General features: G+C 44.1%; 1 protein-coding gene across 1 annotated transcript; it reads left to right on the top strand.

Annotated features, from left to right (window-relative positions):
- Positions 1-47768: 47768 nt before the first annotated feature.
- LOC146829106 (acidic mammalian chitinase-like) lies at positions 47769-98992 on the top strand. The gene is made up of 11 exons (XM_085607743.1): positions 47769-47807; positions 53703-53732; positions 58890-59091; positions 60061-60117; positions 60807-60972; positions 67927-68051; positions 69709-69832; positions 73694-73879; positions 73973-74089; positions 88559-88697; positions 98663-98992. The coding sequence occupies exons 1-11, from the start codon at positions 47783-47785 to the stop codon at positions 98899-98901; spliced, it is 1410 nt and encodes a 469-aa protein (XP_085463869.1). The 5' UTR covers positions 47769-47782; the 3' UTR covers positions 98902-98992.
- Positions 98993-144179: the final 45187 nt, after the last annotated feature.

Genomic DNA, 144179 nt, shown 5'->3' with positions numbered 1-144179 from the left:
AGACCTGTCTCATTGCTTCGGATCCCAAATATCCAATTTTTGTTCCCTCGTGAACATTAATCTCTTGATATCTTGCGTAGCATTGAGAATAGGTGGTTTATCTAATAGAGTCCAAAAGATGTCATCCACCAAGTGATGTTTTTCCAAGTAGTGTGTAGTAAACTTAATCATGGCTTTCTGGCAGTGTATATAACTTGTATGTTCCATGATTCTAACTTTTACTGTCTGATTTGTCATCCCTATATATAGCAATTTGCCAAAGAAACATGCATCACTGTGCTGCCGCCGAAAGATTATCACAGAATCTGTTCGCAGCTGGGAGAATCGACACAGTGCCATTTCATGTGGCTCCAAGTTTGCCACAGCCCGAGTCCCGAGCATCGTGTTTCAAACATCTGAGACACCCGCTCTGACTCCGAGGTATGGCTGAAAAATCATTGCATCGCAGTGGCCAAAGGATCGACGCAGTGCCTGTTCGCGGCTGGGAGCATCAACCCCAGCGCATCTGGATTTTTCCACGCATCACGCCTGTATGCCAAATTTCCAGTGCATCATTCTGCAGAAAGGACCCGCTTTTGAATTTTGATGCATTGCTTCTCTTCGCAGTATGAACTCGACACAACACTGACGCTTCAATTCCCCTGGGACTCAAGAATCAGTGAATCGCTGTGATTTCCAACACTTCTCTCCTTTGCACCTGTTTTTCATCTTAGATTTTGATGCATCAAATGTACTTTGTGCTAGAATCACTGCATCCACAGAGTTCTATTGGCAGAATTGCTTAAACTTTAAAAAAAGTGATATTTTGATAAATGTATGTTGGACTTTTTTCATTTTGGTCTTATTTAGTTTAGATAAAGAGCTTCTAACCTGGGGTGGCGTCCATTTGTGGTGTTTTCACAGTGTTACTGTATGTTTCCTAAAAATGCTTTGCACATTGGCACTGCGAAAAGACAGACTGCTTGTGCCAAGCTCTAGAGGGGGTGAGCAGATGTTATCTTGGGTAGGTTACTCCCTTATCCTGACTAGAAGGAAGGGTCCCTGCTTGGACTGGGTGCATACCACTGCCAACTAGAGACCCCCATTTCTAACAAAATGCCATTCTCTCTGATCATTCTTTTACTGGTACAAAGTTAATTGGGTCTCAACTTGAAGACCCATGGTAGAAATCCCAGGTGGCCAGAAATGTCTTGACATGTTTCTGTCCCCTAATAAAAAGCAGCATTTCATATTTCAGAGAGTCTTTGCTCATCCTCCAGCTAATAGGCATTCAAGTCAGACCTTATGTGGAAGGGGCAGAGGAAAGGGAATTCCCTTGATGAGCTTGTGTTTTCCCCTCCTGCTCCTCGTTTATCTCAATTCCAGTTCACGGTGATCATTTTGCGAACCTTTGCAGCATTTGGTCATCCTTCATTTAGAACAGATGGCTGCGGTAGATTGTGAAGAATGGCTAAAGATCTCCTTTTCTAGAGAAGCAAGTGCTTTACTTCAAGACCACCCCGTCCTTCGTTGCCTGTTTAAATGGCAAGCCCTTCTCTGTATAATGCAGAAGCTGTTAGCAAAAGCAGCTGCTATATCATTTGCAAAGAAAGAAGAAGCTAAGGGATGTTATTCCTTCATATTTGTGGTTTGAAACTCATCCTGCAAATTCGGACTGGGCCTGGAATTAAAGGATGGGAGCTCCTTCCTTGAACATTACACATTTAAGATGACAATGCTGTGGTCCATTCTGCCTCTGGTTGCACCAGGAGACTCTTTCACTTTACTGGACCTAAGTGAAGCAAAGCTTCACTTTCCCATCAATCTGGTCTCACAAAGATATCTGAGATTTTACATGAAGGTCTCCACGATTAGTTCTGCATGCTGTCTTTTGGTTTAGCTTCACCCTGACAAGTTTTCACAAACATTTTTGTTCCACTGGTGGGTAATCTACATATTAGATGCCTTTCATATCATTTTGAAGATAACACACTATAAAAGTATAAATACATTTTAATTAATAGTATTTGAAAAAGTAGGAAATTAAAAATATATTCTTTATAGTGTTGCATATTAAATCAATGCATGTAAATATATATATGTGTGAATGTGCAACTACCACAAAACATTTGAAGGTGGTGAAATTCAAATTCTACCACCATTGGAGCCACATTTTCTTATTTTTACTGTTGTAGTAGCACCAATTTTGGGATGCTGTTCCAACGCAAAGATAGGTTATATATTGTCGAAGCCATGCAAAGAGACTTTGCTTGGCATAGTGTGAGTGAGTTAAATACAACGTTAGCTAGTGCAGAACTTATTATTGGCTTGTATTACTTAGCATTAGGGAGGTGGGGCATTGGTGGAGCATTTACTTTCCCATGCATCCATCCATGGATACTGAGGCATTTCCAACATTACAAAGGGGATTAAAAAAGTAAATGTATAAATATGCACCGCCTTTGAGTCAGGCATAACAATGATAAATTAAATAGATCAAGCTCCCTTCAGGCTCTCCTTTGTATGCATGCTGCATTCTGCTGCACAAAAAGAAAGAATCAAACTAAGTTAATGTTTGTATTTTGCATAAGGGTGCTTCTTTGTCCTTAAATAAATCCTGCCTCTAACATAGGCACCCTTCCACCTTGGTCAAAGAGGGCTGAGTTAATTATTTTTCACTCAGGGCAGCAAGCACAGTTGCTACCCTGCATTGCATGAAAGGGAACCAGCATAATTGGTATATATAATAATATATTAAATTTACTTCTCACCTTCATGCCTTTGCGTGCACTCTGTCTGCTGCCTAGCATCGCTGCAGGAACACTTGCAACATAGTACAGCAGTATCAGCATTACAAGCAAGATTGATTTTGTGAAGGAAGTTCATCTTCCTGCACAGATACGAACCTAAGTGGCAGAATGGAACACACATGCAAAGAGTAAGTAACAAGGTGATATAAATATATTTATCATTGTTACACCACTGTTGGATATTGGAAGCATTGTGATCAGAACCCATGTGTACATACTCTTTATATGTCTGGTTTATTGTCACAAATCATAGGTGGATGATTGGAACATCCCATGACAGTGCTATGTAATGTGATGTATTTATTTTTATTCACCACATCACATAAAGCCAACAAAATGTTTTTACCATGGCTTAGTATATTCCATTGAAGGACTTGTATTGCCTTTCAAAGTATTGCATCATGTAAGTACCACAAATGTCCGTATTACATCTGTCACCATAAATATGATAATTGTTTGCACATTTGAACATACGGTTTTTTCACAAGAGTGCTTTGATATTTTCTACATCATTGTATATTTGTGAACCTAGCAAGAATGTTATGCTGAATTAATCAATGAGCAGAACTGTTGCACTGTGACACATCTCCTCGCAGCCACTTTGGAAGCACTGCAGTGCAACACATCTCCAACTCAGGACCTTGCATCGCAGCCTGCAGCTTTCTAGAAACCGCTACTCTCAGACACATCCTTGACACAGGCCTTCGCAATACAAGCCCATAATCAATGGCATCCTCGACCCCCATGCCGAGCTCTGCATTGAAGCCTCACAGCTCCCAGAAGTGGAGCTGCATGAAGCAGCCTTCATGCAGAATCCTGTGGTGCCCCACAACCAGAATTTAGTGTACTTTGTTCAGCAGGCCTTACTTGGTCTCTTTATCCGGCCGATGCTCCATCGTAGTCAGCTTGAACATGTGGCTTTGTCCCAGTACAGCATGACATATAACCACAGTTGGCGCTTTGTGCTTCTGGGCACTATTTTCACGTAAATCTTCAAAATTGCATATCTCTGGTTCCACTGATTAGATTTTGTTGTTTGGTGTCAAATCATTTAAATGTTGCGCTATGTTTATTGTGTTGTGTTTTACACACATTGTCTTCAACTTAATCCTGACTGCTTTTGTGCCAAGCTACCATTGGGTTAAGCATAGGTTAATTTGGAGTTTGCTTATGTTCTACCCTGACAGAGATTGTGGTCACTGCTTGGGTATTATTCCCCCATCCAAACCAATAACACAGTTTCCAACAGTTTGCCAGAACAATTCTATGACATGAAGATTCTATCAAACACAAGAAGCATCAAATGCAATTGTACAAAATATTACACAGAGGATCCCTACACTTCAACAACTGTAGTGCATTGTTATGCAAGTTTTGTTTTTTAATTGTCACTTCATAATAGTTTATTACGTTTTTGAAACATGGATATTTTGTTGGTATGATATATGATTTAGTATATGCTTTATAGGAATACTAGGCATAGTTTAGGTTAGAGTTCAGAATTTGCTAGCTGTAGTAATGTGTAGGATAAGATAAGAGGATGCGGTTGATGGTGTAGTATGTGTGATAGGATATATGTGTAAGTTACTGTTAGTATAGAATAAGTTTAAGATAAAAATTGGTATAAGTTTAGATATATTATGTGTTTAAGTGATATTTAGGGGAGGGGGTGTTGTTGTGGGATTATAGTTACAGAGAATTTTTAATTAGAAGGACTGTTGCATACTAAGCATAGGGTGATAAAATAAATCTGAGTCAGTAAGTTTTACAGTTTTTTAAAAATAAATGTTAATATTGAATAATCTTTTTCTGAAAATATCGCTGCTCTTGCTGTAGCCTCCTAATATGACATGATAAATTGATGTTGACATAACTATGCATGTAAGTGATAAGAATGTGATGACCTACAGAGTTATAAAGCGCATGGTTACATATTCATAGTGATGCACTGTTGCCTGCATGTAGCAAACAATGTATGTGTGAATGACACTAAATAAACACAAAAAAAATTGTATTGCCAAAGCTCACTTGTGGCTGTACTACACATGGCTTGTTTATCCAAGGTAAACCTCCTATAGGGATGCTAATTCCAGGTATAAATTTTCTAACTCATGGTACTGTTTAATAACTTACCAAAACAGTCCTCTGATGCAACTATTATGGCAGATGTTGTTCTTCATTATAATAACAACACACATTGCCCCATTGTTACAAAGTAAATCATATTTTTTTGTTGTACATTAAAGATTTCAGTATAAAAAATTGCAACTATGTAATTTCTCCTTTCAGTAGAATCATGTACATTTTCAGATATATCCTTTTACTATATAGATGGGTCTGGTGTTTCACATTTCAATAGAAAATTGTTTTGCATCAATATGAAGTGAAGCACGACATAAAATCAAATATTTTACGTACTACTTCGGGCCTATACAACCTTCTCCCTCCTGAGAGGTCTAAACAAAGGTATCTCGATTTTAGAATTCCAAAAGGTCACTCTAAAACATTGCAAGTCTTTCTTAGTGAAGTATTGAACTTCTTTCTGCATCTTTTTTTGGTTAAATAAATAGAGTCATTAGCCATGGCATTAGTCCATACCCCAGGTCACCTAAACATGGCAAACAAATGATTGTTTCACAAATGCTAAGAACAATTTTTGTTTCTGAGAACAATCTTCTAATTATTCTACATAGACATATAGATGACATGCTGTTAAAATCATATTATCCCTTTCTGTTGGGATACTATCATGATTGCAACTTTTTGATTATCATGAAGTGAGTCAAAGTACTCATCCATAAAGAGTAGTTGGCTTATTCAGTAATTTACATAGATAACAGAACACAATAAAACATTGTTAGGCAGTTATTAATCTGCTGAATTCCTTGGATGGAGCATGCCCAGTAACCACCTTCCTGAAATATAAATTAAACAATTAAGATCATTTCTTTAAATGCTTTTCTTCCAGTGAAATTAAACCTATTGTTATACTAACTTTGGTAGGCAGAACAAATCAATTGAAAATATATCTAGCGCAAATATTGTGTAGATTTATACATTACAGAAATCAATACACCTTTTCATAAGTATGATGTTCTCAGACATTGCATTATTTTGCCATTAATTTTGACAAAACATATTAACTTGCCTTGCATTGTGTTTGATTGCAGACACATTCCATGCGTGGTTAATGTTTGTTCACGTATATGTGCACTGGCTTTTCATTAGACTAAAATACTTTAGAAGACATTGGTTTTACTCAATATGTGACTACAACACAACCATGCCGTCATGTGTAGAAGAATATTTTTTAACATGCTGAAATTTACTCATTGCATACAAGATGGATTTGCAGGATTCATACAAAGAGTTCAGTCCTTCAATGATACAGTAATGAGTATAGCACACACACTTATTGCATGAAACAAGGGTGCATGAGTTGCTACTAGACAACACACAGTGCACTGACCCTATCATTTTAACAAAGTACATATTTTTCTACCAGTAATTACTTAATCAGTTTGTTTACTTAAATTCCTTTTGAACAATAATCACATGTTAATTGCATTGTACATTTCAGGTTCTAGTGCCACCTCCACCCACCACTCTAGCCCAGGATGACTCATTAGCATATGCAGGTCACACCTCAGCTCATTTTGTGCGAGTGTCTGGAGTGAATGCAAAAACCAGCTCCTCGCAGTCTAAAATCAGACGGTAAATAGACAAACAGGCAGAGGCACACAGGATAGTTAAGCGAAAAAATGCCCACTTTTTAAAAGATACATTTCAAAACCCAAAATTTAAAAGCCACCTACACTAAAAGGTGTGTTAATAAATTCTGAGTTTAGAGAGCCTAAACTCCAAGTCTATATCTGTTCCCAAATTCAAATTACACTAGTAAAAATATTTTACAAGGCAGCTCCAATGTTAGTCTATGGAGGAGCTAGTTCTTGCAATTGTGAAAAATAAAATGCAGATTAATTCTCTATCAGGACATGTGAAACAAACTGCTACATGTCCTACCTTTCACATACACTGCACCCTGCCCATGAGGTACCTTACATGTAGTAAGAGGGAGGTTAGGGCCTGGCAAGTGGGTGCACTTGCCAGGTTGACTTGGCAATAACAACTGTGTGCAAACTCTGTGGTGGCAAGACTGAGACACCTTTCAAAAGCGCCTTGTGTGGGTGGCACAAATAGTGCTGCAGGCCTACTAGTAGCATTTAATTTACAGGCCCTGGTCACACACAGTGCACTGTATTAGTGACTTACTAGTAAATCAAATATGCCAATCATGGAAAAACAGAATTTACAGTAGGAGCACTTGCACTTTAGCAATTAATAGCAGTGAAAAAGTGTGCAGAGACTCTAAACCAGCAAAAACTAAGTCCAGTATACCATCAAAAACACAAGGTCAGAAAGCAAAAAGACAGCACAAACACACCCAAAAATGCCAGGTCTAAAAGTCCTCCTGTGCAGTGTGTTCATTCATTGAAGCGTCTGATACCAACAACATCAGCACCTTGCTCCAGGCCCAATCAGGGACCCTTCCGAGCTGGCCTTGATAACTACCGAAATCCAAGCGGTGAACCTTAAAAGTCGACTCTACCATTTTGCATGCATTTTTGTCTTTTCACCATTAATCCCAATGGTGCTCCAAATCACACAAAAGTGAATTATTTTGCAAACTCTGAAAATTCATAACTTTAAAAGTACTTACTGTAGAACGAAGTTCTTGATCCAAAAAATTATATCAAAATTGACACCATTTTTGCAAATATGTGCCTTATTTTTGCCTCTGTGAGTCCAACAAATGCCTAACACTACCCTCTATGCAAAAAGAACTGATGGACAGAATGCAGAACAATGTCATACATTCAGCCCAGTGCAGAAATCTGGGCCTAAATCCATCGTTTTCTTGCTCACCATGCCATTCTTGAACCCAGGCATATGCAAATCAGTCTTGACCTTGTGCCCAATGGGAACAGTCCAGACCGATCTGCGAAGCCAGGTCCTCCCTGGACTGGAAACAAGCATCCTAGGACCGGACTCAGGGTTTCACTCCTCATCAGCCCAAACTGATGTGGTGAGCAAAAGAATGATGGATGTAACCGAGATCCTTGTGAATGGGGTGAATATCCGTCTCACTCGGGGTGGCAAATGCAAAAAGAACAACTGAAGGACAGAATGCAGAACAAAGTCATACATTCAGCCCAGTACAGAGGTCTAGGCCTAAATCCATCGTTTTTTTGCTCACCAAGCCATTCCAGTTTGAACCCAGCCATATGAAAATCAGTCTTGGCCCTGTGCACAATGGGAACAGTCCAGCCCGAACCTCCAAGCCAGGTCCTCCCTGGACTGGAAACAAGCATCCTAGGACCGGTTTCAGGGTTTCACCCCTCATCATCCACAATAGCTTTATTCCAGTGGCATAGAGAGCACAGGACCCAGGTCTGGCCATACCCCTCCCACTCGAGGTGACAAATGCAAAAAGAAGAACTGATGGACAAAATGCAGAACAATGGCATACATTCAGCCCTTTACAGAGATCTGAACCTAAATCCATATTTTTTTTGCTCACCTTGCCATTCCAGTTTGAACCCAGCCATATGCAAATCAGTCTTGACCCTGTGCCCAATGTAAACAGTCAAGCCAGAACTGCCAGCGGGGTCCTCCCTGGACTGGAAACAAGCATCCTAGGACCGGTTTCAGGGTTTCACCCCTCATCAGCCCAAATTGATGTGGTGAGCAAAAGAATGATGGATTTAACCGAGATCCTTGTGAATGGGGTGAATGTTTGCATTGCCCAGCATTCCGTCTATCAATTGTTTCTTTTGCATATTTCACCCTAAGTGAGAAGGGTTTGCCCAGATGTGGGTCCCGTGCTCACTACACCATTGGAATCAAGCTAGTCTGGCTGATGAACGGTGATGCCCTGAAACTGGTCCCAGGATGCTTGTTTTCAATCCATGGACGACCTGGCTTGGCAGTTCGGGCTGGACTTTTCCCACAAGGAACATGGTCAAATCGGATTTGCATAAGCCTGGGTCCAAACTGGGGTGGTATGGTGAGCAAAGAATGATGCAGTTAACCCAGATCCTTATGACTGGGGGTGAATGTTTGCATTGACCTGCATTCCACCCATCAATTGTTTCTTATTCATATGTCTCCCTCAGTGGGAAGGGTATGTCCAGACTTTGGTCCCTTGCTCACTACACCACTGGAATTAAGCTATTCTGGCTGATGAAGGGTGATGCCCTGAACCAATCCCAAGATGCTTGTTCTTGGTCCAGGGAGACCTGGCATGGCAGTTCGGGCTGGTCTGTTCCACAAGGAACAGGGTCAAGACTGATTTGCATATGGCTGGGTCCAAACTGGGGTGGTGTGTTGAGCAAAAGAATGATGGATTTAACCCAGATCCTTGTGACTGGGGGTGAATGTTTGCATTGCCCAGCATTCCACCCATCAATTGTTTCTTTTGCATATGTCACCGTAAGTTGGAAGGGTATGCCCAGACGTGGGTCCCATGCTCACTACACCACTGGAATCGAGCTAGTCTGGCTGATGAAGGGTGATGCCCTGAAACCGATCCCAGGATGCTTGTTTCCAGTCCAAGGAGGACCTGGCTTAGCAGTTCGGGCTGGACTGTTCCTACAAGGAACTGAGTCAAGACTGATTTGCATATGGCTGGGTGGTTGGTGTGGTGAGCAAAATAATTATGGATTTAACACAGATCCTTGTGCCTGGGGTGAATGTTTGCATTGTCCAGCATTCCGTCCATCAATTGTTTCTTTTGCATATGTCGCCCTAAGTTGGAAGGGTATGCCCAAACGTGGGTCCCGTGCTCACTACACCACTGGAATCAAGCTAGCCTGGCTGAAGCCCTGAAACTGGTACCAGAATGCTTGTTTTTCGGTCCAGGGAGGACATAGCTTGGCAGTTCAGACTGGACTACTACCACAAGGAACAGGGTCAAGACTGATTGCATATGGCTGGGTCCAAACTGGGGTGGTGTGGTGAGCAAAAGAATGATGGATTTAACCCAGATCCTTGTGACTGGGAGTGAATGTTTGCAGTGTCTAGCATTCTGTCCATCAATTGTTTCTTTTGCATATGTCACCCTAGGTTGGAAGGGTATGTCCAGACGTGCGTCCCCTGCTCACTAGAACACTGGAATCAAGCTAGTCTGGCTGATAAAGGGGGATGCCCTGAAACCGGTCCCAGGATGCTTGTTTCCGGTCCAGGGAGGACCTGGCTTGGCAGTTGGGGCAGGACTGTTCATACAAGAAATAGGGTCAAGACTGATTTGCATATGGCTGGGTCCAAACTGGGGTGGGGTGGTGAGCAAAAGAATGATGGATTTAACTCTGATCCATGTGACTGGAATCAAGCTGTCTCGCTGATGAAGGGTGATGCCCTGAAACCGGTACCAGGATGCTTGTTTCCGGTCCAGAAAGGACCTGGCTTGGCATTTCATGCTGGGCTGTTCCCACAAGGAACAGGATCAAGGCTGATTTGCATATGGCTGGGTCCAAACTGGGGCGGAGTGGTGAGCAAAAGAATGATGGATTTAACCCAGATCCTTGGGACTGGGGGTGAATGATTACATTGTCCAGCATTCCGTCCATCAATTGTTTATTTTGCACATGTCACCCTGAGTGGAAAGGGTATACCCAAATGTGGGTCCCATGCTCACTAAACCACTGGAATCAAACTAGTCTGGCCGATGAAGAGAGATGCCCTGAAACTGGTCCCAGGATGCTTGTTTCCGGTCCAGGGAGGACGTGGCTTGGCAGTTCGGTCTGGACTGTTCCCACAAGGAACAGGGTCAAGACTGATTTGCAAATAGCTGGGTCCAAACTGGGGTGGTGTGGTGAGCAAAAGAATGATGGATTTAACCCAGATGCTTGTGACTGGGGGTGAATGTTTGCATTGTCCAGCATTCTGTCCATCAATTGTTCCTTTTGCACAACACTACCCTCTAAGTCTAACTGCTCACTCACACTACCACAAATAGAGAGTTAGTATTATCTACATATGCCTGTGTATACCAATCTGCGTCTCACTGGACTATCTGCACTGCATACTTTATACTAGTGCAGTATATAGAGAGCCAGCATCCTACAATTACCATCACAAGTGGGGTCAGGGCATGAGAACATGGGGTTGGTTGTTTGCTTAAGCAATAGAATGAGAGAAGTTTCCATTTTCCGCAAGTTATACATATCATAACTGAAAGGTCATTTCATGAAGTCACCAACAGACCAGACCAGCCCCTTTGGAAATGCCCACTGATGTGTAATCTGTGCAAGTAAAATTGCATTGAATCATTATCACACATGGAAGGACAATTGACTTGTGCAAAGACGTTCAATGACTGCATTAAATCAGGATGGTACACTGTCTTTTTTGCAAAAGGGTAGTGGGCAAGAGTTGGGCCCACAACAATTAGAACCGCTGGTATACGTTCTCTGTTGATGAAGTTGTGGACAGTCTGTCCTAAAACATAACATGAGCAATGAAGAGTGGCAGACATTGGTAAATGTATAGATTACCTGGTTGCGAGAAACATGTCATTAAGATGTTTACTAGATCTATTTTGAGAGTGTGGGCACAGTAGAAGCAAGTTAGCACCAGTTACATTTTGGTAAATACATTCCCCAGTTGATTATTAGACTTTTTTGATTGATGAGACTTTGGATGTAGCAGAATGGTTTGGAGTGGTACTTTACCTGATAGTATAAAAGTGTTTTTTCTAGCACCCCCAAATCTGCTTGCTGCTTTCTACAGACGACAGCCAGGAACACAGAAACATATCCAGAAATGTTAGCACTGGCTGTGCCAAAACTGGTGGCACTCAATCTTCTACATCTGAGTAATTCAAAAACACTTTGAGCTGTATCTAGAAGAATGCAACAGGAGAAATGAGATTGACGTGCCGGCAGTGTTCTCACTCCTCACTGGCTGCAACAGGATCCCATTGATCTCCATCAGGGGTACTGCTCATTTTTATGGCTTTTAGTTTATCTGGTACATATGTTTTAATAACAACAGAGTCCAGTAATTTCTCAGTATTGCAGCACAAATTTTGCGTTGGCTTATGCCTTTTTTTGATAAATTGTTAAAGCAAATGTTTCACCAGCATCATCTCACCATATCATGTAGCCTGTCAGACTTTTTGGTCGAGCTTTTGAAGTGTGTTGTCCAGGTGAATTATTTTGTTGACTGTTAGCCGTTACAGCAACTAGCCGGCAGAAGGTCATATTTTAGTAGCTGTATTAGAAATGTAAAAATTCACCAAGTGGATCTCATGAGAATAAAATAACTCTCTCTATGGTGGAAAAGGCAACTGTTTTCTTGATTATCCACAGGTTTAAAATCATTAACATTGTGCTAGTCACGTTGGCTGTTGTTAGACCTGACACTCTTGGGTGATAGCCCCCCAAACATCTTGCCTTCTCCCTCCCTGCTTTACTGAATTAATTTTGTTGCCTTTAGGGCTCTATCACTTTACCACTAATAACCAGTACATTTAAGCTCTCCCTAAAACAATGTACAATTGGTCTGAACCTACCTGTCACATTTAATTTACTGGTACGTCTCTAGTAAATGGTACTCCACAAATCCAGGGGCTATAAATGCTACTAGTGGGGCTCCAGCACTCATTGGGCCACACAACAAAATACCCTTTTAAAACATTTCTAAAGCCTGCTACTTCAGCCTGTAGCTTAGGTTTAAACTGCTGTTTTGACTTGGTATAATAAACCTTTTGCCAGGCCTAAACCTTCCTTTTTAATACATATAAGTCATCACTGAGGTAGGCACAAATGGCTCATAGGGCAGGGTGCATTGTATTTAAAACATAGGACATGTGAGTTCAAGTTTTACAAGCCATGGTAGTGAAAAACTTCAAAAGTATTTGTTTACTATTGCAAGGGCTATCCCTCATGTAGAACAACATTGGGTTAACACACTATATTTAATAAGAGATAACTTAGGTTTGAGAGAAGATAGGAAAATTATCCATGTACTAAATACATTTTTATTTAAAACCCTATTTAATGTTAAAGTCAAATTCTATGTCACAATTCTGAAAATGCCACTTTTAGAAAGTTCAATAACAACACAAAAAGTGCAGCACATGTTCTCGCAATTTGAAAGAAATACTGACATCCCCAGTACTCTCCACTACGAGTACCTGAAAGGCATATTGAAATTTCAGGACTGCTCTCACTGTAATAATGTGCTAACGGGTCAATCTATGACTCACCCCAGATCAGGGAGAAACATACAGTTGCGCTTAACCGCCAACTGTAATAGTACCCATGTCATTTATGTGATCAAGTGCCCTTGTGGCTTGTACTATGTGGGTAAAACCGAGAGAAATCTAAGAACCCGTATAACTGAACACAAAAGTAAAATACAGATTAAAACATTGAATTCCTCACTGGCTAAACATTGGATAGATCATCAACACACCATTGCACAACTTAAATTTAGTGTGATTGAAGTCATTGATATACAGCCCGGCCGAGATTTCTGCAAACTGCTTTTACAACGCGAAACCCATTGAATTTGGTTCCTTGAGACCCTTCACCCTAAAGGGTGAAATGATACATTTGAATTGTCTTGCTTTTTCTGATTACTGTTCTACTGTAGCTGACCATTTGTTTCCCTGTCCGCTTCCTACTTCATTTTTACTTTACTTTATCTTGTCTTTGATTTAAGTCATTTGAACTTTATTTTGTTTTGTATCAGCAGGATTGGCATTAGTTTTGTGTAGGTAGGGCATTGTATTTTATTATTGCCTCTTTAATGCAACCTTTATTATGGAAACTCTTTGCTTTCACATTTTCCTGCACACTTCTATCTTTTATGATTTTGTAATATGTTAGCTATTACTATTATTATCTCTATTTCCCAATACCGTTGATTCTATTGGACTCATAGCACCTCAATGTTTTCGCTAACAGTTCACTTTGTGTGCATCTGGACTAGTCCTGTTTCGAATTTCACGCGGTAGATACTAACCCTATACTAGGTTCACGATAGTTTTGCTTTTTTTATTTTCAAATCACCGGTCTAGCAACTAGCCCAGTCCAGGTTCTAGAAATTGTCCCGTTTCAATGTTTTTCGGATCGTGTTTACAATGCAACAAGTCTCAAGTTACTTCATAATAGTCCTGTTTCCATTACCACACTTATAACGCTATGCACGCACGATAGGGGCCATCCCCGATTTACGGCAGACTGGGTTCACGTTTACGGTTATGATGAGCCGGCTTTGAAAGGTTCTAGTCGGTAAGCTCTTTGATATTCTTCTCACTAGCAAGCATTTTTTTCTTACTAGCAAGCGTTTTTACTGAACCACTGCAGACTGTACTTATACTTACTGTTCAATTTTTTTACAGACGCTACTCACCGTAGTTTGTCGTCTTCTAAAAAGGTAATCACTCACACTAAAGCTAGTGAGTCATCTCCACTATTAATTTAATTCTTTGCACTTTTCTTACACAATTCTCCAATCAATTTACAGCTTACACAATTTTTTCATCGTCAGTCTACGGTTTGTTACACACTCGGCATACACTGCAGGTATTCTTCTTTCAAATAGACTGTTTACTCACATACTGCATGATGGGTGCTCACTGTTATACTTTTGACTTCATGATTTTCGTTAGACCCAAGTTTCCATCACATTGCACAATTGGCACGTTCTCTTTCTGTTTATGCAAAACACATCTGGTGTCCTTTTCCATACCCTGTATTGCTACTCATTCATACTCCTGCCTTTCTAGTATACTTTACTTTTAACTTATTATTAAAGTAAGTCTTGTATATAACTCTTGTTACCTTGAGAGCACTGTTACTCTTAGGGCTCTATTTGCTTGTCCGCATGAGCGTCATCATTTTGAAATACCATTAATTTTGTTTCAAACTCGTTCTTTTTGATATTCATAGCATTTATTGATGTTGTAGATTGTGGTATTGTAAATTTCGGAACCACATTGGAGGCATGGCCCTACCATGCCGATTTTTGTATCAGCGAACCGCAAATGACAAATGCGGTATGTATGAGTGTTTTCGTCATGTTTCACCGATGAATTCACCATGTACACGATACTACATATCGAACCCTCGGGTTCCATTTTAGAACGGTAACCATTCTGCGGTTGCCCTCACATAGGCTGTGCTTTTAGCCATGTCTAGGCCTAAAGAACACACACACCTTCTGTGCCTTCTTCGTGACCTGTGCAAACTGACTCCACTGCCCGAGGTCAGTCCTGTCCGGCCGGTTCCTCTTACTACGGCCAAATGGGATTAGCATCAGGGCGCGACACATCATAAAGTCGTTCATCCCACACGAACCCTGACTAATCTCTTGCACACCTGACCCTGTTTCCTACTTTATGGCTTGCTTTACGAGGAGGAGGTGCCGAATTTATTGGGGTCTGCTGAAATCTGATGAGGGTTCTGAGCCTCGCTGGGTAAATAATTGTGGGCTGACCGAGCTGAAATGTGGGATTATCATCATGACTTTGCTGTTTCTTTGAAGCGAAAATATGTGAATGACCACTTGTAAAATAGGGGCGGTGTTGCCCAGAGCGTTATTTTTTGTATATAAGAAAGGACTGGTTTTTGGTTCGGGAGCAGTCTCCTGAGAACATACACCGTGCTGTACTTCTCGGATACCTGTGATTGGTCTGCAGCCAATAAATACGATCTTTGACTTCACCTAGAAGACTCTGTGTTTCTGTAGTCTGAGACAGGAAGAACTCGAAGTCTTCGGGTGTGTCCCCTGGCACCGCTGGGTTGGTTCTGAAAAACCCAGTACTTCAAGAATCTCCTGACGAAGGGCACATTTCTGCCCGAAATGCATTGGGAAAGGAAACAATCACTGTCACCAGATTTAACATGCTGAGTAAAGCATCATTATATTCATTTTAAAGAAATAGTGTCATGGACTGAATAAAAGCAGATTTTTGGACATCGCCTTCGTTTAATACACTGAAATACGACGTTGGAAGATTAATGTCTCATTGATTACTTGTTTGAAATTGTTACAATTATATATTATTTTTGCTAACACTATTGTACACTTTGGATTAAGTGACATTGTAGGTAGTGCACCTTGAGTTCCTGGACACTTTTCCGGGTTTTCTTGTTCACTTTTAGAAAGTTGGCATCTTCTTGTCCTTGCCAGTGGGCCCTTCTGCTAGTATCCTGGACCACATGACTGGGAGCAACTTAGCTCCTGGCCTTTGGGTATTCCTCCCAGACAGTGACACAAAGGGAATTTCAGGTTGGCAAAATGGGCCATCCTCCTAGGATGGTTGGGACAGAGTTGTTCCCTGACCCACTCACATTTCAAAGGGCTGTCTCCAACAAAAACATCCAAAGGAACTTGACACCAGTCTTTTGTTGCCTTAGACTACTTGATAGGGAATGGTAAGAACATTCTAAAACCAAAAGTGGCAGTAGTATGGATAGTCCCTTACTTTAAAGGCTGCCACCAGGTTATATATTGGACCTCTTGAGCAACTCATCTGATCACTCCTGGATCTGTGGAAGACTCAGAAGAAAGACTGCTGTGCTGACCTGCTGCTGGAAGACTTGCCCTGCTTCTCTGCTACTGGTAGGACTGCCCTGCTGCCCTGCTACCTGAAGAAGGAAGCCTGGACCTGCTTTTTGAAGCCAGGACCACTGTAGTGATTGCAAGGGCTAGCTGGCATGCCTCCTATATGAGCTACTTGGACAAAGCAGGCTCCAGAGACCTGTCCTGCATCTGCCCAGTTTACCAGGCCAACCAGGACCTGCCTGTGCCTTGTTGCTGACCTCTGCCAGAGTGGGTTCATATCCCCAAGAGGTGCCCCCCCCAGTCCTAGACCATTGGCTAGCAGCAGAGAGTTCTCCTCCTTGGCCAACTGAGGGTTTTTTCAAAACAGATGCACTGCAATGCAACTTGATGCAGAACCTCACATTTGTAATAAACCAGTTCATTCAATATAATAAGGAAGATATTTGTCTATTATCTTAAACTACATCTTTGACTCAATTCCTGTTTCAAGTTTATAAAAACCTCTGAAGGTAATAACCAAGAATACGGTGACTATAATTGAATAGCCATAAAATATGTTCTCCATTTCCTACTGTCAATTTACTTCTTAGTATTATTTATTTTAGGACCAAAACTGTAGCTAATAATAAGAGGAAACTGCATTTAAAACCTGTTTGACACTTTCAAATGTTTCAGTGCCCTCAATATATCAAAGCTTGGTCTAGCAATCTAAAGATAACATTGTGATGAATGATTTCCAGAAAATACATTAATAATGTACCTATTGCCCCAGTGACTGAGCATACCCAAAATAAAATAAAAGACATTCAATGTTTTGTTCAATGTGGTGAGTAAGAAATGAATGCAATGTTTATGAAAATTCACAAACAATACCCTGTGGGCCTGAATTGAATACTTGTAAAGAAGGCTAACTACAGACACACAGTTAAAGGACAAAAGTGCAATTTTATAGACATTTAAAAAAAAATGATGGGTGGATTATTACTTGAAATAGTTTTTGTCACAAGTAATAATTATGACATACAATTTAGTCAATCTTTATTTGTCTACCCTGCCACCTCAGACACAAACCATCTACATCTATATGCAAGCCAATTTTGATCTTGCTCCAATAGTAACAGTGCAGGCTAAAATGTATTGGAGCATCCCCTCTGAATCGGAATACAATTAAGCCCATACTGGTTTTGGCCAAGTTTGACCTCATTAATAGCGTGCAGCTTGATTTCTGAGGCACAGTAAACAGAGGATCCACATGTGGTCAAACCCATTGGGTTTCACACTGAGTAAACAAAAACAGATAATCAGTTTCTTTGAATAAATATATATTAATGTAAAGATTTACTGACAGTTATAGAACATGATAGAAGTGGATTGTAGTGTAAGCAACCTCAGATATCTTTATGAAATTGTTATGGATCTTGCACTGCATGGCATAATTCCAGAGAATAACTGGATTAGGCATTTTGGACCCATTATTTATGGCACATCAGATGAGACTAGTTGGCAAGCTTTGGTAAACCTACCAAGTTTTACCTAGCATAATATTTACTTAGTGCAGATTATTCCAGTTGCAATATTTAGCACAGATATGCAGAACTTGACCCTTTCAGTGCGGAATGGTTTCATCATGAGCACAAGTGCTACTGTGCTCATAACGGAACCATTCAGTCATGAGCACATGCTCAGAGAATTCCTCTGCTGCAGGCAGCAGAGGGATGTCCCATTTATTTTTTGCCTGGGGAGGTGGGGAAGAGCTCCCCCAACCTCCCAGGCCTATGTTTAGATTTTGTTGCAATGAAGAACGTGCGCATGGCGCGCGATCGTCATTGAAAAAAAGACGAAACTGAAACTTAGTTTCAGTTTCAGTGTTTCAGTGCTCGTGGGGCTATCTCAGCCCCCCGAGCACCAAAACACTTGGGAGGGGTATCGTTGGAAAGGGGAGAATCTCCCCTTTCCAATGGTACCCTTCCCTAGTGGATCCCTGCTTGGGGATCACCCCAAGAGGGCGATCTCCAAGCAGGGATCCACCCACTAGCACCAGGAAGGGGGGAGCGGCCCCTTGGGCAAGGGCCTTTGCTCTCCCCATTGTATTTTTAGACATATTCAGTCTTTTTGCCCCCTGGGGGGCATATGGGGCAGTAGCCCGCAATCTGCCCCCCCTGGGGGGGCAAGATGCCTACTGGAAGCCAGGGATTTTTCTTATTACTACAAAATAGTGGTGGGGGCTGCCCAATATAGGCCTGCCATAGCCCCTACCCTCTCATGCGCAATTAGAGTCTTTCTGCCCAAACATTGGGTGGGGACTGCCCAAAAAGGGCATGGCAATGCCCCCCCCAGAGAAATGTCAGTCTTTCTGCCACCCCTGGGGGGCAGATGGGGGCAGTAGCTCCCAATCTGCCACCCCGGGAGGGCAAGAAGCCCACTGTACGCCAGGGATTTTTTTTGCACCATTTGTTTTAGGGTGGGGCTGCCTGAAACAGGCACGCCAACGCCCCCATCCCCCGCCACCATTACAGCCTTTCAATCTGCCCCCTGGAGGGCAAAAAGCCCGGTGGACGCCAGGGAATTTTTTGGTCAAATTTTAATTAGGGTGGGGGCATTAGCATGCCTGTTTTGGGCAGTCCCCACCCTAATTCAAATTTTCCCCAAAAACTCCCAGGCATCTTGTGGACTTTTAGCCCCCCCTGGGGGGCAGATGGGGGCATTGGCCCCAACTAGAGGCCAGGGTTTTTTTTGGGGGGCAAATTTGAATTAGGGTGGTGCTGCCCAAAACAGGCATGCCCATGCCCCCACACCCTCACCCGCAAAAATTGCAACCTTCCTGCCCCCCCTGGGGAGCAGATGGGGCAGTAACCCCCAATCTGCCCCTCCCGGGGGGGGCAAAAAGCCCACTAGATGCCAGGGATTTTTTAGGGCAAATTTTTATTAGGGTGGGGGCATTGGCATGCCTATCTTTTTCAACCCCCACCCTAATTAAAATTTGCTAAAAATATCCCTGGTGTCTAGTAGGCTTTCTGCCCCCCCTGTGTGTGCAGATGGGGGCATAAACCCCCAATCTGCACCCCCGGGGGGACAAAAAGCCCACTAGTCGCCAGGTATTTTTTTAGGCAAATTTGAATTGGGGTGGGGGCTGCCCAAAACAGGCATGCCCATGCCCCCACCCCCTCCGCTGCACAAATTACAGCCTTCCTGCCCCCCCTGGGGTCAGATGGGGCATTAGCCCCCAATCTGACCCCCGGGGGGGCAAAAAGCCCAGTAGACGCCAGGGATTTTTTGGCCAAATTTTAATTAGGGTGGTTACATTGGCATGCCCATTTTGGGCAGCCCCCACCCTAATTGAAATTTGCCCAAAAAACTCCCTGGCATCTAGTGGACTTTCAGCCCCCCCTGGGGGCAGATTGGGGCATTAGCCCCCAATATGCCCAGCCAGGGAGGGCAAAAAGCACTCTAGACACCAGGTTTTTTTTGGGCAAATTTGAATTAGAGTGGGGCAGCCCAAAACGGGCATACCCATGCCCCCACCCCCTCCCCCGCAAAAAATGCAGCCTTCCTGCCCCCCTGGGGAGGAGGTGGGGCAGTAGCCCCAATCTGCCCCCCAGGGGGGGCAAAAAGCCCACTAGACGCCAGGGAACATTTTGGGAACATTTTTATTAGGGGGGTATTGGCATGCCCATTTTTGGCAACCCCCACCCTAATTAAAATTTGCTGAAAAAAATTCCTGGCATCTAGTAGGCTTTAGCCCCCCCGGGGGAAAGATGGGGGCATTAGCCCGGGGGAACACTGGGTGGTAGGAAATTTGTGTCAGCCCAGTGAAACCACAACTTTTCCACACAAAAAGGTGTGAAAAAAGTGTTTTTTCAGCTAAAATTGAGGTTTGCAGGGCATTCTGGGTAAGGAAACGTTGGGGGATCCACGCAAGCCATACCTCCCTGAACGCCCCCGGGTGTCTAGTTTTCAGAAATGTGTGGGTTTGGTAGGTTTCCCTAGATGGCCGCCGAGCACGGGGCCAAAAACCCAGGTGATCCCTCTTGCAAAACCAGGTTGTTTGGTGATAGGCAATTTTGATGTCGCCTCATTATGTTTTGGGCCCTTGCCTGTCGCAGGTACTTGGGCCTCCCACACGATTGAGGCACCATTTTTATCAGGAGACCCGGGGGAACGCTGGGTGGTAGGAAATTTGTGTCAGACCGGTGATGCCACAATTATCCCACACAAAAATGTGTGAAAAAAGTGATTTTTTCAGCTAAAATTGAGGTTTGCAGGGTATTCTGGGTAAGGAAACGTTGGGGGATCCACGCAAGCCATATCTCCCTGAAAGCCACCGGGTGTCTAGTTTTCAGAATTGTGTGGATTTGGTAGGTTTCGTTAGATGACTGCTGAGCACGGGGCCAAAAACCCAGGTGACCCCCTTTGCAAAACCAGGTTGTGATGTGATAGTCAATTTTGATGTCGCCTCACTATGTTTTGTGCCCTTGCCTGTCGCGGGTAGTTGGGCCTCCCACACGTGTGAGGCACTGTTTTTAGTGCGAGACCCGGGGGAATGCTGGGTGGTAGGAAATTTGTGTCAGCCCAGTGATGCCACAACTTTCCCACACAAAAACGTGGGAAAAAAGTGATTTTTTCAGCTAAAAGTGAGGTTTGCAGGGGATTCTGGTTAAGGAAACTTTGGGTAATTTACGCCAGCCATACCTCCCTGGAATCCCCCGGGTGTCTAGCTTATAGAAATGTGTGGGTTTGGTAGGTTTCCCTAGATGGCCGCCGAGCACGGGGCCAAAAACCCAGGTGACCCCCCTGCAAAACCAGGTTGTTTGGTGATAGGCAATTTTGATGTCGCCACAATCCTTTTTGGGCCCTTGCCTGTCGCAGGTCTTGGGCCTCCCACACGAGTGAGGCACCGTTTTTATCGGGAGACCTGGGGGAATGCTGGGTGGTAGGAAATTTGTGTCAGCCCAGTGATGCCACAACTTTCCCACACATAAATGTGTGAATAAAGTGGATTTTTCAGCTAAAATTGAGGTTTGCAGGGGATTCTGGGTAAGGAAACTCTGGGGGATTCAAACAAGCCATACCTCCCTGGAATCCCCTGGGTGTTTAGTTTTCAGAAATGTTTGGGTTTGGTAGGTTTCCCAAGGTACCGGCAGAGCTAGGGTTCAAAAACTACAGCTAGGCACTTTGGCAAAAAGGTCATTTTCACTGCGAAATTGACGTGTGTCCACTTTGTGTTTTGTGCCGTTTCCTGTCGCGGGCACTAGGTCGACCCACACAAGTGAGGTACCATTTTTCTCGGAGGACCTTGTGGAACGTGGGGTGGGTGGAAATGTTATGAATCCACAAGGATTACAGAACTTTCCACCTCAGAAATGTGGGCAAAATGTTTTTTTTTGACAATTGTTTAGATTTGCAATGGATTCTGGGTAACAGAACATGTTGGGAGGCAGTCAAGTCACCCCATCCTGGATTCCCCTGGGTGTCTAGTTTTCAAATATATAAAGGTTTGCTAGGTTTCCCTAGGTGCCGGTAGAGCTATGGTTAAAAAACGACAGCTAGGCACCTTGCCAAAAAAGGGTCATTTTTCATTGCGAAATTGAGGTGTGTCCACGTTGTGTTTTCCGATGTTTCCGGTCGCTGGCACTAGGCCGACCCACACAAGTGAGGTACCATTTTTCTCTGAAGACTTTGGGGAATGCGGGGTGGGTGGAAATTTGTGGATCCACGCGGATTCCAGAACTTTCCACCACAGAAATGTGGGGAAAATGTGCTTTTTGACAATTTTTTAGGTTTGCAAGGGATTCTGGGTAACAGAACCTGGTGGGGGGCAGTCAAGTCATCCCATCCTGGATTCCCCTGGGTGTGTAGTTTTCAAAAATGTATAGGTTTGCTTGGTTGCCCTAGGGGCCGGCTGAGCTATGGTTCAAAAACTACAGCTAGGCACTTTGACAAAAAGGGGTCATTTTTCACTGCGAAAATGAGGTGTGTCCACGTTGCGTTTTGAGCCATTTTCTGTCATGGGCACTAGGCCACCCAACCCAAGTGAGGTACCATTTTTCTTGGAAGACTTTGGGGAACGCGGGGTGGGTGGATATTTGTGGATCCATGCAGATTCCAGAACTTTCCACCACAGAAATGTGGGGAAAATTTGCTTTTTTTGACAATTTTTTAGGTTTGCAAGGGATTCTGGGTAACAAAACCTGGTGGGAGGCAGTCAAGTCACCCCATCCTGGATTTCCCTGGGTGTCTAGTTTGCAGAAATCTATAGGTTTGCTAGGTTTCCCTAGGTTCCGGCAGAGCTATGGTTCGAAACCTACAGTTAGGCACTTTCCCAAAAAAGAGTAATTTTTCATTGTGAAAATGTGGTGTGCTCACGTTGGGTTTTGAGCCATTTCCTGTCGTGGGCACTATGCCCACCCACACAAGTGAGGTACCATTTTTATCGGAGACTTAGGGTAATTTAGTTTTGTAAAGCAACTGTTATTACCTATTGACTTTCGATGCATTTCTGCCTTCCAAATGAAAGACATTGTGTAAAAAAGAAGTCATTTTGAAAAATGACCGATAATTCTCAAGCTAGTATGAGTATTCCCAATTTCGAAAATGTGCAAATTTTTACTGTTTTCTAAACTCTATAATTTGTTCCCATTTCAGAAATACATATGTGTCTTTCATACCAATTTTTCCATGTATACATTTTCCCACAATAATTGCTATACACCCGGTACATAATAAAAAGCCATTGCTCAGTTTTTGACTCTGGGTTCGTCGGGTTCTTGGTGAACCTACAAGTCCTACATATCCCCACAACCAAAAATGTCCAGTGGATGTAACGGTATATTGCTTTCAAACAGCTGTCATAATTAGAAGAAGTTATGGGTGAAAACGTTGACACTAAAGGTTGTTTTTTTCAACTAATTTTCAATTTTTCCTGTATTTAACTGTTAGTTTCTATATAGAAACCTTGAAGGATCTACACAAATTACCCCTTGCTGAATTCAGAATTTTGTCTGCTTTTCTAAAACATATAGCTTTCCAGGATCCATTATTGCTTTCATACCCATTTCTACCATTAACTGGAATGAGGTTGCAAGCACAAAAAATAGCAGAAATAGGCTATGTCAAAGAAAAATGCCAAAACTGTGTCAAAAATGTTGTTTTCTGACTAAAGTCTGTCATTCCCTAAAAGCTGGTAAAAGGGTGATTTCAGCCCCACAACCCCTTTTTTGATACCATTTGCAGGGAAAAACCCAGACGCTTTCATTTGCAGCCCTTTTTACCCATTTTTCCCCAAAAAACCATCATTTTACTGTATTTTGGCTAATTTCTGGGACCCCTCCAGGGAAACCAAAAACCCTGGGTACCTTTAGAATCTATATAAAACGGGTAAGGTGTAGGGTCTGAGGGAAACACACGACCAACCTGGACAAATCCCCCTACTAATTATGTACAAACAAAGGGGCAGATTTATGTTCCCTGGCGCATCCCTGCAAATCAGCATGGATGCGCCAGGGAAGATGCGTCACGCAAGTTTGCCCTTGCGCCACCGCAGATGCACCGCATTTACAATGCGGTGCATCGTGGCGCAAGGACAAGCAGATGCGTGACGTATCTGCCGGCGTAAGGTTGGCGCAGTGCTGAAGTTGTGTCGCAAGCGCGACGTAACTTCAGCACTGTGCCAACCTACCCCATACCTAACATGGTGCTTCAAGCCTTACGCCTGCTTCACGCAGGCGCAGGGTTTTGACGCATAAGCGTTGGGAAAGTGACTCAGTGAAATCTTATAGATTTCACTGAGTCACTTTTCAGGGGCGTTCCTGCGACGGAACGCCCCCCCTGCGTGGAAACGCCCACATGAAACCTGACGCAGGTTTCATGTGGCGCAGGGCTTTACACCGTGACGCATCTCCATAGATGCGTCACGATATAAATAGGGCGCAACGTGGCGCAGGGTTTACGCCGCCGCTGCGTCAAAAGTGACGCAACGGCAGCGTAAAAGTGGCGCAACTCCAACATAGATCTGCCCCAAAGAGGTCCAAGGGTCAAAAAAACAACAAAGAAGAGATCAATAGTGTGGAGAATATGGAAAACTGCGTGGTATAACACAACTACTATCTGAAAAAAGAGTCCTCAAAAAGAGGATATAATCCCATCACCCACCGAAGTGGCATGCTTCATCATATGGGATCTCCTCTTAACCGCAACCTAGTGCGATTAAGGAGCTACTACTCCCAGCGATTGTCAAAAGGAGGAGCTCGCGGATGTTTTTGACTATACAAAGAGGACTAGATCTCCTAAAGATCGATGAAGCTGGCCTGGGTTGAGAGAAGAATCAATGTGCAGTGTAAAATATAAGTGATGTTAAATTTGACTACGAGGAGGAGGCATGATTTAATAAAGATCTCCAAGTGCCAACATTAAAACAACAGTAGAAGCGCGGTCTGAACAAAATTGCGAACGCGCATACAGTAAATCAAACAAAGGTCTACAAGTTTCAGCCAATAAAGATCAAGGAATTGTGATCTTGGCTTTCTTCAGGCCCATACAATAACACCTGCAGCAAGTAAAAGTGACTGAATCACTAATATGTGTGAGTAACCAGGAACCAACAAAAAAATTCGGAACGATACAACCAACTGTATACCTGAGTGTTGACTCTTTTGTTCAGAACACTACAGGACAAGAGAATTAGTTCCTGTAGAAAAACAACAGAACAAAAAAGAAACATAAGAATTGTTCTCAATCAAATAGTGTAAACCACACAGCTTTATAACCATCAAAACCACCGTGAGCCAATAGACTCTTGGTCAATTTTACCCGTATTAAATCGGGAATACCGCCTACCGCTCCTGGTCAAAACTCAGGGCGTGAGGCCACGCTCTGTTAAAGATAAAAGAAACATATATAGTGGGGGTCCCAAATTGTAATATCAATGAATAAAACATACATTTTACTAATCCGGTCAACATTAAATGTCTCCGGTAGTTGTCCGTAAAGAAAATCAGCATAGCCGGTATAGAGCTGGAGTATTATGCGCACAGCGTTATCATGACTGCTATACGTCAGGGTAAATGGATATTGTTGTGCCATAGAGACCAGTAATCATTAACGCAATACCGGTCAAAAACCAATGAAAGAAACTTCCCAGATTCCTAGGATTTCCTCTCAATCCAAAAGAAGCAGGCAGGGTTAACGAATGAATATCAGAAGCCAGACAAAAGATCAAGTGGCAGGCCCGAGCTCCAAGTAAATTTGGTTGTTAATCTCACAGAAGAGATATTAACCACAACAGACCTACAGGTATTGAATAAAGGACTGGGCGTTGTTCCAACTACACACATAGACAAGTTTAGAACACAATGTGAACTTGGAGAATTCTTTAGAAAAATTTGAGTGAAAACTTTTTTTGAACAACAACCATCACAAGATAAAGACACCGGGTATACGACTCTACGGGATAAGTCCAACTTCCAACCACCGTGTTCCCTGATGCCACCGGAAGTTTTAGCTTGTGAACAAGCGGTCAGGAAAGAGATTGAAGTATTGGAACCAAACTTTAATACATTTATTAATTTGAATACAATTGAAAGGAAAGCACTGGAATCCTTGGGCCAACGGAAAAACCTAATTATAAAACCTGCAGATAAGGGAGGAGCTATAGTTTTACAGAGCCTAAACGCTTATAGATCTGCGAGAATTTCCCTCCTTTCTGATGGCCGACATTATAGGAAAATCCAGTGTGATCCCACCCAACGATTACAAAAGACAATCTCCCAGATGACAAAGAATGCATTTGAGAGGGAATGGATCAACAAAAATGAGAAAGACTTCCTGAATAAAAAAGAACCCAGAACATCAATTTTCTATACAATTCCGAAAATCCATAAGGGGAAGACTCCCCCACCGGGAAGACCCATTGTATCGGGAATAGGTTCAATATTAGAACCACTTTCACAGTACGCTGATTTTTTCCTGCGTCCTCTGGTGCCAGAAATACGATCTTATGTCAGAGACACGAAATATCTTCTTAATATCCTGACAGACGTACAGTATGATCCATCAAAGGAAACTATGCTTTGCCTAGATGTAAAAGCACTGTATACGAGTATTCCTCAGGAAGAAAGCATCCAGATAATTCAAGCAATAATAGGCCAGAGTGACTGGCCATGGAATGCACCAGTAAAATTTGTTATGGACTTGATCAGGATAGCACTCACAGAAAATGTCTTTAGATTTGAAAATGAGTTGTTTTTACAGATACACGGCACTTCAATGGGCAGTACATTTGCCCCTAGTATAGCCTGCCTCTATATGGGACATATAGAAGAAGAGCACATATGGAATAACAACCCGTATGCTGACAGAGTACGTAAGTGGCTCAGATATATAGATGACATATTTTTCATCTGGCATGGAGATGATAACAGTATAACAGAGTTCATGACATGGATTAATAACATCAATCCATTTCTAAGATTTACTAGTACAAAAGATAACATGAAGGTATCATTTCTGGACATTAACATCATGGCCGTAAATGGTAAATTGGAGAGCTCTCTTTATAAAAAGCCAACAGATCGCAATAGTCTTTTACATTTTAACAGTGCACATCCTCGCTCCTTGAGAGAAAACCTTCCGATAGGTCAATACCTAAGGACATGAAGGAACTGTTCCAATCTACAAGATTATAATAATGAGGCAAAGATCTTAACAACTAAATTATCAGAAAAAGGTTATCCTAAGAAAGTGATCGAACAAGCAAAAAAATGGTCACGAAATACACCTCGGGAATTACTATTACAAACAAATGTAAAAGAGGCAAATACAGCTATCATTTGTGTCACGACATACAACTCATCCTCAAATTTTGTAAATAGGATTATTCAAAATAATTGGCGAATCCTGACATCGAACAGTTTGAATTTTGAAAAACCTATGTTTTCATTCAAGAAGAATAAATGTATCAGGGATAGACTTATTCACACAGATAATTGGGAACCAGTTATGGATACACAATTAACATTATGGAACAGCTTACCGGTGAAAGGCCACTTTCCGTGTGGAAATTGTACAGTATGTCTGTTCACTAAACGTACTAAAGACATCGATCTGGGCACCAGAGAGAGGTGGGAACAAATACACCATACAAATTGCAATACAAACAATGTGATTTATGTGATCACATGTCCATGTAAACTGAAGTATGTCGGTATGACCTCACGTAAGATTAAACTCCGTATTGGGGAACATAGGAGTACAATCAGACGTGGGATTGTTGCCACAAAATTGGCAGCACATTATGTGGAACATCGACATAGTGATAAGGACCTGGAATGGACAGTGATTGAGAAGGTGAACGATGGTCCAAATATCACTAAGAGACTTCTTGAACGTGAACAGAGATGGGTATATAGACTGGGTACTGATAAACGGGGTTTGAACGATTCAATACCGTGGAATGCCCTCAGATAAGTATAATACCGAAATCATTGGTTGACAATCACATGAAAAAAGTATGTGAATTTGATAATGTACTTAATGTTCTTTTCCCTTAATGATTCCAATATACAATGAAACTTGGGTATGAGCCTGGATGATTCATTCGGGTTTCCAAATTTAATGCTTGCCTGTTGTAATCAAACAGTGTTGATTATGGTTTGTTACACCTAGTACTGTAAAGAAAACACACTTTTTTATATATATATATAAAGAAAAGACGGTGATACTTCTGCAATCGCGGAATGCCTCTTGAATATAACAAGTCTTCACCCGGGCACTATAGGAAGTTCGGTGGTGGTTGTTTCACAAATAATAAGTGCAATCTAAATATACTGACCCGCTAGATAGAACAAAGAATTTTAATAGTATGTTTCAGAATACAGTTCCCAACTCCCGGTGGGAATTATAAACGCGCCTGGAGTGACGTTGCATTTACGCGTTCTCCTTGGAGAACCCAGCCCGAATACCGGGCTTCATTACGCATGTAAAAAAATATTTTGGACGTATCTATTTTGAGGCGCGTTATGAATTCTGGTGAACTTGCCTCTCCTATAGAATTTATACGTAATCTAACATACCGATTCCCATCAGGTTCCATATCGGATGAACGGGAACTACAAAAATGGGGTATGAACTACAAATCCCGAGTAGCTATGGGTACATGAGGTTCTAGCGCATGGGAAGTGACGTGGTTATTGCGCGGTTCTTGAGGTTGCCGCCCCATTGATTGGGATGCTATGGTGATGAAAAAGTATTTAAGGTACATTCAATGACCTGTGAATGCGCGAGCCAGGGAGCAGAAACTGAACTTAGGTGTACTGCGGGGCTGCACATGTAAATTAGTAAGTGGTGAGACGCTTTTTTTGTGCCTCGCTGATGGTTTTGATTTGAACAGCATTCTATTTACTTCTTACGAGCAGCATGTGACCGTATGCCCACAATCTCGTCCATTGAGACACATGGTTTCCCCCAAGCTGGGTAAGAAAATATTTAGTGTGTATAGATGCAGACATGTATTGCGTTTGAAATAATGGTGTATGGAAACGTGTGTATGAAGACTGCATCTGATGACATTAAAGGGTGATTTCCAAAAATACGGAATGATTATGTCAAAGTATTCACGTTTGGAGAACATGATTATCACCAACACAGTGGCGATTTCTATGATGATACAATGATATTTTAACAAATGATCTTCTGGTTTTCCTTGTTACGATGTGATATTGTGCACTACACCCAAGTCGGGTATTCTTGAATGAATTCAATTCACTATGGCTCATAATTAGGGCTCCCGGTTTTATGGTATTTATTTTTTTGCCATTTCCGTCTGTATTTATCCATATTTATTTTTTGGGCATTTTTTCTGTATTTATCCACATTTATTTTTGCCACAAGTAAAAACCAACGCTACAGCTAGTATTTTTCCACATTTATTTAAATTGACAATGCACATATGTGCTCACTTAAACTAGCGATTTGTAGTGGCTTTAGCAGTGGTTTAAATGGTCCGGTACTGAGTAATTTGAAAAGGAGAGTACCTGTGCTTCTCAGTTTTGCTATAAAAACACTTTAGGATAGAGTACAAGCACTTATCAGGAGCAAACATGTGCCAGAGCTTCTGTATTTCCATCTAAAGCCAGCTAGAAATCTGCCTTCAAATGTCTATGGTTTTCACAGCGAAAGTACGTAAGGTTACCTATGTTGGTGGTGGTGTGTTTATATGTAGCTAGACAGACAGATAGATAGATCCCAAGCTACACTTCACGTCCTTTTGATTCATATTATATATGTATACGTAACAATTAAGGACGTGGCATGTAGCTTGGGTGTTCTCTGCTGCCAAAAGCTGTTTTCAATACCCCGGGAGGGGAGCGTCGGCTCCTTCTCTGCTCATATCTGCCAAGGTTTCTCATTGCTATGTGTGACATTTTCATAGTTTCAGTGTAATTATGAGTGACATTGCAACGACGAGTGACACATTCTCACAAGCAAAATCAAGCACTGAAGATTAGAGGAACATATAAATATAAGAAATTGCTATAGCCAGATATATAACACAATAACTAACATACCCTAAAACAAGACAAGACCTGTTGGTGTAACTAATGCTTGTTAGCAGTATCAAATGAATGAGTAATTAATAATGTTTTTTGTTGTGAATTAGAGTTTAAAATCATGCAATTCTGGAAATATTAGACTGTGAATTAAGTATTACTAAGGTATGTGGAAGGGAAGCAGTCTTTAGAGTGCTTGAATCTATCACGTTTTTCCATTCATACTGTCCACTGCATGTTTAAACTCTTTATACACTTTTATTATTTCTCTTCCAACATCTCTCTGAAATTGTCCACAAGCACGTCATGTCAGTGTTGTTAAAATCTACAAAACAGATAGTAAAAGGAAATAGTCTTCGGGAATGCAGTATGGAATAAACTGTGTGAAATGTGAATAGGGTGTTTAGTACTCCTTGAACTTCGACTTCTTGCCAGTCCGCTCTGCTGGTTTTGCTGCAGAGGAGACTGGCCTCGGTGGACAACGATCTGCTCTCTGAATCAGACCGGCTGCCTGGGATCAACATTATGTTTGGGGGGAGGAGGGGCTCCACTGACTGCCAGATGACCCTTCGGTAATTGCAACACAGGGGGGGAAAACATCCTGCCAATACCACTTAATTTAAGAGGCAGGGACAGTCTATGGCAGCTCAGTTTAAAAGAACCAAACTGCCCGTTTCCACCTGGAATCTCTGCACTACTAGTGCATAGAAGTGACTGAAAGCGAGGCACTATCAGATCTGTGTGACGCTGCAGCCAGTTCCCCGTTCGGATACTGATCACCAGATCATGTTTTTTTCTTTTCTTTCATATGTTGAAGAGCGCACGAGGAAAGCCTGTGGGGCGGCCAGCCCGACGGGGGGCTTAATTAATCACAAGGCAGTTGGCTCTCGAGGGCGGGTCTTCCTTCCAGGACAGGAGCTGCTAATATATAACACCAGGAGGAAATGATCACACATCCCAGCTCGGTTCTGGGATGAAATCTCCAAATCAAGGCCTCAGGGGATGCCGATTGTCACGGTGGAAAATATTCATTTTTCTAATGCTGCAGCACTGTGAATTGAAGTGCTTAAAACGTGCACTGTATGCAGCCTGGGACAGGAGGAGTCACAGGTGTTGGGGGAGGCTACGGCATGGGGTGAAAGCACAATAAAGCCTCGTTAACAAGTAAATGGTCTTTCAAAAGACCTGTGAAGTGCTCGGGTGCGGCTGTGTGTTTGCCTGGGAAGGAATTTCAAGCAGCAGGAAGGGGTTGTGGCTGGATTCGAGCAGGGCAGCTTGGCAACATTTTCCAGTATTTTTCCGTTTCTAAATATAAATACAGACAAAGGAAATATAGATTTCCGTCTGTATTTATATGTAAAAATCCGTAAAAACGGAAAACCGGGAGCCCTACTCATAATGGTTGATATTATATAATGATTAACCATGTATGATGTTGAGAAGTGCACACAAGCATGGATTGAAGTGGCACCTTTCAATTGAAGTTCAATGTTTAGTCTTTTTCTGCATTCTTTCTCTCCTTTTTTCTCCAAATAGGTGGAATTTTTTATGAAACAGAAGAAGGAGGATAAGTATTCTCCTAACTGTGATGCATGTATTTGAAAGAAAGATTCTTGTGATCCACATCGATAATTGTGGTGTCCAGGAAGGGAACAGCTATCTGTACCTTCAAATGTTCGAATTATATGTCAACGTCCCAACTCTAAAAAACCAGGGAGGGAACACTCTTTTTGAGCCCTGACGAAAGCCCCTGACCATTTTTTGGCAATTTATGGGGGGCTGAAACATGTTGGCAAATTCTTTAGGGTCTTAGGACCATCAATTCCAAAGAGACCCGATCTTTCATTTTTTAATGTCCATTGCATCCCCGTGAATACAAGGGATACCTGGGGAAGCAATAGGATTTTTAATCTTTAAAACCCCCCTGGCCTCTATCTTCTAAGAGCTCCCTGAAAGATGGTTGAGCCCACCCGGACCTTTAGGAGTCTGGGTGAACCCAATGATGAAGCTGTAGTGATCAAGTCCACTCAGTTGTGATGATTTATGTTGGTTTATTAGAAGATGGTACAGGATCACAAGTAGATAAAAAGAGGACCAGATGAGGATCTGTTCAGGTCCAGAGGGAGACCCCACCAGGAGCAGCCAGGAGGCACTCAGCCCAGTCAACTTTCATAACTCACTGCAGATTCCCAACATTCTGACAGCATCATCACATGAACATTCCACTGGTGGTAGATTGGCATTGCATCAGCATAAGCAGGATATAACAGAAGCATGACACCAATAGGGTGTGTGAGGGTTAATTAACATAAGGATTTTTTTCCTTCCCGCGACAGCGGTGTGTACCAAGCAATAGGAGAGTTTGAGGTGTGTAGAGCCATTCTGGGTTTGGATACAAGTGTGTGATGAGTATTTACTAGGGAGGAAATATCCATACGTTAACCTCTGTCACCCCTTGTGGTACCAATGAATTTTTGTCATTGATTACCTAGTGGTTACAGGGTAAACACTACTCAGAGACTCTTGAATTAGTAAAAGCATGTAGCTGTAGTGTTTTAAAAAAAACCTAATTATAACAATACGAAGAAGCAAAAATGAGCACCAAAATAACAAAAAAGTCGCTCCCTATCTGTCTGCTCCGAGCGGTAACCGGATGGCAGTAGAACGCAGAAATAAATAGAATCCAAACATTACGTAGCTTGCATGGACATGCGCCAATACGTCATCACGATAAGCCTCTAGCCAATAACGACCAGGGCAGACGTTGATGACGTCACTAAGTACGGTGTGATTATGTGAAATGTAGTTGACATAGATGGCCTCTACATACGAGCAAAGGAGTAAAAATTACGAGAAGGCACAGCAAGGTGGTATAGGGACCATAACACCAGTCCAGATACCCCGAACATTATAAAAATCATAATAAACCAACTGAAGTCATTAGCGGCCGAAATACTTGGTCGTGTTAGAATGAAAATACAGCAACTCGATATCATCAATGATATTTGGGTCGTGCAGAACAGACCACATCCCTGGTGCTGATCAGTGTACAAATAAAAATGAAGGTAAAAAAGCAGTCTATATTTCGCAATAGTCAAATCACAACAACATGTGCATAACCGGACATGTGATTAATCGGCGAGCAGCCAATTGTTCATAAAGATAAAATTACGATTATATACTGCATACCAGACATTTTTTAAAACAAAATGAAAATGTATCCAATACAATGGACAGTTGTGGAGTCATTCAATGTATGAATCAGAATGTGACTAAGTGTGTAAACTCGAACAAGTCATGCGGAGCGCCTCTAGCTACTGATGTGAACCTGATGGCTAAAAACAGAAACAGGTCAGGCCAAAAGAGGACAGTACTGTAAACAAGTGTAATGCCAAGTACAGACCCTTCAGACAGTGTATATCCCTCAACACCACAATTCTCATAGCAGTGAGGCCACCATGAACACTGTGGCAGTGAGAAAACAAAAAAGAGGCCCTACAGGGCCCCCTGACATCCCAAGGCCAAGGGATGCCTGCAGGTAAGAACATGTGACCCGCTGTGTGCATTCACTCCCTGTTCCAGCACAGCATGGACTTTGCAGTTCATGCCTTTCTGTAATGGGCTTTGGTGTTATCATTGCAGCGCCTTTTTAATAGGCACAACCTTTAGAACACCAAAAAACTGCCTGCCAGACCATTAGATCACTCATAATCTGGCAGGTGGCCAGCTGTAGAGTTGGGCGGCCCTGGAGCGGGGCGCGGGCATGGCGGCCCCCTCCAGGACTGCAAAACTCGTAATCAGGCACTTAGTTGGTGTGTCTACTACACCAATGTGATGTTCCCTGCCTTGAACAGACGCTGAATGTGCTGAGGGTGGTTGCCCACGTTTGCTGCCATTGTATTAAACTTACATAAAGGAAACATAAAAATATGTCTTCTTAAAAGTTTCATATATGGAACAGTATTCTTAACATCAGGTGTATCATATTAAGAATAAATCTAAATAAAATGTGGAATTTAAAATGTAGCAATTTTGTTAGTTTTCTTAGTACCAAGAAAATACGATCACTGTTCTAAAATTAGGAAATGTTTATCAGGATGTTCTTTGAATAACTCTTTATCTGCTGCGAATATAAAGGCTGTGGAGCTCAATCGTTAAAAATGAAAGCAGGTCACATGTTAGCCATTATTTCATGCCATGCATCACCATTTTAAAGGAAAACGAGAAAAACACCTCCGATTATAACTTTTTGGCAATTCTAAATATGCAATATTTGAAAACAAAGTTTTTGGAATTAAAACATACCCAGATCTACAGTTTGCAAGAATTGCTAAACTTGAATTAATGAGGTAAACATTAAAATAGTGACTGGCAAATGGAAGATTGTTGTTGCACAGGTGACTGAGAATACACAAACAATGTCAATTCCCATAAAGCTGCAAACATGATGTGTTCATCAAGGCACTGCAGCTTAATTGTCAGCAGAAAAATCATGTAAGTGTAATTAATGTTAAAATTCAAAGTCACTTGAGTAACAAGCACTCCTCCATACAGAACTATTGTCTTGTCATCAATTGCGAGTGCGGGAGTTTTAAGATTGCTGTAAGATATAATTAAGCCAGAAAACCTGCTGCTTATCAGCTAAATAAAATGATTAATGGTTATGACCCTGGCTGGTACATTTTGATTATCTTCTGCGAGTTTGCAAATCCATTTTATGGAATTCTGGTTTTTGATTGCATTTTGTCAGCCTTGACTTTCTTTAACCTTACTGTGTAAGCATTTTCTTTGTTACCTTGAGCCTCTGTGTCTTTTCATTGCAATTTGTTATTTTATATAATTATATATCCCGCTTTCTGCACATAATGTAGTTGTCTCCATGTAACATTTTAATCAGAACTGAAATGTTCGCAGTGCATTCAGATGTTCCTTTGGAATGCATAATATCTTAATTACCCAGGACTCAATTCACAGAGCTATGTGCACCTGTAAGTGTAGCTTACATGCTAAAATAGACTTTTTAAGTCGTGGAAAAGGGCTTTTCTGAAACGGTGGTTAAGGACTAATAAAGAGATTGATGACCGGCGTGTAATTGTTTCCTCGTGTTTTCCCTTCAACGTGCCTGCTTTCACCTGTACATATCACCCACCTAATTTAAGATAGAGAAATAACTGTGTGGAAACAAATGTATATCGCAGTATTCCTGCATGCCTTGTAAACCCTATGCCATGCTGTAGGAAACTGGTTCTATATATACCATACCACAGTAAGGTATAGTGTGCACAGAGTCCAGTGGAACCCCAAAGGTAGGCAGAGGTAAAAGTAGATAGTACCTTAATCTCTATTTGTGGTTGTGTGAGGGAGCAGTAAGGTCTTATCAGAGGGTAGTGTTAAGCATTTATTGTATAACTCAGACAAGAAATGATTTCACACACTCAAGGACTGAACTCTGACAAATTAGTTTGTATAGAAATATATTATTTGCTTATATTTATTTACCTGGTGTGGTACAAGTCAGTATAAGAATACTTTGCAAGCATTTGCATTTTAAATACAGTTTGAAAGCAGTGAATTAATTACAGTAGAATTACTTTATATTTGCAGATAGAATTACTTTGCAATTACTTTTCTTACTCAACCAGATATCTCTAGATGATAGGCTGGTGCATTTCCTAGGAGGAAGGAAAGGGTATAAAGGTATAAAATGTTTTGCAATATAGGTATATGTTTATGATATTAATCACAATACACTTTTATCTTTGGTGAACAAAACAAGGGTTATGTGTCCGTTAGTAGGATTGGGTCAAATGGGCACTTGAGTCACACCACCAGCGAACAGAGGCGACCGGGTGCAGAGTGCAGGGACCACACGTTAGCCAATGGGCTAAGCACAGTCCTAGGCTTGGGGACTGTGGACAAGCAGTCCACCAGTTAGGACACAAAAAGCTCCTGGGGTCGAGGTCAGCAATGACCAACAAGAACTACACCACCAGCGGCTCAGAGGTAGCTGGGTGTAGGATGCTGTTTTAGCTGAAGCTGTAGAGTCGGCTAGGGATCCCTCGGAGTCGGTTTGTGGCTGATGAGGCCAATGGTATCTTTGGGAGTTGTCGTCCTTTGACCGCAAGAATTCGGCGATTGAGTCAGTCAGACTGTCACGGTTGGTTTCTTTGGGCCGGTTCGGTTACGGAGTTGGTCTGGGGATCGCCTTGGGTCGCGGTTGATGGGATCTTCCTGTTTGTTGGCTGCAAGCTGGATTCGGGCGGTTGTTGAGGTTCAGGGGTCGCTGGGATCCAGGCTAGGATCACTGGGAGGACTTCCCGAGGGTGTTGGGTCACTCAGGCTCGGGGTGCGGGGGCGGTGTGTTTGTCACTCACGGACTCGGCCAGAGTCAGTTATCTTTGAGCAAATCCCGTGCTCATGGGCGATAAAGTCCTTTTTAGTCGCAAAGGCAAGGCAGGGTCTCTGGGTTTTCGAGGACTGCTGGCTGCGGGATACACCAAGGTTCTGTTGGATGAGTCTATGGTCGGGACAGGCCAGTAGGGTACGGCGCCAAGTCAGTTGGTGTCCTCCTCTTCTTCTCACCGTACGGCTGTTCGGTCCTTCTTCTTCTCGATGCTTCTTTTCCTGAGGAGGCAAGGTTCAAGGTTGCAACTAAATACAAAATTCCAGGGTGTTACAGTTAGGTACACGTCGTGACCAATGGCTCCCTTCCTTGAGGTAGGTACACTCCCTATTATCCCACCCTCCAGTGGAGGGGGAATGAGCCTAACTTGGGTTGACTGCGTACCCCCATCTGCAAGATGGCAGGAACTGAGAGTGGTGCTTCATCTTGCCTCCCCAACCTGAGGGGTGGGGTTGGAAAAGGTGGGCACACCTCTTTTCCAATCTTAGTTTTCCTGTCGATTCTCCCTCCCAATGTGGGGGTCAGAACTGGTTGCCAGTTGCTGGGAGCAGTAAATGGCTGGGGTAGCTCTCAAATGCGGCAGGCCTTTGGAGCTTCCCATTCGTGGACCCCGCCCATCCTGGGGCAGGAGGCTTGGCACCTCGTCCCAGGATATGCTTTGTTTCAGGACCCTGAGAGTGGTAGGCTCTTGACCCAGGGGTCCAGAACCTTGCCATGTGGTGGCAGCTGGAGAGCAAACACTCAGCCAGGAAACTAGCATTTTTTCAGCAGGCATATCTAAGATGCCCTCTGAGTGAATTTTTCATTAAATCCCACACTGGCATCAATGTGGGTTTAATGTGCTGAGAAGTTTGATACCAAATGTCTCAGTTCTCAGTAAACCCATTATGATGCTGTGGAGTTTGTAATGACAAACTCCCATACCATATGCTCATTATGGCATTACTGCACTTACAATATCTAAGAATTGACTTAGTCAATGTAGCGGCATAGGTCTCATGCACCTGTACCCTCACCACTGGTATACCAACTAGAGGGGCGGCTTACCTAGCGCAGAGCAGTGGATTGTAGGCATGACCCACAGGTTTGTGGGCAATGTCGACTCTTCACTTTGTTCTGCACCAAAACATGCAGCATCCAATGGCAGTGTGTGTGTGTGTGTGTGTGTGTGTGTGCGCGCACACAGATGATGCACACAGATCTTTACAGAGGTGTATATGATGCTGTAGTGGTTATTTTAATGCGGAGGTGTATTTGTGTGTGAAAAGTTGTGTGTATGTGGAGGAACCTGTGCGTAAAGATGTATGAGTGTTGAGTTGTATGTTCGGAGAGATGTAGATTTTAAATTTCATGTACCTGGAGTTATTATTAATAATTTGCTACCACCATTTTGCTGTTTCATAGTGCTACAAATAACAGGTGTTACTATTCTCCAATTTATTGATACTCAATTATGTGATCTCAGAAGGATGACCAATGTGTGGGCTCTGCCTGGACTTATCAACAGAGATATCAGAAGTGAGGGCACAACTGTGTATGTTGCCCGATCAGATTCCTTTCCGACAAACCCATTTTGATGTGGGTGGTCAGAAAGGAATCTGAACCGTATTTCCGAATGGCCTCCGACGGGCTCGGAGAGCCCAGCAGCCATTCAGAAATCCTCCATCAATCCCTCAGGTGGCTCTTTCCAGCTGAGGGATTCTGATGGAAGTTTCCCACAGCCTTTCTGTGCCAGCCTTTCCGACACATTAAGGCTGTGGGAATCCTACTTTGGGATCCCCCAGCAAGGTCCTCATTCATGCAAGGCCTCCGAATGGTGGCCTAGGGGGCACTTTTGGTGGCCCCTGTTGATCCCTGCACCCGGTGGCAGGCACCGTGAGGTACCTGCCACAGGGTGCAGGGATGAACTGCACCTCTGCTCTTTGAAATGGAGCATGCATTCCATTCGGAATGCATGCTCACATTGTAAAGAATAGGATTGTGACCCAACAGGGTTCAGTCACATCCTACTTTCTGGGCTTAATCGACGACAGGAGGTCGTTCAGTTCCATTTCCCAAACGATGTTAGATGGACTCCAGTACGTCCGACATCGGAATTGGCCCCTATGTGTATGGACATTTGCAAGGAGGTGTGTTCAAGGAGACATGCAACAAAGCATTTGTGTGCACATAGGTCTAACGATGTATGTGTGTGTGTGTGTGTGTGTGTGTGCGTGTATGAATATATAAATATATGTACAAATAATGGGGGAGGGTATCTCAAGGTATGCAGTTGTACTAGTTGTGCTGGGACCACCATAAGCATCCTCCTGTGTGGCCCATCCAAAAAACACCCTTTGTGGAGACATGTGGAGGGGTCTTTCTTAGTGATTGTGTCTATAATCCTGGAAGGATGTGTGTAGCTTTGCATGTAGGTACCTGTGTAAATGCGTGTATGTGTATATATTTGTGATCTTATGTGTATCCATTTAAGCAAATATAGTGTATGTATGTGCACAGGTGCACATTTAGGTGCCTTTATGTGCATATTTATGTGTGTTTATGAATAGCTGAGTTTGAGGTGAGGGTGTGTTTATGTGTTCACAGGTGTGTGTGTGTGTGTGTGTGTGTGTGTGTGTGTGTGTGTGTGTGGGTGTGTGTGTGTGTGTGTGTGTGCGTGTGTGTGTGTGTGTGTGTGTGTGAACTGAGTGCAGTGTTGTGGCTGAACTTATTATCTGTATTCTGATGGATACTTCTAACAGCAGATTCCTCATCTTTAGAATAATTCCAGGACCAGACTGGTTGTGGATTTTCAGAGGCACTGGCTCCCACACACTGGTAGGTGGCACTGTTGGTCTCTGCAACAGCCTTCCGTTACCCAGGAAGTGATGACGCAGAGCCGCAAATAGGCACCACCTCTGCGTGCTGATGTCTGCACCTTTCTTTCCAGGTGCCATCCTTCCTTGCTGCACTACCAAAAAGGGAGTTAAAGTGCATCAAAACTTTCAGCATGAGGGCATTCTCCTCTGTCAGTCTGGCCCTGTGGTCGCTAAATGCAGTCTTTCTTCCAGGCTGATTTACACACACTCTCTGGGATATGACCAACAAAATCTTGCCTGCTATCTGTGATGAATTCAGAACATCCTGTGCCCAAACAATTCAGGACAAACAAGACGCTGCCACATATGTGTTATGGGCCAGTCTTCACACAAGGGGTTGTGTGGGCCGTGCCATGTGCACCAGTGTCCTGATCAGGGTCAAGACTAGATGTGAGTTATTGGTTTTTCCAGAGGTGTCGAGGTGCCCTTAATGGACAATGTCCTTTGAAAGATCAAAACTCTTTGGAGAAAGGTCGACTCAATTGTAGAATTTCAGCAATACAGAATATTCTAGGGCTACTTATTGGATATGGCCTACTGACAGTGGCAGTCCTTGCAGCCTTTTTCCTTAGCCAGCCCAAACTTTTCTCAGCTCCAAAGGACGTGGTGGCATTGAGGTAGTGGACAAAACCAAGGCAAGCTATATTTTACCTCCTCCTCTGTTGCCACAACTTCCAAGTTGCTTTGATTTCCTCTTGCAATACCATGCAAAGACAGTAGGACGCAGGATTCAATGTTTTCTATCTGGCTGGAAATCCATCACTTCAGATTGGTGGGTGCTACAAATTGCACCAAAGGGTAAGGCCTACCATTCCCACCCGTTCCTACTCAAATGTCACCAGATCATGCAACCTTCCTTTTACTCAAGTCAAGTCTCTATTGGCCAGGGGGATCATTGAGAGGATGCTAGAACTGGAAAAGGATAAGTGGGTTACTCCTACTACTTCCTGGTGACCAAAACCTTAGGTGTTTACGAATGTGTTAGTTGTGCTCAATGCCGTCCATTGTAGATCATAGATACATGTATTCCTGTACTTTAACAACAGGTTGCTCAAGGCAGGCTCACTGCACTCAGTCACAAACTTCCTCCAAATTACAGTTGTCCTTCTTCTGTCCCCGGGTTTTTCCATCAGCAAGCAGAGGTCACATCTGATGTCAACACAGATGATTCCCTTAATAGGTGCCATCCTGAACATAGTGACGTTCAAAGCCTCAACACCCCCCTGCCTTCAACGAGCCCTGGACTTCATGATATGATCCCAATATTTGATCTTAATCCTGGGTGTCTGTGAGGGCATTATTGAGGCTTCTGGAACTGCTGACCTCATGCATTCCTCTGGTTCCGGATGCTTGCTGGCACATCTGGGCCTAGCAGTGGAACCTTCATTTCCAGTGGATGCAACACTGGGCAGTCTGTTGAACAACATCTTCGTCTCAAGGAAGATAACCCAGGATCCTCATTGGTAGTGGGGACCACCAACTTGTCTTGAAGCACACCATGCTCCCTACCGCATCCAAAGCTCACAGTAGTGACAGATACATTGTCTCTCAGTTTGGGTGGACTGGTCTGGGTCCCCGGTGGAACAACTTCTTCATTTCAGTCTCCTGGAGCTCTCTGCCATCCTTGTGACTGTAAAACTCTTTCTCCTGTTCACCTAAGGGAGCTGATGCAGGTCCGAATAGACAATAAAACCTTCATGGGGGACTGCAAAAAGCGGGATGGCATAGCCAGGAGGCACTGTGTCTTTCGTGGTGGCTGGACAAACAGGGTATCTTCCTGGTGGTCAGTCACCTGGTGGGGTTGCTAAAAGACAGGGCTGACAAGCTCAGCAAACATCAGCTGACAGACAACAAATGAAGTCTTCATCCTGGGTTGGCTCAGGACAACTTTGACCAGTGGGGCAGCCCTGGCTGGATACTTTCACCATTGCCAACAACGTGCAGTGTTGAGACTTCCAACTGGGTCCTAAGGGGACCCATTCCAAATTCGGTGAAGCATATGCCTTCTGTACATATTTCCACCATTGCCTCTCCAATGTCAGGTTCTGAAGAAAGACAGGGGGGACCAGACACAAGTCATCTTAATAGCGCGGGAATAGACCAGGATGGAATTGTATCCCAACCTGTGAGCCTGAACATTTTCACACTGATCCAGCTACCTCTTTGGGTGGGCGGGGCTTCTTTCTTAGCAACAGAGCAGGGCCCTTCAACTGAACTACCACAATCTACACATCATCTACACCTCCATAAGTGGAGATTGAGTGGTTGCAACTGACCACTTTTGGCTTGCAATCTAATGTAGTGCATGTGATACTGCTAAAAATATCTATCGGAGTGTTGGGAGAAATGTATGGCCTGGCTCAGGGACCACAAGCTTGATCCACTTACAAACCAAGTTATCATACAGTCTGTTGTTTGTGTTGTCTTTGGCCCAGCAAGGCTGTGTGGTAGGCACATAAGTGCTATATGTCAGTCCTCTAGATCTCTTTATTCTGGCCTGACCAACCCTTTTAATTTGAGGCTCCTGTTGTGAGGAGATTTATGGAAGGTTTGGCACATGTTCCACCAAAGCCCTTCCTTATGCTTTCATGGCACCTTAACATGCTCCTCACACTTCTGAGGTGCACACCTTTCAAGTCTGTGCAAACATGTTCCCTATTGGTCCTTACCATTGAGAAGGTTTTTATCATCCCTTTCCATGCCACGTCAGTGAACTGCTGGTGCTATAAGTGCAACTTCGATGTACCATTTTCTTTACAGACAAATTGGTGCTGAGAATCTGGGCTTCCTTTCTGCCAAAGGTTGTGTTGCCCTCCCACATATGTCTGTCCATCACCCTTCCTGATTTTTACTCTCTGCCAAACCCCTATAAAGAGGAGAGCTCCTAGTGTTACATTGAGTGCACAGAGGAAAACCATGTAGATAACTAGCTCTTCATGGGCTTTGCTGGAGCAAAGAAAGGGTAGGCAGTGCAGTAACTGACCCTGTCCAGGTGTACAGTCCTGTGCATAAATACATGCTATGCCCTGGTGAGGAAAGAGCCCCTTGAGGGTCTACAGGCTCATTCTATTGGAGCAAAAGCTGCTGCAACAGCATTGACAAGGAGTGTTAGTGTCCTTGACAGGGCATCTGTGCATTCATTCAATAAGCACTATTACCTTGAAAGTCAAGTCTGCAGAGAGGGCAACTTTGCCTGCTATGTGGTGCAGAACGTTTTGGAATGAGACCACGCCCCGAACCCTCCACCTTTTGGGGGCACTGCTCCGGTATCCATAATAAAGGTGAGGAATCTGCAGTTATAGTTATTTGTCGGAAGAACAAGCTACTTCATTTCTGTAATGCTCTTTCCAGTGGATACTCTATCCAACTGCAGGTTTCTCACCATACTCTGTGGAGTGGGAGTGGGCTCCAGTCCGTTTCAGTTAGAAAGGTCCAAAGTTAGCTTCACCACACGGTCATTTCCGATTTGTCATCATTGGCCAACATGTGAGTGCAATTCAAAAACTGACATTAGGGCACCGGGATGCCTCCTATATGTGGCTCTGCAATATGGGCAGTGCAAGGGCATCAAAGGGTCCAACTGTGCCACCTACCAGTAAGCGGGGGCCATTGTTGAAACTGAGAGCTAGTCTGGGGGCTGGGGTTATTCTATAGGAAAGGAATCTGCAGTTAGACAGAGTATTCACCAGAATAACGCTTCCGAAGTTAATTAACTTATTTTTTTCACATATCAGGTCCTGAGAGCTCAGGATCTCTGTAATCTTTAATTAATGTTTACTGTCTCTGAAGGTTACAGATGCACTTTCTGGACACATATTTCTAGCATGTTAACTTGCTTATCTTTTGTTCAAACAGGAGAACGTGCCAGCAGTCCAAGGAAGGATTAGATTACCTGAACCCAGCAGCAATATGAGCTATAGCTGATGCCTACAGGAGTCATCTAACAGGGTCTTGGAGTATGGTTTCCAGCCCTACTAAAGGCAGAGAGTTCACAGAATTGCAACCAGCACTAGATTAATGCGTGAATGCATCTGAATTTACCTTGCATCGGAAAACTCCAACACATGGGAAAGATATCAGCAGATATATCCACCCAGAAAATTTAACTTTGTCTAAATCAGTAGTTCCCAACCTTTTGACTCCTGTGGACCCCCACTGAGTCACTACTGGAAGCCAGGGATCCCTAAGCAATTTGTACGAATTAAATTTCAAACATTAAAACACTGATTAGGAAAAAATACACAAACAAGTGCACACCAAACAAATACTCAAATTGCTAAAGATATTATTATTTTATATTGTTAAAATATGGAAAGTGGGTTTTCGGTGGGGGCTCTCCCCCTAAGAAAATGTATTAATTCTATATTCAATTGTATTAGCTTCTAAAGAATAGCAAATGATGACCTTACAGTGCACCAGGATACGACAATCTTTGTCAGGGCTCTTCAATGACTCCCTCACTATGACCCTCCATCAGTGCCTCTCATCTCTCCTTAGCCCCTCTGTCAGATGTATTTCCTTTGTTTTATAGCACCTCTTATACCAGTGTAGGGTGTGGGAGCACTTTACATCACACACTTACAGAGACAATGAAACTTACATGTGTAAATCAGTGTATAGAAAATGTGAAATAAAGCAAAGGGGACTACAAGATGTAGGATTCACATGTCATCCATTCTTTTAAGAGTGCTTGGTGTGGAGAATCTCACCCTCAGTATTCAGACCATAACACAGTGGTTAGCATTGACTTTAATAATAAGAATATATTTTGACCAAAACAAACCTTTTTTAGCAGCAGCAGGATTTCGAAAGACTGGGGAAAAACATAACTTACTAACTTGTACCATGCAGATTGCATTCACCTCTTTGATGGTAGTTCATAGCTCACTGTGCTAGATTACATATGTAACTTATGATCTGCACAGTAACAACATCATTTATGTGACAAAAGCAGTAACACACTGAGCTATGCACATAAAATACTGTTCTGTAAAATGCATGGAACACAATTTTTGAAGCAGGCATATTAACCATCTGCGCTGCCACAGATGACTAAAAGCTGCCACTAGACAAAACTCCCATTTCCCTCCAGCAGGTACATTCATCACTGGAGTTATCTTGCTTCTTTAATTGTTGCTCAAAAATAACTGGTTATACAACGAAATTTGCAGTGCTTTTAAAACTGTTGCCTGTGGACTCCCTGGGAATGTGTCACGGACCCCTGGGGGTCGCAGACCTCCATTTGGGAACCACTGTCATACAATAGTAGTACTTGTTACTAGGTTTGTTGGAATCGGCCTTAGAAATAATTTTTCGTTCTACACCAGCAGTCCAGGGCATATGAAATTATTACTCACTAAATATCGGTAACTAAATACCCTGGGTGATAAAAGCTCTATCAAGATACATAACTCCTATTTGTTCATCATTAAAGAGGGCAAGTTGACCAAGGGAAATTCTCACACGCAAAAACTATTTTGCTGCCAGGTAACGGGCTGACTTGGCAAGGTACAAGCTGGGCATATTTTAATGGTCTTCTAAGTTTAATGTCAACTGCAAAATCATGGAAGAAGAAAACAAATATTTCAATGCAATGCGGCCATATATGTAAATCAATAATGTCATGTCAATAATTACGGCTTAATTTTAGTACAAACCAGAGAGAAAAAACTGGGCAAACGAGTGGCACTCACCTCCAGGGTCAAGTGGTTGTGATGTGGTTCGAAAGTGAGCCCCTGCTGCACTCTCCAGTGCTGCACCCAAGTTCATCCCCTACCATGATGATCACACTGTACTTTTGCTCCCAGTGTCACCCACCCATACAGGCAGCCATAAAAGGATCGCAGGAGGGCGCCATTACAAACAGGCAGACTTCTAGCTAGATAAAGCTGCTTATGGATTACAATTTGCAAACCTAATTGGTCCTGCCTGTCACTCAGACAGCACTGTTCGGTTCCTGGTCCTATATGTATTTCACCAGCACCCTACAACCCACTTAAATTGGTCATGTAACTGGAAGCAGGTCACAGGTCAAGTGCAGGGCCAGTATAAGTGGCGCTTTAGCGTGCCAACAGCCCTGCAAATCAAAAAAGAGATAGCAAAAAGTATTTTGTCTTTTAGTTCCACCAGGCAGAATTGTTTTGGTGTAGGAAGGGACACCTTCCTGCATAAAAACATTCCTGTGAGGCTTTCTCCTCTTTCTACATATGCTGCAGAATGCAGCACACATAGAAAGAAGAGAAATGAGGAGAAATACATATACTTATCCTTGTTACGCCTCCCCTCAGAAGGCGTAGCATTTTGACGCATTCTCAGGTTTACTATTGTTAGTGAATCTGTGAATGCCCCAAAGGCCATGGATGAATGTGTGGGAATACCCACACTCCACCCATGGAACGCCTTCCAAGGGCAAAGTAATGCCAGGCAGCAACTGGTGCTGCCTTGCGTTACTCCAGTTTTACTATGCCATGCAGACCCATGCAAGGTGGCTCTGCGTGGCATAGTAAATCTCACTGAAGGGCTTGCATTGCCCATGCGTCATCTTTCATAATGCAAAGGCAACGCAAGCCCTTAGTAAATCGGGGATCAGGTTTCCTTTTTCATTTAGGGGAAAACGGTCGGAACAACGTGGGCTCAGCCATGCGTGTTCTGCCAACGCAAGCGTTACCATGCTTGCCTTAACTATGGATATGCGTGGTTAAGGCAGCGCGCGGTCTAGCTGCTGGTGGTCAGAAGCAGGAAGGATCGGCAGAGCCAGAGGACGCGGTGAGGTAAGTGGGGCTGGGTTGTGGAGGGGTGTGGGGGGGTCGTTTGTATGGGTTGGGAGTAGAATTTTGGGCTGGGGGTCGGGTAGTTTACAGGGCTGAGTGTCTCGGGGTTGTTTTTAGGGCTGGGGACAGGTCGGGGGAGATTTTAGGGCATGGGGTAGTTTTTAGGCTTAGGGGAGGATGGAGTAGTTTTTAGGGCTTGGGGTGCAGGGAAGTTTTTAGGGCTGGCGGGGAGGGGATTGGAGGGTTTTTAGGAGGGAGGGGTAGTTTTGTGTGTTAGGGTAGGGGCTTGGGGAGCAGGTCAGGGTCGTTTTTAGGGCTTAGGGGAGGGAGCAGTAGTTTTTAAGACTGGGTGCAGGGAAGTTTTTAGGGCTCGGTGGGTAGGGGATTGTTTATTTGGAGGTAGGGGAGTAGTTTTCGGTGTCAGGGTAGGGGCTTACGGGGCAGGGATTGGGTTAATTTTAAGGGCTTAGAGGAGGGAGCATTTGTTTTTAGGACTGGGTGCAGGGATGTTTTTAGGCCTCGGAGGGTGGGGAATTGGTTTCCAGGAGGAAGGGTGGTACTTTTTGGACTCAAGGAGGGGGCAGGGGACGGGGAGGGGGTAAGACTTACCTGTGAAGTCTTAACCACAGAAATGTCTTTGCCATACATGCCTTAGCAACGCAAAATTCATTGTAAAGGCATGTGTGGTAAAGGCATATGTATGACTAAGACATACGTGGTTGAGACTGCGTGGAACTGGCATGCCTGGTAACGCATGTGTGGTTCCATTACACAACCTTTATTTAGTCCGTGTCCTGGATCTGTGCCTTGACTGATATGATGAGAACATACAAAAAAGGCAAAGTTTCAGTTTATTGATAAGTCTTTTTTATTTGTTTGTGACTCAAGTGATAAGGTAACAACAGCACTCCAAAGTGGTTCCTTTCTATTCTGCAGTCTTTCTTGATAAACCCAAAACATTAATGTTTGTATGTGCATGAGTGTCTATCATTGTGTCTAGGTGTGCATACGCACCAGTATACATATATATAGTTTGTGGATATGCATGTGTGCCAGTAAAGCTGACATGTTGACATGTGTGCGTTGATGCATTTTATAAATGTGTACACTGGAACAAAGTTTCATCAATACTTGAATCTTTTTCGAGATAATCAAAGATTCATCAGCAATGTGAGTAGAGGGAAGAAAATGCGTCCAGGTGCAGATGTTTATATCCGTGTGATAATGGGCCATCATCTACAGTCCTCTAAAAGAATGGGGTATGCAATGATGGTGCCTTATGAGGTGTGGGATATAAGACATGGTCGACCACCTGCAAGCCCCTTTCCCCCTCTGATCACATCGTTGATCAGCAAATGAAGCTGGGAGGTTAGAGGAAAGCAATGGTTGGCGCCTCTCGACACCAGCCTGCCCTGCAGCTCCCCTGCAATATGCATTCTGCCTTCAAAAGGTGCAATGTACCTTGCAGCTGCGCCATCAGAGTAGCTGGTGCTCCGGCAACCCTAATGTCATGGTCAGTGGCCACGTGTGCGTCAAGTCCTGCACGATCTCCCACCTGCACCTCTGTGGTGGCCTTGAGAGCGCTCTCGCAGGGCTTGTTTTTGAGTTGTATAACGCTAAAACTGCACAGCTTTGGTTGACCTTGGCAGATGACGCCATTGGAGGCGTGGCTTTGGAAGTGTGGCATTGGGGGGCCTGTTTGCTCAGAGCATGAGGTGGCGTTATTGGTCGTCAGGGTCTGCCTCCGTGCACAGGTGTGTGGTTCCCACCTGATTACGTCTGTGTGCTGCGGTATAAAAGAGCTGGCAGCTGAGGGGCCCAGTGCGGAACCAGAAGAAGAACGATGGGGAAGATGCTGCTGTGGGCTGGTGAGTGCACTGTCCATTCAAGTACCGCAGGAGACGGCAGGTGTGACCCCAAATGTGATTCTTCACAGTCAGCCCATAGAGACACACAGTGACTGTGGAGAAATGGGCAGCAGTATGGGGAAAGGGCCGATAGGCAGCTGTTGATCTGAGTGTTTATTGTCCCAATGACTAACATAAATATATATATATATTTTAATATATATGTCCGGGTATCAGAGTGCTGTACATATAGTAGTCCAGTCATCAGTACATGGAAAAGGAAAGAGCAAATAAAACGCATGAAGGGAAAAGCCAGGAGCAGAACAAATACCGTGTATACATAGTTAGAGGACAATAACTATTTTAGATACAAATGGTCCACCTTGCTCTTACAGAGCCCACATCTTCTCACTTGTGAGCGACAAATGGAGACGTTTGACGCCAAGGGTACTGGTTTACAGAACTCCACCCGAGACCACATTTACCAGTAGCTTCAGTGTCGAGATGTTTTACAATAAGAGACTTCCTCTTAATCCACTGTATTGCCGTTAGAGCTGCTGGTGGTTAAGGCGCTACATTCAGAAACATAGTCACATGCTCAGCTTTTGAAAGAACCTATATGTGCAATATTTATTCAACAGTTTCCAGTAGCGCGGATGTGCCAAAAAGGCAATAGTCAACTTTAGACAGAAGAACGCGTCACAATGGTGCGATAAACAACACCAAGTAGTGTATAACATAGGCAGCATGACATCAAACACAGGTGAGCAGGAAAAGAGTCGTTTTCAAAGTGCTACTGAAAGAAAGAGGACTGGGAAGGGACGTCATGTTGTCCGGAAGTGAGTCCCAAGAGTTTGTTGCTGCATAGTAATATGCTGATATTTCTTGTTTAAGGCCAATCCACTGCAAGAGAAAATAAACCTGTTCTCCCCCATTGCTTTTCTGTACAATCTTTTGTATCCTCAAGTGAGTGGAGGAAATTCCTCTTTCAACTGTTCAGTTCCGGCCCCTTGGAATGGTGGACTTGATGCTGTTGACCACATGACACACATCCTTATAGGTCTATACTGGCTTCCCTTGCTAGCCTTCTGAAAGAGTAAAATCCACTGCATGAGTTAAATACCATTGACCCTGGCTAATAACCTTCCAATCACACATGGTCAAAGATCAATCGGTGGCCTCAACATCGCCTGAGTCGGAAAAAGGCAGATCAGACCCCCCACCACGAATAGACTGGAGTTGCAGAGAGTTGCTGTGGACTATGGTGCCCTGAGGCAACCACAACTCTCCCACGGTAGCGCCCACATGTGTACCCCCAGTAAATGTTATAAGAACACCATTAGTTCCGGAATGCAGAAGGAGACTGTCTCCTGACCCTATCACAAAATATCCTATGATTCAAACACTGGAGGTAGAATCTTGGGAGACTGAGGATACCTTTTCTTAACCCTGTGGCCAGTCACATGAGGTTGTACTAGGCTCTGAGAAGCCTGGCCACCGCAGTTGTCAGAGTTTAGGGGGCCTTCAAGTTAAGGATCACCTCCAAACACCACTGAAGTTGTGTTCGTTTTGTGGAAGTCTGTAACCGGCCAATAATGGTCGCCCACTTGTACTCACGGTTGGCGGACCTTGCTCAGCCCTTGATCAGCAATGCCCGATAACCCGAAGAAACTGAAGGTTTCAAAATAGATGTTTCCCATTAAATGGCAGTTCAATGCAACTAGTCTCCCAGCCTCTTTCTAGATATTTGATGAGTTTTTGTACATATGAGGTTTAAATGTGCCAGTCGCCTGGGCAGAGGTAAATGTGAGTAATCTTGGTTCCAAATTGAGGCTAAAGAGAAGTACTCTGAACTTGAAATGAATTTCTCCCACCATGAAAGGTAAGTATTTCTAGTGAGGAAACCAGACCAGAATGTGAAAGTATGCTTCCTGCACGCCTGTACCAGAAAACGACGTTCACTACTGTAGATTCTCAAAGATTTAGAATTCTATCCCCATTTTTACTCAGAATCAGGAACACCTTAAACTAGTCCACCAGGGCCTTCTGTGCTACACACAACCTCGAGTAGAAACTCACCCTTCCCTCTGTAGGGCCTGAGTGAGAAGTCGCTCAAGCAATTGATGATGGAGATTCAGGAGCAGAAGGAGCTGCAGATAAACTCTGACCCCTCACTTGGAGGATTCAATGATCCAGAAAAGTGTCAAAGCAAAGAAAAAATATCAGAAACTGAAAAGTGTTGATACATGTTTACAAAACTTAAAGCTGAATTAAGAGATGTAGTCACATCATTTCAGCAGGGAGGAAAAATGAGATGACAGAATGTATGGAGTCACTAAGGATGGAGTTTGGGAGTAGTGAAACCACCCCTTACAGTCTACTTTCTAAGCTCTTGGACCTCACTTACACCTGGTCTTCTGCACGCGCCTAGGAGAGGACTTCCAAGCGTAAAGAGGCGAGGACTTAAGAATGCAATAAAGTACACACTGTACGCACCACACAGAATACTTCCCATACTGCTACAACACACTCCAACTAAACACATAGGGCCCGATTTACAAAGGGCGTCCGCACATGTGGCAGAGGCCCCGCTGTTGTGGCTGGACATCCATACTGTAGTTATCCATTGCGGGGCTCCCGCCATGAGTGCAGCCCCCCCACCACGACTATGGGGCCTCTGCCATGAGTGCACCCCACCCCAAGACTGTGCAGCCTCTGCCATGAGTGCACCCCCTACGACTGCGGGCCTATGCCATCAGTGCGCCCCCTCCACAACTGCGGGTCCTCTGCCATGAGTGCACCCCCTCCATAACTGCGGGGCCTCCGCCATGAGTGCGCCCCCTCCACAACTGCGGGGCCTCCGTCATTCCTCAAATCTCCAGAGGATCCGGGTAATGCGTGCCAAGTGGCTGAGGACTCCTCGATCACACATTTGTCCTCTATTATTACCTCTCATACAGAGGGGTCGGTCAGCCAGCTATTGTCAAATAAACACTCTATAAATTCGCCTCTGTCTTTTAACCTCCAGGACATTAGATTGGCCCTCTCACAGTCCTCTACCAACAGAGCCCCTGGTCCGGACGGCACCCCTGTAGATTTTTTCCAGGAGTACCCTGACCTGTGGGGGCCGGGGCTCACTAGTGTTTTCAATGTAATCGCCAAAGTGGGTCCACCCATATCGTGGAGGACGTTTATTATCGTGCCAATTAATAAAAAAGGAGTCAACGCCCAGCAAAAAAACTATCAGCCAATATCCCTGCTCGATAGCACTGCCAAATTGATGGGCCGTGTTCTACTGAACAGAATTGAGGAATGGGCCACTGACAATAGCATAATGAGCCCGGTACAATACGGGTTTAAAAAGGGGAGTGGCACTCAAGATCAAAACCTCTATGTGACCCTACTAATGGCCAAGTATACCAAGGTAAAGCAGTAGAAATTGCACCTGGTTTTCATGGACCTTTCGGCTGCATAGCCCACCACCACCTTTGGGAAATAATGGCAGAAATGGGTATTGACGACGCGATAACCACATTTATTAGACAGCTTTACTCTTCTGCATCAGCATCTGTGCGCTATGGAAATCAGGATGAGTGCTCCAAGTCATTCCCAATCCTGAGGGGATTGCGCCACGGGTGTGTTCTTGCCCCGTTCCTTTTTTCCATATACACGAATGGGGTAGAAACACCCCTGTTGACCTCCACCCCAGACGTTCCATTAATTAAGAACATGCACACCCCAATTCTGCTATACGCAGCTGATGCTGTCCTGATTGCCCAAACTGGCCGAGCCCTACAACAACTACTGTGTACATATGAAAATTATTTGAACAATTAGGGTTTAAAAACGAATGAGGTGAAGTCCCTTGTCTTAATAATTGGTTGCAGAGAGAGGAGAGCCCCACATTTCTACATAGAAGGTCGTGAACTAGCCCACACAGATACTTTTTCGCATCTTGGGATAACCTTTGAGAGAGAACTTTCTTGGTCCAATATGAACAAAACTAGGCGACTAGCACTAGAGAAAAGTATAATAGCACTCAACTCCTTTACAAAGAAACTGGGTGCGAAGCCCCTTGAGATGATCAAAAAGGTTTACTCTGCCAAGTCAATATCATTGACAACCTACGGAGCAGGAATCTGGGGCTACACCAACACCCATCCTCTCCAGACTATTGAAAATTCCTTCTAGAAGAGACTTATTGGCTTCCCAGTTAGCTGTTCTAACTTTTTAATTCATGTCAAGCTAGATGTACCATATTTAGACTACACAATTAGGTTGGCCCCTATATAGTTGTGGCACTCCATTTGGAGAAGAACTTCAGTAAACCTTACACAGAGACTAATAGAAGACTGTCTCATGGTTATTATACATTAAAAACAGTCTCACCTCCCTTGGTTTAGGTCGAATATTTACATCTCCTTTAAACTGTATTCGAGTATCAAAAAAATAAATAAAAGCACTGTTTCATAACCAAAGGGCTTTGGAGCGTTCAAAACTAAATTCTTCGAAGGCATCTGTAAAATTATATCTAGATTGCCCTATCGAACAATCGACATATTATATTCTTTTGTGAATTCTATAAAGCGTCCCGCAAAAGATTTATCTGGCAGTTAATGCATAAATACCATTTTACTCAATGCCGTCCAGCTTTGTATTTTTTACAATCACTACCCAATGAACTGTATGTTATACTGTGACCTCATATCTACTTCTCTCATGAAAGACTAAGCAGTGGGACCACTCTCTCATCAAGTTACTGTTACTATTTCTTATTGTGAAAGCTGTATCCTATTTTGTTTACTGTATACTATGCATCTTTGTACTTTTATGATCTTAAATTTTTTTGATGTATCGAATAAAGTGATTTGACTGACTAAGTGCGGAGGCCCTTTGTGAATCGATCGCTTTATGTCGCAATAGAGGCACTTACGCACTACACGAATGCTTCGTAACAGAGCTGTAAAGAGAAATTAGATGGCTCTTCCATAAAAATGAAGGAGTGACTTCAGTTAATTTATTTCAGTTGCATTATAAGTCCGTGTGGAAGGTGCATAGGTTACCATGAAATAGAGGAAATAAAAATATGTGTTAGCCTAATGAAATAATGATCCTTGCAATTGTGCAGGTGGTGTTTTTATTTTTAAGAAAAAGGCTAACTGGAATGTTCTTGCTAACACTGTCCCTCGTGCTCTGAGGGCCACATTCAGAGCGCTCTGGTATTTCTGAGGACACAGCACCACGTTAATAATCATACCGCCAGGGGTGGTATTAACGCAGTGCGGTATTGCCTCCATTTCAAGTTCCACACCTTAAAATGAAGTATTATTTAGTTGTAATGCATGGCTTTCCCTGTCCAGAGCTGCCACAGTCATAATATGCCATGGAAGTCCCAGTTCCAGTTTGTGCCCAAGCTGAGATGACAACTGGTGCAGTAAAACTGTCCTCTTCATTCCACTCTACAGCACAGCCTAACTGCACCAGCGGTATTCCCAGTTTGGGCACAAACTGGGATTGGGATTACTGGTCCATTTGCAATCCAATCCGGTCCATTTGTAATGAGGCTCTGAGTCTTTTCATGATTTGGGATCAAACCCCTGTACTCTGAGGAGTTCACCAAAAGGCCCAAATGCAGAACACAAGAAGTGTGAACAGTGGGTGGGTCAGGGAGGGAAGACACAATTTTGGCACCGCCTTCCATGCATATCGCAGCACTGGGCGTGTATCCACTAACCACTGTTGCGCTGGTTGCCACAACCCATGTGGGCATGGTGATGGGAAGCTTGTTGATGTCAGCAGACTCTATGGCTCACCCATGCCCAGGTGAACCCTTGGAGAAATATACATTTTTTCATTTTAACTGACCTGGAACAGATCCTCGGACGAATGCTTAATGGTTTCTCTCCTTTTTAATAGGTTTGGCGCTGCTGCTGCAACTGCAGACAGGTGAGAACAGTTTAATAAACATATATATATATATACACACACAGATACGTAATATATATATAAATACACATGCACGTCCGTCAAAGTGGGAGGGATCTGCGGGGGGTGGTGTGCCCATACTTTTTTATTTTAACCATAACCGTTCCCCTACTTCTCGTGAAAAGATAACCATCCGCGGACGGTTAATGATGACAACTGAGATGCCGCAGCTGGAATGGACAGGAGTGAGTCTCCTGTGCTGTGACGCAGATGGAGAGACAGGCAGCTAAACAATGAACAAGCCTCCTGCCAGGGTGTCTGCTGCCTGAAAGAAATGCAAATATGTGCGATTGGTTAATCTGCAAATGTAAAGGCTGCATGGAAGTCAGTATTGGCTTTAATTGATAAAGTCAGTTGAAGCTAAGTGAGGACAAACATATGATTCCCTTTGAGAGATACGGTAAGGGTGTTAACAGCTGAGCTATGGAGTGTGTGCTTTTACAATACCATAAACCAGCCGCTGTCGGTAGTAGGAGTAACTGCAGGGCGGTGACGTGGGGAGGGGGAGGGGCAGGGTGGGGGGTAGTAAACTATGGATTACGGAGGTTTACAGGTAAATTAACATATAAATTAATAAAACAAATTTCGTTGCGTGCACTGCATCGCATTTGGGGATGCAGTGCACGCAACAAAATTTGTTTTATTAATTTATAAGTTAACTTACCTGTAAACCTCCGCAATCCATAGTTTACTACCCCCCACCCTGCCCCTCCCCCTCCCCACGTCACCGCCCTGCAGTTACTCCTACTACCGACCGCGGCTGCCATAAACATGTTTGAGCTATCTACAGTATGATTGCATATTACTAAAATCTGTAGTTTGCAAGCAATTGTGTTTTTTTCACCTTAAACTGAAATCTTTTTGCGCATGTTGTGGCATCCTTCCTTGGACAGTAATGCAGGGTTACAATAATGACTTCTTCACGGTGCTTTCTGTTACTGACTGGGACATCGTAGAAATAAAAAGACACAAGTTACCCTTCCTCACTGCACCAAACAGCAAAAAAAACTCTCTGTCTCTTTGTTTCTACAAACTGGCATCAATAGTGAGCACATTACCCAATAGAAATATCATAATATAAAAATGTATTTCCCACTGATTTGGTTGACTTGCATTTATTTTTTGTTTAAGGTGTGTGTTATTTTCTATACAGTCACCTGAATGCCACAGGTCAACAAAATTACTTCAGCAGCTGTGCATAGATAAATAAATACATAAATACATGTATTTATACACAGCAGTTGAAGTGAACTGAAACATATATGTATACATATTCAAAAAAGAAGCAGAGGATTCTGGGTAGTTCCAAAGCTTAGTTGAAGAACAGCTCTTGTTTAGAGCACCCACCCTACAACACCAGCAACACTCTGAATCTGCTCACCTCAAATTTCGGTTTTTCTAGCAAAGTCTTTTAGGCAAATACTTTGTCTCTTTATAACTCGACCTGGATGGTACTGTGATAATCCTATGCCTACAAATATTGTTAGAAAAACAGACATTTGAGGTGAGCAGATTCATAGAGTCAGTGGTGTTGGAGGGTGCTGTTAGAAATGGGGTTCTCTAGTTGGCAAGGGCTTGCACCTTTGTCCAAATAGGGACCCTTCTTCCTAGTCAGGATAAGGGAGTTACACCCCTAAAATAACACCTGCTCACCCCCTTGGTAGGTTGGCACGAGCAGTCAGGCTTATCTTAGAGGCAGTGTGTAAAGCATTTGCGCATATCCAACAGTAATACAGTGTAAGCACTACAAAAGGACACCACACCAGTTTAGAAAAATATCCAATATTTTTATATATTTAAGACAAGACCAAAAATGATAAAAATCCACAAAACAGTACTTAAAAACCTACAGTTGTAAAAATACGCTTTAAAAACAGTTCCTTGAATTTGATAGCTCCGTCCGAGGCTATCACGGCGTCGTGATCAAACAAATCCAAACAGTTCTGGCTGACCGCGGCATCGCGAGTCAGCTATGGTGTTGGGGAGACCCGCAAACAGTACCTTTTACAAATGCAGGGCATCGATGACCTCTCGTTGAGCTTCCGAAAACACGGCATCCTCAGGCGTCGGTTCCGGATGTCAGTGCAGGAGTCGTTCGGGCCCTTGAAGTCACACGCGTTGCAGGTCAATCTCCTCTCTGTTGGAGTCAGAAGTGCTGGCGTCGGCAGGCGTTGAGTGCTTCGGTGCGAAGTGCAGCGGTGTGGCGTGCGGTGCCTTTAGGTCGTGGTGTGAGCATCGGCTGGCTGGTGGCATCGGTGAGACCAGAGTCGCGGTGCGAGATGAAGGCGTTGCTCGTCACAGTGCTGGCAGGTCACGGTGCAAGCAGCGGCAGCGGCATTGCTGAAGTGCTGTTGTCGGCTGACAAACTGAAGTCGATGGCACCGGAGTCAGTAGGCCAAGGCTGCAGTGTTGGATGGGGCGGCGGCGTCGAGGATACTAAGGTGTCGTTGTGAAGCGAGGCGGTGCAGAGTGCGGTGCCCACTGGTCACAGTGCGAGCAGCAGCTCGGTGGCGGCATCAGCAGGTGTCGTCTGTGAGACCAGGGTCGCAGTGCGGCAATGCGGCAGTGCCCTCTGCGGTGCCAAGGCATCGTCATGAAGCGAAGTCGGTGCGGAGTGCGGTGCCCACAGGTCGCGGTGCGAGCAGCGGCTCAGTGGCGGCATCAGCAGGCGTCATCGGTGAGGCCAGGGTCACGGTGTGGCGTTGCGGCAGTGCCTTCGGGACATGGAGTCGGCGTTGTAGACGTCGCTGAGCTTTTTTTCTGTTGCAGCACAGAACACACAGTCCCCAGTGCTGAGGGCAGAAGAGCTTGAAGCCTTTGCTGTTCCTGAGACTTCATGAACAGGGGGGCAGGCTCTACCTCAAGCCCTTGGAGAAACTCACAAAGTAGATTGCAGAAAGTTCAGTCCAGTCCTTTCACTGCCCAAGACAGAAGCAGCCACTGCAGGCCAACACAGCAAAGCACACAGCAAAGCAGTAGTTCCTCCTCACAGCTTCTCCAGCTCTTCTTCTAGGCAGTCTTCTTGATCCAAAAGAGTTCTAAAGTTCAGGGGTCTGGGCCCCAATATATATATCCCCAAATCCTTTGATCTTTTAGGCAAAGAGTGTCTGTGCCTGGCCAGAACCAGTTCTGCCTTCTCTTGTGAGACTTCCTGCCAAATGGTGGGGACGGCATTGTCAGAGGCAGACCAGGCCTTTGGGGTGCAAGGAAATCTCCTACCTCTTCCCCCTTTGCAGCCTAGGTCTATTCAGCCCTTTCCTGACCCTACCTAGACTATGTGGAGCCACTCCTGCTCCCCAGACTTCTGTCATCCAAAACCCAGACAGGCAATCCACATTCCAGCAGAGGCACACAGGATGACTGAGCAAGAAAATACCTACTTTCTAAAAGTGGTATTTTCAAACGCAGAATGTAAAAATCACCTTCACTAAAAGATGCATCTTTAGGTTCTAAGTTCAGGCATACTAAACTGTATTTTCCTACCTTGTTCCCAGGGCCCGTTATGTTTATAAGATGTTAAAAATAAACAAACTTCCCATTCTTTCCTATGGGGAACAGGTAGCCTTGCAATAGTGAAAAACGAAATGGGCTGTAATTCACTATCAGGACATGCCACACACACCAGGGCATGTCCTACCTTGCGCATACACTGCACCCTGCCCACAGGGGTACCTTGGGCCTGCCTTAGGGGTGGCTGACATGTAAGAAAAGGGAAGGTTTATGGCCTGGCAAGTGGAGGCAATTGCCAAGTTGACATGGCAGTTACAAACTGCGAGCAGACTCTGCAATGGCAGGTCTGAGTTACCGTTTTAGGGCTACTCACGTGGGTGGCACAATCAGTGCTGCAGGCCCACTAGTAACATTCATTTACAGGCCCTGGCACACTCAGTGCACTTTACTAGGGACTAGCAAGTAAATCAAATACCCAATCATGGAAACACTAATCCATAACACAATTTACCACAGGAGCATTTACACTTTCCCACTGATCAGAGTCAAAACCTTGAGGGCAAAAAGCAAAAACTCTGGGGAAACACGCCAAAAGATGCCAAGTCTAACAGGTGCTCTCTACTGGAGCTGATCTCCACTTAAACTTGGGAACTACCCACAGTTCTCCGCTTCTTTTTTGCGTAATTTATGCAGTACTCTAAGCCTGAAAGGGCATTGTTTTGGTATTGGTCTATCTATCTATCTATCTATCTATCTATCTATCTATCTATCTATCTATCTATCTATCTATCTATCTATCTATCTATCTATCTATCTATCTATCTATCTATCTATCTATCTATCTATCTATCTATCTATCTATCTATCTATCTATCTATCTATCTATCTATCTATCTATCTATCTATCTATCTATCTATCTATCTATCTATCTATCTATCTATCTCAGAAAGTATTTTAGCGAATGAGGAAAGTAGCTCAGTTCAGGGATCAGAAGAGGTTGTGTCAAAGCCTGCATTCGAGACTCCTTACCATCATTTTTTAAAAAAGTTTTTAAACTAATCTTATCAATGACAATTTTATATACAAATGTCTACATTTTGAGTGACCCCCATTAAGCTTGAGTTCCAAGTCAAATGGGCCTAACACTGCCCATGAATGTGGGTGTGCGTGTGTTGGAGAGCTGTATGACCAGCATGGGGTTATACTGTGCAATGACCCCGCAGATGATTGACCAGGATATTCTGTGACTGGCTGATGCCTTAAAAAGGCAGACATGGCCAAGTAATACTGACCCTTCGAGGGCACCAGCCTGTCACAAATCCAGCTGTTTGCTGAATGTGGAGATCAGATCCATGGTTTTGTTAACACTGTGACCTAAGACTGTGCTTCCTCTCCCAAGACAGTGCCCAACTCCAAACTTGTGCTACATCCACTGCTCCCAGAGCTATACTCGCCAGGTGGAAAATGTGAAGATGCACTGAGAGGAGTGTTCTGCTCTGCAGATGCAGTCATTTGTTAGTTTGAAATGACCTGATCCCACCCCCTGCTCAACAGACTTTTCCAATGCATGGACCCCTCTGAAAGCTCCCAGTGTTCACGCTGTCTGGTGCCCCTCCAGTCCTTGGCTTTGCATTTAACCGCAGACTCTGCTTCCTCTCACCCTGTAGTGCCTGCCTACAAACTGGTCTGCTACTTCACCAACTGGTCCCAGTACCGACCGGTGCCAGCCAAGTACATGCCGGCTGACGTGGACCCCTGCCTCTGCACCCACCTGGTCTACGCCTTCGCCACCATGAGCAACCACAAGATCGCGCCCTACGAGTGGAATGACGACGTCCTTTACAAGCAATTCAACAACCTCAAGTCGCAGTCAGTATATACCTCGGAATAACAACCTTCACCCACTTTAAGGGCTCATAAAGCACCTCTTAGTGTAGCATTACCTCTTGAAGTCCCGCAGACTCCATGACATGTCAATAATGGTGGCTGACATTGGGACGCTAGGGAATGGATGATGCAGGTGAAGATAGGGTGGCTGTTCTAAGAGTGGTGAGATCTCCAAGACAGGAAAGAGGGTTGATGGTTTGGGGCCCAAAGTAGTTGTTTTTACAGAATAATGATTCCCTGGTGTGAGACTCCAGCAAAGCCAAAATGGTTATTGGAGCTAGAGACAGTGAGGGGAAGAAAGAAAGAGTGTGTACTCCAAGACTCCAAGGCAATGAGTGCTCCAATGCTTGAGTCTCAGGCTTAGTTATCAAGACAGTGATACCTCTGAGGCTCCCTCCAGTGAGAGAGACTGACCTGGAAAGGATGCAAGAGAATTAGTGCTCAGTGATCAGGCACATCAGACGTTTCCATGACAACCCTGACCCCTATGTGCTTTAAATATATACACCCTCGTGGGAACGACGAAAGCAAGAGAGCACCAGCATATCTGGTGTTATCCAGTGTTGTCTGCCGTTACCACTAACAAACACTGCAGCCTTGCTATAGAAATCCATGTTTAGATATTGTGTGAGCGCGGGCCATGAAAAATGCAGAACCGGGGGAATAACGCCCCTCTGGCCCCCATCTTGTAACATTCCAATATAAGCTATGAAACACTCTCTCTGCCTGAAACACGACTGGTTTGTATAGTTAACATTAATGTATCAAATTATAGTTCTAAAATAAGGCTCCCAAAGGCAGATGCAGGAGCACCTTCCATCAAGAGGTGCAGGGACAGAATCTGAAAGGAAGCAGGAAAAGATGTACAAGAGGGGTACTCGGGCAGGCATCTGACAGCTGTCCATCACTTGCACTACGGTGAACATAACAATGTTATCTTTTTCTTCGCAGCAACTCTAAGCTCGTCAACCTGCTGGCCATCGGGGGATGGAACTTCGGGACACAGAAGTACGAACACTCCAGAATGAGGGTTTTGAAATTTTATTTACAGCTACATATTTTGTTTTATGCAGTTCAGATGCACTTATTACAAAGAATCAAATACTATCTCTCAGTTGCAGCAGGGGAGCCCTCACATGGATGTGTTTTCATTATGTAACCTCCTTTTTCTTGAAATTAGAACTCTTCAACAACATGCCCAACAAATTCACCAATTCGGCATAGCTATCAACTTCATGAGTCTGTAACTAAAGTAAAATCAAAAGGGTGAAATGAATGTGCTTCGAGAATTTTCACATTTTCCCTAAATCCCAAAAAACAATTCTCCATGAAGAGTATTACCACAGTGACACTGAGGGGGCCTGAACTACTAACAGGTGCGAAAGAAACAACCAAAAATAGCAAGAAAATAATAGGGTTAAGTCTCAATCGTGCAATAAATTGAAAATAGCCCACATAGCTCATACGTTCATCCTTTACTGTCAAACATTGATTTTTTTTTAATAGTTTGACAGGTGCAATTATATTTAAATTGAAGTGGGGGTTTTGGTGGGCAGGTCTGGAAGTGGGCCTTTTGGTTTTAATTTGCACTAGGACAATATCAATTGCATCGTGGAATTTCGTAAACCGTACAACAATTTTTATGGATAGCTGTGCCAGGAATAAAGGCGGCTGAAAACTACTCTTTCCGTTCCCAGGTTCACTGAAATGGTCGCGAGCGCTCAAAACCGGAAGATCTTCATTGACTCTGTGATCGATTGGCTGCGTCAGTGGGGCTTTGATGGCATCGACTTGGATTTTGAGTACCCAGGTTCCCGAGGAAGCCCCCCGGAGGACAAGCAGCGCTTCACCGTCCTCTGTCGGGTACGTATGAACGCATCGACCGCCACACTGGTTGTAACTTTGTTATTTTCTTTCTAACAATTTAATACTTTCTTCTTGATATTTTCCTCAATGGGCTCTCCATTTGTGGTAAGAACGCACGCCTCGTTTGCAGCCTGTAAGGAGCCTGAGAGCGTCTTTTAAGTGTTAGTCGATCCTGGTGGACACAAGTCTCCTTTGTCGAAGACCGCTTACAAGTAGAACGTGATCACAGATAAGATGATCCTGCCCTAATATGGCACCTTCCTAACTCCTTCCTGGAGCGGCCTGAGATGTCCTCAGAATGACCTCTCCACAGCCTGCCCTGTGTGCATGCGCATAGAGGTCGTTGTGAATTACCAGAATTTGTCTTCATGGGACTCTGGGAGGGAGCTGATGCACCGCATTCAGTGAGAGGGCCTTCAAGCACCAGGGGACCCCTGGCCCCTAAAGACATTAGTGCAGCTGACCCGCAAGGCATTGGCCTGCTAATGGTGAATTTGAACCTGTCTCTCGCAGTCGGTTACTACTGCCCCAAGTGGTCCAAACTCCGAGGAGGACATTGGGTACCTGAGAGAGAGAGCTTAAGAATGCCACCGGTAGACTGAGTGAGTCTAGGCTGTATGCACACTCACAGCCAAGAACCTATATCAAGATAGATCTCATTACTTTATTCTTAAAATCTTCCATAACGCTGAGGCTCCGTAGCGTCTGGAGGGGGAGGCGGTGATTGGGTAATGGAGGGTGAGGGGTCAGTTATGGAGATACTGAACTGACAAGGAATTCTCGACAAAGCCAGATATTTGGGTTATGGGGTTTTCCTAAAAGGCAGATGGTTTGTGAATTTGTACAAGAAAAGCGAAAGGGAGAGCAGAAATGAGTAAGTATCTTTTATTACAGACAAACATTTCTAGAAGAATGTCTGGTTATGTTGACATTTGCGACAGTTGGTTAGACTGCATCGATTAGAAGAGTTATGGGGGGGTGGTGTGATCAAGCAGGCACGTGCACATCTCATTAGGAATGAAGCCCAATGACACAGCAAAGTATCGTCTAGGGGCTTTCATGGCCCTGGGCTGGGTGAATTCCTCCCTGAACTGCCATAGAGCAGCTCTGTAGAAGAATGAGCACTCCAGCAGTGGGTACTGTCCTACGCTTTGAACCTGGTGCTGTTCTAACCTTCCAAGCCACTTCTCACCCTGGTTTTCCTCATCATGTTTGCAGGGTCCTAATCTTGGAACCAGTCCTTACCTTGGGTTCTCTTTCCCTCTCTGGCTCTTTAAGGCTTGCTTTCCTTATGCCCAGTTAGGTTTGGTGCCCTAGGCTGGATCCTGGCACCCTACTAGGGGCACAGAAAGGCAGGCGTGAAGTGCTGACAGTCGAAGGCTTGTAAGGCATAGCAGCGCAAGCCCTCTACCCCAGGCACCAGCTGCTGGTCGAAAGTCACCTCACGAGCCTCTGCCTCAGTCTCCTCTGCTCCCAGCAAACTCAGGAGTCCCATTGCACAGCTCGCCTGCCCCAGGCCTTTTATCAGTGGCCTGCCCTTGGGGGGAGCACTAAGATCTGGATGTGTGCAGGGGTGACACTGTCCTTCTCACTCTCAGAGAAGCCCCTGTGGAGAAGGGCACTGAATCAATGCAGGGTGACCCGCAGGTTCATGCGGTTAAGTGGGCAGACCAAAGGCCTCAGCCCAGTGCTAGGGAAAAGATGACGCACTCCTCACAAGGTTCTGCTATTTGGCTTTCCCAATGCTGATGTCATACAACAGAGGATAGATAACACCCAAATAAATATTGGCCAAAATGCGTGGAACAGCAAATGTCAGACGCCCACCCCAGCATGCCCACCCTCTCAGTAGGGAGTCAAGAAGGCGGGTCTTCAGCATGATACGCAGTGAAATACCAGTATTTGTAAAGCCCACAGCTACCTCCAAAGTGGTGTTGCGGCGCTGCGGGCCCTCTGGAAGATTAAGCAAGCTATTGCCCAGAGTCACATGGTGGTGGGCTAACCTGCCGCTGGCACCGGGGATCGAACCATGAACCCCGTAGTCACGAGTCAGGCACCCTGGCCGCTGTGCCACACCTCTTTGACAACCTACCTAACTTCATGCTCCACCCAGCAGGGATCCTACTCGAAAGGCAACAAACTTTCCCTCTACTGGCTTCTGATGAACTCTGGATCCTGCTTCTCATCAGGGGGCGTGGCTTCACGGAGACCATTAGGTATACAGCCCTTCAGACACCCACTATGATTACACAATGTACATGCTTCATGGGGTATTTACAGGAGACTACCTGTCCCCTGTAGCTGTCCTACATAGAGTCCCTGAGAGGCAGGGGCTGACCTGCTTTGTAACACATGAAGGGGAACACCCACCACCGGCCTCTGTCTGACTCGCCATTTCTCACCTGCCCGTGATGATGGGTGGCTTTGGAAGTGGTTTACCATTTGCTGCGTGGAGTTTTAGTAGGATCAATAGGAACCGTTTGCGACCTTCATCACAGGTGACATCTGAAATCACCATTATTCGGGTGTTACCTCACTTCAGCAGTCATAAGGCATCATGTGTGACAGCAGCAATCACAAAGCATCACTTGAAACATCAGCAGGCATAGAACATCTTGTGGAACCTCATCTCATCTGTCAGAGAGAGTTGTGTGCTACCTAGGTAGTCATAAGGCAAAGGGTGAGACCCCAGCAATCACAGGGCATTGTATGCAATCCACACAGTCACAGTGCATTGCTTGTGACCTCGGCAGGCACAGGGTATCATGTACAGACTAAGCAGACACAGTGAAATGTGTGTGACCTGAGCATTCGCAGACCATCTCAATAAATCAATCAATCCGTATTTGTAAAGCGCAAACTACTTACCCTTACAGGTCTCAAGGCGCTGGGGGCTGTCGTGGAAATTAAGTGAGCTATTGCCCAGAGTCACTTGGAGCTGAGCTGCCAGTGGAGCTGGGGATCGAACCCTAAACCCTGTGCTCCGGAGTCACCTGCCCTGGCCACTGCACCTCACCTCTCCATCTCAAAGGTGTCACATGGCGAAATGCGTAAACCAAGAAATCACAGTGAATTGTTTGTGACCCAGCAGTCACAAGAGAGATTGTGTGTATCTTCCAGACTCACAATGCATTGTATATGACCTAGGGAGTCTAAAACATCATTGCAACCGAAGCAGCCATAGTACATTGTGTGTGACCTCAGCAGGACATCATGTGCAGTCTACTCAGTCACAGGACACTGCTTGCTACCTCTGCAAAAAGCATCACATATGATCTCAGAAAAGCTGTCACATGGGCTTGCCTTTAAACTAAGCACCTACCTTACACTATTTGTGATCCAGCACTCGCAGGGCATTTGTGCAACCTCAGTAATATCAATCCAGTGTGTGTGACATCAGGAGTTATATGGGATGTCAGCAGTTGTGCGGCATTGTCTAGGGCATTAATGACTACAGGGTATCATGTGTGACCTCAGCAGTCACTGGCATCGGTTTCTGCCCGAGCAGTAACAGAGCAAAGTATGAGATCTCAAGAGTGACAGGACATGGTGTACGAACTCACCCCATCAGTTGAGTGGTGGTATCATACATGATCTCAGTGCATCGTGCGAAACATGACATGGTGTACGAACTCACCCCATCAGTTGAGTGGTGGTATCATACATGATCTCAGTGCATCAGGTGAAACATGACATGGTGTGTGACCTCGAAGAGTTATGATACTTTGCGTGTGACATCAGCGGGCACAGGGCATCAGTTGTAGTGTCAACTGTTGTCCCCATTGTGCACTACCTCAGAAGTCACATAGCATTGTAGGAGACCTCAGTAATCACAGGATTGTGTGAAGATATCTTCACGGCATTCACTGGGCATCGTATGACCCTGAGCTTGCTATGTCGTAGGACTAAACATGCATGTCTGTGATGGGGTCCAACAGAGGATGGGAGAATGGCTTCAAGACGAATTTACATATGGCTGAGTCCTGCTTATGGTGTTATTGTGAGCAACAAACAATGGAGTAATTACCAGTAGCTGGGATTAATTCCGTCACTTTTTCTGTTGTCAGGGTGATTCTACCTGAGCGCGCAGCTGTCTTGTTGAAAAACACATATTTTTAGCTTACCAAGGAATTACAGTGGGCTTAGAGCCTGCAATTGCTTACCATTGGTTAGCTTTATTGCCACTCTCACTTACTTGCTTCTAATTCGATGGCCTGCTCTGTCCAACTTGTGTTTGTCCCTCTTGTGGAGCACCACCTATTTACTTGTGTTCTTCCACTGCTCACTTTTAGTCAACTACTTTTTTCTTTTTGCTTAAACACTCCATGAGTTTTCAAGTTGTCTCACTCATGTGCTTCTCAACACCTTCCTGCGCTTCATGTTGTTCTCGCTCATCTGTGCGCTTCCGTTGCGCTCCCCCTGTTGCTTTCTCTCTCTCATGTACTTCTAGCTTTCCCCCATCACTCAGTTTTGCTCTTTCTCGCTTTTGCAATTCTCCTCATCACCCGTGTTGCTCTCCCTCTTGTACTACATATCCTCTGCTCCGGCCCACACCTGCTCATCTTCGGTCCCGGCCAACACTGTTCCATATTTTTTTTTAAATGGTAACTTTATTTTAACAGGTTTGGAGGAGGGCCACGTCATTGTGGCTTTTTTTTTTCTTGTTTAATTTGTTCATACTGCACAGGCCAGCAGTGGCCGCTCCTCCACTAAGGCAGAGGAGCATCGCCCGACTACCTTGAAGCAGCAAAAGAAAGGAAAAAAATGAATGATAATAAGTAATGGTATTATCATTTTATGTTGTCCTCCTGCTGCGGCAGCTTGCGTGAGGGGGCCTTGCGGGGCTGAAGAGCAGGGGAGGAGTGGCACGAACCTCCTAAGTGCGCAATGACTGTTTGGTCGGCCCTCTTGGGCTGCCCAAAACAGTCATGCAAACTTACCTGTTCTCCATGCAGGCTGCATTACAGCCTGTATGGAGAACAAGGCCACCCCTACAGCCTCTGGCTGTGCGATGTGGCACTCAGACCAATCACAAGACTGCATTGCAGCGTGCTGATTGGCTGCTGGAGCATGGGTGCCCAGGTGCTTCCTGCTTCCTCTTTCTCACAAGAAGCCAGGAAAAGGACGCAGGAGAAGAGGCGGCGGCAGCCAGCCAGTCGGCAGGCCGGGAGGTAAGTGATTTGTTTTTAAAGTGATTTGCCCCACCCGCCCCACTGCTGCTTTCAAGCAGTAGCCGCAATTGACAGCCAGTGCTATTGAGAAAGAACAAAAGCTATTGGAAAAGACAAGAGCTATTGGCTATGCCAATACTCGTTTTCAGTGCCACTGGGCATTATATGTGGCCTATGCAGCCACAGAGCGTTGTCTGTAACTTCGGCAGCCACAGAACACCGAGTGCATCATTGGCAGTAACAGAGCATTGCATACAACCTTGGCAGACATAGGTTATTCAGCGTGATGTCAAAAGTCGTCGGGCATCTGCAACCTAACCGGCAACTGGTTGTTGTTACTGCGCATCACAGGTTACTTCTGCGGTCAGAGGGCATCATGTGAGACCTCATTTCAGTCCTGACAGCAGAGGCGGCCGCATGGCTAACGGGTGGGGGAATGCAGGGGGGGTCACGATGGAGGGAGTGAGCAAAATAAAAAACACTTACCTTGCCGCCGCCGGGTTTCGCGTCTCTGCTCCTGCTCACCTGCCAACGACTTAAGGAACAGTAAGCAGGCAGCCAGGCTCCCTCCCCTAAGCCAGGCGTTGTGATTTGTCTGAGCGCCATGACACAGCGCTCAGCCAGGGGCTGGAGGGTGGGCATGTTCTCCATGTATGTTGTAATGCAGCCTGAATGGGGAAAGTGCGCATGACTGGTTTGGGCGGTCTGAGGGCCGACCAAACAGTCATTGTGCACTTAGGAGTGGGCAAACCGTTCCTCCCCCGCTCCGAGAGCAGAGCAGCCCTCAAAGCAGCACAAAGATAAAATGAAGAGAACTGAAAGTTATCATTTTATGTTTTTGCTTCTTGCACTGCTTGAAAGCAGAGGGGCGGAGGAGCCACCACTGCGTCACAGGGCATTCTGCATGACGTAGTTTCAGCAGTGAAAGGGCATGGTGTGCGACTTTAGCCGAAACAAGTGTATGGTGTTTCCTTAGCTGTCACAGAGCATCAAGTGAGAGGCACTGCTTTCTTCAAACTGTGCCCGATCTCAGACATATGTATGTGTGTTTGCACCGTGCTTCATTTGTAATAAACATAAGTGAAGGGTCCCACACGTTTTTCTTTGAAAGCAGGTTCTGATGCTGCAGGAGGAAGACAGTGGTTACTACGCTGGCAATACCACGAGGGTAGATAACAATGCGGTTGTTACATTGTTACCACGCGTGGCATTGCATCGCAAGTCATTTCAACGACTTGCGCTAGGTGGCGTTCAAGACCAGGTAATGTGTCGGATTTTAAATCTAACACATTCCTTGCTGTTGCGCTAACTGGAGTAGGAATAGTAGTTTATACTATTCCTAAATCCAGCGCGCCTTCTAGCGCAAGTCGTTGAACCGACTTGCGATGTAATGCCACGCGTGGGGACTACTCGGTTTTTGTAACAACGGCGTTGTTACCTACCACGTGGTAACCACGCGTTGTAACATCATACATTCCTTACCGAAATGCCAGGATTTGCAGAGAACGCGGCTGCCTTGATTCCCCCTATGGCTCTTCCTCCACCCTCCACTTCCTGCCCCATTATCTCACTCTTACATGTTCTTTTTCTATCCCTGCTTTGTCACTGTTTTCTTGTATTTCTTTCCTCCTTCTGTATCCCTCATCTGCTTTTCTATCTTTCGTTCTGGTTCAAAGTCCCATGCAGCAAACAAAAAACAAACTTGCAATCTCGAAAAATGAGTGTTAGTGCCCACCACCGGCAAGAACCAGCACAAATTAAGTGATGTGTTTGCTTCTAGGAACTGCTGCAAGCCTTTGAGGCAGAAGCGAAATCGAAAGGGCTGCCCCGGCTGCTGGTCACCGCTGCGGTGTCTGCAGGCAAAGGAACCATCGACGCCGGATATGAAATTGCTGAAGTCGGAAAGTGAGTACAGGAATTCGAGACTGCTGCTTACAAGCTACCGTAGGACCTCCGAGCGGGTTCCTCAGCAGTGTTGATGCTGCTATGACTTGGGCATTAGTTCTACTACTTCCAGGTCATTATCAGCCAACTAAAGCTAGCAAACCAACAACACCAGCCTTTTAGAAAGGCTGAGAGGGTCTCTCTTATAGAGAACCAGGACATTAACAGGCTGTGCCTCTGAAAGAGGATTGGACTGCTGAATGTTGACCCCTAGGATATCGTGATGCAAGAATATCGTGGACAGAATATCGAAAGGTAAGTGCATACACGGAAATGAATATGTACTATTCCTAACTCCACATCTACGAACCTTGAAGATACATATTCCAATAGGTACATATATCTGGAGTTACGTGTAGAAAATCCAGACTTACTTACCTGCTGATTTTTTTGGGGCGATATTTTGTCCTCGATAGGGTCTGATCGATATTCTGGAGTCGATATTGAAAGCACAACCCCGAAAGAGGTGTAGGGCAAGGCAGAGTTAGTCCTTTGTCATATGACCTTTACTCTGGCATGAACAACTGGGGTTTCATGACATAAGTAAAGCAGATGCGATGGCACCTGGGCCCACCGAATCCTGAGTATTGCTGTGTTTTAAACATTACGGGGGGGGGAGGATTCTTGTTCCGCTACACTCTCTTGATACTGTCTCTATACGGACCCTACTTGATTCTTCTGCTGTTCAGTTTGCTCTTATTCCTCTAAATGTTGGGGCTCACGCCTCAGCAGAGGTAGCTGTCTTGTGTCTCACTGTCCAAGCAGGTTCTTGTTTCCTTCAATGTAAAAAGGCACCTCCTCGAAGATGAAGTTTAGTACATAACGAAAATGAGAAACAACACTCTTCACTGCATGATGTCTGTTCCACAGCCATCACCAGGGAAGCATCTCAACAAACCTTCACAGCAGAATAGAAAAGGAGGGCGATTTGAAGTCGAAAATAATCTACACAACAAAAAAGGCAACCTTTTCAGCAAATTAAGCATGGCCCTTTGTGTTCTTAGCCGGCTATTTTTTATATACAAAACACATAGGTTACACGACAGAGATCCCCAAGCTATATAAAAACTTGAGGTTTCTTAAAAAGGCTAATTATATACATTCACCAGATCCATCCAAGATGGTCCTCGTCAACAATGAATCATGTAGTTTCTCATTGAAGCACAAGTATTGCAATGCACTAATATTGCATTCCTCCCTCCCAGAAAGCATTGTTTCTATAAAATATATACAACCTTCCGCTACACAGAAAAAACAAATGGCCAAGGTGCATTTTTTATTCTGCGTATCTCAGTATGACCTAAGTCGTCCTCAAGTGCCCACTGTTGGATTTAGTCTTCCCAACGAGGAGCAGCAGCACAGAATCCTGCATTACAATTTATTCTGCAAGTGTCTTTTTAGGAGACAATTTAAGATTCAAGAGGTCAGCCCTCAAGGTGAGATGCAAACTCTTTATTAGTTTCTTGCTGCTTTGAGTATACTAGGGTGTAAACGTGAATTGGCCAAAACAATGAAACACAACGTTTCCTGTCCAAGAGGGTTTTACACTGAATGAAGCCATTCTTCACCATTTGTTTTCTTAACACTGCTTTTAAGAGACTTTCTTCTGTCCTGTCAGAGTTTTAGATTTCATCAGCGTCATGACCTATGACTTCCACGGAGGTTGGGACACCTTCACAGGACACAACAGCCCTCTCCATGTTGGGTCCGAGGACAAAGGCGATTTCGTTTACTTTAACACTGTAAGTTCACATTTTTCCCCATTAGCTTGTGGTGACATGGGTCTGAGGGAACTGTGCCCTGTCTTGGTGGCTTCTCTGGGGTGTGTACTTGCTATGGGGTCTGCAGGAACTAGCCGCTGGGTTGGTGGCTTCCCTGGGATGTGTACTGGCTATCTGGTCTGAGGGAACTAGCCGCTGGGTTGGTGGCTTCTCTGGGGTGTCTACTGGCTATCAGGTCTGAGGGAATTAGCTGCTGGGTTGGTGGCTTCTCTGGGGTGTGTACTGGCTACCAGGTCTGAGGGAACTAGCTGCTGGGTTGGTGGCTTCTCTGGGGTGTGTACTGGCTATTGGGTCTGAGGGAACTAGCCGCTGGGTTGGTGGCTTTTCTGGGGTGTGTACTGGCTATCGGGTCTGAGGGAACTAGCCACTGGGTTGGTGACTTCTCTGGGGTGTGTACTGGCTATCAGGTCTGAGGGAACTAGCCGCTGGGTTGGTGGCTTCTCTGGGGTGTGTACTGGCTATCGGATCTGAGGGAACTAGCCGCTGGGTTGGTGACATCTCTGGGGTGTGTACTGGCTATCGGGTCTGAGGGAACTAACCGCTGGGTTGGTGGCTTTTCCGGGGTGTGTACTGGCTATCGGGTATGAGGGAACTAGGCGCTGGGTTGGTGACTTCTCCGGGGTGTGTACTGGCTATCGGGTCTGGGGGAACTAGCCGCTGGGTTGGTGACTTCTCTGGGGTGTGTTCTGGCTATCGTTCTGAGGGAACCAGGCCCTGGGTTGGTGGCTTGTCTGGGGTGTGTTCTTGCTATCTGGTCTGAGGAAACTGGGCCCAGGATTATTGACTTGTCTGGGGTGTGTTCTGCTTGTCTGGGGTGTATTCTGGCTATTGGGTCTGAGGGAGCTGGGCCCTGGGTTGGTGGCTTGTTTGGGGTGTGTTCTGGCTATCCCCAGTACCGCGTCCACTCAGTGTTGTACCAATGCTAGTGATGTCTACAGGTTTTTTTGGGCTACCCCAGTGACCTCTCCATGGATTAATAAGCTGCAACTGGTGATTTCTTATCTGGTTGTTGGACCACAGTCATTGACCTGTCTGTTTGGTGTTGGGGCTGCTGCTGTTTACTTGACCACTGGGTGTTGTGGTTGTGGTTACCTGTTCATGGAAGCCATGACCTGCTCTCTGGGAGCCTTGTGGCAGGAAGTGATTCAGCCCCTCAGCTTTGTGACATGTTAGTCCTTATAGTGATTTATCACCACAATACAGTAGCCTTCCGTGATCTGTTTCCTGGGTATCATGGCCCTGTCATAGACCTGGGACCCCTTGGAGTTGCAGTTTCTGTCTACTTCTACCCTTAGCGGTCTGGCCCCCACTGGATGTTGTACTTACCGCCCAGACTGTCCTATTTACTTAGTGGTGCTGGGGACCTAGATTTTAGATATTGTGATTGGCCAGCAACCCTTAGATCTTCAGATTACTCTCACAAACCTGTGTCGGGAGGTTGTGTGGCCGCGAGTGACCTGTCACCAGGTTCTTGCGGCTGCCAGAAACCTGTCTTATACTTTATTCGTAACCAAGGGCGAGGTGGTTGAGGCCATCGGCAAGATGACGAGAAATAAGGCTCCAGGACCCGATGGCGTCCCATCGGACCTTTTTAAATCAGATATTGAGACTTGGTCTACAGTTTTAACGAATATTTTTAACAGGGTCTGTGTCGCAGGCATTCCGGACACCTGGTCCGAGTCCGTGATCATACCTATTTTTAAAAAGGGTAATAGAGGGGACCCATGTTGTTACCGCCCTATCTCACTCATTGATTCCGCAGTAAAAGTCCTGGGCCGAGTAGTCTTGGGTAAATTAACAGAATGGTTGGAGGATACCAACACCCTTTCGTGCCTACAATATGGGTTTCGTAAGGGCCGGGGCACCATAGACCAAAGCTTGAATCTTTACCTTTTAATAGGTAAATACACCATAGCTAAGAAAGGGACGTTATACCTTGCCTTTATGGACTTATCCTCGGCCTTCGATCGAGTGAACCGGTCGAAACTGTGGGAACTTCTTCTCAAGCAGGGAGTAGATGAAAACATTGTCTATTTTTTAGCAGATCTTCATAGAGATCTCTCTGCTACTGTTAGATGCGACCGATTGGGTAACTGCACAGGCAAGATCGGAATCTCAAATTGTGTCAGGCAGGGCTGTATTTTAGCCCCCCTGCTTTTTACACTTTATATCAACGACCTAGCCACTGCCTTAACTGAGTCATCTAAGGATATTCCTAGGGCAGGGAAGCACCATATTCCAGCATTATTATATGCAGACGATGCTGCACTGTTAGCGCGTACAGCAGTAGGGCTCCAAAGTCTTTTAGACACATTTGCCGATTTTATGAAAAGACTTGATTTAAGCGTGAATTTTGTAAAATCTCACGTTATGACTGTAGGTTGTAAACCCAAGAAAACCAAGACTATGCTCTGTGAGGGCCACGTCTTATCTAGAATCACCAGTTTTCCTTACCTGGGGGTTATTTTCGATGATAAGTCATCTTGGGTTCCTCAATTAGCTGCAAAACGAAATGCCTTTGCCAGATCAATCATAGGGGTGTTAGACTTTGCTCGCAAACTGGGGGTGAAACCCATGCAAGCTATATTGAACATTTATGCAGCTAAATGTATCTCTATAGCTACGTATGGTGCGGACCTGTGGGGATTTAAAAATGTGAAGGAACTTCAGGTGGTAGAGGATAAGTTCCTAAAATCCATCCTATCACTTCCCCAGGCAACCTCTGGTTACATTGTACATCAAGAATGTGGGGTTGGTTATTTAACTGACCGGATAGCACTAGCCCCCCTATTAAAATGGTTATCAATCTGGCAAAATCCGGAACTTGAGCTAAATCGTGAAATTATAATAGATTGCTTATCGCTCGAGTACGGAAAGGCTATTCCCTGGCTGCGCTATGTCAAGAACCTAAGTGACGATATAGGTCGCCCAGACTTATTTGATACTCCTAACAATATATCAAAGGGAGACTTTAAATGGGTAAAAGATACATACAAGCTTAGAACCACTTTAGCTAGAGAAGAAAAGGAGTTAACAAAACCCACAGTAAAGGCCCATCAGTTATTAATAACTACAGGCAGCATAGACCCCTATTTGACCATAGTGAATAACATGAATCATCGCTTTTTACTGACAAGGTTTAGACTGAACAAATACCATCTTTTGCTCACTGATTCTGATGGTTGGATGAAGGACAGGGACCTGGAGATCTGTTCTTGCGACAGATTCTCCCTCAAGGATACTGCTCACTTTCTTTTCTTTTGTAAACATTTGTCCCCTCTCCGCAAAAAGTTCATCATCCCACTCATTAAGAACAAAGGATTTAGACAAGTCAAACCTGCTCTTTTGTATCTTCAGCTGCTAGGTACTACTTGGGAGATTTTTAATATAGCAAATTTTTTGGCTATTGCGATGAGATTAAGGAAAAAAATCAAGTGGACATAGTGTTGTTTAAATTAATTGTGAATTTTGACTAAACTTGACCTAGTCTTATTTTAAGTAGTGTTTTAAAATTATGTGTAAATGTCTATTTTAAATGTTATTTATTGTATATATATGTGATGTTTTGCACTTTTATGGTTCTTGATATGAGCCGAATAAAGTAATTTTGACTGACTGACTGACTGTCTTATGGTTCTTGCGGTCACAGCTGTTGATTTCTTATCTGGGTGTTCTGATAACCACATGTGGCCTGTTCACTGGAACTTGTGGTTTATGACTTGGATGTCGACTCCGCTGGGTGCATTGGTCGTCGTCGGGAACCCCTCGCTCTGTGTGCCATGGCTGCTGCTGTTGACTTCTTTTTCAACTGTCTCCCTGTAGGAGTATGCCATGAACTACTGGAGGGACAATGGCGTGCCATCCGAGAAGCTGATCATGGGGTTCCCCACCTACGGCCGCACATTCAGACTTGTTACTGCGGGTAATTGCAAAGTCGGCGCCCCAGCAGCAGGGGCAGGGTCTGCCGGAACCTACACTCGTGAAGCCGGCTTCTGGGCCTACTACGAGGTAATGGTTGAACATCTGGAAGAATAAAATAGTCATTTTATTTATTGTGTGTCCCCAAATCCAAGTTGTGTTAACATGTGGCTCCTCTGGCAGATTTGTACATTCCTAGCAGGGGCCGAGCTCCACTTCATCGAGGACCAGAAGGTGCCGTACGCCTGCAAAGGCAATGAGTGGATCGGATATGACAACAAGGAGAGCTTTAAGCACAAGGTAAGTGGTGGTCATTGCTAGTCTGAGTGCAGTGTGTGCAGGGCATGGACTGAACAGGTTCTCAGTGTGAAGTCATGAAACGATGCATTTGCTATAAGATAAACCCTTGTCACAAATCTTTTCCTACTTGACTCACAAGTTCCCATATGTCGAGCTATATCATAAAGTGTGGCTCTGATAATGCCCAACCATAGGCACAGCAACTAGTGCTCGTCAAGGTCGGTGCAAAGGTCTCGCTTGGATCGCCATATACTGTCATACTCTGTTACACTGTTATATTTAGTTTTCTCCATGAGTCTGCATGTTATGTTCCAGTCACGATGCTACTAACCTTCTGGTCCATACTTTATAGAACTGCTAATAAATTAATGGATGCATGAAAACAAGATTCATGACAGAATCAACAAGCATTTGCAATGCAATAGGTCTCGCATTTGTGAGAGTTAGAGCTATGGGTATTGTAAATGACAATGTGTTATATACGTGTTTTGGTTTTATAAGTGGAGAGGATGTATGTGGTTTGGAGTCGAATTATGTGGTTTGAATTGGAATTATATGGGGTGGAATTATGTGGTGTTTTGTGTATTTGTGTAGTAGAATTGTGTGACATGTTGAATATATAGGGATGAGAGCTGCACAAAATAGATAGAAAGGGAGCATTTCAAGCAGTACTGCTTTTCTCCCGGAGCAATAAAAGTTACTCGCTTGGTAAGGAAAGTACATAATTTACATTTAGTCAAATCTATCGGACAAACTAAAATAAACAATAGCTGGTAACTGTGCTAGGAAAGCGATTTCCAATCAAGCAACACAGGGCAACAGGATTACTGCAAGCCACAACATATATAAGCAGGCTTATTATCCCACGACTATCAGTTTCCAATGAGACCTTCAGAGTCGAGAGTCTGCGGCTAGAGACGATCAGCAGAGACAGGGGCTACGGCTCTCGGGCTGTAATTGTGCACCTGAGACAGAGTAAAAGGGGAACAGAAGAAGCAGTCAGAGGTTGAACAGGGGAGCAAAAATGCTGAAGAAGCAGAACCAGGCAGCAGAGATAGCCAGGCATTATAGACGGGCAGCAAAGACAGTCCAGTGCGTAGAGACTTGCAGCGAAGACATTTATAATCTAGATAGGGACAGCAGTGATAGCAGGTATTAACAGCAAGCAGAGGCTTTCAGTAGCTAAAGGTAAGAAACAAAGGGATCCACCCTTATGGGATAGTATAGAAGTGTTCCTCTAGACCACGTGAGTCTCCTACAATGGTAGAAAACACACAGCTTTGTTTAAATACCCCTCACCCACAAAAAGGACCCTTGGTGGCATGCTTAATCATCGGGGTCTTCCCACCCTGCTGCGGGACGGGGCGTGCTGCGACCTACGGCTACGTGGTAGCACTGATTATGAAAAACAATACTATGTGTAGTGTAGGAGTGTGAGTGGAAGGGTCAGAAGTGAGTGAATAGTGAATGGTGAAAAATTGAAAAATACCTGGCTCAGTGGAAAAAATAAATTTTAATGTTCCTTTGAGCTGGTGTCGTTAAAAGTGGGGAATGAGATGGAGATACTATGCTTTAATGAGCAGTGTATCCTGTGTCTTCATCTGTCGAGTTCAACACTGAACCCCATCAACCTTTTAAGTTGGCTTACGTCGTAATATACCATTTACCGACTATATGTCTAAATATAACAAGGGCGGGAAGAAACCACTAAAATTACACATTATCATGTCACAGAATCAACAAATCTTAGTTTATATCAAAACATAGAGTTTCAAGGGTGGGAAAATCCTCGCCTCCGTGTCCTTAATAGAATTGAAAATTCTTTGTTGTGATAGCTAGAATTAATTTTATTCTATGTCAGGCCTTGACGGCTCAGATTATGCTAGTTTAAAGTTGACCCACCACATTAGTAGCAACATCTACAATTGCCTTATGATAAAACGTTTTGAAAGTAGAATCAGAAGACCAATCCGCTGCAGTCATGATATCCTCCAAACAAGAACCCGTAGCCAGAGCCTTAGAGGCCATTGCCCCTCTAACTGAATGAGCGCCAAAGGCCAAAGTATCAATACCTGCCAACTGCAACAACCAATTGACCCACCTGGCTAAAGTCGCGGCAGTGACTGGACGGAAAGGTTTCTGCAAAGAAATCAACAACTCTCCTGCCACATCAGTCCTAAATTCTCGTGTGCAATCTTCACAACACTTCAAACATTGAACAACACATAACTTACTATGATGTGGAAATGCAGGGTAAGAAATACATTTTGAATTGGTTTTAGTACGCTTAGAAATAGTAAACGACACCCCAGAAGGAGTGAAAACTCTACCTGCTATGTCCAAAGCACGAACATTAGAGACACGTCTACATGATATTAAGCATAACAATAGTGTCAACTTGGCCGATAACTGCTTACGAGAGAGACCCTCATTCACCGGCCAATTCCGAAGAAAATGTAATACCACATTTACATCCCACAAATTTGAATAACGGGGTTTGGGAGGATTTACCAACCTGATACCTCACACCACTTTACAGACCAATGGATGTTCTCCCACAGGCATGGGGATGACCCGCCGAAATTGCTGATCTGAAATTGTTAATCGTCCTATAAGCTAAACCTGTACTTGCCATCTCCGACAGGAAGTTAACGATCATATGGATGCCGGATCCCAAGGGATCCCCCTGTCGTGCAGTACACCAACTAACCCACTTGCATGAAGCTGACTCATATCGTTTGTGTGTAGCAGGTGCCCAAGATTGAGACAGGAAAAGCAAAGTGTCCTCTGAAACTCCTGGCATTTGCCAGCGTCTCCAGAAAGTCTCCACACCATGAGGGGGAATTGACCCTGAAGTATGAGTGGATGAGGCTGATCTAGAGGGTCTGTCAGAATCTCTGGGAAGGATTGCAGATGTACTGGGGGCACACACGATAGGGCCAGCGCTGCTGGGAACCACGCTTGGGCTTTCCAACACGGGGATATTAATATTACCTCCGCACTCTACGGACCTGTGCCAATGCTCCTTATATCATGGCGAACAGAGGAAATGCATACAGCATACCCGTTGTCCACGATTGAAGAAAAGCATCCGAGTTGCTCGCCAGAGGGTCCGGCCGCACACAGTAAAACTAAAGCAGTTGCGTATTGAGCTGGAGGCAAAGAGATCTATCGTACACGGGCTCCACTTGGCGTTCAGCTGATGAAAAACCCTGGGATGAAGATGGCAGTCGCTGGAATCCCGAAGGAAACAGGAGTTCCAGTCCGCCACCACATTGGTGCAGCCCGGAATATACTCCGCTCCGAAATGTGATGCAGGAGGCAATAATGCCATGAGTCCTTGGCTATTTCCGCTAATAATCGGGACCTCGTACCCCCCAACCGATTGATATAACATACTGCTGAGATATTGTCCATTCTGAGCAGTATACAGCAACTTGCCTTGTGTGGTGACATGGTTTGAATTGCAAACAAACCCGCCAAGAGTTCCAGACAATTTATGTGGAGATTCAGCTCTTCCCGGGACCAACGGCCCCCGGACTCCCCAGCCCCATCTGCTGGCATCCGATTCGATCACTACCACTGGGGCTGAGAAAAAAAATGGCCTTGCCATTTCAGGCGTCCATGTGCTCTAACCACCTTAAAATCTCTGTACTGGCCTCCTGTCTTATCTGAATCTGTTCTGTGTAGCTCAGACCCTTGCGTAGGTGTAGGATTTTCAGTCTCTGGAGTGCCCTGTAGTGAAGGGGACCCGGGAAAATAGCCTGAATGGACAACGCTAACAGGCCCACCAGCCTGGCCAATGTCCGTAAGGATATGGTCTGAGAAGACAGCGTCCTCCTCAACTCTTTCTTGATGGCAATTCGTTTCTTGAGAGGTAGCAATAACTGAGCAGAGACTGAGTCCACTTGGAACCCCATTGACTGTGACGGAGTCATAACAGATTTTTCCACATTGATAATGAATCCCAACTCCTATAGTGGGTGAGTCGTCCACGCTAGATGATGACGAATTGTATTGACACTCTGAGCCATTATCAGGATATCGTCTAAATAGATGATGAGCCTGACCCCCCGCTCTCTCAAAAACTAAACTACCAGTTTGAGGAGCTTGGTGAAACACCAAGGGGTGGACGAGAGCCTGAATGGCAGGGCGGCGTACTCGTATCATGCGCCTCCCCATTGAAATTGCAGGAACCTCCTGTGTGGTGGAATAATAGGAACCGCCAAGTAGACGTCTTTTAGCTCGAGTCGCACCATCCAATCCCCTTCTAGAAGTAGATCCCGAAGCAAGTGTATGCCCTCCATCTTGAAGTGGCGATACACAACCCAAGAGTTGAACTCTTTGAGGTTTAACACCAGTCGAAAGCCTTGATCTTTTTTGGGGATGAGAAACACCGTGCTGGCGAAGCCATGATCGTGTGGTGTAGTCCGCACAATAGCTCCCTTTTGCAACAGAGATGCCACCTCGCTGTCAATGAAAGACCTCTCTACATGGGGAAAATGTAGTGGATGTGGTGCGCATGTTTGTCGGGGGCGTGTTGTAAAAGTCTATCTGAAAACCTAGTACAGTCTGCATTATCCAAGGGTCACCAGTCAGTGTTCTCCACTTGTAAACAAGCCCAGCAATGCGAACCCCCACAAGGGTATCTTCCCATTGAATCAAATTTACCTGAATAGGAAGTATTTCTGTCATTGTTGTGACGTCTGTAGCCTCCCTTCTGGCTTCTGCCTCTACCTCCATGATTTCTGGTGGGGTAAAAGTTTGACCGCTGAGATCCCCCACGTCCTCTCTGTTCTGATCCTCTCGAGGTCTGATTAGATCCACTGCTGGCCGCTCGACCCCTGAAACGTCCAGCCCTGGTAAAAAGGCCAGCATGGAAGACTTTCTTAATGTTGCTCTGGGACTTGTCTAGCTCTGAGAAGGTGGCCACATATTTACCCAACTCTTTAACTAATTTATCTCCAAAGAGTAATCTGTTCGCCAGGGTACCCGCCTCCGTCGAGGCCATGTCCGTCAGTTGCGGATCGATCTGCTTCAGGAATGACCGCTGTCGTTCAGTGGATAATTTACAATTAGCATTACCTAAAAAGCAGAGTGCTCTCTGCGCCCATTCTAGAATCTCTATCTTATCTAAGGGCGTGTTGGAGTCTTTGACCTGCACTGCTGCGTCGAGAATCTTCGTAAGAGAGCCACACACATCAAGGAGCTTATCCTGACAGCCTCTCCATGGTCATTCCAAGCCCTTCTTGGGGTCTTTGGAGAATTTTTTAAGGAAAGTGGCCATGTTGGGGTCCAATTCGGGGGTGTCGGCTACCTTGCCTAATAGAGCCGGCCTGGGACATTCCAATCTTAGAGTGGCACGAACCTCGCGCTCGAATCCCTGGCGTAAATTCTCCTGGACATAGTGTGCCACCTCCACACATGGCACCCATTTGCTGGACCTAGGGTGCACAATATTCTTGGGGTCGATGAGCAGATTCTTATTGGGGGGAAGAACGCTCTCTTTAGGCGCCTTGCGTTTCTTCTTTGGTGCCTTAAGTTCTTAGGCGCCTCCGATTCCTGGTTGGAGTCAGTGGTGTCTGGAAGGGCCGGACAAGAGTCATCATCGTCCCCCTGATACAGCCAGGAGGAGCTAGCAGATGAGAGAGAGCTCCCATAGCCATGGGTGTTAATGACGTTAGCCGCCATCCTGGCAAGTACCTCAGCTGAGGAATGATGGGAAGGTTCACGCAAGGAAGCCTTGAATTTACGTTTGCCAGTAATTCTGCAGGGTCTGTGTAAATGGCTGTAGAGCCTTAATCAACGCCCTGTTCTCTGAACCCTGGATGTGGGAATCGAGGGCTTCAACCAATTTTTCCTCCATTTGGTGCTCGTAGGGCACCTCATCATATTACACATGCCATCTTGTATAGCAGGAGGTGTGGAGGAACTTCAGGGGGGGGAACCCAGGGGTGTCACTGAAGTGTAAGTTATCCTGACTCAACTGTCCCTAGAAATGTAAATGAACTCACCCTGACACTAACTAGTACTTCAACTTGACTCAATGAGGAGATGTATAAAAGTGGAGGGAGCCACCCCTTATTCCCCCTAAGGCAGTGCCTTCTTTCATTTTTGCACCCCGTTGGGCGTTCACAGGGACTGAGGGTGGAAGCACTAACTGTCCGGAATGCATAAAAACCCAATTGGCAATGTAATTTCCGATGCGGGTGTTCGCGCATGCGCGAACCGTGTGGCAAGCGAAAGCGGACTGCCCCCTCAAGCGGGCAGCATGAGTCTGTCCCACTGCCGCTGGACCGCGCTAAACTGCCACATCAAGTGCCGGAGTGTCGGCCAATAAACCCACTGAACCCACGAGCACACACGCGGTTAAACAATAGCGCTATCGGCAAATCTAAATGCACATTAGCACAATAAAGTCTACATAAAGCATGAAAATAGGAAACACTTAACTCGCTGCTGCAGCAGCAAAGAAAAAGGAAGTGGTGTTACGTCACAGACATTTTATAGGTTCATATGATATGTGATTGGTGCATACCATGGAGGGGGTTGTCCTTCCCGGGGTATGACAGTTTAAAGTTTTCATTGGCTTCTGTTTTGTCAGTAAAGTAAAGAGAAGCATAATCTAAGCCTTCGTGGACTGACATAGAATTACGATAATACTGAAAGCGTGCTGTGCAGGAGCTAAAGCAACCCAATGGCTGGGTAACAAAAGCTGTTTTATTGGCCCAGATTAGTCCTGCAGTGGAGCAGCGAGCACTAGGATTGGCTGAATGCTTCCAAGCCAATCCTAGTAGCTCTGCACACAAAGTCCTGGGCGACCATTGGAGGCAAAAACACACCGCTCCATTGGTTGTCACCCAAATATCGAAAATTACAGACAAATGGCTTCACGTAAAGGAATTAAAAAGTCTGTGAAAAATAAGGAGGGCTAGTCACCCTACGTGCCAGTGGGATTTGTAGGGAGAAATGAGGGACGGAGGAGGGGACAGCCCTTACCAAGCACCACTGGCACTACGGTGGCGATGAGCAGCCAGTTCTCAGGATGCACTTACAGTCGCAACCATCTCCGCCGTTTCTTTTGTGTGGTTTTTTGGCTTCCATTTCAGCAGCTATGGTGATGGGAGATTAAAAGGACATGTGATGATTTGTATGGGAGGGCCTGGTTATGCATGACTGTGCGTGGGTGTATGTGGCACAGAATGGGCAACTGTGTGCAAGTAAGCATGTGTGCGTGCTAGAGCTTGCACGGTACAATGCGTGCATGCTAATGTGCATGTACAGGGAAGACTTTGAGAAGAGCAGGGGCCGGTGGATGCCGGTGTTCTGTGCACACGTGAGTAGGGAGCAGAGGCAGAGTAGAAAACGACAGAACGCTGGCCGTGGCTGCATTTGTCTCCATATGCTTCATACAGCCCTGTGCTGTGGATGCCTCAGCGCTGCCAGTGCTTCTTGTACTAGCTGAAACTTCTTTACCATTTGATAAAATTACCACGGAAATTACGGCCTTGCGCGGAGGCAACTTCTGGACAACAGCAATAAACAAGATATATGTATGGAAAGGTAGAAATGGGTGCCGTGCTGAAACATGATGCGCGGTACCCGTGTGGAGAAAAGTTATGTGCATGTGGGAAAAAAAGAAGTAGTCTTCAAAGGGACATATGTACATCTACAGCATAACAAAACTGTAGTTGGCCGGTACTCCTAAGGGAAAACCAGAAGTGATGTTATGGGTCTGCCAACGAATTAAAAGCCAGCAAAGAGGAGTGATGGAGGAGTAGACCAATGGAAAGCAGCAGGTGGGATTACACTCACTGTATTGATTACTGCAGGTCTTGCACAGCGCATATGCGCTGATGCTCAACCTAAAAATGATTGCAGCCGATCATCACGCAGGCCGAGCATGCCATAGGATTCTATCATCGGGTGTATGGAGAAATGTATGGACGTAGTAGCACAGATGATCTGGGAGTGTCTGAAACTGCAACTGGCATTGAGAGTGTGGCAGACAGATGGTTTCAGTATTTTATTAAACAAAATGTAATTGTAATTTTCATCATTACAAACAACCCAGTGTGGGGCACAGTCTGGATAAGATGCTCATCAATTTGTAAATTACAGTAATCTCCATACTTTGTCAGGTGACACACCTGGAGACAGGATTTATATGCATACCGTACAATTTCAAAGTCGTCCCACCGCTACTTGAGTATTATCCCTCCCCCACCCATCCCCTCACAACTCTTGCCTCTGCCCGGGTAGTCCTGCAATCCCCCATGTTTTACATGTGTCCAGTGGTCAGTTAGGTTACCTAGTACGTCAATTATCCACACACCCCATACCGTGTAGTGAGGAAACACAGTTAATTCTGCTTCACCCCAAGTCACCTGAAGATAGTGGGGAACCAGCAGGTGTTTCAATCTCTGGATCTTTAAGACTGTCAACCAGGTGGTCCCCTGACTGGGGCTTGTCAATCAAACTGGGCCCCCTCCTCACTTCCTGGAATATGACTGCACTTTTGTATCTTGCCCATTGAATAAGGTCACCCCTCCATGTTGGCAGCCTGGGACCTCTACTGCCCTCCAATGCACGGTAATATCTCACTTCCCGATGACCAGGGCCAAGTTCACAAATTTGGTAGGAACATTATTTTTGTGTTGGGAGTGGAGCTCTTCCAACAAGCAGGCCAATGGAGTACATGAGCTTTACGTAGAGTTGTCTCAGTAATGCATGCTACCACCTTTGTCTAAAGTCTTCCAGAGTGGGGTAGGATCATATCATATGAAGCATCTCAGCAGCATGCTTGCCACATCTGTGGAAGGACGACTCGGCTGCTCAGAAAGTCCTAATAATCTTACCAGGGGTGTGATATTCTCCACGTAAAAAATAAAAGTTAATTAATTTGAATCTACCGTTTCGAGACACTTTATACATGTTAGCCAGTTTTGTTTTCCATTCCGCCTCTTTAAATTGGATCATAAGGTCCGCCTCCCATTTCTCGGGCAGTTCAACTAGGGGTGTGATAATGTCACCCCTCAAGGCTCGATAAAGGCAGGTAATTGCTTTGATAGGCCGGTTGTGTTGCAGAGAAACTGGCAGCATTGAGGAATGGAGGGGCTCAGCTGGGCCAGCCCTCAAGTGATTGCACCACCACTGCTCGGTGCACAAGGATTGTCCCCTTGGTATCTCAAAGGTGGTTAAGAAGCCGTGAAAGGTCAATAGCTCCCCGTCCTTGTAAATGTTACCATCACGGGTCACCCTGAATGTGGACCCTCCACCAGGCCCCTCAATGTCCCACCCTTTCCAGTAATGGAAGATCTCATGAGTGCGGCAGGTGGACGCGGGTACGCTGGAGATAATAGAAGTTGCCATAATGGAGAGATCATGAGAGAAAACCTGATTAACCATAGATTCTGAAGAAAATAAGAGAAAATACATAGTTAAAAAAAAAAGAGAGTGAGGAGGGACAATAAGAGAGAGTGATGGATTAAAATAATGCTTTGTTACATTCCAGTATTGGTGAAAAGCTGACACTGCTGCTACACACAGACCGGAACACATATGGGGCCTTTGAGATCGTCTCCATGTTTTCATTTAAATCTCCCTAAGAATTACCTTGAACCCCTGCGGTTATTAAGAAGGGCTTTTAGAACGTTTCTACCATTTATTTATGTTGTCAACTATTTTATATTTAAAGGAACAAATATATAAAGGAGCGTGTTAGGACTTTGCTGCATAGGAGGAGACCTTCAGTAATTGATTCACTTTTTGGGCCAAAAACGTGCACGCATTGCATTGCTTTCAATGGAAACGCGTGCATGTTTGGCGATTCCCTTGCGGGAGTGAACTTTGAAACCATCTGTTTGTAATTAACAGTTGGTTCCTGCTCGCTCCCACAAGGGAAACAGGTGCAGGCCCCCTCCTCTCTTCCCTCCCCCTGCTGCCTCCTCTTCTCCTCGTCACTTGTTTTTTTTTTTTAATTTTAGCGCGAGGCGCGCACTCTTGTTTAGTTTCTAGTTTCCTACATTTTGTAGTTTGTTGCTTTTATAGCTTCATCTCGAGTTGGTCAGTGTCATGTGGTGGAGAGAAGCCTGCTGCTAAAGCCAGGCACACGTCAACATCTGTGAAAATCTTTCGGAGGCGTTACAGTCACTTGCTGCCCAGTATACAATGCCAGCACTGGTATTGCACAACTTTAACCTGTTCAAATTGTAGATAACCGCCCTGCCACAGCTTGTTTAACAGAAAAACCCATTTAGATTGAAATGGGATGCGCACTTACCTCATCAAACATGACGACACAATCTAGTCATCTCGAGACCTCGATCCTTTACTGTTTCAATTCAAACACTGTCACAGCACTTGCACCACACACGCAGTGTTGCAGGATTTTGATGAAACCTGAGCTAAGTGCGCACGTGCACCCGGCTCGTTCCTTCTGTTCTTCCCCTGCCTGGTTTATCTTTTAAATCCATCAGAACCGGGGCTCCAGGGTAGTATGTACACCGCGAACAGCATTCGAACTGAGGACGTACTCTATCTGTCTCAGCTAGCGCTGGATTCCCGGATCCGTCATCAGCAAGCAGCGGGGACGCTGTAGCTCATGCGCAGTTTTCGGCTTCCTCCTTACCATATGTGCAGTGTGGTTGTGCCGGGCCATTGGTTGAGGGCAGAGAGACCACAAACCATAATAGCACAAGCCGGGTAGAGAGCACGAGACGCCAATAGCGCCGCCGCCATGGGGAAGAAACAGAAAGGAAAGAATGAGGGCAGGTAACCACTGTCCAAGTAGATCTCTTCTGACTTTAGCCTCCCTCATCTTGACCGTAGCCTCCCCAATCACCCAAGCTTTGCATGCAGTGCCAGCCTGTTTGTTCCTCCCTGGAGGGGGGTGACATCCTCATGCTTTTAGCACACGTTTGCCTCCATCTGCTGATCTTTAAGTCCCCACCCTCTACATGGACTATCGACATGCGGCCCAAAAGGTTCATATGAAATATTTAGATTATCCAAGACCTCTTAGGTGACGTAGACACATATGATAGCATTAAAGGAATAGAAATCATACGTCACAAACATGGTTAAAATAAATCAAGATCTCATTACTCGGAATGGTTTTTGATCCCATTGTCAAGCGACTATCCATTCAAGGGTCAGGCAGAACTGTAGGCCCATTATATTGTTTTTATCCCTTTAATTAGTTATGTGTTATTTCTGTCATTTGACCCTACGACTCCGGGTCAGACTAGCACTTTTTTGTACTCGCTCATCATTTTGTAATTTTCGATGTCTCTTCTCCTGCACAGTCACTATTTTGGAGGTCATGCGACACCATCACACCATGCACAATGTATGTCATTTCTTGTGCCATATTTGTTTTCTCTCCCATTTTTATCATCGTTATTTATGTCATTCGCATCAGTTCTTCAAACTAAGTCACCAATAATTATGTCCACGCGTTCGCATGTAGGGTTTCCACGTTATATGGGTGTTTATTGATCCACTCACTGTGGGTTTCAAAGTCTTGACCTAGATCATCACTACTATGTCATTATTGCCGTCTTTCACCCAATGTCTTGTATCCTTTCCAGCCCTGAAGAGTCACAGGATACTTCCCGCATGTGACGAAACACGTGTCGGCTGGTCGGTTCTTTGTTTGTCGCTTCATTAAATGACATTCTGATCATTTCACTGGTGTCGACCGCTGATTTGCAAATACCAGACATTGCTACCAAAAATAATTTTGTTATCCTCATTACGTGTGCCTGGGACTCTTTCTCTCAATTACTAAGGTGGGTTACACGACCCACACATCCACGGGGGTTACAGGGTAGTTCCTCCGACCTGGCAGCACCGCACTTGCTCTCCTTCACTCACACATTACACATATCAGCCAGAGCGCCAATCTTCCTGTCTTACTAAAAACCCTACATCAATATATCAATCAAGATCTCCCTGACAGTGTCCACACTCGTGTTATAAGCGTTGGAAACTGGCATTAAACATGTTGACTGTGGTGTGAAATGAATGATTGTGCACCTTTGACACCGTTCAGTGGGACCCAGACAAGTGCTTATTATTTTAAGCAGCATTTTATTGGCAAAGTTGCCCAAAGGCAGCGTGATAGGCTCTGGATCTTGTCAGAGTTGTGCATAATCCTGCTCTTGCTTTAAAATGTCATTTCTGCTGTCAATTGGAGTGAGCAAATGGACGTCAATTCAACATGTGCCTGGTATCATTGCTTATCTTGTTTGGCAGTTATAAATATGAGACAGTTTTCTTCATGGGGTTAATATATAACCATTTGCTCGGTACACAATTATTTGCTGGAATGTTACAATGCCGTCAGAGTCTACTGTGTGCCCAGGAAACAGTTTGTGGGAGAATGGTTTTGTATGTAAAAGTAACCAATAATATGATTACCAATGTGCAGGTGATATTTGACTTTAGACTTTGGCTTAGGGTGACAGCTTTTTGTTTTCTCAGCTCTTTTCATTCATGCTACTTATTATTGTAAAGTCTGACAGTTGAGAGATGAGATTTTCAATTATTGAGTGAAGTAAGCTTGACTGTGTGACCTGACTAACTAATGAAGTTGCTGTCAATTTTTTAGGTCTTGCTTAGGCAGCATTTGCGCTGTCTCTTTGAGACGTGCTGTATTTAGGTATGGACTTAAAGCTCCGCCCGTCTTTTCAATTGGCTCCTGTTACTGTCCTTTTAAAATGGTAGCTTTTTATTTGTTAATAGGCTTAGTAGTCCCTCCCTCGTACCTTCTTTTCTCATGTTGTAACCCAAAAACTATAAAATCTGACACCAAACGTTACCTTGGTAAAGGGCTCTAGGTGGGAAAACCTCTCGAATATACAGGGCAGGCAAACCAAATTTATGCCTATCTGATCTTAGGGTACACAAGCCATGTTGTGAAGGAGAAACAGTTCCGCTGTCGGGGGGAGGGATGGGAGGGATAAGTGCCTCTCAAACTGTGTGAAAAAAACGGGAAGATTACAAAGGAACCTCCAGGAAAAAGGTAACAAGCATTGGCATAGCCAATAGATCTCGCCTTTGAGACCTTATAAGTGTTTAGTTACCCAGCACAATATCCTTGGTGCAACAACATCAAGTGTTGCATGGCTAAACACTTATGAGGTCCCAAATGCGAGACCTATTGGCTATGCGAATGCTTGTTTTTAAAAGTTATGGTTCTTGTGTATGGAGGTCGCTTTATTCGAAAGCTGTCATTCTTTTCCTGCGCTAAAATGTAAACCCATGCACACGTCTGACCCCTCCAGGTCACAGGACAGATCCAGGACCTCACTCGTGTCAAGGGCCAGACCTGGGCCTCTGCACACACACTAGTTTAGTATGAGGTTAAGGTCAAAATCAAAAACCAGGATATCAGATACAGCTGGGCATTCAGAGCAGGAGATCATGGTTGTACAATATTGAGGGGATATAACCATCCCAGAATGCACAGCAGCCTGTATGTGCTATATATCTGGACAGTGTGACCCCTAAGAGGCGGTATGGTTGGGGTCCTGTATTTGCTATACCCTATCACAGACCTGCCCACTTAAAAATACATTCATTGTATGAGGGGAGGAGCTTGGTGCTGAAGACTGGCTAAGTGGCACTTCTGCCCACTCCACCCAACAACTTCTTCCCACCTCAAAACAAAGAAAATGCTTGCTGAGGCTACCACTGATGTCCTGGGGTGTCTTCACGGCCCTTAATGGACACTAGCTGCTTAGAGCACTCAACACCCACATTATCACCTACACAACGCATTCGATACAACTCCTGGATCTGTCATGTGCGCAATAATGCTCCACACCACTTAGCTGGCTGTTTCCCACCACAGCTGTGCATCCATTCACATATGCCAACACTCACTTAGACATAGAATGGCATCTAAATGCACAAAATGGGGAAATACATCTTGAAACATAACAACCATCTGCAGGCGAGCAATAGACAACCGCATACCGAGTAGAATGAAGCATATGGAAATGGCCTTCAGAATATGCATCCATGTATGTAAAGCTCCACATGTGTCCACAAACATATCTACCAGCCCACTCACCAATATAGTCCACTACTAAACAGTATATATTGGTCTACTTCAGCCTTTCCAGTCGTATCCAATATGATTCACATCTATCAAAATGAGAAACACAACCCATTCCAATATCAGTAAACCAGTATCAGCCTCCAGACAAGCGAGTACCCAGAGATGTACATGGAACCCAGATTCCTAGAATTTCCATAATACAGCATAACAAGATCTGCAGGATAAGCATGTGTCGCAGAACCTTCGTCTTACAGATTGTGCTTAGATGATTGGAGGAGAGCTCCATTGCTTGCTTCTGCCTTACAACAACCATAACGCCATAAAAGATCTCTTAACTCCATTTACGTCTGTAGTTTTTCATGAAAATGATTTATTGACATTGGTTGGGCCTGCTTTTCTAGGTCGACTTCTTGAAGGCGAGCCGCTTTGGAGGTGCTATGGTTTGGGCCATTGATCTGGACGATTTCCGAGGAACGTTCTGCAATGAAGGACCATACCCACTCATAGGCGAACTCAAGAACCTCCTTGGACTCAACTCAGGTACTTTAGCAGCAAAACCCGTTTGTACAATGTGCAGGGGCCTGGAATGACTTAATGCAGAGGATTCATGTTAAAATAGACCTTTGGTTTGAGTGCCCGCTCAAGAGATGGGTGAGCCTCCGGACCACATGTGGGTATCCTGGTGGAGCCAACTCAGAATACCATCCTTTTAAGGGTGAAAAATAAGTACCAACAAGGTAGACACCAATAACACAGAGGATATTTCTAGGATATAAATCTACAAACAATTCTACCCTGAAGAAGGCAGGTGCTCAACTTTGGGGGATACAGTTGGTTACAGATGCCTTTTGGGATGGGACTAGACCAGCTTTGCACTTTATAGTGCATTGTATTGCTCTATTGCAATTGAATAGCCCTGATGAGTGAACAAAGTGCTCAGGGTGGTACATTTTTTTACTCTATTGGTATTGCATGGTTTGTAGACTGCAAGTGTGCATGGTGATCTATGCAGATAGTTGTGGATGTTGCCAATAAGGTTTGGAGTAGTGTGCTAATCAAGTTACAACAAAAATGTAGCTGAGCTTAAGCTTAGAGCTGAGAAATGTAAGAGAGATACAACCACATTTGCATATGCTTACTTGCTTTTGTGTAGTTGGGTAAAAAGCTTACTCTGATATGTTTTCTTGGTTGGCTGGTTGTGAGTTTGTTGTCTGGCCTAGGGGGAAGCTGTGGGGGATGTGCATACAATTTGGAGGGGAAAATGAATTCTGACATGGTGATCTTTTAGTTGTACTTGGGGGTGGAGTGATGCATAGGAAGATAAGAATAGAACACTCAGATATGCACCAAAACCTGCAAACATCACCTGTTTGGGAACGTCCAGGCATCTACCGCTTGAATACACATTGTCTGAAAGGAGGGATTGCCAGGACTAGTGCTTGTCTAGAAGTGAGCTTCTTGCTTTAGGAATATAGCCATAGTTTAATTTGGAAGAAGGTATATACATGGTGAGCCTTAAACTAGCTGAGTGGGACCCTAGGCAGCCAGTGGAGTGCTTGTACAGCTGAAGTAACATGGAGGTGCATGCCGTGATGGGGTATGTTTCTAGTGCCACATTCTGGATTCTCAAATATTTGAAATAGAGCAACAAGGGCCCTAAGAAACAGTCTGGAGCTATAATTTATGTGATATCTAGATGAGAAGATACAGGTTTGTATGGTGTAAAAGGTGCTTTTATTCACTCAACATACTTGTAGTGTAAGCAATATGTGTAATCACTTCTGATTTCGCTCTTAAAGATTGTTGATGGTGGTTTGGGTTTCTGAGGCCGGATAATGGTGGGGTGGACTTTGAATCTCTCTTTTTGATGCATTGAGCTTGATGTGGTTGAGCAACATCCAGAAGTCCATTGCATAGAGTCACTGACAAAGGGAATGGGAGGCGAGGTCTGAAGGTTTTTGAGCTTTAGGACAATCTGACTGTTAAAACTATAGTTATTGAAGATAAGGGGGAATGATTTAATGAGACCTGATGTATGGATTGAAGAGAAGTGGAGAAATAGTGGAATCTTATGGGACGCTGGCAAGGGTTGAAGGGTGCCAAGAAAAGGTGAAAGTAAAAAATAATGGTTCTTTCACAGAAGTCAAAGGGAATACAGTCTGGATACAGTGCCTTCAATACCGAGGTCGCTCAGTCTCAAATAAACTGTGTTGAATGGAGGTGCGGAGGAGACAGTCAAGGGACAAGAAGGGAGAGAGAGTAGGGGAAGAAGACCTCTTAGAATGTGAAAAGGAAAGGCATAGAGGAGAGAGAGGAGAAAGGAAGGAAGGAGGAAGTTGGGTAGGTTGAAAAGGGCCTGTTTGGGAAGTGAGATCGGATGCAAATATTTGGAATATAGGAGATGTTTCCACCTAAAGCGAACGATCACGGGACTACAATACCTATGGGAGGAAGTGAACATGAAGCTACCGAACCTACTGTAAGACACTCTTCCCAACCACCAGCATATTATCCGCCTTTGGAATACACCCAGGAATCACTGGGTGTAACCCTCTGGAAGGTATAATATATTTTAAAAGATCACTGGATTATTATGGGTTTTTTGGGTCCACTGAGGAGCAGCAGAGCTTGGACCCACTAGAACAGACACCTTCCCAAAAATGACCAAGCATCTTTGGGGTACATCGAAAAAAGATAGGGTTGCAAGACGTCCAAAACAACAACTTTTATGGGTCTATGTGTCCATGTGCATCATTAGTACACCTCATAGAAAGAGCAGATTCTCCAACAACTAAAATTATAATTGCAGTCTGGGGCTAGCGTGGAGCAACAAAGGTGCCATCACTGGAAGCCATACCTGTACACAATCTATTCTAAGTAAACAGGGTACATCTAGTAACAGTGGCAAGAGCAACACACTGTAGGTATAGCTTTCCAAAACCACCCACTATAATATGAGTTTGGGTTCAACTATGGGCGGCAGAGGTGAAAGCCAAACACATGCATACCGAACACATGAGAAACTAGCGAATGTTAATGGGTCTTGAAAGCACACCATTTTTACAAATATAGAAAAATACTATATACAGGTCTGCTTTTCATTATTACAATAAATATATTCTATGCAAAAAATAAAAATAACATTTCAAGTGAGATGACGGAGTAAAGTGGCATTTTAAAAGAACAGTGTACAACTAATGATATGTTACTTTTTTCTCACAATAGATTCCATTTGTGAAATTAAAAATAATTGTAAGCAAGGGAGCAAAATGTGTAATGGACTTTAGAGAGCATCAAAGACATTATGCAAAACTGATGTTCATTCATGCTTTTTATTTTTTCACACTATCATACCCAGCTGGCCACTGACCCCTGGTCATTTGTGACACGTGGAGGTCGTCCTGGAATTTGACCCCAAACCATTTCATATGCTGGGATTTCTGAGCCCATATTTGCAATGCCCTGTTGGCTAAAAGGCCAGACCGACTAAATATGCTGCACCAGACACTGAGCCACATCGCAGCTGCCCATAAACACTGCATCTACGCTCATTTGTCAGTTTTAAAACCACACTGACATTCTTGGTTGCCAATATGCAAATGTCATCACTGAGATTCCTTACCCCAATGTAGTGGGTGAGGTAAGCGATAGGTTATTTGCAGGGCCTCTTTTGGCACCTACTCCCATCTATTGCAAAACTGACATGATTGCCGATGACATAGTGCCACGGGCAGGTTTCCTTTCTGCCCTTAAATCCCTGCACTATTTTTCATTATGAAGTGCATCTGCGTTCACCAGTGTTCCTCTTATCTAAAAACTCATGTCCCATGTAAAAGCCATTCAGCATCTGGTGGGCTTCCCCACAATTTGAGGATCAATGGCATGTTGTGTCCACTGGGAGGGGTGTGGTAGTTGTGGCCCACTAGCATGCACCATTTCCTAACAACTACCAATGTATTAGGAGTCTGTGAGTTTCATTCTGGGGTGACAGAGGTGCAGCCCACAGGAAGGCACAATTTCCACAAACCACCAAGAATAGTTTAAGTCCACGGGGTCTTTCAGACCCCTTTCAGGGACCACAGGGAAGGATGGGGCTACTGGGTCCCAACATTAGTGGTTGCGGTTGTTTGCCACTGTGGTCCTGGGGTCTTGGGGTCTGATCTACTATGGGCCAGGTACAGACTGTTCTGCAAAGGACTCCCAGAGCTGCACAAGTATTCCATCACAGGGAGGTCGCGTGGTGGGAGTGGCTCTGGACGATCAAGCAGCAGACACAATAACTGTAATGTTCATCCCAGTTCTGTCTTTTGGAAAACGAAAATACTTTGAATTATGCAGCAATTCACATACAGAGTGACAACACTTAATGTGATGCCCTTTTGGGTGCTAAAACCCTTCTCCCCTATCCGTGGTGTCGTGGGCAGTGCAATGACCCACGCTGAGACAGGTTAGTGTTGCTTCTATTCTTTATTGCTTGGTTGCCTCGTGCCCACATGCACATCCGTTCCCTCCGTCCTCGTCCAGTCAAGTGCCTGCCCCAATCCCTGACCGGAAGTGGTGTCCAGTCTCTGTCCCCTCCCCTAGGTCCGAGTGCATGGTCCTAGTGCCCCCTTGACCCCAGGTCACTACACGTGCTCTCTCCCATCTCTCATCCATTGAGCTTTGCTGGCAGCATGAATACGATTCAGGAGCGGATTGTGTTTTCACAAGTCAAACGAGGAGTAAGTTCACGGTGCACTCTTGTTCTAGTAGATAGAACATCAGTGCATTCACAGTGGCCAAGTCCTACTATAGGCAGGACCTTGTAGTAATCACATGCAACAGCAGGACTGGCCAGGATATACTGCATGGTAGTTGCAGTCCCAATCTAAGTTTATAAATGCAGAAAGTTAGATACTGCCCCGACTTGGGCCAATAAACATGTCAAGACAGATGCAATACAACCTGTGCCAATACAGCTAGCATGGTCACGGCTGAGACACAAGCAGCAACGAAGATGCCAATGGCAATGCAGATGCAGGCTAATGTGTGGACTTTTTCAGTTCTCAAGGGAAACCCCGGAGAGACACAGGTAGACTCTCTACAGCACAGGTCACTCCAGTATTACTCCCTTAAATAGACCTGCTTTCTCTGGATGTCCTTTAGGCTAGGAGCACGATGGGCTTTGCCTCCTCTAGTACCAGGCTGACTTCTTCCGTCTCACAGCTGGCGGGCAGGCTTATAGGCATTAGGCTGACCCTCAGCTTCTCTAGCAGAAAGTGCAGACTTCAGGTGCTATCCCCTCACCTCTGTGTGACTGACTGTCATGCAGGCACCAGCTCTAGTTACTCAGCGGTCCTTAAAGTACTCCCATACGCATACAAATCTTTGAACTGGAATAAAGTGGAGTTGTCGGGGTCCCATTTTCATACACAATTTCTAGACAGGGGACAAACTCAAACTTCAGAACTAGTATGGGGTGATTCTTTCATAAGTGTCCTTCTCAGCCAGCTATCCACATGCAGACTTTGTGTAAACTGATGCCTCTCACAGCAGCCATCACTGGGGCTGTCTCCTAGAAAGAGCACCCACAACATAGCCACAGTGAAGTGAGAGGTTTCCATACCTGGCCATCAGCCTCTCTGAAGCAGTAATCAGGAACAGACAAAAGAGCAAGCCTGACTTAGAAAACAGAAACTGTGGTTCTACTCCTCACCCCTACCACCTACACCAAATGGTAGTGCTCAGGATGAATTAAACAGAGGTTCCTTGCTAACAAAGTTGAGATTTATAAAGATCACCCTAACAGGGGTTGGATCTCCCCCTTCCTACCAACAGCCACACTCTACATGCACTCAACAAACAAAGAGGATGTCAGAAAAGGTTCTTATTTTCACAGAACACTGTAACTTTACAAAAGAGGGACTGCAGGCCACACAAATCTGATCACACTAAGGATTCACAAAACATGGTACACTGCCACCACTGTTTCTTGTGTGAAATCCAGGCCAGGGACAGTAGTCCTCTGCCCACGATGAGGGGATGTGTGGTGCACCCTTCCAGGTCACAGGACAAGTCTAAGAACTTGATGTTGTCAAGGACATGCCTAGCCCTCTGTGCACATACTAGATTAGTGTAATGGCAGGACCAACATAAAAATCCGGGGACTGGATACACATGCAGGCAGGCACTCAGAGCCGGGGTAGAAGCAAGTATAACCAAGCAGAGTCCCAACATGGCCAACTCATTAGGAGGCTCAGCTTCTGAAAAGTCCCAAGTGTATAAAGCAAGGATATCAATCCTGGAATGGCAATGGCGCGACATGCTGGAAGCCAAAAGGTCCCCAAAATCACTATGCATAATGTGAGCTCGAGTCCATCCTGGTAATGAGGAACAGAATTCAATTGGGCAGGAAGGACGAAGAAAGTCATGCAGAAGCCCGTGTACTGCAGTTTACCCAGCATGCAGCTACTGAAATGAAGGCAGAAGTCACTTAACAAACAGCACCAATTATAGCAGTCAACAAGGGATCAGGATGGTGGACTGCCAGACTGGTTGCAGTTGGATCTAGGCCCTGTCTGATGGTTGCTCTAAGCTTTAGTGGAATGGTCAGGGGGGCAGAGGTGGTAGGTAACTACACCCAAGAGTCAGGCATGGGTTAAGAGGCAGGAAGCAATACTGAAAGACTGATAGAAATTAGCCTTTAAATTGGAGACCGGAGTAAGCAAGGTCAAAATAGGCAGAGACATATAACACTGAGTGAGAGACCGCATTAGGATAGAGAACCAGTCAATCAATCAATCAATGTACTTGTAAAGCGCACTACTTACCCGTGAGAGTCTCAAGGCGCTGAGGGGTGGGGGGGTGCCGCTACTGCTCGAAGAGCCAGGTCTTGAGGAGTCTTCTGAAGGTGAGTAGGTCTTGGGTCTGTCGTAGGTGGGTTGGGAGGGTGTTCCAGGTTTTGGCGGCGACGTAAGAGAAGGATCTGCCGCTGGCGGTCGTACGTTGGATGCGGGGGACATCTGCAATGGCGAGGACTAGAAGTCCAGGTTCTCACACTTTACTCAACATGCGATACATAAAGTGCAGTTCACATAAAATATCCAGAAAACACCAACAATAGGGTCTGGTAACATCACCAGTAAAAACACAATATGCGGACAGGACGGTATGAGATAATAAGCAGTAAGAAAGTTCATGGTCATAGTGCACCGTACTGCACTGTCTGCCACCATTCATGCTCTCACCACTCATGCTCTTAACATGAATCCCCCTATGATGAATGAGCAATAGACAGCTTTAACACAATGGTATCAAGATGAGGAGGTAGTAAGCAGAAAAGCACTGACAAAACCCATTTGTCTGGTATTGAAGTGGAAAGTGCTACTTCCTTGACGGGTGAGATTATGTGTGGCATGGTATGAGTCAAGGGCCAGATGACTGGATTGATGAGCCAGTGAATAAGTAGACACATTTATGGGCAAGTGCATGGATGAGTAAATGCCTGGGTAGACAAACTAATTGGTGAACGTCTACATTTGATGTGGCGATAATAAACTGAAATTTTTCTACATTCTGTCCATTACTTTTCTTTTTGCACTTGTCACCCCGAGTGGGATGGGTATGCCCAGATGTGAGCCCCGTGCTCTCCATGCCACTGGAATCAAGCTATCCTGGCTGATGAGGGGTGAAACCCCGAAACCGGTCCTAGGATGCTTGTTTCCAGTACAGGGAGGACCTGGCTTGGCAGTTGGGGTTGGACTGTTCCCATTGGGCACAGGATCAAGACTGATTTGAATATGGCTGGGTCCAAACTGGAATGGCATGGTGAGCAAAAAAAGGATGGATTTAGGCCCAGATCTCTGTACTGGAGTGAATGTATGACATTGTTCTGCATTCTGTCCATCAATTGTTCTTTTTTCATAATAAAAATGACATGGCGCTATGGGGGCATAGTGAGTAATTACTTTTTGCTCTAAAGTCTTGCTTTGGTTCTTGACTTCTATCATCCCTTGCTATGCATCTGCATGAATAGCTGATGCAGATTTCAGCAAATATAGGCAGTAGTTAATAGATGGGTGCTTCAAAGAAGGAAAGGCACCCAAATATGTGTGTGGAGGTCAAAAACCATTTCCCTATCAGCCACAATAGGCTTTACTCAACTGCATGCCTCTTGCGAAGATTGAAAATAAAAAATCCCAGATATGTATCTGGGAATACCAGGTGCACTACTGTGGTGTCACTATAAAGTGTACTCAATGGTATCAAAAAATTGGTCAATTGTATCCATTATTCATAGGTCAATAGCAGTCCTCCATCCTGTATTCAATGAATCACACACTGAAACTCAAATCTTCAAACCATGAAGTAAATGATGATCTGCTTTATTCTTGATAGTCGCAGTAAGTTCCACGTTCAAATGAATAACAAAATATGTAGCTTATGTTCAGCATATAACGATCCAAACCTTCAAAAATCCCAATGCATTTCGGGCTTTAAGCATGAGCCCTTCGTCAGGGGATTCTGCAATATATCAATGAACTGAGTATAATGACCAGTATATAACAACATAAAGTTGAGCATTAAGCATATATTCATATGGATTCACAAGAGTGCGGAAAGAACTAGTCACCCTGTGCAATGTGTATACCACACCGAAAGCAACGTGAATTCCAAAAGGAAAAAAGAAAGAAAAAAGTGCCTAAATGAACAACTCAATAGTGGCGTAAGTCAACAGAAAAAATAAAACTCATGCCTCCAAGTGCCTAAATAAACAATCCTATAATGACGCGAGTGGACTACAACAATAATATTGCTCGTACCTCAAAGCGCACGTATAGGCCAGCGTAAGTCTGTAACAGTATTAATAGTATCGCACTAAAGCTTTAAACCAAAAATTAGGCGGCTCCTGTAAAAAAGGCAGAATGTCAAAACAGCATTTAGGAGAATGTAAAGTGGATTACAGAAAAAACAACATGCCAGGAAACTATAATGGCGCTTACCAGAGAATGACATTGGACTGAATCAAAAATCCGAAACACCACAATTCGCAAATGTAATCTCTGCAAAGTAAAGCCCAAGTCAGCTAAATATCCATAAATGATCAAAGAACTAACAGACAAATCACCTCTTTCAAAATAGTGCTTACCGGAAACACGATAAGCAACTACTCAAACTGCTGCTACACAGACGCCGGTTTCTCCAAGTGAGCCTGCGCGTCTATTGCGCATAAATACGCAACGGTGAACAGGCATGAAAGTAAAAATAGGACTATGGAAACAAGAACGCTGCACAAAGATACAGGCAACTGCCATAGACACGCCCTTTCCAAATAGTGAGCCGCGCGTTAAATATGTTTAGAGACTAAACGCTGAATCAGAAAACGAGAACTGAACCAATGGAGCCTTTGCAAACAAAGAATTCCACAATAAAAGTGTAACAAATAAATACAAACAAATAAATACAAATTCTAGAAATAAACAGAATGAAATGATTAATATTGACACGTACCAATAAAAAGTGAAGGTAAAGAATATAAAAAGAAAAAAAGAAAAAGAGAAGAAATGTGCAATGATAAACAGTTGAGTGCGAAAGTGAAAAAGTGTGTTCTATTTTCATAATAAAAATGACATAGATGGGAGCTTCAAAGAAGGAAAGGCACCCAAATATGTGTGTGGGGGTCAAAAACCATTTTCCTATCAGCCACAATAGGCTTTACTGAACTGCATGCCTCTTGCGAAGATTGGGCATGGGGGAGGGCAGGCAATGGCTCCACCTATCTGGTTCTTAGTCTCAGTGAGTGGACACAGTATCTGTGCAGCAGCAACCATTTTCCCAGCTGCTGGGTAAGTAGCAGGGCTAAAATAGCATTTACTCCTTTACTACCATTTGGATAAACAATGACAAAGCACCTCCCCAGCTGCTCATGGCACTTCACCGTCACAGGCACTGCCATGCAGCTCTAGCCCCTTGGCCACATCTCTTCCAAGGGGAGGAGATGTGGTCTAGCAGGTAGCATGGCCAAGTTTGGACCCGGGGAACCAGGTTAAAATCAGGCCTTGGCTCAACATCCTGTGACTCTGAGCAAATCACTTAATCTATGCTTACTAAAAATATGTAACATAATCTGGTTCTGTAGTAAAATGCTCTCAATCAATCAATCAGACATTTGTAAAGCGCGCTACTCACCCGTGAGGGTCTCAAGGCCCTCTAAGGCCATCAAGCCAGGTTGCATCATACAAAACTGCAAAAAAAAAGAAACATTCTATGGCAGACTTATAAACCAACTGTACCAATTAAATGGCCGGGTGCTGTAAGGAGGAAGAGCTTGTGTGCCTGCACCCAAACACTTAAGGTATATTAAAGTTCCCTCTAGCTAGCAAAATGTGGTAAAACGAGGAATCCAGGCATCAGAACCATGATCTTCTAGTCACACAGCCATGTAAATATTTGCTCGATCCTCTTTCTACATGATGCCCTTAACCCTGAGAATGAAAAAACAATCATAATTCTCTTATCACCTTCAGGAGAATGCATCCCACCTCCTATAACTGTGCCACCACCCACGAGACCCACGACACCCGGCGGAGGTGGAGGTGGTGGAGGAGGTGACGGCGGGTTCTGCACTGGTAAAGAAGATGGCGTCCATGCTGATCCAGAGAACAAGAACATGTTTTACGAGTGTTATGGAGGCAACACCTACCACAAGCAATGTGCAGCCGGTCTGGTCTTCAATCCCAGCTGCAAATGCTGCGACTGGCCCTGAAATGCACCCTCACTGAACGACACATTGTGCTGATGTCAATCTTGTCATACATCCTCAACACAAGCAATAAACAAACGTTCTGAGGCCTTGATTGCGGTGTCTGTGACCTATGTATCTACATGCTGTAGGAACTATCGGACCGAGCTGCATGGTCCAAGCCCACCTGGAGTCCACTGTTGGGCCTAATGTACCTCCACATTACCATGCGAATAATGTATCACTGGCATTAGATAAAGACAGAATTCAGAACCAGATGCTTGTTCTAAGCGTCCCAGTCACCACAGCTCACCTTTTGTTGGTATTGGGACTTTTAGCACAACATTCACTTATTAATATAGAGTTTATAAAGCTTACATGTATCTTTCTATTTATCACTTTTACAATGGTCCTCTTTGTTGAAGCTTTAGCAGTGAATCACCCTATTCTTCTTTATTTTCTTTATCTCTTTGTTACAAATCCATTTTCATCTTCAATCCATACATCAGATCACCACCCAAGCTATTTCTTGCCTTATTTCTGCTCTTCATTCCTCCTTACTTCCATGACACTCTGTTCACATGTTCCCTCTGGTCTCTTCACCCAGGACAGTAACTCCCAGGCTTGCACATGTTTACTTTCTGAGCTATTTAATTAACCCCTCTTGCTCCATCTAGATTTGGTGTTTCGGATGTGGTATTTTCATGTGCCTGCACTCACATCAATGTTTTCCATTTGGTAATGCCCTGCTCAGACAATCAAGCCATGCTACTATCATCCAAGCACACATTGATATGGATGAGCTATCACAACAAACGTGAACGCTCTCTCTGTACAAACATACTTTGATTTTGCCAGCACTAGTGCGACAGTAATGAATGATATTAAATTAGCAGATGGAATGAAAACTCTTTTCCTGAGCCAGGGTGCATCATCCCTCTCCTGCTCAACCAATTGCAACATACTAACCATATAGTCCCTTTTTGCACGCCATATCCAAAAATCTGTCAGGAATATGTGCCAAAGAAAACACAAGGAGCACGCATGCATCCATCTCTCAGATGCACAGCAAGGACATTGAGTGCCTGAAGGAAGACGAAGAGGCAAACTAGGGCAGGCAAGTGTTATCAGATCAGGGCTTTTTGCTTCACGCAGATGGATGTTATTTTTCGCTTTTATCGTTGAAAATGGGAAAATGGGCCTTTGTGCACTCCTAGGGAACGCTTTGAAATAGTGTAAAGAACAATCGTTTGTGCATAGTAGGGTTTTCAGAGCTATGTCACTTCACCAGGTTCAGGGACGCAAGTGGAGGAGAGCCTATGACTTAAGAGCAAAAGAAAAATACAAACATTGCATTGCTGAGTACAAAAAGATTTCTCTGCCCACCAAATCGGCTTACAACACGGAAAAATTAAAATGCCAGTAAATCTAATAAAGCACTTTTCAAACAGTGAACAAGCTCATGTCGACATCTTCGAGTTATTCAGCAGCCTGTAGTCAGGCTTTCTGTGATTCTCTAGAGTTTTTTCAGGAGAAAGTTGAGGTGATCTTTAATTGGTTTTCCTGAAACTGTTTTAGCTCCAATGAGAATAAGGCATCTTTTGGCGTAAACTCTGTCAAGTCCATCTTAAGCAAATGTGACTCTCTCACAGTCAAACAATCAAAGTCAGTTATCATCAATACAAAATCAGGATCTCCTGTAAACCCAAGATAATCTACCTCATGTCCGATGTGGTGGCCATTCATCGAAGTGGTGGCCATTCATCGAAGGGGTGGCCATTCATCGCAGGGGTGGCCATTCATCGAAGGGGTGGCCATTCCTCAAAGTGGTTGCCATTCATCTTAGGGGTGGCCATTCATGGAAGGGGTGGCCATTCATCGAAGGGGTGGCCATTCATCGGATTGGTGGCCATTCATCGAAGTGGTTGCCATTCATCGAAGTGGTGGCTATTCATCGATGGGGTGGCCATTCATCGAAGTGGTGGCCATCCATCTTGCCAAAGTTTTCAAGGCCATGTTCAGCTCGGGATGTTTTCCCAAACAGTGAAAGTCAGTGTCGGTTTTGCCATTGTTAAAAAAACCTAACTTAAACGTGCTGGATCCTAACAATTATCGGCCTATCTTCCAGCTACCTTTTGTGACCAAACTGGTGGAGGCTGTGAATACGAAGCTAGCCGCCTTCATAGAGAATAACTATCCGTTGGATGATACCCAATTTGGCCTTAAACAAGGTCATAGCACCGAGTCAGTGCTAATAGTGGCCACAGAGGAAAGCAGGCCTTCTTTAAATAAAAGCAGCAATGAAGCCCTTATCTTAGATTGCAGCATTTTATAGGGTCCATCAAGACCTCTTGATTGACTGTTAACAAAGCCTTGGGATCGAAGGCCTAGCATTGGCTGTGCTGCGGGGTAGTTTCTTGCAGATCTGGTTTAATCTACGTCTCTTAAAGAATTTACATCTGTGCCCTACTCCCTGCTGTGCGGGGCTCCTCAGGGTTCCTCGTTGAGCCCGACTCCTGTTCAACATCTATGTTACACCTCTGGCCACACTGATCAAGTGATTTGGTTTATCATTAGTGTCCTACACCGATGATACAGAGATCGTGGTGTTGCTTTCGAAGAATGGCGCCAATACGGGTGATTTTTTTCGGAACTGTGTGAGTGCAGTTGGTAAATGTATGGAATGTTATTGTCTCAAACTGAATTTGTATGAGACTGAAGTTATTCTTTTTAGGAACAATACCTAATTTTGGTCCCTTTATGGTGGTCTGATGACTTGCGCACTCTTCCTATGCCTCTGTAGAAGGTTATAAACCTTGGTGTCATGATTGATGAAAAACGTAATTCCAATGACCAAGTTAGCAAGGTCATATAGTCCTCCTTTTTACCCTTCGAACCATCAAGAAAATCGCCACATTTTCCCATTGGATCTCTTAAAGACAGTATCAAATTAGTTTAATCAAGATTAGACTACTGCAATGGTCTTTATCAAAACCTACAGAAAGTTTCTTTGAATAGACTTCAAATTCTACAAAATGATGCAACTCGCATGCTCTTAGTGGCCCTTGATTACACTCTGCATCTATAGCTATTACCAGGCTACACTGGCTGCCTGTGAAGTGGCTTATAGTATTCAAAGCCCCCATGCATTACATTTAAGACTCTTTATGGACAAGGTCCGGCCTATCCGAAGGAGAGTTTTAGATGGTATGCTCTCTGCTCTACCTCAGCCAGTAATCCGCTTGTTCCTCCCTTTAAAAGCTCTTCTTGGGGAGGCAGCAGGAGCTTCATCACCTGCACAGCCTTGAACTGGAATCGACTCCCTCTGGACCTATATGGGGATACTTTCCTTTCAACATTTAGGAAGTCCTTAAGAACTTGGGGGCATATCATCAAGGCGAGGCGATAGAATTATCGCCGCTCTATCGTCCGTTTTCAGACGAAAGGCGGCGATAATTTTATCGCTTTATCAGCAAGGTCACGCTATCGCGTGAATCATTGCCTTAGCGCCCTTTCCCTTAATGCCCACCTTTGCATCTCTAATGAGATGCAAAGTGGGCGTTCCTTCCCAAAATAACTGGAGAAATGTCGCTAACCGACATTTCTCCAATTATCAATGGGCACGCTAACAAGCATAGCGATAAGGAAAGGAGCGCTAACCTTGGTTATCGCTAATTTCCTTACACCTGCTTTTAGTTTGACTTAGCCATGATATCCAATGGAAGGTGGATATCATGGTTAAGTATGCCCTGCCCTTTCAACAAGCTACCTCCAAACGTTGTGCGATTATCGCTGGATTTCCAGCGATAATCACACATTTGCCAGCTTGCACCAGGAATTTTATCGTTTTTGAGATAAGCATTGCTGATAGCATGCTATCTCAGTGATAAAATTCAGCGACAGCTGGCGATAATTATTCTAGCGCTAAGTGCGCTTAGCGATAATTATCACCGGTTGTTGCTGATAAGCCCCTTGGCTATTTAGACAATATAAGTTTTATATTCACTCATAGTGCCAAGATGCCTACGGGTATTCGTTGCGCTGTATCAGTTACTTCATTCATTCAATATTTTCAGTAAAACTGATAAAAAGTTACCTACTTTCAGCAACTATCTTTCTGGTAAATACTCTATCTACCTGCGTGTTCCTCACCTTGTGAACATTCCAAGGCATCTGACTGGATGGGGAAATATAAGCGCCATCCATGGGCGCCAATGTCAGTTGCTTTATCAGGCAGTCTGCACCCTCAGCCGCCCAGCCTACAGACAGATTGGTATGACCAGTGTGCAGACCACTAAATTGGGATCTTTGTAGAAAGAAAAGAGTTCAATGCACAGAAAAGGGAGGCAGGCGGGTCGGTGAGGAATCTTTTATTAGAGTATTCACTATAAAGACCATTACCAAAGGCAAGTAACTTGTTCTTCTGATGAATACTTCTAACCGCAAGTTTTTCATCTTGTGAATAAATAGCAAAGAAGTACCTCCCACGGTGGTGGGTCTGTGAACAAGCTCAGATCGAAAGGTAGTGCAGGTCCAAGCAGGCAAAATGATCCTCTCTATGGACCTGACTGTCAAGACAGTAGTACTTTGTGACTATATGAACTAATGCCCAAGTAGCCACCTGACAAATATCCAGGACAGCTATTCCAGGCACTAGTGCAGTTGCAGCAGCTTTCCATCTGGCGCATTGAGCCTGTAAGCCTTCTGGAAGCTGCTTCTTCAATGGTGTGGTGCAACTCTTTATGCAGAGAACTGGAGGGTGATCCTTTGCTTATACTGTGGCCAAACTGTGGAAAATTCTGCTCCATACAGTGCAACTTATTGATAACAAAATTTTATCTAGGAAGCACCTGAAAACTTGCCTGTTTGGCAATTAGTCTATTCTTTTGTCGCCTTTGTCATGCATTGTTAGTTTGTGTTGCAAATGTTAGCCCTGGAATGCCTTATGGTAGCCATTCACTTTACAAATGTGCCACCACCAGGAACTATAGTCTGCTGCCACCACCTGGTACTATAGTGGGCTGCCACCACCTGGTACTATAGTGGGCTGCCACCACCTGGTACAATAGTCACCCACCACCACCTGGTACTATAGTCAGCTGCCACCAACTGGTATTATAGTCAGCTGCCACCACCTGGTACTATAGTAAGCTGCCACCACCTGGTACTATAGTCAGCTGCCACCACCTGGTACTATAGTCAGCTGCCACCACCTGGTACTACAGTAAGCTGCAAGCACCTGGTGCTATAGTTAGCTGACACCAACTGGTACTATTGTTAACTGCCACCACTTTGTACTACAGTTGGCTGCCGCCACCAGTTACTGTATTCAGCTGTCACCACCTGGTAGTATAGTCAGCTGCCACCACCTGGTACTATAGTGGGATGCCACCACCTGGTACTATAGACGGCTGCCACCACCTGGTACTGCATTCAGCTGCTACCACCAGTTACTATATTCAGTTGCCGCCACCAGGTACTATTATCAGCCGCCACCAGATACTATTATCAGCTGCCACCACCTGGTACTGTAGTCAGCTGCCACCACCTGGTGCTATAGTCAGCTGCCACCACCTGATACTACAGTCAGCTGCCACCACCTGGTGCTATAGTCAGTTTACACCACCTGGTACTACAGTCGGCTGCCGCCACCACGTGCTATATTCAGCTGGCACCACCTAGTACTATAGTCAGCTGCCACCACCTGGTACTATAGTCACCCGCCACCACCTGGTACTTTAGTCAGCCGCCACCACCTGGTACTATAGTCAGCTTCCACCACCTGGTGCTATAGTCAGCTGCCACCACCTGGTACTATTGACAACTGCCACCACCTGGTACTATAGTCAGCTGCCACCACCTGGTGCTCTAGTCAGATGACACCACCTGATACTATAGTCAGCTGCTAGCACCTTGCACTGTAGTCAGCTGCCAGCACCTGGCATTATAGTCAGCTGCCTTCAGGGGGGTGTGGCCAAGATGGCGGCTAGAGCGGATGCAGAGCTCTGAGCTCCGCCCTCTGCCCGCCGGCATTGTCCTGTTTTTATCCTGCCTGGACCAACATCCTAACCTGCAATCGGCACAGGAGGCAACCGGCGCCTGCCCATGCGAAATTTGACACCCACTGCTGCTGCGTGGAGCTGCTACGTGCTCCGGATTAGTCTGGCGGCTGGGGGTGCTCCCAAGATCCGGATCTGTGCAGAGCGGCAGCGACGCTTTGGCGCGGGCCGTGAATCAGGTGCGCGGTGCTCGGCCCATCTCCCCCCGCACCTTAATGCTGGGTGTGTCATGTCCTGTGGCCCTGGCTGGCGACATCTGTAACCCCGACCGGCCTGCTGAGACCTTTGTGGATCCAGGCCGCCATCTTGGATTGAGCGGCCCATGACGAGTGGGCCCTGGGGCTTCGCGATGGAGCGGGGGCGCCTCGACGCGGGCCGGGAGCCGGTCACTCAGAGCGCGGGCCCATCTCTCCTTTTACTCCTGAGGGCTGGGAGTGCTGTGCCCCGAGTCCCTGGCTGGCGCTGCCCGCAACCTCGAACTGCTGGACTCTGTGCACCCGGGACAGCCATTTTGGGTCAGGTGAACAGTGGCAGCCGGGACTATTGTGGAGGAGCTGCGGGCCTCGGTGTACCTGATGGGCAGGTGGTGGAAGTACCCTGACAGCAGTGAGTGGACGCCCAGGGCCTCACCCCTGCCCCCCGCATTCCTTGCAGCCCCTACAGAATGCGCATAGCACTCTGATTGCGAGACTGAACTCACGGAGCGAGGACCTCTTGCGACCCCCTGCTCTGTAGTGAGTGTGGCTATGGTGGAATGTCCCAGCAGGGGAAACCTTTCGGACCCACAAGGATTGTCTCGCGCAGTGGGTACGGCAGCACATGCATCCTTGACCCCTGACCAGTGGCACCAGTAGCTACCTGAATCGACCACGGCTGGGGTGCCGCCCCTGGCCCTTCGGCGGGAGCTGCTACACAAACCCACCTGACTTGTGGTCTCTTGGAGGTGGCACAATGGGCAAGCCCAGGTCGGACAGATCACAGGCCCAACCTCCGGAGCTTGACCCAGCGCTCCCGGAACACAGGTGAACAGACCCCCCCACAGACATCTGGTCAGGGGGACCACGCTGATCATGCACGCCGCTTTGATGAAATCCTAGCGTCGATCCTGGACATTAAAACTACCTTGGGCTCAGAAATTGACTCCCTCAGTATCGACATGGGGTACCTGCGAGAGGACCATAAGAAACTCAAGGGCTTGGTCAACGATTATGAGTCTGCCTTGAAATCCTTGCGGCACACAGTGACCACAACGACCTCCCAGCTACGGACCCTCCAACAGGAGGTGGACTACCTTCAGGCCCGCGTAGATGATCCGAAGGGCGCTCACGCTGCAATAATATGAGGATAGTGGGTCTTCCCGAGCGGACGGAGGGGCCCAGCACGGATTTTTTCCTGGAAGACTGGTTCACACGTGAGTCGTACAGGGCAAAATGTCGAAGTTCCCCATCGAGCGGGCTCCTTGGGTCCCGGGGTGCCCCCCTCACTCTGGCGCACCTCCAAGGCCGGTGGTGGTCAGATTCTTTAATTACCGTGACAAGGATCACGTACTGCAAATCACCAGGGCCATGGGCCCCTGGCCGATCGAAAACGCCACAGTCCACATATACCCTGACTACACCTTGACCATACAACGTCGCCGATCCTCATATCTGGAGGTCAAGAAATGCTTGAGAGATTACGACATACAGTATTCCTTGCAGTACCCGGCACACCTGTGTATCCGCCACCAGGAGGGTATGGCACATGACCCTCCAATGGCGCGGACGGAAACTGCGAGATCGTGGACCTTAGTGGCAGCGTGTGGAGGCTGCGGTGGGAATCGATCACGACGCCCGACGAAGACGCAGGTCACGCGGGAAAGGGCACAAGCTATCAAGATGGTGGAACAACTGGGCTCCCCTATCTCTTCCTCCAGATGAGACTCGGACTCCGCTGCACAAATGGACCGCACGCTGCAGCTTACGGACTCACAGATTGAGGTGTGGCGGGGCAGGCCCAGCCCTCACCCCACAAACAGCAGACAAACTGGGCTGAAATCACCAAGCCTTGGGCCTGCTCTATGCTGTGGAAGCGGGCGGCTAGCACGCGCCTGTTGACTGCCAAGACCAATCACGGGAGGCGGCATGGACATTCTGCCAAGACTTTACGCCACCTTCCCCACCGAGTGATAAGTAGCTTATACAGCACTCCATTTAATTCCCTTTTTTTGTTGTATGTTTTGATTGTTGCATTATTAGAACAGCAGTTTAGTGCGAATAGCCCATTGCTCGTTTGCAACCAGGGCTGGGGTGGGAAGTTGGGGTATTCTTGATGGTTCTGTTTTTTTTCTTTTCAGGTCTACAATGCGGAAGATTTGGTGCCGGCACATGTCTGAGTCTGGTAGTCTGGGACTGTGCATATCTCAATGGGAACGTGGGTTGCCATGTAATGGGTGGATCCCTGCAAAGTTCTATCACGCACCTACATAGATGGCTCATGGGGACTATGCCCTTTTGACCTAGAATGTAAGGGTATTCCACAAGATCATGTTTGCGTTGCTCCAGGAGACGCATCTCACGACACAGACGCTAACATCACTCTGCAAGAGCTGGCGGTCCTGGGTACGACGTGCTCAGGGTACGCCAGGGGGGTGCTTATTTGTGTGGCTCCTGGGACTCCTTTACAAATCACACACTCCAGGGTGGACCCACAGGGCGGCTATGGTGCCATGGACGGAGTGCTAAATGGTTCCCCCCTGGCCCAAAACTCGGGTCAATGCAACTTCTTGTGACTACTCGCACCCTCGCTACTTATGGACCCAACGGTCCCCACATACTGGGGTGGTGATTTTAATGGGGTATGGGATCTTGCCTTGGACCACTCCCGCCCGCCTCTCACAGAGGCACAATCTATTACACTGGCACACCATATGCGGGAATGGGCGCTTCAAAGGCAGATACATGATGTATGGCGCAGGCTATATCCGCAGATGTGTGTACACTCCCACTACTCGGTACTGCATGATTTACATACACGGATTGACATGGTGTTTTGCTCGGATGATGCTCTACACAGTGTGGTACATGCGATGTATTTGGCGTGCTTGCTTTCTGACCATACACACTTACAGCTGAACCTGACCTGGGGTGCTCAAAGTCCTGCGATCTCGACTTGGCGCTTGCCTAGGGCTGCACTCGCTGATTCCTCCTACCGGGCCACCCTACTGGAGTCCATTACCTCTTATTTTGAGGTTGAATGAGGGGACTGCTTTGTCAGTGAGGGTTGAGTGGGACGCCTTCAAGTCTGTTCTTAGGGGCCACGCCATTAAGACCACATATGGGGCTCGTAAACCCTGACTGCATTGCTAGACACCCCCGAGTCCGCAATCCAGAGTTATGAGCACCGCATTCTGACTGATCCCCTGCTTGCCCCCTTCCTCACCCAGGCTCGATTAGCGTATAAGAACGCAATGGACGATCTGTGTGCCTTGGACTACAAAACGTATTTAGCGCGTAGACACAGAGAGGGAGACAAGGCCAGGAAGCTCCTGGCATGCTCCTTCGAGCCTCACATTACTACCATCTACACACGTTCTGGTGCCCTAGTGAACACACAGGCAGATATCAATCTCTCCTTCTATGAGTACTACACCACGTTGTGCACAGCTCCAGCACCCCCGACCCTGCTCACATTCAGGAATTCTTGGAGGGAGTCCAGCTCCCACAGATCACCTCAGCCCACCGGGATGCCCTGGAACAGCCCGTTGCGCTAGATGAGATCACGGATGCCATCCGGCAGCTGGCATCGGGCAAGACACCGGGGACGGATGGGTGGCCGGCAGAATTCTATCGTACCTTCTCTGCCCAGCTATCGCCTAGGCTGGCCAGGGTGTATGCTGAGGCCTTTGAGATGGGTGAGTTACCGCCCAACATGAGAGAGGCGACGCTGGTTATCTTACCTAAACTAGGCCGAGAACCCCTTCTCATGGCCTCTTATCGTCCCTTGTTGATGCTAGACGTTGATTATAAGATCCTGGGGAAATTACTAGCTAATCGACTACTTGTTACTGTCCCTATACTGGTCCATGAGGACCAGACTGGTTTCATTCCAGGCCGCAGTACGGGGTTGAATCTGCAGCGGTTATTCACACTCCTGGAGTGGGCGTGGGCTGGGGAGGAATGGCCTTCGATCACCTCGCTTGACATAGAAAAGGCATTTGACACCTTAATCTGAGCTTACCTTGAGGCGACCCTGGCAGGGTTTGGCATAGGTCCCCATTTCTTGCGATGGATATGACTATTATACCGCGGGCCACAGGCTAGGGTAAAAATGGGCTGCACTTATTCACCGCTTATGACCATAGCAAGGGGGACACAACAGGGCTGCCCCCTGATGCTAATCCTCTTTGCTCTAGCCATGGAGCCGTTAGCGTGTCAGTTACCGTTGCGGTGAGGGAATGGGGTATACGGGTTGATCAGCGATGGCACATTGTCTCATTGTACGCCATTGACGTGCTGATTTACCTCCATGGCAAGGCCAAGACCCTACAATCCATCATGACCCTTTTAAACGATCATGCAGCGTATCTGGACTTCAGGTTAAGTGGGGAAAATCGGTGGTGTTCCCTATGACACCTATGACACCAGCGCAAAGACAGCTCGCTCCGCTTACTCCACTGAAGTGGGCATTTGACACCTTTAAATACTTGGGGGTACAGGTTTATCACTTGGGATCGGACACGATCGACAGTATCCTAGGCCGAGGGATCACGCGAACGCGCACGACCCTCCCATTTTGAAAAGGCCTCCCTTTGTCTCCAATGGGCCGGGTAGCAATATCCAAGATGTTAGTCCTTCCCTGTCTCCTATATTTTTTCTGCATACTCCCATATAGCTTGCCCCGGAAACTCTTCCGAGACCTGGAGTCCTTGCTGGTGTCGCTGATACGGGGTGCTTCATGGGCTAGGGTGGCCCTCCATAAATTATTCTTGCCACTGTCGGACGGCGGCCTGGGTGCGCCAAATTATGAGCGGTACTACGCAGCGGCACAACTACAGTGGCCAATGCGGTGGCTCACCAAGAGCGACCTCACTGAGTTGATCATCACTGGCGCCGTGACCTGGGATATCCCAACGCTCCTGGAGTGGCTCTTGGGAACGGCTACGCCAACACAGCAGCGACAGGGCAATCTGTTGATGACTGCAGCCTGATCGGCACTGGGTTAGGTATGTGATGCCCAAGGGCCAACCACCGCCTTACGCTCCTAGTCTACCCTTGGAGTTACTCCCTGGCATGTATACATGCCATGGAGGCCTGGAGCTGGGGGCGTGGAGAGAGAGAGGGATGGACACATGGGGTGATATGTTCGCTGACTCGCAGTTGTTGACATTTGAGGGCCTAGTGGAATCGCATGGAATGCAATAGGGCTTCTTTTTACTGTATACCATACTGACTCGCCTGTCCTTGCAGACCCGGGATGCTGATGGGGCGGAACATGGTATTTCGCACTTACTGCAGACCCTGCCTATGCATGGCCGTGGGTGTCATGCCATAACAGCCATATACACCTCCATTAGACTGGACAATCCCCCTGCATCTCTTACACTGCAAGCGTGTTGGGACGGCAAACTGTCCATTACCCTGTTGGATAGAAAATGGCAACAATATCTTGCCCACCCCAAAAGTATCTCGACTAACACCAGGGTGAAATACACTCAATTTAACTGCCTTCACCATATATATCTCACCCCATACAGACTGGCACGCATGTACCCTACTGCCATGGAAGTCTGTCCTAGATGCGGCCATCAGGAAGCTGCTTTCACTCACATGGTCTGGACTTGCATCACCAGTTGTGTATTCTGGCTAGAGGTGGCTGCTGTGCTTACAGCGGCGATGGATGAGCGGGTGGAGGTGGAACCCCTCCACTTCCTATTGGGAGTAACAAGACGTAACTCAAATCTTAAGAGTGTGAATACATTTCTGGATCTCGCTCTAGGTCTGGCTAAACGGAGGATTGCTATGGCCTGGAAGGCGCAGGCGGGCCCCGGGTTGGCTGTGTGGCTGCTGGATCTGCAGAGGGCATTGGTCTCTGAATGCATAATCAGTGCGAGGCTGAGGCGCGGGCGCCGCTCTCCCCGTGGCAGACTCCTGTGCAATGGAAGGATTTCTTAACGCTGATTGAGGCTAGGGCTGCTATGGGCGTTCCTCCCCCCTGAATTCTCTCCTGCATTCGTGGGGATGTGAGGTTGATCACTCCCCATTGGCCTCCATGTCCTCTCTGTCGCCCCCCCAACGCCGGTGCGTCCACTTTCTCCCCTCCTCCTCCTCATCCATTTAGTAATATGTTTCCTCCCGAGGTGCACGACATGACAGCACTCCTCCCATCATGTTCCCAAGAGTATATCCACGTCACTATCTATTGCACCAGACCAGCAACAGTGGTTGTACTGAGCTTTATATGTAGAGCTCGGCTTTTGTTCTCTTATCGAGGTCATTTATGAATATATATATATATATATTATATATATATATATATATATATATATATATATATATATATACACTGACGAAGGGCAGGGTCCCCGAACGCGTGTGTTTGTTAGTCTTCACGGAGAAGAACGAATAAAAGCAATTTCTTTGAATTGAGCACGAGTGCGCCGCACGTTCTTTCTAGAAATGTGGTGTTTGGCATATATATATACATATATATATATATATATATATATATATATATATATATATATATATATATATATATATTCACTGAAAAAACCATAGGTTTCAGGGGTGTTATAGTTAGCTGGACTTTTCACTTGTACAAAACCATTGAAATTCCCCCGTTATAGTTAGTTCAGCTAACTATAACTCGCGCGCCCGCAATGCACTGCTGATGACGTCACATATTACATCACTCATGACATGGTCAGTGACATCACTCATGACATCACTGGTGACATCTCAAATGACATCACTGATGACATCACTGATGACATCATCCAGTGAATGTGTGTGTTTCTGAAAATTAAATATGTTTTATATATGTATATCTCAAGGTCGATGGAAGAATAAATGGGTATATAAGTGTCTAAATGGATGATTTGTTTTTGAAAAATTGATTGTGTAACTGACTGATTAAGTGTTTCATAGTGAATACATGGCTTAGTGAGTAATGTTTAAATATGTAAATATCTGTATCAGTCTCTCACTTTGTGTATAAGTGGCTGCATGGGTTGGTGAGTAGCTACATGGGTGTTTATATAGGTTATTAGTTGGTTTTATGAGTATCAGTCTGAGTGTCTGCATGGTTCGGTGGGGGTATTACGTAGTGCATAGGTGCATGAATGAATGACTCACTCTTTGTATGTGTTGAAGACAGCATGTGTGCAGGACTCTATGGGTGGATGAGTGAGTGGATGGGTGTGTTAGTGAGTGAATGACTGTCTCAATAGTGTCTTTATGAGTAACTACATATGTTTTAAACTAGTATATGTGACTATTGGTGTATATAAGCGAGTATATGTGACAGTGAGAGATTGAAAGAGTTCCTATATGAATAAGTATGTTTTTCTCTAAGTGATTGTTTAAAAGACTAAGTATGTGTAAGTTTCCGTAGAAGTAAGTGTGGTGGTGTGTGTATAACTGTATATGCAAGTAAATGTATGTTTGATTCTTTATTAGCATGAGTGACTATGTGTGTGAGTACCTCTATGGATGAGTGGCATTGTGTAACAGGATGTATAGGTGTATGAGTACATATGATGAGTGAGTACATGTATGAGTGACTGTATAGGACTGTTGGTGAATGAGTGGATGTGTATGTGGATCTTAGAATTACTGTATAGGTTGTTGTAACTGGTATTGGTATGTCCATTGTTTTTAAAATTTTAATTTCTATTTTTGAATGTGTGTATCAAAGGTTATATTAGGGGAAGAGGAGGTCTGCCACTCTATCACAAGGATGATGTCATCAGTGATGTCATCAGTGATGTCATTTGAGATGTCATCAGTGATGTCATGAGTGATGTCACTGACCATGTCATGAGTGATGTAATATGTGACGTCATCAGCAGTGCATTGCGGGCGCGCGAGTTATAGTTAGCTGAACTAACTATAACGGGGGAATTTCAATGGTTTTGTACAAGTGAAAAGTCCAGCTAACTATAACACCCCTGAAACCTATGGTTTTTTCAGTGAATTTCTGAGGTTTTTTAAATGCTAATTCCTAACTATAACGTGCCTAAAACCTATGGTTTTTTCTGTGAATTTCAAAGGTTTTTTAAATGCTAATTTCTAACTATGCCTACAGAGATAGGACATGTGAAGAAAGAAGAAAAAATGCACAGAAAGAAACAAAAGAAGTGCAGAAAGAAGCAACAGAAGTCCTCAAATACGAAGATAAGTGCAGGAAGAAGGATAACGTGCAGAAAGAACAAAAAGAAGAGCAGAAAGAAGCCTTGTTGCAAAATCATCCTGTACCCTCAACTTTTTCAGACGGATACTGGTGGTAACTGAGTCTGACTAACCAGTCCTAGAGCCAGTGCTATGTTAAAAGACACTTAGAATACAGTGAAAACACCTACATACTCTAGGGAACATTATGCGTTGGGGTCCCCCTGTGATTAGCATGACCTCCTCTGTAAGCCCCTAGTGTATAATAGGGCATGGGGATTAAAACTACCTCTTAAAACAGGCCACAGGGCGGTTTTGCACACGTTAACTCAGGCCTCGTCCCCTCCCTTCACCACTGTGTAAACACGCCCTGTGTCCATTTTTAGTTGGGAGATTAAGTTCATTTGAATCCTGAGGGTCCCTAGGGTCCAACTAGCCCACTAGGTACCTCCAGTAAGTGCCACAGAGCTGCGTTGCAGAGAGGTGTAAAAAGTGGCACGGCCTGGACCACCTCTCTGCAATGCAGCTCAGTGGCGCTTACTGGAAGCACTTGGTGGGCTAGTTAGCCCCCAGGGGCCCTCAGTATTGAAGGGAAATTATATCCCCAATTTAAAACGTGCCATAGTGCGTGTTTGCACACGTCACCTCAGGCCCCGTCCCCTCCCTTCACCACTGTGTAAACGCGCCCTGTGGCTGTTCTAAGTTGAGAGATTAAGTCCCCCTGAATCCTAAGGGTCCCTAGGGTCAAACTAGACCATTAGGTACCTCCAGTAAGCGCCACAGAGCTGCGTTGCAGAGAGGTGTAAAAAGGGGCTTGGCCTCAGAACACCTGGCTGCAGCGCAGCTCCCTGGCGCATACTGGAGATGCCTGTTGGGGGCGCGTTTGCAGAGTGCTGCACGGAGGGGGCATGGCCTCCGGCACGATGCCAGTCTTTTATTTATTTTAGTTTTTTAAGAAGGGGGGCTGTTTGGTTCCCCTTCTTATTCTAATTTATTGGCCCTGATGACCCCATCCCCCAGGGCCAGTCTCCTAATTATATTTTTTTGACCCCAATCCCCAGGGCCGGCCACTGTTTTTTATTATTTTTAAAAAATATATATTTATAGACACACCTAGGACATGCTGGACAAACCGTACGTACCTATCACCATGACGATTTGCGTGATATTCATTAAAAGGCGACTATGCATGCAATGAATCCACGTGGAATGTATTTACACCACTAGTGAAGCTCTGACATGTCTGATGCCCTACCGTGCCTAATCCTGGTAGACACCCTTGTCGTTTATTTATACAAACATGGGTAGCTATTGACGGGCACATTTAATACACATGCACACCAAGCCATTCAAAGGGGATTCGACAAAAATTCGACCAAAACTATGCAAGAAACCCCCCTCATGGTTAATAAAACACACATCCACTGCCGGATGTGTAATACTTTTTATTTTACTCTCTGGAAAGGGGACGAACATCACTTGAGAGTCACAGCGTGCTCCTGACAGAGCCCAATGCTGTGTTACACCCACCATTGCCTGCCGAGTGCCACACACCTCTGTGTTGTATTCCACTAGCTAGTGCATATGCTATGACACTCTCTAGCCCATGTGCACTGTAACACCACCCCGTGAATATGTCATGCCACACTTGTCTTCGCACGGGTTATATTGCCCCATCTAACGTGCCTTTCTCGATGCCTATGTTATAACGCACAGTGCTATGCCATACATATTACAATCTGGGATCCATATCTTTGTCACAGTGCATATGCAACGTTACACTCCCCAGCACATATTTTATATTACAACTTTAGAGACTAGTTAGGTTACACAACACTGCCCTGTGCATATTACACTCCAAGGCGCATATCGCATAGCACGCGCTAGTGCCTGTGCTATCTCGCGCTCTCCCATGAATCTGTCATTGCGCACAATGTATTGCATGTTATATTTCACGCCCGGTTCATCTTATATCACACTTTTTGGTGCATAGTTTATACCATACACTATATCTAGTTTTCATTTTCAATCGTGCTCTCAGGACTATGTTCTATATAACACTGTGTTCACCTACCCTTTTAACGCGCATTACATTTTGCGATAGGGGGTGGAGGGTCAGGGGGTGTTTCTGCCAAGTGAGCCCGGAGTCACAGTCACAAACGTCCTCTTCTTCCTGAATAAAAGTGAGATTATGCTGCATACTTGTTCATATTTTAAGTAGTTCGCACATACACAATGTTTTAAAAACAATAAAGTTCCTAATACCCTCCTTCTCTGAACAGTTAGCTTGCTGCCCCATCCCCTTCCTCCCTATCCTCTGTTGTGTGAATCCATGGACTAGCCTCCTCCCTCCTGCCATGCATGGTCTGATGTGCTGCCACTGCCCTCAATTTAGTATGATGTACCAGTCCACTCCTCCTGCCCTCCATTGCCCAATTCTATGCCCCATCATTGACCTCCTGCTTAAACTCTGTGCTTAGCTTGCTGCCCCTATTCTCCTTCCCCCTGCCCTCCGATGTCTTTGTGCATGCCCCTGCTCCATCCTTTTTGCCCACCATGTCCCATGGACCTGCCACTCCTATCTACTCTGAGTGTTCTGTTGAGCTGCCACTCCCCTCCCACCTGCCTAGCATTGTCAGATGACTGTAACCTGTCCCTGCCACCTCCACCCTGCCTGTCCACATGCCATGCCCCTATCCTCTTCCTCCTGTCCTACATGGTCCATTGTACTGCCACACCCTTCTGCCCTCCCTGGTCTGTTGTGCTGCAACTGCTCCTCCTGCCTGCCCCGTGTGGTCTGTTGTGAGGTCCCTTCCCCTGAACTTTCTTGTCTGTGCACAGGTCCTGACCCTTCCTTCTATCCTCCATCGTCCTTTGTGCATGCCCCTCCACCCTCCTTCTTGCCCATCATAGCCATTGTGCTGCCACTAACCCTCCCACTTGCCATGCATGGTCTTCTGTGCTGCCATGGCCCCTCCCACCTTCCCTGTGTGGTCAGTTAGCTGCCCCTGACCCCCTCCCACCTTCCCTCCATGGTCTGTGTGTATGCCATCACAGTCTCACTGTTGCTCTTCATGGTGTGTCTTGCTTCTAGTGCCCATCCTGCCTGACCTCCATGGCTATCTTGCTGCTCCTGCCCTGCCCCCTTGCCCCCAGCCCTACTCCCTCCCTCCTGGCTTGTCTGTTCCATTGTAATGCCCCTGATCCGTCCCTCCTGCCCTTTATGGTCTGTTATACTGCAGCTTTCTCTCCTGTCTGTCCATTATGGTCAGCTAGCTACCATTGCCTCTTGCCCCTCTGTTCTCTGTTGTCCATGTGCATGGTCCTGTCCCCTCCCTCTTGCTTTCTATGGATTGTTGTGCTGCACTCCCGTCCTGCATGCCCTGTGTGGTGTATTGTGCTGCTGCAAACCCTGATGCCTGCCCTGCAGGGTCAGTTTGGTGCACCTCTCCATGTCCCTCCTGTCCTCTGTTATCCAAGTCCATGTCCCTATCCCATTTCCTTCCATGATCCAATGTACCATACTTGCGAACATTTTGAACTTGGTAAGAGGGAGATTTTGAAAAAAAACTGAGGTATTGATTTTCCCCTTTGAGTTACATTGAAAAAGAGGATATTGTAGACAGGAGACAGATCAAATAAAGCCCATTTGAGCTTAAAAACATTGGACGTTTCCTGGCTGAATCGGGTCTGTTGGCATGTATGGTTGTACTACCATTGCCTCTTCCTTCTGCCCACAATGGTCTATTACATTGCCACAGCCTTGAAGGAGGGTAGATTTTGTATCACAGGGGGCCCCTGGCCCGTTCTGTCCACACCTGAAGTATGAGACCCTTGTCCTTGCCCTGCCAGCTGCATTTGTAGGCCGTATTAAATTGACCAGCGGGTCCTGTGTTGCTATATAATTATCCTGAGACATCCTTACCACTCAGCCAGCATAAAACCCCTGTGTAGGCCCTTCTGTTCAATATGTAGGCCTCTTTGTTAAATTGACCATAGCTCTGCAATTTTAGTGTATAGCAGTCTGAAGGCAGGTCTGCGAGGCCTTCTGATCCAAACTAGTAGCCCCCACCCTACCCGAGTGCTCCGTGCTCGGTATCAAAGTTCAACATCCCCCTGAAGCTGTCGACATACAGTAGGCTGCATCCTGGACTGGTACTTGCTTCCTGGGCAGGTTTCCCGCTTTTAAGGAAGTGGCAACCGCAGAGCGTCAAGTTAGGAGAACTGAGGAGATTTTATACATGAATATATTGAATTCCCGTACAATACCCATTATTTTCTGCTTGCTCTATGGAACTTACGATAAGCGATTGGCCTGAGAGACTGACCTTTTCACCCAGTCCATTGTCAGCATTAAGTGGGTAAATGACGAAATGTCTGGTAAAATCTGCAGACGAAGCTTTTGGGTAGCATACGTAGGTAGATGTAGCGTGCAAAGGAGCCCACAAAATGATATAAAAAGGGAGCACCCACAGATATCGACGGACTACCTCGCCGTCTGTATGTAGGTTAACAGGCAGTGCAGGTTTTCCCCAAGAGCTGGGAGCTCTTGTCTTCCTTTGCTTAAAATGTCTTGCTCTGCTTTGCTTGAAGTATCTTATTCTATTTTACCTATATGAAATGTCATGTTATGTTTAACCATTGTTCTCTTTACTTTTGCATTTAAAAGATTTTGTATTGTAATTGCAGGAATGCTTGCTCTAAGAGTAAACGTGAGTGTTCCTAGGTAACATTTTCCTTGGTGTAACTTGTTTCTCATGATGCATTTATAGATGTGTTTTCTCTCTCTCTCTGTCAGTACATTAATTGAGATACAGAGAATATTATGACAGCTGTATGATTATCTGGATTCTGTATTTTGTACTTTATGTCTCTATTCTGCGGTTTCTTTGAAGTTGCATCTTCTCATTAAACTGCCATTGTATTCTGCCTCCAATTCCATGTCTCATATGTCTGTTTTCTTCATTTTTGGAGCAAGCGTTCCTAGGCACCCCGGCTCAAATTAAGGTGCCCCTTTTGTCCCTGACTCACTCTCCTGCTCAGTTCTGTGGTGGCTCCCGGGGATCTGGGGACCGCCCCTAGCTTCCTTGACCCGTAATAGATCTTCCCTCCAACAGCCTCTCTTGCAAGTCCTGTATTGTTGGTTTGTTGCCCCTGCCCCCCTTTCCACTGCCCTCCATAGTCTGTTGTGCTTCCACGGCCCTTCCTGCCTGCTCAGTGTGGTTAAATTGTTGCCTTTGCACCCTCCTACCTGCCTTCAATTTTCAGAGTCCGTGCCCCTGGCCTCTGCCTCTCAACAGTATCCTAATGAACAACTAGATTGCTAACATTCTATATTTATTACAAAAGTGTGGAACGCCTGACATCATCTTGATGTAATCAAAACTGTAATACCTAGAGCATTTCCTTTAGAAATTACATATATGAGAGGGTCTTATTGGCATCAAAATTATGGTTAGTGCTCTAAAAGACTAAAATAAGGACATATTTTCTGAGTTTTCAAATAGCGACAAAGCACTTTTAAATTATTTGTTATCTTTATGTTTTTTTATCCAGTTGACCACTTGATTAAATGTTGCACTTAGGGGAGAGGATGTGGTGTTACTTCCAGAACTGCAGACTTTGCAACTGGGGAACCAGGTTGAAGTTTCTGCTTCAGCTCGACATTCTGTGATTCTGGTCAAATCACTTAGTCTCCCCATGTCTACAACCAAAATGAATTTGTTCTTGTGTGATGTAACCAATGCTCATGTAAAGCACTCCTATACCTGACAAGTCTGCACTATATAACACTGCAAAAACACAAAATAATAAGTGTTTTGCACACTTCTGTCATTGGGCTATATTTGGGCTACATCTGGGTGATTTTGGGCTACATTTGGGCTCTTTTGTCTCCGGTGGCCATCTTGGGAGATTTATTTGTTATGAAGTTTCCTAATTTCCTCATGTACTGCAGTCTCCTCAGTAGGAAATGCTTTCAGTTTTTTACTTTGATTCCATCATGAAGGTATTCAGATATGTCACACATTTGCCATAAATTCTGAATGTTAGCACTCTAGTTGCTCATTAGATCACTGTAGTAAAACTACTGCACCATGGAAGTCTGCTCCTGGTATTAAAAGTGCATGTTTCAGTCTGCATGTCAGAATTTTTTAATGAAATAGAAGAGGATTTGAGAAGTCACTCAAAATGTGCCCTCATTTTCTTTCTTCAGCATTAATCATAATTTCTATGGCAAAATGAACCTCCTCATTGTGTTCCTTTTTAAATTAAATGTTTTAAGTGTTACCAGTTTATTCCAATCAAGATGGCTTCAGGTGTGCCTTACTTTTGTCATAATGAAGACAGTAAGCGCTCTAGTTGTTTTTAAGAACATTCTGGGACATTCTGTCATTGGGCTATACTTGGGCTACATCTGGGTGATATTTGGGCTACATTTGGGCTCTTTTGTCTCTGGTGGCCATCTTGGGAGACTTATTTGTTATGAAGTTTCCTAATTTCCTCATTTACTGCAGTCTCCTCAGTAGGAAATACTTTCAGTTTTTTACTTTGATTCCATCAAGAAGGCATTCAGATGTGTCACACATTTGCCATAAATTCAGAATGTTAGCACTCTTTTTGCTCATTAGATCACTGTAGTAAAGCTACTGCTCACCAGGGAAAACTGCTGCTGGTATTGAAAGTGCATGTTTCAGTCTGCATGTCAGAATTTTTTAATGAAATAGAAGAGGATTTGAGAAGTCACTCAAAATGTGCCCTAATTTTTCTTTCTGCAGCACTAATCATACTTTTTATGGAAAAATGAACCCCCTCATTTTGTTCCTTTTTAAATTAAATGTTTTAAGAGTTACCACTTTAATCCAAGCAAGATGGCTTCAGGTGTGCCATACGTTTATCATAAGAAGGACTGTTAGCGCTCTAGTAGTTCTTTGGAACACTCTGGGAAGCTGCAGTAGAACACAAAGGAATCAACTGACAGTCTCTGCCCTTGTTGGATGTACATGTTTTACTGAGAATGTCAGACTTCATTCTCACATGACTGAGAAAGATAATGTGAATTTACAGAAAGTAAGCTCTCAGTTTAGCCTATAGATCACCTTCCAAACCTCTGTGGTAAAAGCATGAGAAAATATTTTTCTCTCAATCATGATACCCCAGCAGAAGGCTTTTTCACATGGTGAAATCACCTTAGAACATACCACAATTCCTAAAATGAGTATGGTACCATCAACAAATGATTTATAATGTAACTAAAGTCTTAAAACCTTCTATTAACTGCAATGCTTTTTAATGAGGTGCTATCATGTATATTGGTCCCAAGATGGCTGCCAACACTTCTTGGATGAAGTGCTGACAGCCAATCAGATCTCAGGATGAGATGTGTGGTTAGGCTCCGCCCACATATATATATGCTTTTAAATGTTATTTTCTCAGGAAATACTGAACAGATTTACACCAGACCGGCAAAAGGCACTTCCTTGACCTTATGGCTACCTCTCTGCCAAATTTCAAGTAATTCTGTTCAGCCGTTCGGGCTGTAGCTGTGTCTAAAGGTCCTATGGAAAAATGCATGGGGAAAACGCGTTTTGGGACCCCCCTTTTTTCTCGGCCCCTGCTTGACGAATCCCCCCGAGACTTTCAGGGTAGGAGCGGAGCGTAGCGCCCCACCTATTTTGAAAATTTCGCGAGGATTCGTCGACCGGCGTCAAAGTTATTCCAAATAGAATGTTGCGGATTTCCTATGGAAACAGGGTCCTAACTATATCTACCTACTGGCGACCGCCAGTAGGTAATATATATATATATATATATATTACCTACTGGCGGTCGCCAGTAGGTAGTTATAGTTAGGACCATTTTGAATAACTTTGGCGCCGGTCGACGAATCCTCGCAAAGTTTTCAAAATAGGTGGGGCGCTACGCTCCGCTCCTTCCCTGAAAGTCTCGGGGGGATTCGTCAAGCGGGGGCTGAGATAAAAGGGGGGTCCCAAAACGTGTTTTTCCCATGCATTTTTCCATAGGACCTTTAGACAGGGCTACAGCCCGAACGGCTGAACAGAATTACTAGAAATTTGGCAGAGAGGTAGTCCTCAGGTCAAGGAAGTGCCTTTTGTAGGTTTGGTGTAAATCTGTTCAGTAGATTCTGAGAAAATAGCCTTTAAATCAATATATATATATCTGAGCCAGCTTACGGTGCGCTTACGGTACGCTTACCATACGCGTACGGTGGCGTGCGCGAGCACGATTCTGATTGGCTCTTAGATCTTAGTAAACATTCGAATCGGCCGAAACCAGGAAGCGTCGGCCGCCATTTCGTGTGTTTCACTCAGAAAAAAAAGAGTGATAACAAGAAAAGGGGGCAAGGAGGAGAGTTACAGACCCCCTAACATTTGTAAGGGGGTCAAAGAAGGACAGAAAAGTACAAAGAAAACATTTATTGATTTTAAAAAAAATCGCGGGGTACGCGTACGGTAAGCGTACGGTAAAAAAAAAAAAAAAAAAAGAAATGAAATGCAGATTTAAGTGTTTAGATATTAGGGGGCTCTAAAAAGAGCCGTTGTGTTTATGAAGTGATTTTTAAGTGGTACCTACAAGTAAGTACCGATGCAGAGTCTAAGGTTCAAGAGGAAGACTCTGTTCCCTTCATCATTGAAGTGCACACCATCTCCTCTATAAATGTCTTGCATGTCGTAACGCAAGTTGTTGTGGTAAATGGAACCCCTACCATAGTCACGGAGGAAAGCAGAAACAGATTTGTTGACGTGCTTTCTTGCTTTGTCAATCTGTGGACAGAAATGATTGGACCAGTTCCATTTTTGCCTTTGGCATATGTTAGAAAACACAAAGGCAGTTTTAGGGAAAAGTGAAAACAGTTGTGCAAAGGTGTCCTTCATAAGCATTTCCAGACCTACCCCAGTCAAAGTGCCTAGGTCATTGCCACCGCAGTGCACTATTATGAGGTCAGGGTGTTGGTTTTGCATGAAGGATTTCACCAATGGCATCAATTGGTGCCACTTTAACCCTCTCTGACCAATCCATTTAATGTCTACATTTGGCAAAGCAAGGTCTCTCACCATACCTGTTTTCTCTGCAAACTTTTCACTCCAGAAGACATAGCTGTGTCCTACAATCCACACTGTGAACATCTTCAAAGGAGATCTGGATGCACTCAGGAGGTGTATTTCAGTAGAATGGTAAAAAGAAATGAAAGACAGTTTGGAAATGGAGGCATACATATTTTTTTTTTAAAAAAAGAACTGATTGGCTGTTTCATACCATTCTACACTAAAAACTAGGCTGTATGTGTAAATTTATAGAAGCATGTTTTGTATTGGTACAGAAAAATGTGTTACCAAAGAACAGTACTATGGATTTGCTGTTAGGTTAGAAAAGTCAAGCACTCTTGTTCTGTGGAATTGAAACATTGTTTGGCGAACTTCTGACCTAACTCCACACAGCAGTGTTCCATGAGCTGTTGCTATGGTAGCAGGCAGAAGTCAAGTTGGGGGAAGGGTACAAGGCAGAAGTCAAGTTGGGGGAAGGGTACTTTTGGAAAAGGGTTGGTTTTCAACCAATAGAAATGTGTGATTACATTTGAAAAAAAGGGGGAAGCACTGAGATTTGTAATTAACATGTATATATGTGGAAAAAGAGAGGGAAAGTTTGCCATTATCTGGTTCTGCTGAGAGGAGAGAGGTGTAAAGAACAGAGATCCTGGCTCTGATAATCTGCTGTTTGAGTGCCACATTTCTTTCACAACTAACTAATTTTAAAGGTGAGTTTAGAGTTTGAGAGGGGATGTATATGGTAAATTAAGAAATGAATAATAGAAATGCAATTCTTTTTGTTGAAGTTGTGTTTATTATTTTCTGTTTTGGGAGAAATTTAAATGTGAGGAACATGTAAAATAATATGGACTATGTTTTCACAATAAATTAAGGTGTACTGGTATAAAAAAAGAATAGTTTAAGGGTTTGAGGTTGGACTCAGTAATGCAAATACATTCAGCATCACTAAGGCTGGTTGCCCTTGCTGGAGTGTAGGCAGTCACCCAGGTTACAAATGGTGCTGGTCTGAAAAAGCAGTTTGGACATGTGCTTTTTAAAAAATCTGAAAAGTGGATTCATAATGTGTCAGTCTGTAAAAGTGATTATCACTTGCCAAAAAAAAGAGCAGTAAGTGTGCTTTCAAATTGGCAAAGAAATTTCGTTTTGTGACTAATGTGAAAACATGACTCTGTGTGCAAAGAGGAATTATAGACAGAGATTTATTGCGTATTGCTCTGGTGATTTCCCAGTTGCATTAGATGGAAAGGGGGAGCCATTTTTTGGTGCAGAAGCAGACTCTTAGCACACACCCAGCTGCTTACCATGTGGAATCATGCACAGTATTCACAAGCGAGTGGGGTTTGAGGTTTCAGTCAGTAATGCAAATACATTCAGCATCACTAAGGCTGGTTGCCCTTGCTGGAGTGTAGGCAGTCACCCAGGTTACAAATGGTGCTGGTCTGAAAAAGCAGTTTGGACATGTGCTTTTTAAAAAATCTGAAAAGTGGATTCATAATGTGTCAGTCTGTAAAAGTGTTTATCACTTGCCAAAAAAAAGAGCAGTAAGTGTGCTTTCAAATTGGCAAAGAAATTTCGTTTTGTGACTAATGTGAAAACATGACTCTGTGTGCAAATAGGAATTACAGGCAGAGATTTATTGCGTATTGCTCTGGTGATTTCACAGTTGCATTAGATGGAAAGGGGGAGCCATTTTTTGGTGCAGAAGCAGACTCTTAGCACACACCCAGCTGCTTACCATGTGGAATCATGCACAGTATTCACAAGCGAGTGGGGTTTGAGGTTTCAGTCAGTAATGCAAATACATTCAGCATCACTAAGGCTGGTTGCCCTTGCTGGAGTGTAGGCAGTCACCCAGGTTAAAAATGGTGCTGGTCTGAAAAAGCAGTTTGGACATGTGCTTTTTAAAAAATCTGAAAAGTGGATTCATAATGTGTCAGTCTGTAAAAGTGTTTATCACTTGCCAAAAAAAAGAGTAGTAAGTGTGCTTTCAAATTGGCAAAGAAATTTCGTTTAAGGGCCTAATGTGAAAACATGACTCTGTGTGCAAATAGGAATTACAGGCAGAGATTTATTGCGTATTGCTCTGGTGATTTCACAGTTGCATTAGATGGAAAGGGGGAGCCATTTTTTGGTGCAGAAGCAGACTCTTAGCACACACCCAGCTGCTTACCATGTGGAATCATGCACAGTATTCACAAGCGAGTGGGGTTTGAGGTTTCAGTCAGTAATGCAAATACATTCAGCATCACTAAGGCTGGTTGCCCTTGCTGGAGTGTAGGCAGTCACCCAGGTTACAAATGGTGCTGGTCTGAAAAAGCAGTTTGGACATGTGCTTTTTAAAAAATCTGAAAAGTGGATTCATAATGTGTCAGTCTGTAAAAGTGATTATCACTTGCCAAAAAAAAGAGTAGTAAGTGTGCTTTCAAATTGGCAAAGAAATTTCGTTTAAGGGCCTAATGTGAAAACATGACTCTGTGTGCAAATAGGAATTACAGGCAAAGATTTATTGCGTGTTGCTCTGGTGATTTCACAGTTGCATTAGATGGAAAGGGGGAGCCATTTTTTGGTGCAGAAGCAGACTCTTAGCACACACCCAGCTGCTTACCATGTGGAATCATGCACAGTATTCACAAGCGAGTGGGGTTTGAGGTTTCAGTCAGTAATGCAAATACATTCAGCATCACTAAGGCTGGTTGCACTTGCTGGAGTGTAGGCAGTCATCCAGGTTACAAATGGTGCTGGTCTGAAAAAGCAGTTTGGACATGTGCTTTTTTAAGAATCTGAAAAGTGGATTCATAATGTGTCAGTCTGTAAAAGTGTTTATCACTTGCCAAAAAAAAGAGCAGTAAGTGTGCTTTCAAATTGGCAAAGAAATTTCGTTTTGTGACTAATGTGAAAACATGACTCTGTGTGCCAAGAGGAATTATAGACAGAGATTTATTGCGTATTGCTCTGGTGATTTCACAGTTGCATTAGATGGAAAGGGGGAGCCATTTTGTGGTGCAGAAGCAGACTCTTAGCACACACCCAGCTGCTTACCATGTGGAATCATGCACAGTATTCACAAGCGAGTGGGGTTTGAGGTTTCAGTCAGTAATGCAAATACATTCAGCATCACTAAGGCTGGTTGCCCTTGCTGGAGTGTAGGCAGTCACCCAGGTTACAAATGGTGCTGGTCTGAAAAAGCAGTTTGGACATGTGCTTTTTAAAAAATCTGAAAAGTGGATTCATAATGTGTCAGTCTGTAAAAGTGATTATCACTTGCCAAAAAAAAGAGTAGTAAGTGTGCTTTCAAATTGGCAAAGAAATTTCGTTTAAGGGCCTAATGTGAAAACATGACTCTGTGTGCAAATAGGAATTACAGGCAGAGATTTATTGCGTATTGCTCTGGTGATTTCACAGTTGCATTAGATGGAAAGGGGGAGCCATTTTTTGATGCAGAAGCAGACTCTTAGCACACACCCAGCTGCTTACCATGTGGAATCATGCACAGTATTCACAAGCGAGTGGGGTTTGAGGTTTCAGTCAGTAATGCAAATACATTCAGCATCACTAAGGCTGGTTGCCCTTGCTGGAGTGTAGGCAGTCACCCAGGTTACAAATGGTGCTGGTCTGAAAAAGCAGTTTGGACATGTGCTTTTTAAAAAATCTGAAAAGTGGATTCATAATGTGTCAGTCTGTAAAAGTGTTTATCACTTGCCAAAAAAAAGAGCAGTAAGTGTGCTTTCAAATTGGCAAAGAAATGTCGTTTTGTGACTAATGTGAAAACATGACTCTGTGTGCAAATAGGAATTACAGGCAGAGATTTATTGCGTATTGCTCTGGTGATTTCACAGTTGCATTAGATGGAAAGGGGGAGCCATTTTTTGGTGCAGAAGCAGACTCTTAGCACACACCCAGCTGCTTACCATGTGGAATCATGCACAGTATTCACAAGCGAGTGGGGTTTGAGGTTTCAGTCAGTAATGCAAATACATTCAGTATCACTAAGGCTGGTTGCCCTTGCTGGAGTGTAGGCAGTCACCCAGGTTACAAATGGTGCTGGTCTGAAAAAGCAGTTTGGACATGTGCTTTTTAAAAAATCTGAAAAGTGGATTCATAATGTGTCAGTCTGTAAAAGTGATTATCACTTGCCAAAAAAAAGAGTAGTAAGTGTGCTTTCAAATTGGCAAAGAAATTTCGTTTTGTGACTAATGTGAAAACATGACTCTGTGTGCAAAGAGAAATTACAGGCAGAGATTTATTGCGTATTGCTCTGGTGATTTCACAGTTGCATTAGAAGGAAAGGGGGAGCCATTTTTTGGTGCAGAAGCAGACTCTTAGCACACACCCAGCTGCTTACCATGTGGAATCATGCACAGTATTCACAAGCGAGTGGGGTTTGAGGTTTCAGTCAGTAATGCAAATACATTCAGCATCACTAAGGCTGGTTGCCCTTGCTGGAGTGTAGGCAGTCACCCAGGTTACAAATGGTGCTGGTCTGAAAAAGCAGTTTGGACATGTGCTTTTTAAAAAATCGGAAAAGTGGATTCATAATGTGTCAGTCTGTAAAAGTGATTATCACTTGCCAAAAAAAAGAGTAGTAAGTGTGCTTTCAAATTTGCAAAGAAATTTCGTTTTGTGACTAATGTGAAAACATGACTCTGTGTGCAAAGAGAAATTACAGGCAGAGATTTATTGCGTATTGCTCTGGTGATTTCACAGTTGCATTAGAAGGAAAGGGGGAGCCATTTTTTGGTGCAGAAGCAGACTCTTAGCACACACCCAGCTGCTTACCATGTGGAATCATGCACAGTATTCACAAGCGAGTGGGGTTTGAGGTTTCAGTCAGTAATGCAAATACATTCAGCATCACTAAGGCTGGTTGCCCTTGCTGGAGTGTAGGCAGTCACCCAGGTTACAAATGGTGCTGGTCTGAAAAAGCAGTTTGGACATGTGCTTTTTAAAAAATCTGAAAAGTGGATTCATAATGTGTCAGTCTGTAAAAGTGATTATCACTTGCCAAAAAAAAGAGTAGTAAGTGTGCTTTCAAATTGGCAAAGAAATTTCGTTTTGTGACTAATGTGAAAACAAATGTAGTAATATATTTCATAAAATAAAGGAATTTTTTTTTAGTTTTTTTCAGGTATTGCTGAAGAGCAGTGAACAAAATTTAAGATGCCTACAAAATCCAGAGTAAAAAAAGACCACAAAAAAAAACTATATTTGAAGACAACTGGAGGACCTAAGTTAGTTGAAGATGCTCATGTTGGGAAAAAGAAAAAATCTTCTGGTAAGCAGACAAAAATTTTTCTAAAGAACATATTCAAAAAAAGGAAAAATGTACAAAATGTCTGTACTGGAAAGAATGATTTCAATCGAAAAGGACAGGAAAAAATTGAGAATTTAGTTAATGCAAATATACCTTCTGCAACTAAAAAGATTAACTTAAACAGAAAAACAGCATTTAAAGAGATACGTAGAAAAATGTTTCAGAGAAGAGTTATGTCCTATTTGATAAAGGATGTGAAGAAATATAAGCAAAAGGCTAAGTTTTATAAGAGAAAAAAAGAAATTGAAGCCATTGCAGCAAAGGCATTAGAATTAAAAAGGAAACTATTCATTTTAATTTTGAATAGGATGCGTACATTAGACAAAATGGTTAATGTACTGAAATCACATAGCAAAAGGAAAAGAGTAGTGAACAGAACAAACTTTTCTAAAGTGTTTTTAGGAAAATGAATGCATAGTTCAAGTAGTGAACCTTTTTTTAATGAAGAGAGTTATTTTCAAAGTAATAGTTTGCTGCATGCAGTTGACACCAGAGGTCGTGCTTATGAAGTGAAAAATGGTTGCATAATGGAGAAGGAGATAATGGTTCCAAGAGATGAGGTACAAGTGATGGCGGATGAGGCTATGGGGAGACGTCCTAAAGCCCCAGTGTACACTTGGAATTGTAGTAGTATTTGCACTGTGTCGCAGGAATCTATTGATAAATTTCGTGAGTTTCTAAGAGAATATAGTAAAAAAAGTGTAAAACAGAAGATTAAGGTGCTTCAAAGTCTGGATCCATGCAGAGTGAGAGAGAATACTGGTTTGCAGGGTCATTCTCTGGCTTGTCTATCTAGAAAAGTGTGTAATAGTGTTTTCCATCATTTTAGGATGCTGGCTGTTCATCATACTGAAATGAGAAAGTTTGTGAGACGGTTGTATTTTGCTAAAAGTCCAGCAATAAAGTTAGATGAATTGAATAGGTCTCTGTTCCGTGGAACGGTATCAGATGTAGAGAAGGTTGTTGATGAAATTCAGTTTTGTTACTTTGGTCCTGAACAAAACAGTGCAGAGAAGGACACAGTAAATGAGGAAGAAGTGGAAGAGAATGTAGAACCCTCTGTAAGTAAGACATTTAATGATCACATAACAAAATTTGCAATAATCTCTAATGAAAGACCAAATATTACTTGTATTTGTTGCCGCAGAACTCATTATAGAAAACAAACTAGGAATGTTGATCTCTACAGAAAGAGTGAAAATGAAGATAATTATAAGTGGAAGGATTTTGCCACATATATATTTCTTGAAAATTGTTTTGAATTATGTGAAGATCAGCGTATTTGTAAATACTGTTACAACAAGTTAGAGGAAAATAGAATGCCGACCAGAGCTGTACATAATAATTTAGAATTGGATGCTATTCCTGCTGAACTTTCTGAATTAAATACATATGAGTCTATACTCATTCAATGTGTTCATCCGTTCCAGACCATAGTACGTATGGAGCCCAAAACTGGTAAATTACCTCCTTCAGATTTACTGAGAGGTTTAAAAGGTAGAGTGGTGTATTTGCCCTTGGATTTGAAAAAAAATATGGAAACTATTGATGCGGATACTTTGGAAACTGAACCATTAATTATTCTGGTTAATGGTGTACCTACAAAGAATAAGAAGATTTGGCAGGAGCTGGTAGATGTACGGAAAGTACAAAGAGCAAATTTGTATTTGAAAAGGAATAACAAATGGTATGAATCAATTTATATAGAAGAAGAAGAAGAAGATTTACAAGAAGACACAGAAACACCAACTGGACAAATTGAAAAAGTGGACAAGTCAAAGGAAGAAGAACTTTATGAACATTTTAGCATACATCCTCTTCATTCAAAAGAAGTTATGGGAGACAATATTGATCTATTTCAGATGAAGAAAGCAAAAGGAACTCCCGTGAGTGTATGGGAGGAGAGCTTGGAAGCTCGATGTTTTCCCCAGCTGTTTCCTAAAGGAAAAGGAGGACGATACGATGAACGTACGGAACAGATTCCAGCTTCTGAGTATCGGACTACAAGACTATATGCTGAAGATCCCAGATTTCGACAAAGTATTCCTTATTTGTTCAATCTTTTATTTGAAAGCGACTTGTCTGCATTGTCTTATGCAGTAAATCACATTTTAAAAAGTGGAGTACATTTGCAAAATGTGTCTGCTAAGGATTTTATGGAGAAAGTGCAGCACCGAGATGATCATTTGGAAACACAACTGATCAATCTGATGGCTTGTCAGCGTGGGACAAATGAATATTGGTACCGACGCCATGGTGAATTAAAATGCATGTTACGGAATTTAGGAACACCAACATGGTTCGTTACCCTAAGCTGTGCCGAGTACGCTTGGGATGATTTACTGGATTTTCTACGAGAGGCAAATTCAAACATTAAAAACATCGAATACAAGACAGGAGGAGAACTGTGCTCATCGGATGCGGTTAATGTTTGCAGATATTTCAATCATAGATTTGAGGCTATGATGTCCTTCATCTGCAATAAAAAAAATCCACCTCTAGGAGAAGTAGTGGATTTCTTTTGGAGAAAAGAGTACCAGGCAAGAGGTGCTCCTCATATTCATATGCTGTTGTGGATCAAGGATGCCCCAAAGTTTGGAACAGATACTGATGAAGCAGTGTTATCTTACATTGAAGAATATGCAACATGTGCTATACCAAAAAGCACAGAAGAGAAAAAGTTAAAGGAGCAAGTTTTACGTTTCCAAAGTCATTGGTGTGGAAAATACTGTCGACGGAAATACAAGAGCAAAGATAAATACTACACTAAATGTCGATTTGGATTTCCTAGACCCGTTCTTTCAAATGGAAGAGTTAACAGTTTTATGTCATCTGTGAGACATACTATCACAAGAAAATCACCTAAGAATACCTACAACCTTAAAAGAAAAGAAGAATCAAAAAATATAAATGACTACAACCCAGTGATTTTATCCATGTGGAACGCTAACATGGATATACAGTATGTAGCTGACAATTCCATTGCTGTTGCTCGATATGTAACGTCTTACATTACGAAATCAGAAAAAACAGAATTGAAGGAAATGTGGGAAGAGATTTCTCACGAGAAAACTGTCAGTCAGAAGCTGTACAGTTTCAGTTTGAAGATGTTATCGCATCGTGAAATTGGATCCTACGAATGTTCAGATAGGTTATCTTCTGCAAGTCTCTACTCGAAATCAAGAAGAATAATTTGGGCAAGTTTAGGCCTTGCAGCAATGAGAAATCGGGTACTGAAATCTGTTGGAGAAATTGAATATTTGGCCGAGAATGACCCAGAAAGTACAGATATTTTGAAATCAAACATGTTGGACACATATTATCCCAAGAGAAGTCATCATCTGGAGAACATGTGTCTCTATGAAGTGCTGCAGAACTACATTTATTCACGGAAAGCCACAGAAGACATCAACAATGGAAAATATAAAGTCATTGGTGAGGAAGGATGTTTGGTGAAGCAAACAAAAGGGAGTTTGATAAATCACAGGAAGCTGAGTTGCGACACTACTGACAAAAAGGAATTTTACTACTTGGCTCTTTTACAGCTGTTTAAACCATGGCGTACAGAGGATGAACTACTGGGAGAATTTCAAAGCTATGAAGATTCTTTTAATGCTTGCAAAGACAGCATACAATGCAGTACATTCTCAACTTATCTGCAAATGTTAAATGAAGAAATTGAACAGGAAACTACAATTGCAGCAGAAATAGCTAGAGACAGTTCTCAGGACAGCCAAAGTTCAGGAACACTCAGTCAAGATCCCCTAGGACAACCAATCGTTGAAAATGAAGCATCAATAGCCATGAATGAAGTGGAAACGGCTATGAATCAAGCTCAAGAAGAATTTATAGACTTACAAAATTTGGAAAGACAACTGAACGAAGAGCAGCAACAAATTTATGAAGAGATCAGAAACAAAATTGATCACGGATTTCTACATGAAAAAAAAGAGTGCTCATGCACATCATTTCATCCAATCAGGATGTATGTAAGCGGACAAGCTGGAACTGGAAAAAGTTTCCTAATAAAAGTCATCAGAAGCTACCTACAGCAAAAAACGGATTCTACTTTGTCTTGTGTGGTTACTGCTCCAACTGGGTTAGCAGCATATAGCATAAAAGGAATCACTTTACATCGTTTGCTAATGTTACCAGTGGAGCATGAGAACAAAATACAATACAACAAGCTAACTGGAGAAGCATGCTTGGAAGTTTCAAGAGTATTGAAGAAGATGCAAGTTCTCATTATTGATGAGGTGAGCATGGTATCAAACTTAATGCTTGCCTTTGTGCATTTAAGAATGCAGCAAATTCTGAAGACAGACTATGACGTGTTATTTGGAGGAAAACACGTCATAGTTTTTGGAGATCTTTTGCAACTTACTCCAGTTAAAGGACAACCAGTGTTTAATACTGTAACACATGAAGACATGAAGAAGTCATTGGGAAGCATCGGTAATACAAATATTTGGTCCTTCTTTGAGTACAAGGAACTTACTACTAATATGAGGCAAGCAAACGATGAAGAATATGGAAGTATTCTGAAAGATATCAGAATTGGACTACTCACTGAAGCTGGCAAAAAAGCATTACAGAGTCGGCTGCTACATAATTTATTTCCAAAGGAAGAAATAGTTGCAGAGAAGATATACAAGAACATTGCAGAAAACAAAAGTGTCATCTGCTTAATGCCAACTCTATGTGAATGCTCAATATTCAATGAGGAGCTTTTGAAATTGGAAAAGGAAGATATCAGGAAATTGGAAGCAGTGGACAAAATTGAGGATGGAAGAATTACTGTCACATTAACAGGCACACTGAAAAATAAAATTGGATTCACTAGAGAAGAACATTTCCAAAACAGCTGGATTAGAAAAAAATCTATATGTTTGCATGAACTGTAGAGTATTTTTAAGGAGAAATTTGGATGTTGAAAAAGGTTTAGTTAATGGAGCTATGGGAAGAGTTGTGGGTTTTATTAATTATCAGAAAAAAGATGGAATTGAATGTTTAAAAATAAAATTTGATCAGATAGAAGAAGTTAAAGACATTTGTCGTTGTTCAGTTCGTTTCATGCTTCTGAAAGACTTATATGTACGTAGGAAGCAGTTTCCGTTTTCGCTAGCATATGCTGTAACTATTCACAAGTCTCAAGGATTGACTGTAGATTGTGCATTTGTGAACATTGGTTCAACTGTGTTCAAAGAAGGTATGGCATATGTTGCTTTGTCACGAGTGAAAACATTATCAGGTTTATTCATGATAGACTTTGATGATTCAAAAGTTAGTGCTGATACAAATTGTGTAAAGGAGTATAATAGATTAAGACGAAGCTATGCTCCTCATTTAGGTCAGTATCCTGTGTTGGAGAAACGTGTAGTTTCTCGTAAAAGGAGAAATGAGAATATCTGTAATGAAGATGTAGAGAGGAGGAAAAAAAAGAGGAGTGATGTAATTGCAAGCAAAAAGAATAAGGAAAATGAAGAACAGGTTGTAGGATGTCATTTTGAAAATAGCTCTGGTGTCAACTGCTACGCTAATGTAGTGCTGAATGTTGCATTTTATCTGGAAAGTTTGCAAGAGCAGATAATAGTAAATCAGGGAAAAAGATTCTGTTCTGTGCTTAGTCTCCTTTTTGAAAAGCTGAGTAATGATAAAACTCAAATAGAAAGTGCTACTGAAATTAGAAAACTTTTAGATGTATGTTCAGGACGAACACAGTTTTCTCAAAATGTACAGCAAGACGCACAGGAATTCTTGATGTATTTTCTTCAGGTACTGGAAGAAGAAGGGGTTCCCATTGAAAATGTATTTGGTCTCTCTTATAAATGGGAACATAGTTGTGAAAACTGTTATAATATATGTGGCTCTAATGTTGATAATGAAAGGTTTATTTATTTAACATTGCCAGAGAGTAAAACAGTCACTTTTGCTAAATTAGTTAAAGATGCTAATCATAGCATGCAATGCGGTGAGTGTAAATCTGACATGTTTTCAACGTTAATTTTAAAGGAATACGGACAGTATGTAATTTTAATGATGCAACGATGTAGAGCTGATGGTTCAAAATTGGATACTTTAATAAAGAAGTTTACAGGACAGCAATTATCAATTTCAGGAAAAACTTTTGTAACAGTTGCAATAATTTTCCATGATGGACCTACTGTAACTTCTGGTCATTACACAGTTTATCTTAAATGTGAAAAAGGCTGGACACTGTGTAATGATTCCCAATTGATTTTTAAGCAACGTTTGCCTTTTGATTTAGCAAATTCCTATCTAATCTTCCTGAAACCTAAATTTTAGAGAGATTTGGCAACATCTGGACAAAACAATTTTACCATTTTATTGGATTACCATTTGGAATTTACAAATAAAAAGATTTAACAAATTATCATTTGGCCTAATGGAAAGGTAACCAATTGTAATGTGGAATTTTTCCATTTTTTAAGGAAACTTTGGAAAACCAAAAATTTAGAAAAAATCGGTAACATCTGCACAATTTACATTTTGGAATGTTATTGGATTGCCATTGGAAATTTTTTCAAAAAAGATTTTTAAAATTACTATTTGGCCATGCGGAAAGGTAAACAATTCTATTGTGGACTTATTTAATTATTAATAAATCTTTCAGAAACCAAAATGTTACAGAGAATCGGTGAGATCTGTACAATTTAAACTTTAGATTTTTATTGGATTACCATTGGAAATTTAACCAAAAAAAGAATTTTAAAATTACTATTTGGCCTAAAGGAAATGGAACCCGATGTATTGTGGAGTTATTTGAGATATATTATTGTGATTATACTTCTGAAACAAAAATATCAGACGGTATTTTAAAGAAATAAGGATTGATATTAGATGATATTTTTTTAAGAATATTATGCATTTCTATAAAGTTATGTTTATGCAAAAAGAGATTGTGGGCTTTTTTAAAACAATCTTTGAGATTGTTAATTTTTTTTTTGCCTGCTGTTAAATGATGAATGCAATTGCTTTCACAATTTATAGTGAAATGCAATATATTCTGAAAACAGCAAAAAAAAGGCAAAAATATTTTTTGAAAAATATGTAAATATGTGTACTGTATTATAAAATGTTTTATTAAATATTAATACTTTTTTCTTTTTTTTCAGATTGAGATAGAAAATTTTCGAAAACTAGAACCATTTTTAAAGCAATTAAAAAAAAAATTAATTGAATAAATATTTTTTGGAGTGGGTATGGTAAGTCAATAATATCATGGTCCCTTTTTTCCACTTCTCTACAATCACATTTTCAGTTTTTAATTGTAGTCTCTCAAGGACCTTGTAATGTGATAATTGATTTTTAGTGTTTTTAAAAAAAAAAAAAAAAATTACGCGTACCGTACGGTAAAAAAAAAATTAAAAAAAGTTTTTAAAAACATATATAAAAAATAGATGAAAGGTAAGGTTGGCTCTTAAAAGAGCCGTTGTGTTCATGCAGGGACAGAGGAAAGAAAGATTGGGAATATTAGATGGTACGACAAGTGTGCTGATCTATTTTATTGTTCACTAGGGAAATACTGGTCTCCCTATAACTAATTAGATCATGACAAGTGGTGCACCGTACTTCAACCCTCGCAAACCGAGGGTTAATTTCCAGAGGACCAGAAAAAGGAGATGCTCGCCCCACAGATGAAGGGCTCACCTGACCTGCAGAAGAAGGACTCGGCACTGCAGATGATGGTCCAGGCTGAGCTGATGTGGATGTGCTTGGTTGATTTACTGAAGGGTTACCTTCAGTAAGTCGAGCATGTGTCCTTCTGTGTACATCCTTAAGGTGTCTCATCATGGTGTGATTCCCAAAGGAATACTTCCTGTCAGGATTCCCTCTTGAAAGTACACGCTTACACAGCTTACAAGTCACTAAGGGTGCATTTACCTTTTGCTGGCCTTCTGGAAAAGAAAAATACTCCCATACGTAAGAGGTCTTTTGTTTCCTCGCTCTCTGCCTCAAGGTAGTGCTGCTAGCCTCACTCTCAGAAGAGCTCTGCTGTTCTGCCATCGTATCACAAAGACAACCCAGCTCCTTCTCCTAAGGGATCACAAGCAGAAATGAGGGGAATGGGTGTGGTGTAGGAGAGTTCTAGAACTGAAAGTAGTTTCAACCAATCAAAAGTTGTGTTTCATGATCACATGACCTACCGTACGCTTACGGTACGCTTACGGTGCGCTTACGGCAAAAGTACGCATGCGCGTAAAAATGACACGCGCACGCGCGCATGCGCAAAACAGGCACGCCCCTTCACTTCCGCGTAACGTGCGCGTGCAGCGTACGCGTTACGCGCTATGCGCGCGTGACGTGCGTCTACGCAAATTGCGTAAATGAACGCAAACAGCGTAGAAATCTAACGTAATTACAGCAAGACGTGCGCTTACCGTACCCGCACGGTAAAAAAAAATGTATTGCTAATAAATTTTACCTGTTTATTTTAAAAAAAATGTAAAATAAAAACATATTGTAGAATTTTTAAAATTTAACCATAGTCTTTAAAAAAGGATAGAAAATTAAAATAAAAATATGTAAAAAAAAAAAGAAGAAAAAAAAAAAAATTAGCATTTAAAAAACCTTGCAAATTCACTGAAAAAACCATGGGTTTCACACACGTTATAGTTAGGAATTAGCATTTAAAAAACCTTTGAAATTCACTGAAAAAACCATGGGTTTCACACACGTTATAGTTAGGAATTAGCATTTAAAAAACCTTAGAAATTCAATGAAAAAACCAAAGGTTTCACACATGTTATAGTTAGCTGGACATTTCACTCGTAAAAAACCATTGAAATTCCCCCGTTATAGTTAGTTCAGCTAACTATAACTCGCGCGCCCGCAATGCACTACTGATGACGTCACATATTACATCACTCATGACATGGTCAGTGACATCACTCATGACATCACTGATGACATCTCAAATGACATCACTGATGACATCATCCTTGTGATAGAGTGGTAGACCTCCTCTCACCCTAATATAACCTTTGATACACACATTTAAAAATAGAGACTGAAATTTTCAAAATAATGGGCATACCAATAACAGTTACAACAACCTATTCAGTAATTCTAAGATCCACATACACATCCACTCATCCACCAACAATCCTATACAGTCACTCATACATGTACTCACACATCATATGTACTCATACACCTAAACATCCTGTAACACAATGCCACTCATTCATAGAGTTACTCACACATAGTCACTCATGCTAATAAAGAATCAAACACCTGCATATACAGTTATACACACACCACCACACTTACTTTTACAGAAACTTACACATACTTAGTCTTTTAAATAATCACTTATAGAAACACATACTTATTCATACAGGCACTCTTCCAATCTCTCACTCGCACATATACTTACTTATATACACCAATAGTCATATATACTAGTTTAAAACATATGTAGTTACTCATAAAGACACTATTGAGACAGTCATTCACTCACTAACACACCCATACACACACTCATCCACCCATACGGTCCTACACACATGCTGTCTTCAACACATACAAACAGTGAGTCACTCATTCATGCACCTATGCACTACATAATAACCCCCACCGAACCATGAAGACACTCAGACACTCATACTGATACTCAAAAAACCAACTAATAACCTATATAGACACTCATGTAGCTACTCACCAACCCATGCAGCCACTTATATACAAAGTGAGAGACTGATACAGGTATTTACACATTTAAACATTACTCACTTAGCCATGTATTCATAAAGATACACTTAATCAGTCAGTTACACAATCAATTTTTCAAAAACAAATCATCAATTTAGACACTTATATACTCATTTATTCTTCCATCGACCTTGAGATATACATATATTAAACTTATTTAATTTTCAGAAAAACACACATTCACTGGATGATGTCATCGTGATGTCATTTGAGATGTCATCAGTGATGTCATGAGTGATGTCACTGACCATGTCATGAGTGATGTAATATGTGACGTCATCAGTAGTGCATTGCGGGCGCGCGAGTTATAGTTAGCTGAACTAACTATAACGGGGGAATTTCAATGGTTTTTTACGAGTGAAATGTCCAGCTAACTATAACATGTGTGAAACCTTTGGTTTTTTCATTGAATATATATATATATTCACTGAAAAAACCATAGGTTTCAGGGGTGTTATGTTAGCTGGACTTTTCACTTGTACATAACCATTGAAATTCCCCCGTTATAGTTAGTTCAGCTAACTATAACTCGCACGCCCGCAATGCACTGCTGATGATGTCACATATTACATCATTCATGACATGGTCGGTGACATCACTCATGACATCACTGATGACATCTCAAATGACATCACTGATGACATCACTGATTACATCATCCAGTGAATGTCTCTTTTTCTGAAAATTAAATATGTTTTATATATGTATATCTCAAGGTCGATGGAAGAATAAATGGGTATATAAGTGTCTAAATGGATGATTTGTTTTTGAAAAATTGATTGTGTAACTGACTGATTAAATGTATCATAGTGAATACATGGCTTAGTGAGTAATGTTTAAATATGTAAATATCTGTATCAGTCTCTCACTTTGTGTATAAGTGGCTGCATGGGTTGGTGAGTAGCTACATGGGTGTCTATATAGGTTATTAGTTGGTTTTTTGAGTATCAGTCTGAGTGTCTGCATTGTTCGGTGGGGGGTATTACGTAGTGCATAGGTGCATGAATGAGTGACTCACTGTTTGTATGTGTTGAAGACAGCATGTGTGCAGGACTGTATGGGTGGATGAGTGTGTGTATGGGTGTGTTAGTGAGTGAATGACTGTCTCAATAGTGTCTTTATGAGTAACTACATATGTTTTAAACTAGTATATGTGACTATTGGTGTATAATAAGTGAGTATATGTGAGAGTGAGAGATTGAAAGAGTTCCTGTATGAATAAGTATGTGTTTCTATAAGTGATTGTTTAAAAGACTAAGTATGTGTAAGTTTCCGTAGAAGTAAGTGTGGTGGTGTGTGTATAACTGTATATGCAAGTAAATGTATGTTTGATTCTTTATTAGCATGAGTGACTATGTGTGTGAGTAACTCTATGGATGAGTGGCATTGTGTAACAGGATGTATAGGTGTATGAGTACATCTGATGAGTGAGTACATGTATGAGTGACTGTATAGGACTGTTGGTGAATGAGTGGATGTGTATGTGGATCTTAAAATTACTGAAGAGGTTGTTGTAACTGGTATTGGTATGTCCATTGTTTTGAAAATTTTAGTCTCTATTTTTGAATGTGTGTATCAAAGGTTGTATTAGGGTCAGAGGAGGTCTGGCACTCTATCACAAGGATGATGTCATCAGTGATGCCATGAGTGATGTCATTTGAGATGTCATCAGTGATGTCATGAGTGATGTCACTGACCATATCATGAGTGATGTAATATGACGTCATCAGCAGTGCATTGCGAGCGTGCAAGTTATAGTTAGCTGAACTAACTATAACGGGGGAATTTCAATGGTTTTGTACAAGTGAAAAGTCCAGCTAACTATCATACCCTATGGTTTTTTCAGTGAATTTCTGAGGTTTTTTAAATGCTAATTCCTAACTATGACGTGCCTGAAACCTATGGTTTTTTCTGTGAATTTCAAAGGTTTTTGAAATGCTAATTTCTAACTATGCCTACAGAGATAGGACATGTGAAGAAAGAAGAAAAAATGCACAGAAAGAAAATAAAGAAGTGCATAAAGAAGCAACAGAAGTCCTCAAAGACGAAGAAAAGTGCAGGAAGAAGGATAACGTGCAGAAAGAACAAAAAGAAGAGCAGAAAGAATCCTTGTTGCAAAATCATCCCGTACCCTCAACTTTTTCAGACAGATACTGGTAACTGAGTCTGACTAACCAGTCCTAGAGCTAGTGCTATGTTAAAAGACACTTAGAATACAGTGAAAACACCTACATACACTAGGGAACATTAGGCGTTGGGGTCCCCCTGTGATTAGCATGACCTCCTCTGTAAGTCCCTAGTATATAATAGGGCAGGGGGATTAAAACTACCTCTTAAAACAGGCCACAGGGCGTTTTTGCACACGTAAACTCAGGCCCCGTCCCCTCCCTTCACCACTGTGTAAACACGCCCTGTGTCCGTTTTTAGTTGGGAGATTAAGTTCATTTGAATCCTGAGGGTCCCTAGGGTCCAACTAGCCCACTAGGTACCTCCAGTAAGTGCCACAGAGCTGCGTTGCAGAGAGGTGTAAAAAGTGGCACAGCCTGGACCACCTCTCTGCAATGCAGCTCAGTGGCGCTTACTGGAAGCACTTGGTGGGCTAGTTAGCACCCAGGGGCCCTCAGTATTGAAGGGAAATTATATCCCCAATTTAAAACGTGCCATAGTGCGTGTTTGCACACGTCACCTCAGGCCCCGTCCCCTCCCTTCACCACTGTGTAAACGCTCCCTGTGTCTGTTCTAAGTTGAGAGATTAAGTCCCCTTGAATCCTAAGGGTGCCTAGGGTGAAACTAGACCACTAGGTACCTCCAGTAAGCGCCACAGAGCTGCGTTGCAGAGAGGTGTAAAAAGGGGCTTGGCCTCAGAACACCTGTCTGCAGCGCAGCTCCCTGGGGCATACTGGAGATGCCTGTTGGGCTAGTTGGCCCTCAGGGACCCTCAGTATTGAAGAGGAATTAATTCCCCAACTTACAACTCGCCAGGGGGCGCGTTTGCAGAGTGCTGCAAGGAGGGGGCGTGGCCTCCGGCACAATGCCAGTCTTTTATTTATTTTAATTTTTTAAGAAGTGGGGATGTGTGGTTCCCCTTCTTATTCTAATTTACTGGCCCTGATGACCCCATCCCCCAGGGCCTGTCTCCTAATTATATTTTTTTACCCCAATCCCCAGGGCCGGCCATTGTTTTTTATTATTTTTAAAAAATATATATTTATAGACACACCTAGGACATGCTGGACAAACCGTACGTACCTATCACCATGACGATTTGAGTGATATTCATTAAAAGGCGACTATGCATACAATGAATCCACGTGGAATGTATTTACACCACTAGTGAAGCTCTGACATGTCTGATGCCCTACCGTGCCTAATCCCAGTAGACACCCTTGTCGTTTATTTATACAAACATGGGTAGCTATTGACGGGCACATTTAATACACATGCACACCAAGCCATTCAAAGGGGATTAGACAAAAATTCGACCAAAACTATGTAAGAAACCACCCTCACGGTTAATAAAACACACACCCACTGCCGGATGTGTAATACTTTTTATTTTACTCTCTGGAAAGGGGACGAACATCACTTGAGAGTCACAGCGCGTTCCTGGCAGAGCCCAATGCTGTGTTACACCCACCATTGCCTGCCGAGTGCCACACACCTCTGTGTTGTATTCCACCAGCTAGTGCATATGCTATGACACTCTCTAGCCCATGTGCACTGTAACACCACCCCGTGAATATGTCATGCCACACTTGTCTTCGCATGGGTTATATTGCCCCATCTAACGTGCCTTCTTCGATGCCTATGTTATAACGCACAGTGCTATGCCATACATATTACAATCTGGGATCCATATCTTTGTCACAGTGCATATGCAACATTACACTCCCCAGCACATATTTTATATTACAACTTTAGAGACTAGTTAGGTTACACAACACTGCCCTGTGCATATTACACTCCAAGGCGCACATCGCATAGCACGCGCTAGTGCCTGTGCTATCTCGCGCTCTCCAATGAATCTGTCATTGCGCACAATGTATTGCATATTATATTTCACACCCGGTTCATCTTATATCACACTTTTTGGTGCATAGTTTATACCATACACTATATCTAGTTTTCATTTTCAATCGTGCTCTCAGGACTATGTTCTATATAACACTGTGTTCACCTACCCTTTTCACGGGCATTACATTTTGCGATAGTGGGTGGAGGGTCAGGGGGTGTTTCTGCCAAGTGAGCCCGGAGTCACAGTCACAAACGTCCTCTTCTTCCTGAATAAAAGTGAGATTATGCTGCATACTTGTTCATATTTTAAGTAGTTCGCACAGACACACGTTTTAAAAACATTAAAGTTCCTAATACCCGCCTTCTCTGAACAGTTAGCTTGCTGCCCCATCCCCCTCCTCCCTATCCTCTGTTGTGTGAATCCATGGACTAGCCTCCTCCCTCCTGCCATGCATGGTCTGATGTGCTGCCACTGCCCTCAATTTAGTATGATGTACCAGTCCACTCCTCCTGCCCTCCATTGCCCAATTCTATGCCCCATCATTGACCTCCTGCTTAAACTCTGTGCTTAGCTTGCTGCCCCTATTCTCCTTCCCCCTGCCCTCCGATGTCTTTGTGCATGCCCCGTTCCATCCTTTTTGCCCACCATGTTCCATGGACCTGCCACTCCTATCTACGCTGAGTGTTCTGTTGAGCTGCCACTCCCCTCCCACCTGCCTAGCATTGTCAGATGACTGTAACCTGTCCCTGCCACCTCCACCCTGTCTGTCCACATGCCATGCCCCTATCCTCTTCCTCCTGTCCTACATGGTCCATTGTACTGCCACACCCTTCTGCCCTCCCTGGTCTGTGGTACTGAAATTGCTCCTCCTGCCTGCCCCGTGCGGGCTGTTGTGAGGCCCCTTCCCCTGAACTTTCTTGTCTGTGCACAGGTCCTGACCCTCCCTTCTATCCTCCATCGTCCTTTGTGCATGCCCCTGCACCCACCTTCTTGCCCATCATGGCCATTGTGCTGCCACTAACCCTCCCACTTTCCATGCATGGTCTTCTGTGCTGCCATGGCCCCTCCCACCTTCCCTGTGTGGTCAGTTAGCTGCCCCTGACCCCCTCCCACCTTCCCTCCATGGTCTGTGTGTATGCCATCACAGTCTCACTGTTGCTCTTCATGGTGTGTCTTGCTTCTAGTGCCCATCCTGCCTGACCTCCATGGCTATCTTGCTGCTCCTGCCCTGCCCCCTTGCCCCCAGCCCTCTGTTTACATGTGCAGACCCCTACTCTCTCCCTCCTGGCGTGTCTGTTCCATTGTAATGCCCCTGATCCGTCCCTCAGGCCCTTTATGGTCTGTTATGCTGCAGCTTTCTCTCCTGGCTGTCCATTATGGTCAGCTAGCTACCATTGCCTCTTGCCCCTCTGTTCTCTGTTGTCCATGTGCATGGTCCTGTCCCCTCCCTCTTGCTTTCTATGGATTGTTGTGCTGCACTCCCGTCCCGCATGCCCTGTGTGGTGTATTGTGCTGCTGCAAACCCTGATGCCTGCCCTGCAGGGTCAGTTTGGTGCACCTCCCCATGTCCCTCCTGTCCTCTGTTATCCAAGTCCATGTCCCTACCCCATTTCCTTCCATGATCCAATGTACCCTACTTGCGAACATTTTGAACTTGGTAAGAGGGAGATTTTGAAAAAAAACTGGGGTATTGATTTTCCCCTTTGAGTTACATTGAAAAAGAGGAGATTGTAGACAGGAGACAGATAAAATAAAGCCCATTTGAGCTTAAAAACATTGGACGTTTCCTGGCTGAATCAGGTCTGTTGGCATGTATGGTTGTACTACTATTGCCTCTTCCTTCTGCCCACAATGGCCTATTACATTGCCACAGCCTCTCTTGCAAGTCCTGTATTGTTGGTTTGTTGCCCCTGCCCCCCTTTCCACTGCCCTCCATAGTCTGTTTTGCTGCCACGGCCCTTCCTGCCTGCTCAGTGTGGTTAAATTGTTGCCTTTGCACCCTCCTACCTGCCTTCAATTTTCAGAGTCCGTGCCCCTGGCCTCTGCCTCTCAACAGTATCCTAATGAACAACTAGATTGCTAACATTCTATATTTATTACAAAAGTGTGGAACGCCTGACGTCATCTTGATGTAATCAAAACTGTAATACCTAGAGCATTTCCTTTAGAAATTACATATATGAGAGGGTCTTATTGGCATCAAAATTATGGTTAGTGCTCTAAAAGACTAAAATAAGGACATATTTTCTGAGTTTTCAAATAGCGACAAAGCACTTTTAAATTATTTGTTATCTTTATGGCGACCGCCAGTAGATAATATATATATATATATAAATATTACCTACTGGCGGTCGCCAGTAGGTAGTTATAGTTAGGACCACGTTTCCATAGGAAAACCTCAACATTCTATTTTGAATAACTTTGGCGCCGGTCGACGAATCCTCGCGAATTTCTCAAAATAGGTGGGGCGCTACGCTCCGCTCCTACCCTGAAAGTCTCGGGGGGATTCGTCAAGCGGGGGCTGAGATAAAAGGGGGGTCCCAAAACGCGTTTTTCCCATGCATTTTTCCATAGGACCTTTAGAACGAGCTACAGCCCGAACGGCTGAACAGAATTACTAGAAATTTGGCAGAGAGGTAGTCCCTAGGTCAAGGAAGTGCCTTTTGTAGGTTTGGTGTAAATCTGTTCAGTAGATTCTGAGAAAATAGCCTTTAAATCAATATATATATCTGAGCCCGCTTACGG

The sequence above is a fragment of the Triturus cristatus genome, chromosome 5_2, assembly GCF_964204655.1.
Source record: "Triturus cristatus chromosome 5_2, aTriCri1.1, whole genome shotgun sequence".
Taxonomy (NCBI): Eukaryota; Metazoa; Chordata; class Amphibia; order Caudata; family Salamandridae; genus Triturus; species Triturus cristatus.
This window is presented reverse-complemented; position numbering and strand designations above follow the sequence as displayed.

What these genes read in the sequence shown, in the direction of transcription:
- LOC146829106 (XM_085607743.1), top strand. Translation starts at nt 47,783, where the DNA reads ATGGGGAAGATGCTGCTGTGGGCTG. An exon ending in GAAGATGCTGCTGTGGGCTG is followed by an intron (nt 47,808 to 53,702) that starts GTGAGTGCACTG and finishes CCTTTTTAATAG; the next exon opens with GTTTGGCGCTGCTGCTGCAA. An exon ending in TTCAACAACCTCAAGTCGCA is followed by an intron (nt 59,092 to 60,060) that starts GTCAGTATATAC and finishes TTTTCTTCGCAG; the next exon opens with CAACTCTAAGCTCGTCAACC.